We start from the raw sequence: 111002 nt of genomic DNA, 5'->3' as shown, positions 1-111002 counted from the left end.
AAACATTTCATAACATGGAGGAACCTGGAAGGCATTATGCTGAGTGAAATTAGTCAGATGCAAAAGGACAAATACTGTATAAGACCACTATTATAAGTTCTTGAGAAAGAGTATAAACTGAGAAGAACACATTCTTTTGCGGTTACGAGACGGGGGAGGGAGGGAGGGTGGGAGAGGGTTATTTACTGATTAGTTAGTAGATAAGAACTACTTTAGGTGAAGGGAAGGACAATATTCAATACAGGGAAGGTCAGCTCAACTGGACTGGACCAAAAGCAAAGAAGTTTCCGGGATAAACTGAATGCTTCAAAGGTCAGCGGAGCAAGGGCGGGGGTTTGGGGACTATGGCCTAAGGGGATTTCTAAGTCAATTGGCATAATAAACTCTATTATGAAAACATTCTGCATCCCACTTTGAAGTGTGGCATCTGAGGTCTTAAATGCTAACAAGCGGCCATCTAAGATGCATCAATTGGTATCAACCCATCTGGATCAAAGGAGAATGAAGAACACCAAGGTCACACAATAACTACGAGCCCAAGACAGAAAGGGCCACATGAACTAGAGACTTACATCATCATGAGACCAGAAGAACTAGATGGTGCCCGGCTACAACTGATGACTGCCCTGACAGGGACACAACAGAGAACCCCTGAGGGAGCAGGAGAACAGTGGGATAGACCCCAAATTCTCATAAAAAGACCAGACTTAATGGTCTGACTGAGACTAGAAGAATCCCGGCAGTCATGGTCCCCAAACCTTCTGCTGGCCCAGAACAGGAACCATTCCCGAAGACAACTCATCAGACATGGAAGGGACTGGACAATGGGCTGGAGAGAGATGCTGATGAAGAGTGAGCTACTTGTATCAGGTGGACACTTGAGACTGTATTGGCATCTCCTGTCTGAAGGGGAGATGGGATGGTAGAGAGGGTTAGAAACTGGCAAAACGGTCACGAAAGGAGAGACTGGAAGAAGGGAGCGGGCTGACTCATTAAAGACTCATTAGGGGGAGAGTAAATGGGAGTATGTAGTAAGGTGTGTATAAGCTTATATGTGACAGAATGACTTGATTTGTAAACTTTCACTTAAAGCACAATAAAAATTATTTAAAAAAAAAAAAGAGCAGCCAAGATTGGGGTGCAGAGCAGGTGGGTGGGTGAGAGAAGCTGGGGGGAGGGGAAGATCCCAGCCCCAGACAAGTCCCTCCCCGCTCTGAACTTCAGCTTCTTCTATAAAATGTGGTAATAATAGCTGCCCTGCTTCTCTCCCGGGGCCCTGAGAGGTCGTTCTGCTCTGTCCTGGGAGGTGTGCAGGAGGCAGGGGACAGGAAAGTGGCCTGTCTGGTGGTGTGGGCAAGTCCCAGTCACCGGAACTAAGTGCAGTGAAGTGTGTCATGGTGGCCAGGAACTCTGGCTCCGGAGTCTGACAGGTTGGGGTTCAACTCTGTAACCTACCACTCACTGTCAGTGTGACCCTGGGCCTCGGCTTTCTCATCTGTAAACTGGGCATTATTATTGTAGGTAGGGATTGAAACTAACAGATGTCAATCACCTGGGGCCATGCCTGGCACATAGTAGGCCCTCAGCAACTGGTCTTCCACCACCCATTCCTGGTCAGAGTGGACATTTGCCACTCTTACTGGCTGCTCTGTTTTTGAACCCGCTTCTCATGTCTGGGGAATCCTCCACCAGAGGCTCCCAGTAGAGTAGCCCTTAAAGCCAAATGCTCGCTTTACCAGCATGCTTTGCAGTGAGGGCCTGCACACATGACCCATGCTCCACCAATCACAGCCCAATCTTTGCAGGAAGCCATGACCCAATCAGGCAGAGACCCAACCCATTCTGGAGGGCCTGGAGCCACCTGGGACAGAGCTCTGCAGGCCATGACCAGAGCCTGGAGCGTCAGCAGGATGACCAGTGTCTACCTGGGCCTCCAAGCCTCCAGGCCAGGTTGTCTGACTCTCCCAGGCTCTGGGGGCTCCCTGCTTGAGTGACCCACAGCCACAAACCCTGGCTGAACCCTCCCCAGGCCTGGATGCTGAGACACTCCTTGTAGGGGTGTCCTCTGAACTGATGACCTCTCACCCCACATTGCTCCCAGGTGTTTACATGCTTCTCCATGCCCGTGACCAAAAATTCTGGCTGGAGCAACCAACTTTCACCACGGAATTCCAAAACTAGACCCAGGCCTTGGACTAATGAGGGGGGCACAGGCCACATTTAGGGGAGATTACACATTTGCACAGGAGAAAGCAGGCAGGTTCTGGGTTCGAATCCCGCTTCCATGGGTTACCAGCTGCGTGATCTTGGACACAGAGCTTAAGTCTTTGAGCCTCAGTTTCTCATCTGTCCCATGGGATAACACAACCATCTTTTGGGTATGTTTTGAGTATTAAACAAGGTAAACGAGGAAAGCCTCTTGCCCCATGCCTAGCACCTTGCAGGCATTTGATTCAAGAAAGTGGGTCTGGAAGGAGGAGCTGGGCAGTTGTTCTCACACTGCAGTTTGCATCAGAATCATTTGCAGAGGCAAGTCAAATGCAGGTTCTTGGGCCCCACTCCCAGACAGCTGGATACAACAAGTGTAGGGTGGGACCCTGAATCTGCATTTTTAGCATGTCCCCCAGGGGCCTCTGCTGCAGGCGGCCGGGACAACCACACCTGGAGAAGCACAGGCTCCGAGGGGGAGGAGGACGGAGGTGGTGAGGGGCTGGCTGATGACCACTACATCACGGGGGTCTCTCCTCAGGGCAGCATCTCTGTGGCTGGGAGATTTACAGACTCCCTCAGGAACAGCCCAACTAGGATGTACGTCCCAGAAAGGAGCAGGCGATTTCTATCCGTTTGCTCTTGGATCACAGCAGTAACAGATTTTTTTTGCCACTTGAACAATGCCCGTTGTAAGAATAATAGTTCACATTTAGTGAGTATTCCCATGATCCAGGTGAAATTACTTTCCTCCTTTCACAGGTGAGGAAACTGAGGCCCAGGGCAGGAAAGTCGCTTGCCCAAGGTCACATGGCCTATGTGTGGGGATTTGGGCCCAGGCAGGTGAGACTCCGCAGCCCAGGCTCTACGCTGCCTCCCCTTCAGAATATTGCTTTGGGATACTATGGGGTGGCACAAAGTCCTCTTATGGTATGGGGTCTCTGGCGAGTGCCTGTGCTTCCGGGCCAGGGACATGAGTCTGTGGGAGTGTGGGGTCCCAGCTCCCTGGCTTCTGATTTTGGCTCATCAGGGCCTTCGCTGCCACCCTGGGAAATCTCTGGGACTCCGCTAGAGGGGGATGGGAAAGAGTCCGAGAGCCCAGACACTCCGATCAGTCCACAGCCAGGTCGGCTCTACCACTCCGGGGCTGTGTGGACTCGGGCAAGATGCTTCTGTCTGATTCCAGGGCCAGCTGGGAACAACAGACGGGTCAGGCTGTGCCCATTGCCCCGCAGAGCCCAGCAGGCATCAGGGGCCCGATAAATGGGGCTCTTCCTGTTATTATCCTGTGGTCCGGATGCAGCTGTCTGACACAGCCCTGGACTTGCTCCTGGTCCAGGTTCCACGCAGGGGGTTGGAGTGTATAGCTGGTGTCTCTCTGCTCAGCAGCCATTCCACCTTCTTCCGGTAAGAGCACCCCCACTTTCACATCAAACAGATGAATTGCGTTTCTGTAACTTGTAGCCAAGACTGATAGTATGAGGACGTCAGAAACATTATCGAGCACCAGCTGTGTCTTAGGTGCTTTACGTGATTCATTCGTTTAACCTCCAGGACAAGCCCGTACATCAGGTAGCAGCCGTCCCCTGTGGAGGTCTGGAAACTGAAGCTCAGAGAGGTTCCCAAACTTGTGGAATGTCACAGATCTGGAACTCTGCTCTGCCTACCACCACAGCCTAGCCCAGCTTTTACATAAGGGTGAGCTTACTTTGGACATGTCATCAGGAGGGATCAATCACTGGAGGAGGACATCATGTTGGGTGATGTAGAGGACCAGCAAGGGTGGGGGAGACCCTCGGTGAGATGGATTGGCACAGTAGCTGCAACGATGGCCTTAAACTTGCCAATGACTGTGAAGATGATGCAGGACCAGGCACAATTTTGCTCTGTTACTGCTTTGTTACTTATCTGTTGTACACAGAGTGGCCAGGAGTCGAAGCCAACTCAGTGGCAGCTATCCATTACATTTATAACTATGATGGACTCTTCTAGCAGAGGCATTCATTCAATAGACATTACTGAGAGCCTACATGTGCCGGTCACGGATCTAGGTCCTAGGGATACATGGTAAACCCAAGGCCCTGCCCTGCTGGGGGGAACCATTCGAGATGGCACAGAGATTTCATAGCACGGGCTGACTCCAGGTGGCAGCAGCTGCCTGTGGCATTATTGTGAGAGGATTCTGGGCCACCTCAGGGCCCAGCAGCAAGTAATGTTGGGTGGATACTCAGGTCTGTCATGGGTGCTGTTAGGGAGTTTCTGAGTGTATGTTGTATGGTGGCCACTCATGTTTTAGACTTTTGAAGGCTGTTCCACAGATAAGTAACAAAGCAGAATATGTCCTGCCCAGAGCACGGGCTCCAATTTTTATTTTGGAAATAGGCTAAAAAAAAAAAAAAATTTTTTTTTTTTTTTTTTTAGCCACTATAGACGTCCCTGGGTGGTACAAATGGTTAAGCGCTTGACTACTAACCAAAAGGTTGAAGGTTCCAATGAAGGTTCTAACCTACCCAGAAGCACTCGGAAGAAAGGCCTGGTGATCCGCTTCCAAAAGGTCTCAGCCACTGAAATCCCTACGGAGCGCAGCTCTGTGTACACACATGGGGTCACCATGAGTTGGAATTGACTCAATGGCAACTGGGTTTTTTTTGGATGGTAAGGAACTTTTTTTTTTTTAAGGAACTTAGGGTGTAACAATTAGCCTAATGTACACATGAACAATACAAGATGGCTGTATCAAAGAAAGGAATGGGACAGTCTGATCCAGAACACAGAAGCGGGAGAGGTCCCATGGATGGGAATGATCAAGGAGGCTCCTTGGAAGGGGAGCCCAGTGGACTTGGTGGGGTAGGGATGAGGAAACGCACCTCAGGGGAGGCAGCAGCCCAGGCAAAGGTGGAGTCAGGAATGCGTGTGCTGTGGGTACGAGGTGGGGTAGGAGTAGGGAGGACTCTGGCCTGGCAGGGGTAGAGATGTTAGAGGGACAAGGTTGAAGAGGTAATAAAGGGGTGGACCACAGAGGCCTCAAAGGTCAGGTCTAGGAGTTTAGTATTGGCCCTGAAGCAGTAGGGAGCCATTAAAGACTTCTGAGCAAGGGCATGTGCAATGAAAGATGTTTCTTGGTGGCTGGAGTGATGAGAGAAGTCAAAGAGATGGGCCGTAGCTATAAAAACCACAGAATAGAAAGATAGCCCTGGCATGTAGGTGAGAGTTGGGGGACTTGGGTCAGTTCCACAGGCAAGTCCCTTATCCCCTCTGGGCCTACATTTCCTTCTCCATTTTCTCTAAAGGCCCTTCCAGCCCATGGCTCTATGAACTGAGATGGGGCAAGGGGGCCACTTGGTTCCATTAGGTTCTCTATTTCCTTCTTTGCTTTGGCCTTGGAGACTTGGCCTAAGGTGGGTCCATCACCCATGGTCTACCCAGGGCTTCAAACCAGTTCCTTCCAGTCAGAACCCCTGCTGAGAATTTGCATTTCTAATAAGTTTCTAGGCAATGCTAACGCTGCTGGCTAGGGACCAACTCTGAGAACCACTAGTAGAGCAGCGGTTCTCAAAATTTATTATACGTAAAAATCACCTGGGGATCTTGCTAAAATGTAGATTCTCATTCAGTATATCTACGGTGGGAATGCAAATTCTCAGCAGGGATTTGAACCAAAATGAACCAGTTCGAAGCCCTGGACCTACCTCAGGCTTCAGGCCCATTTGCCTTTGTCCCTCAGGCGTGTCCCGTGCCTCAGCTTTTGGAAGTAGCATCTGTCTCACAGCAGACAAAACATGGCCTTGGGGCCATTTTCCAGCTGTGTAACTTGAGAGAGGGACTTTGCCTCTCTGTGCCTCAGTTTCTCCACCTGTAGGACTGGTGCTAATCACACCTACTTGGCAGGGATGGTACCTTTAAAGCTGCTGCCGGCAGGCTCATGGTGCTCTGTGGGCAGTCGGTGCTGCTAGTGGCAACCTCCTGTTGTGTGTCGTGGCTCCTGTTGTTTCGTGTGTGGGGCTCTCAGCTGTGAGCTCCTCAGAGCAAAGACAGTGTCCCTCCTCCATGGGGCTGACAACCAGCTGGGCCCCGGTCAGGATCTGACGCCCCAGGCGAGTGTAATTCTGCCCAAGCTCGTCATGGGGACAGTGACGTGGGCCTGCCAGGCCCAGCCAGGTGAACAGCCCTGAAACTTACCCCACCCTGGGCGGGTGGCCTGTGTCACTCCTCACAGGACTGACCAGCATACGTTTCCCTAGTCCCTCCCCAAGGCACCAAGTGTGACAGGCACCTTATCTAACCCACCCCACCAGGGTCTAAATGAAATCCCTCTCCCTTTTCTGGTTAATTTTATGGAACTATTTGTGGGATAAATAATATATTCAAATTTTTTATTTTTCAAAATTTGAGAAAGTGTGCTATAAAAAATCTCCTTACGCCAGTACACAGCCCCTTAGGTTGCCTCCCTGGAGAGAAGCAATCTAAATTCCTTTAAAAAGCAGTCCAGTTTAATTTCTCCCCCTACTCATTACAAAAATGATAAGCAATCAAAGCAATACACAAATTAACTTCAACACCACCACCACTTGGGAACACACACAAAAGTACAAACTGGAAACCCCACCGACAACCCCACTGCCTCAGCATTTTACAGCAGACTCCCCCAGACTGGTTTCAGTGCACATCCGCTTTTCAAAAAAGGAAAACAAAACACAAGGCCAGACTCCCAGTACGGACTCTTCAGTCAGTTAACAGTACTCGGGAACATCTCCTCAAGGCTTCTTCCTTAAACAACTTTAACAGCTGTGGGATTGTCCTAGATAATGACTTCTTTAACTGGACCCTGGTGATGGATGTTTGGGATTTCCAGATTTTTTTCTACTATAGGGAACATGGAGATGGGTTTGTGGAAGAAGAAATGCCAGGTCACATGTTACGGTCACTTTAAAGACCCCTGGATACCTGTCACCTAACCACCTTCCCCACTCTCAGCAAGACTGGTCTTCAACTCAAGTCTGGATCTCCTCAAGAAAACAACACTTACATTAAAAAAAAAAAAAAATCAAGATGGAAAGGATTGATATAGATGAACCCTCGAGAGGATCACCCAGAAATGCCCTTTAAACTTGGAACTCAAACCACTCCCAAAAGTCATCTTTCACTCAAATGACAGACTGGCCCATAAAATACGTAATATCACCGATGTGTACTGTGCTTCTCAAAACAATCGTTTAGATGAAACCACATGGTGAACATTTACCCGGACCAAGATGAGAAGGCAAAGGGAGGGGCAGGGCGGCTAGATTAATGGAAACATGACAAGCAAAATGGAAATGAGGATGCTGATCTATTGTGAAGAATATAACAAACGTCACTGAACAATATGTATAGAAACTGTTAAATGAGAACCTAATTTCTGTGTAAACTTTCACTAAAAACACACGAAAAAAAAAAAAGACCAAGAAGTCTTGGTACATACCTGTCTCAGCAATAGCTACGTGCACTAACCCCACCTCCAAATTGAGAGAAAGGTCAAACCCCTTCTGCCTTTCCTGGGTGGCCAGCCATTCTACCATGAGTCAGCTGATCAGGGGCGGGCACCACCCTGCTCTTAGCTAGCAATTAGCCAGCAGGAACTCCAGCTGGGACAACAAGAGCCACCACCTTGCTGGGGGGAAGAATACTCTCAGCAGTTGCTGGAGGACAGAGGACGTGCGGCAACACCTGGCCTGCAGGTAAGACTGGGGCCCTGCCCCTATACTGGCTGGGGCTAGGATGAGTGAGATGTGCTCTGGTCTCCTTCCCTCCCTGCGTCTTCCCTTCTGGGATTTCCCAAGCAGATTCCTCTCAAGGTGCTTTGCCCTTGGTCAGGTTTGAGAGACGAGCGGTCTTCTCTCAGATATCATGCAGTCATGACATCATAAGACCCCAGGCTCCTCTCACTGACCATGACAGTGCTGGAGGAAGTGGGCCCTCTGAAGGCCAGGGCTGCAGTCCGACAGAGAGCTTATTTCCACAAGGCTCTGGTACTTCCTTCTTGGCCCTAAGCTGGTTCTATCAACAGCTGCCCTACTAACAAGGAAAAACCTCCTGGGGAACTGGGCCAGTGCTTTATCTCTTAAGGATGGTTTCCTCATCTGGAGACGGGAAAACTCCTATAGTCGAGAGAGCTGAATGAGCCAACGGACATGATGGGCCGGTGCTGCCCTCCACATGGCAGGGGCTCGGAAAAAGTGCTTAAAACAAGTCTGCTCCATGTGGTAGGTGCTGGCACTGGCTGCTTTACAGACATTGGCCCAAACTAACCATTCTAACAGCATCGCCACTTCTCACCTGGGCTCCCTGCTGTCACCCTTGCCCCCCTCCCCCACCCCCACAGTCTATTCTCTACCTCTGTCAGAGAGGGCCTGTTGAAACAAGTCAGGCCATGTCAGGTCACTCTGCTGCTCAAAATTCTCCAGTTGTCCCCATCTCATTAGAGAAAATGCTACAAGGTCCTACAGGGCTGGGCCCCTCCAACTACTTCTCTGCCCTCCTCCCCCCACTGCCCCCTTTGATCAACTGACTTCAGTCTCACTGGTCAGCTGTCCTCTGAACACTTCAGGCAAGCTCCCACCTCCGGGCCTTTGCAATGGCTGTGCCCTCAGCCTGGAATATTACCTCATGATTTCCCCACCTCCTTTACTTTTACTCAAACATCACCTCCTGGTGAGGCTCTTCTGGACCTCCTGGTCCTCTCTACCTTCCTTCTGCCTTTATTTTTCTCCCCAGCACATCCTATTATCTAACACAGCACAGACGCTCCTTACCTACTTCCCCACTAGAAAGCATACACCTCAAGGCCAAAGGTTTTTCTTTTGTTTACTTCTATACTGCTGGCTCTGTCTGTTGAATAAATGACCAATTCAAACCCATCAACTGCTCCTTGGAAACCCTACGGAGCAGTTCTACTCTGTCTATATAGGGTTGCTATGAGTCGGAATCAACTCAACAGTTTTTTTTTTTTTTAAATGCACTAGGTCCTGTGCTAAATGCTTTCCATACATATCTCGTTTTTAAACAATCTTTTAATTCCCATCAATAACTCTGATCCAAGTATTGTTATCACATATTGCAAAGAAAGAAATGAGGTTCAAAAGGCACCAGGGCCTGCTCCTGCTCTCACAAGGAGGCGGCAGCCAGTCTCAACCCAGTCCCACCTGTCTTCAAAGTCCTGCTCCTGCCCCGCTCGTCTGTGCCTGGGTCTGGGGGCATCCGCCTTCCTTGAAAGAGTCAACAGCTTTTCTCCACCGTGGAGTATAGCCGTGGGTGGAAGAGGGGGTACGTGCTGGTGGCCTAGCAACAGCCTCTTCCTTTCCGACTCACCATATCCCTGGGCTAATTTGGCCTTCCTGGAGCTACTCCTCTGACACTCTAACCCACGCTTCCCTCCCGCACACCTTCTTCTGAAGGATGGATGAGCTGTCCACAGGAACAAGTGGGAGTGCCACAGCTTCAGCTCTGTGGAACAAAGTGTTCCCAAAGAGTGTTCTTGTTTACTTGTTCCAAGTCCAAAGTTGGGGGCTGAAGACCCCTTTCAGCCCTGCTGATTTCTGAGGACCTGATTGTTGGTTTGTTGTGGGTGTTGTCATTGCCAAATGAAAAAAAGTACTGAAGCTTAAGGACGGGGATTTTGGAAAATTCTGTGGAAGAGAAAAATTCCTCTGGGAGAAAAGGGTTTTATCTGGGTTCTTTTCCTTCCAGAGGAGCCAATTACTTTTGGGAAGCCATACATACAGAGCTGAGCAAACTCTCCCAGTGTCAGATTACAAGCGCCAACCTTTCAGGCTACCTCATCAGGGCAGTGTTTTCACTCCCTTTCTAGTCCCAAAGTTGCTCTTCAAAGGACTTTCTACTTAAAGCAATGTGATTGTAAACACACGTAGCAATTGGAAGAAAGGCTATGTCTTTACGTTTTCAACTTCCTTGTGGCTCTGTCTGCTTTTCCACTTCCCTAACAAACAGCGACTGGATGTCTGCTGTGTGTCAGGCACTGTGCTTGTCGCTGGGGATTCAGAAATGGGCTAGATAGCCCCTGACCAGTGTGGGAGACAGGCAAACAAATACAGCACAAAGGAAAACCAACCAGACAAACGCAGGAGGTCTTGCTCACAGTAGATGCTTAATAAACATTCGTGGAATGAATGACAAATGGGTGAATATATGAGAAGCTGTAATCCAGAGAAGGGAGACTTGTGGGTGGGTGTAGGTATGTTGTGGAAGGCAGCAACTTGAAGGAGAAAGAATTCACCAGACGAACCAGAAGGAGGGAGAGCGTGTAAATGGCATTCAGGACAAACGAACAGTGCCTGCAAAAGCACAAAGGCATGAAGTAGAATGAGTTTGAGGACCAACAAGCAGCTTGGAATCAATGAAATGCAGGGTCAGCATCCAAGAGTGAGGAGGTGAGACTGGAGACATTACCAGGAGCCATGTCATGGAGCTTTGAATGCCAGGTTAAAGATTCAGATTTATCCTGAGGACAAAAGCTGGGAATGACTTCAAGAGGATAGCTCCGAGATTTCCGGCTCAGCCTATGGGATGGATTTTGGTGGGGTCACTGCAGAGAGGCAGCACAGGTGGGGGAAAAATCGAGTTCAGTTTGGATTACCTGCCAGAGCTGGTAGGGGAACCTAGGAAGCAGCTGGGCTCTTCAGCCTGGGCCTGCACGCTCCACTCCCACTGGCCTGAACCCTCCATTCTTCACAGCCTAGCCAGGGTCTTCAGGAAGCCTTCTTCGTTGCCCTAGCCTTTCCCAAGCACCCCACAGACCCAGCTGCCTGAGTCCCTTATAACAGGCGGTGGGTCCGATTTCGCTGTGGGAAGTCCCCTTCCCTGGGCAGTAGGGGGCCAATCACTCAGTCACTCTTGGGTCGGATTCCGAGTTGAATCTGCTTGGAGTGAGGTGGTGCATTTTCAGCTCGGTACCCGGTCAGGAGTCAGGGCCACGCAAGGAATAAGGGTGAGAGGGTGGGAGAAACCGTGACATCACAATGGGTGTAGACTCGGAGCCCTGAAGGTGCTTCCGACTCCGTAGGGGGAAAGGGGGTTCCTTTTCAGTACCGCCGTCGAGCAGCGAGGATCGCAGGCGTGTCGACTTTGCTCTTCCTCCCTTCCACACCTGCTTTTGTATAGAATCTAATCTGTCAAGAAGGGTCGGCTCAATCGCGCCCTCTCTCCTCCAGAGGCCGTAAGTGGCCCTTGGGGGTCAGGGGCGTGGGGATGCGGAGGGACACGGGCGCCCTTTAAAGCTCGGTCCGAACCGCGCAGCCCTCAATCCAGCAAAGAGAAACGAAGCCCAACCGAACCTTCCCATCCCTTACCCTGCTGCTTTATTTGATCCCGTTTTGTGAATGCCGGCACCAGCCACGGGCGCCTGGAGACAACGTGAGGCTAGGTGGACTCCTGTATTCCACCTGGCTACCAAACCGCACAGCAAATCGACCGCCACGTTCCGTCAAGTTCCGCGAGGCATCCTGGGAGCCGCCCTCAGTGACGCGCGGGGCAAAGTGGGTGGGACGCATGCGCTCTAGACCCCGCCGCACGCCGTCCCGGCCTAGAGGGGTCTCTGCGCAAGCGCCGTAGCCCGTAGCAACCGGGAGCCGTCTTTCGGCCGGGTTGACCCCCTATTCCCAGAGTGTTGGGTTGGTGAGGGGGGCGAGTTGGTGTCCCTTAGGCATCATCGAGCGGTGTGACATATGGGGATACTGAGGCCGAGGTGGAGAATAGGCTCTAGGGACCGCTGGGCCACTCTCCGGTGCCCCAATGCCTGGGGTTTACGCCTGGGTGTTCCCATTTCACAAAGCGAGCAGTTGAGGCCAAGGGAAGGGGCGGATTCATCCGGATGCTACAGCCGAGGCGGTGGTTCCCCCTGGATTCAAAATCATTATGATGCCCAGTCTTCATTGTAAAAGAGAAACGAAAGAAATGAAAGTAACCTGTAATAAAGGGATTTGTATTTCAGTATGTAAATGCACAGACAGGATTACATCAGAAACTTATACCTAACATAAAACATATGAGTTTGGGTTTCATAGAAGACAGTATTCACTGAATATTGCCAACATTTTATATTTTGAATTAAATGCTAAACATACACAAGCGTGGAATCACTGTGATGGCTGGTGAGTGAGGTGAACAGTGATTTTCTAAAATGGTAAAACAAAGCACGACTTCCCTCCATCGACCTGGTATCTGTGTTCCTGGATAATACAGTGTATATTAAAACTGGGGAAAATCCCACTGATTTTGTCTATTAAGCGGGTTTAAGATTCAGGTAATTGTAGGTTTTGCGTCTAAATGAAGGTCTGGCAGGACACGTGAAAGTTGTGTAGGACAGAGGACAAGCTGTTGTGGGGAACTGTTCTGTGCATTGCAAGCGGTCCAGGTCCCTGCCCCTCCTCCCTAAACACCAATAGTGTCCCAACCAGTCTTGTGACACCCAGAAATACCCACACAAATTCCCAGTCTGTTCTTGGAAAACCACTGATTTATTCAGTCAGATGATCATTTTCGCCAACACGTTATGTGTTGGACACCATCTTGGTGGGGAGGGACAGTGTAGTGAACAGGACACAGCCCCTGCCATTGAGAAACATACCCAGGTATTAATCATCCAATATAAGTAGTTTAGCAACAGGGTACAAGACACGACAGGGTTGGAAAACACAAGAGGACCCAGCCCACTGGCAGGGGGGACATGGGGCCTGGAAAATCCAACCAGACAAATAGTATTTGAACTGAGCCTTAAAAGAAGACAGAAGGATGGCATGCCAAGCAGAGGGACCAGCATGACTCAGGCACACAATGGACATTCAATAAGGGTGGTGCATGAATAGACGACGATTGAGAACACAGGGCATATTTGTGGGCAAGGAGCCATCCCCACTATATCATGAACTGCTAGAAGGCAGGAGGTGTTCTTCCTGACTCTTTCAGAGGCTAGTACGGTGTTGGGACCCAGAAGAGGTGGCTGGGGTGAAAGGGTCCCAGACACAGAGAAAGGGATATTATGGTCCTGGCCTAGGAGTGATTCCAGGAAGTGCATCTCAGATTCTCTGCTCTACCGGAGAGCAGATATTAAAAATATAACCACTGCCGCAGAAATGTCAGGCAGGGGTGGCCTCGTTCACATCTGTCATTCATGCATGATCCTGGTCGTAGAGCCCACTTTTGGCAGATAGTAACTGCTGAGGACCATTCTAAGATAAAGATCTCCAGTGTGGGCTCAGTGGGGAAGGGTGTGGCAGAGGGTCTCTTCCCCCAAGTGGGCTAAGGAGGACAGAGTCTGAAGCTCGCCCTAGCACAACCCCTGCCCTCTTGAGATGGTCATTTCTGCCCCAAAGTCCAGACCAGGGCAAGGATCTAGAACTGGAAGCCTCCAGGAACCAAGCAGGCAGTGTATTCCACCAAGGGCTGGGTGGGGACTCAGGGGTGTGTGCAGCCTCATGTACAGGTGGGCTGCTGCTCAGCCTTGGCTAAGAGTTGCCATCCACAGTGTCTGCTCTTGTGTTGCCAAATATTTTGGGTTTTTTTCAATACAAGCTAGAAAGAAAGGTTTTTATACCTCTAGATTTTTAAATGTTGGCACTAATTAAAAAAAAAAAAAAAGCAACTGTGAGAAGCAAACAAAACGCATTTGGGGCTCTGGTCATCGTTCCCATCCCAGTGACGTGGGTGTTCTTAGGACATCAGAGCTTCGCTTTATTAGGAGAAAAGCGGACGCCCAGGCAGAACACATTGCTTCTGGAAATATCCACCATGCTAGAGGCTAGAGGCTCCACACCCTATGAAAAGCTCCAGTATCTGCCCTCTTAGAACTGGCAGTCTAACAAGGTAGATGGCCAAGTGAAGAGGCAGCTACAGCACAGAGCAATCAACAGGAGGAAGGACATGTCAGGGAATGGTCAAAAACAAACAAACAATAAAACCAACAGTTATCAAGTCCATTCTGACTCATCTCCAGAGGCTGTGAGCTGATTCCTTATTCCCTCTTCCCTCTCTGTGGCTCTGCAGGGTGTCCCAAGAAGCAACCATGTCTGCCCTGTACCCATCTCTGGAGGACCTGAAGGTAGACCAGGTCATTCAGGTAAGGCCACCCCCAGGCCCATGCTACCCTCGGCTTCCCGACGGGGGCGATCTGGGTAGCCTGGGTTACTAAGGGAGGGGAAAGCAGTATGCTTGCCTTGGAAGGTGGCTGGGTGTTGGGCCTACTACTGAAAATGTATTCCTTGGCCCCAGGGCAGGCAGGCCCCCATTGCAGGGCCTGCTGGGCTGAGAAGGTGTCCAGAGGCCAAGGGCAGGAGTCATAGCAGGGCAAGCAGCCACAGCCCTTGCTATCTCGTGTCCAGTGCTTCCTCCCTCCCAGTGTGGGCACTTTCAGCTCAGCCAGTAGGGCTGCAATTTGGTCTGCTCAGCCACCAGAAACCACTTCTTCCCTCCATCCCACCACTTTTGGACTGAGTGGGCTTGGAGAATTTGGGACTTGTCAACAAAGAGCTTGGTTGGGAGGTGGGCCTCCATGTCCTGAATGCCCCGGGCAGTAAGCTGGTTGTGACATTTGGTGAGTTGTGGGCCACCAGAAACGTGGCCATCTGCAGAGGTCACAATTTACACACAGCCTGGAGGGTTCGTGGAACCCATCCCTGAGGCCCACCAGCATACCTAATGCCTGGACCCCCAGTCTCAGGGACCTCCAGGCTCAAGGGGTTCTGGGGTCCACCCACAGCTGAGCAGCACTCCCCCCCACCCCCAGGCCCAGGCCAGAGCCGTGCCCAAGATGCCTGCCCTGCTCTCCCAGAAGGCAGCTGTCTCCCAGCCCCCAGGTGAGTGACTGGGGAGGGGACACTCATGGCAAAGATGTCTTGGACTCCAGTCCTTTCTGGGCAGAAGGCATCAGTGCAGATCGGAGGCTCCAAAGCTGTGGAAGGGTCCACGGCCAAGGACTCACCATAGTGGGAGGACAGAGCCCAGGCTCCCAGTTCCTGGCTGACTGCCTAGATGGCCTTTTCCAGGTCACCCAGCCTCCCCGAGCCTCTGTCTATGCTGGCACCTCCCCCCTCACCTGCCTGGTAAACTCTTACTCATCCTTCCGAACCCAGCCCAGAGAACCACGGAGCCCATGACTTCTTCTCTGACTGGCCCCAGCAAGGCCGCCTCTAGGGTGTGATATTACTTGTGGGCACTCTGTTTATAAGCAATTTGAGTCACCCAAAATCATCACGTCAGCACTGTTCTGGTGACACAGTCTCGTGTGATTCCAGGAATGAAATACTGCTCTGGTGAGGGGGAGGCTAGCCTGCCAGGTCTCCCTCCTGGAACCAGGGCCCTTGAGGTGGGAGTGGGTGGCAGTGGACAGAGGGTGCGAGAGTGACCTCAAGAAAGAGGAGGGGCTAGGGCCCCACCCAGACAGCACTGCTGGTTTTGGTGGCGACAGGCACCTAAGGGAATTCGGAAGGTTTCTAGAAAAGTGCTTTAAGGAGTGGGCTGGGCAGGGTCAAGCAGCAGTGCTGGCTCTGAGGACAGTCTCGCCTCTTCTGGCCTTTCCCGGACTTCTCACCTACCACTGTGTGTGCCCATTTCACCTCGACTACAACACTTTGAGGAGGTCACGGAGCAAATTGAGGCTTAGTGAGGGCAGTGGCCACACTGATTTGGGGCCACCTCATTGAGGCCACGTAGGGAGACCAGGATATGAGTGGTAGCCCTAGAGCTGTCTGTGAGGAGTGTCTGGGTGGTGCCATCAGTTAATGTGCTTAGTTTGGAAGTTCGAGTCTGCCCAGAAGTACCTTGGAAGAAAGACCTGATGATGTACTTTGGAAAAATCAGCCATTGAAAACCCAGTGAGCACCGTTCTACTCTGACACACATGGAGCTTCCGTGAGTCAGAGCTGCCTTGACAGCAACTGGTACTTACTGGTATTTCTTCATAAAAATGAGGCCACCAGCCTCAGTGTGCACAGAGCGCCAGGCAGGCAGGGGTGAGCCTGTGCCCACAGGTAACGCCTTTCTTCTTTCTTTCTTCTCTTCCCCATCAGCTTTGTATCCCAACCTGGCAGAACTGGGGAGCTATATGGGCCTTTCCCTCTTCAGCCCAGAAGTTCGGCAGAATCTGCCTCAGGTACCAGAGGGGAACGATGTACATATTTTTCTCTTGCCTAATGTGGGCACAGAATGTCCCAACCCTTCCTCCTTCTTGGTCCTGCCGTTTGACGACTTCCTTTTCCTCTGTTCTGGAATCCTCTCTGTCTCCAGCATTCTGTGGCTGTCTTTCTTTCTTTTTTTAATAATATTTTACTGTGTGTTTGGTGAAGGTTTACACAGCAGTTTAGGTTCCCATTCAACAGTTTCTACACAAATTGTTCAGTGACATTGTTTACATTCTTCACAATGTGTGAACATTCTCAGTGTTTCTGTTCTGGTTGTTCCATTTCCATTAGTCTTGTTTCCCTGCCCCTTACATTCTCTTATTTGTTTTAAAGTAGTTGTTGACTGTGGCTCTGTTTCTTAATGACACTTTCCATTTTGAGCCATCATTAAAAGAGCAGTGGGGTTTCATGTCTTCCTGTGAACCTGAGGCTGGAGGGCCAGGGTCTGCCCTTCAACTCTGGCTTCAGGATGCTCACCCGAGCCTGGTGGATGAGAAGGGAGGGCATTGATCCCAGCCTAACCCCGGGGGGACTTCTACTGGAGGACTGCCTGTGACTTGAAAGCAGCTGTAAGGGACAGGCAGAGCCGAGAGGGGAGGAGCTTGTCATCCACTTGTCCCCCAATTAAATATTTCTTGGTCCCCACTCTTCATGGCTTCTTGTTGTTAGGTGCCATCAAGTCAGTTCCAACTCATAGCGACTCTGTGTACAAAACACTGCCCAGTCCTATGCCATCCTCACAGTTGTTATGCTTGAGCCCATTGTTGTAGCCACTGTGTTGAACCGTCTCGTTGAGGGTCTTCCTCTTTTTTGCTGACCCTCTACTTTACCGAGCATGATGTCCTTCTCCAGGGACTGATCTCTTTTGACAGCATGGCCAAAGTATGTGAGATGTGGTCTCGCCACCCTTGCTTCCAAGGAGCATTCTGGTTGTACTTCTTCCAAGACAGATTTGTTTGTTCTTTTGGCAGTCCATGGTATATTCAATATTCTTTGCCAACACCATAATTCAAAGGCGTCAATTCTTCTTTAGTCTTCCTTATTCATTGTCCAGCTTCTGCATGCACTTCATGGCTTAGAGGAGCAAAAGACCCTAACACAAATATCCACTACTGAAGATGTCTTCACTTTTAAAATCAGTCCCCACTCAAACTCCTCCCGTTTGGCTCTAGCATCCTTGGAGGCCATCTGTCAGTGTCTTTGTCTGCCAGCCTCTCCTTGATTCAATGATAATCAGTTACAAAGTGCAACTGCAAACCTTGGTAAGGCTGGAGAATTTCATGAAGTTGATGGGAGTGATGATGGAGAACTGCCCCAGCCGTGTACAAATCCGCTGACAAATGAGGATCTCACAGGGCCAGGCTGGTTAGCAACCCAACAGGAGAAGACAGCTAAGGACGAGGGCTTGTGAAACCCTGAGAAAACCACCATGCTCTGGGTGTTTTTGCAAAATGACCCACTGGATAGTTATGCTATGAAGCACAAACATGAAAAGAAGGAGGTCATGTTGTGTATAATTCAATTTTAATCCATTGATTTAATCATTATTTGTTCCAATGATTAGAACATAAATGCAGTCATTCTAAATTTTCATAAAAATATAAGATAGATACATGAATTTTTTTCTTGACTAATTTTAAAAATTTTATTATACTTTAAGTGCAAGCTTACAAATCAAGACAGTCTCTCATACAAAAACTTATACACACCTTGCTATGTACTCCTAGCTGCTCTCCCTCTAATGACACGGCACACTCCTCCTCTCCACCCTGTATTCCCCGTGTCCATTCAACCAGCTCCTGTCCCCCTCTGCCTTCTCATCTTGCCTCCAGACAGGAGTTGCCTGCATAGTCTTATGTCTCTACTTGAGCCAAGAAGCTCACTCCTCACCAGTAGTACCATTTTCTGTCTTACAGTCCAGTCCAATCCCTGTCTGAAGAGTTGGCTTCAGAAATGGTTCCAGGCTTGGGCTAACAAAGGGTCCAGGGACCATGACCTCCGGAGTCCGTCTAGTCTCAGTCAGACCATTAAGTCTGGTGTTTTTATGAGAATTTGAGTTCTGCACCCCACTTTTCTTCTGCTCCATCAGGGACTCTCTGTTGTGTTCCCTGTCAGGGCTGTTATAGGTTGTAGCCGGGCACCAGCTAGTTCTTCTGGCTCAGGCTGATATAGTCTCTGGTTTATGTGGCCGTTTCTGTCTCTTGGTCTCATCTTTACCATGTGCTTTTGGTGTTCTTCATTCTCCTTTGCTCCAGGTGGGTTGAGACCAATTGATGCATCTTAGATGGCTGCTTGCTAACATTTAAGACCCCAGACACCTCTCACCAAAGCAGAATGCAGAATGTTTTCTTAATACATTTTGTTATGCCAATTGACCTAGATGTCTCTGAAACCATGGTCTCCAAACCCCCGTCCCTGCTACTCTGGCCTTCGAAGCATTCCGTTGTATTCAGAGAACTCTTTTGCTTTTGGTTTAGTCTAGTTGTGCTGACCTCACCTGTATTGTGTGTTGGAATTTTTATAATTTTTAAATTTTTCATTAATTTTTAATCTTCAAATAATCACAGATTCACAGGAAGTTGCAAGGATAGTACAGAGAAGTTCCTCATGCCCTTCACTCAGTTTCCCCCAATGATTACATTTTACATAAACCCAAACCACCCCCCCCCCCCAAAAAGCCAAACCTGTGGCCGTTGAGTGGATTCTGACTCATAGCAACTCTATGGGACAGAGTAGAACTGTCCCACAGGGTTTCCAAGAAGCAGCTGGTGGATTTGAACTGCTGACCTTTTGGTTATTAGTCAAGCTCTTTAACCACTAGTATAATATCAAACCAGGAATTTCCATTGTTACCGTGTGTGTGTGTCATCTTATCACTTGTATAGATTCATGTAACCACTGAAGTCAAGGTACAGAACTATTCTATCACCTCAAAGATTGCCTTCGTGCCACCTTTTTATAATCATAGGCATCCACACCCTTAACCCCTGACTCATTAATTTGTTTCCGTCTCTATAATTTTGTCGTTTCAGAATGTGATATAAATGGAATGATACAGTATGTGACCTTTCGAGATTGGGTTTTTTTTTTTTGGCTCAGTAGAATGCCCTAAAGGCCCACCCAAGTTGTTCTGTGTCACAGTAGTTCAGTAGTTCTTTTCGTTTTATTGCTCAGTAGTGTTCGGTGGTATGGATGGACTGCGGTTTGTTTAAAAAATTGAGGGACATCTTGCCAGTTTTTAGCCTATTACACATAAAGACCTGATAGATGTGCATATATGGGTTTCTGTGAAGACATAAGTTTTCAGCTCTCTGGGATAAATGCCCAAGAGTGCAATTTCGGGTCACATGGTAAGTGAATCTTTATTGTGTTTAAGAAATGGCCAAACTATTTTCTGGAGAGGCTGTTTCTAGGGGCTTGGACTTTGCCGCCCCCTAGTGGCTTCCTGGAGCCACGTCCCCTTTCGGCAACTGGAGAAGTGAGCGGTTGGGGGTGGTGGGTCAGTGGTGGGGCGGCGGCAGGAACCTAGGAGCCTCTTCACCCCTCCTCCCTCTCTACGCCCACCGCGGCGACCACTGCCTCACGAGGCCCCAGGGGCCCGGGGTGACCCTGTTCCACCGGTGTTTGCAGACAGCGGCCTCGGGCGCGTCGCTGGGCCTGGTGGTGGCGCCGGTGTCCGGAGACAGCCTGGGTGTGCGGCGCGCGGAGATCAAGCCCGGGGTGCGCGAGATCCACCTGTGCAAGGACGAGCGGGGCAAAACCGGGCTGCAATTGCGGGCCATCGACAAGGTGCGGCGGGGCCGGGCGAGACAAGAGGGCTCACGGAGTGAGCGCGTCGCGGTGGACAACCGGAGTGGGACGCGCTCCCAGTACAGTCGCCCAGCAGCCCCAGAGGGGACTGCGCGCCTTGGGAGGCGTGGGGATGGAGTGTCTTCCCCTCCCCGGGCCCGGGGCCAGCGGACTGGCCCAGTCCGCAAGCTCAGACTCTTCCCCGCCCCCAAGGTCCCAGAGCTGGTGCTGGGTTAGAGCAGGGACCCTTCACCTGCCCCTCGGTGGGCTCCTGTCGCTTAGAACTTCCCCCCTTCTACCAACTCACAGGTATTTGGCGACCAGCTTCTGTAGACAGTAGAAGGCAGGGAGAGCTGGATGCCTTTATGAGAGGAGGGGCCGCATAAACGTTAGGGGCGCAGCCACCGGCCAGTGTTGAAACCCCGACACAGTGCCGCCTAGCGGCGTGGCCTGGAGTGTTGCCCTTTCAGGAAACTGGTCCCTGCCTTTTTATCTGCAGTGAAGAGAGGTAGTCCTGATACCCTGCAGGCCCTAAAGTATCAGGAGGACAGATACAGTCAGAGGATGGACTAGGGTCAGAGCTGGGCAAGGTGAACCGACTCGGGGCCTGCCTCCCCCAGGGTGTCTTTGTGCAGCTGGTCCAGGCCAACACCCCTGCGTCCCTTGTGGGGCTCCGCTTCGGGGACCAGATCCTGCAGATTGAGGGGCGCGACTGTGCCGGCTGGAGCACAGACAAAGCCCACCGGGCGGTGAAGAAGGCGCCGGCGGAGAAGATCGTCATGGTCGTTCGGGACAGGTGAGCAGCCATGCCCCCAGAGCCTCTCCGTCCAGCCCCGACCCGTGCCCAGGCATAGCTCACTGTTCCTCCCCATCAGGCCGTTCCAGCGGACTGTGGTCACGCAAAAAGACAGCACAGGCCAAGTTGGCTTCTTCATCAAGAAGGGGAAGGTGGTCTCTGTGGTGAAAGGGAGTTCCGCGGCCCGCAACGGGCTCCTTACCAACCACTACATCTGCGAGGTGAACGGGCAGAACGTCATTGGGTTGAAGGTAGGCGGTGGCCAGGATTTCAGGGCTGGGAGACCCCGCCGGGGGGTGGGAAGGATCAAGTTGGCGGGCAGGCTGCTGCCCCTCTCTCAGCCTCAGTTTCCTCATCCTAAGGTTGCTGGGGAGATTCAACAAGACAGTGTACACAGAGCTCCAAGCACAGTGCCAGGCACATAGTAAATGCCCAAGAAGTGTTAGCCACTGTCACTCACGGGAGACCTGGGGTGGTGCAGATGGTTCATGGGCTCAGCTGCTAACCGACAGGCTGGGGGCTGGAGCTCCCTCAGAAGAAAGCCCTGGTGACCTGCTTCTGAGAAACCCGCCGTTGGAAACGCTGTGGAGGGCAGGTTCGCTCTGACACACGTGGTCGCCATGAGTCAAAGTCAACGCAACGGCTGCTGGTTTTACTGTCACCAACACAGAGAGGCCAGAGATGTGACAGTAGGAGGGGGTGCCATGGTGTGTGTCAGCATGTGGGCACCCACGTGAGGATGTGGGGGCCCAGGTAGCTAGTGGCTGCAGTGAGGCCTCCTCACTCTGTGTGGCGCTTGTTTGCACACTTAATCATGTTCGGGCAATAAGAAGATTTTTTTAATTGTGATTGAAAAACACATTTGTTCATTTTCCGAGGGGTGTTTGTGGTGAAAGGAGCCCTGGTGGTGCAGTGGTTAAAGAGTTCAGCTGCTAACTCAAAGGTCAGCAGTTCAAACCCACCATCAGTTCTACCAGTGGCGATCAGCTCTACTGCGCCCGGTAGGGTTGCTGTGAATCAGAATCGACTGGATGGCAAGGGGTTTGGGTGGCGTAGGTGAGCTTTTTCTTTAAAATACAAGAAGGAGCGAGTACTGTAGAAACTGTGCTGTGCATGTGGATTGAGGAGTGGGTGCCTTCGGGATAGCTCCTGCCACCTCCTGGACCTCGGAGGCTTCGGTTCTCTGAACACCTGGAGATGGTTTTATTGTGACTTCATGCCTCTTAAACCAAGCAGTGGTTCTCAGTCCCAGTTGAGCCCTCAGCCTCCTGCAGAGGTGGCCTGGGCAGGGGCACCTCCCCTCACAGCTGGCACAGGCCTCCTTCCCTCTGAGGGCGCTCACCAAGCCATTGCTGTCGCACATGGTCTGATTCTCTGTGCCTGCCAGTCTCTCCCACCCTCCTTGAAGGCTTGCTCTGTTGGCTCATGACCATTGTGATCCGGGGGTTCTTCCTAATGTCTAAGATTCCTCCGGGTACATCCGTTCCCATCCCCTGGGATCAAGCGTGACAACCCAAAGGATACGCATTGTCCTTGAGAAGTAGATACCACAATAACAATATAGGTAGTCCCCGATTTATGACATAATTGAGCTACTACAAACCGGACTTAAAACGGTCTCTTTTTTTGGGGGGGGGGTACATTTTATTGTTAGTAATATGTACTACATACAATGTTGCAGTGCTTATTTGCTAATGTCATTGTATCTGTAATGTTTCCAACCCCCAAAGACAAATAAAGATGGGATTTATAAAGATACTGATAATAAAAGGCAGTAATAATGAAGACTAAAAAAAAAAAAAAAAGAGGTATTCGGCTGATGTCAGACCCGACTTACCACGGAGTCTTTGGAACGGAACCCCGTCGTGAGCAGCTGGATTTTCCTGCTATGGAGTGAATTCACCTCTCTTTGATCTTTATTGTTCTGAAGAGCAGTCATTCTAAAACATGCTGCGGGTGGTGTCATCCTCACTGATGGCTCAAGGCATTGACCAAACCATGGGACTGTGTTAGGGACTGGGCATGTCCGTTGACTGAATGCTTCAGAGAGCTATGCTTCTTGAGTTCATTTATCTTTTCAAAGGTTATCTATTTCCTCCCTGTGGCCATCACTAGTCCTGTCTAGCACATCTCTCCCATTTATTTTGGAGCAACTGAGAAAACACATAAGCAAGTCAGATGTATGTGTAAAGTAAAGGTCACTAGGTTCTGAGGAAGGGGCCAAGGCTCTTCTCTGGCCACTGTTTTAGTGTTTGGACACTGACACACTTGGCTTAAAGACTTAGTTCCTGGTTCTCCCCATGATCTGAGTGATTTCTGCAGGCCTTTCTCTTTTCACTGGTCTCCAAGATGTAAAAAGAAGTCCCAGGTGAGGCCTGGCTCAGGCTGGCTGGCTGACAGTGTCCAGAGGGTGGGTAGGTGTGCCTCCTGTCTCCCTTGTGCTTTGGGGCCAGAACCTGAGCTTTTCTGGGGCCAGGGATCTAGGATAGAAAATGCAGGCCTCATCAGGCTCCAGGAACCCTTTGGGGGAAGGAGGAGAAGGAGAGTAACCTTCATGAGGCCCTGTTACGTGTCAGCCCATCTGTGATAGTTAAGGTTGTGTGTCAACTTGGCTGGGCCATGATTCTTAGTGGTTTGGCGGTTACGTAATGATGTAGTTATCCTCCATTTTGTGATATAATGTAATTACCTCCATGACATGATCTGATGTGATCAGCCATTCACTTGAAAAGGACTTTCCTTGTGGGTGTGGCCTGCATCCAATACGTATGGATGTTCTGGCAAAGCTTGCTGGCTTTTGCTTGTTCTGGATCCTGCATCTGGCTCACCATCATCTGACCTCCGGTTCTTGGGACTTGAGCCAGCGGCCTGCCATATTGCCTGCCAATCTTGGGATTCGTTGGCCTCCACAGCCTGTGAGCCAGCAGCCTGCCATCTGACCTGCCAATCTTGGGTTCGTCAGCCCCTGCAGCTACGTGAGTCAGGAGAAGCCTCCAACCTGACATCTGACCCATGAACTTGGGACTTGCCAACCTGTTCAACCATGTGAGCCATTTCCTTGAGATAAACCTCTCTCTGTCTGTATATGTGTATATATGCTTCACTGGTTTTGCTTCTCTAGAGAGCGCCGCCTGAGAACCACCCAAGGAGCCTCATGCAACTAGCCTTCAAGGTGAGGGTGGGGAGTGGCCCACAGGCTGATGCTCTTGCTCAACCAGCACTACCTGGGGGTCTGCCTGGGACCCTCCCCTGGCAGGCTCAGGTCTGAGACAGCCCTGCCCCTGTAGTCAGGTGTCAGTTGGCTTCCTCTAGCAGCGGCCACACTGACCCCTGCACAGAGGTACCCCCCAGGGTGACCACTCACTTGCCTCCTTTCCAGGACAAAGAGATCGGGCAGATCCTGGCCACGGCTGGCAATGTCGTCACCCTGACCATCATCCCCACTGTGATCTACGAGCACATGGTCAAGAAGTAAGACTGCACCCTCCCTCCCTTCTCTCCTCCCTCCCCACCTCCCAGGGCACACCTGGGCTCCAGCAGGCCTGTCCGCCCTCCCACCCTGCCCCCTTCAAGGTGGTTGGTGGCTTTGGGTGATTTGAAAGTCTTAGGAATTGAAATGAAAGCCCACACGGGGAGGCACAGTCCTCAGGGGAGAAGACATTGTCAGTTTTGACCCTGTCATCATTTCCTTACCCAGGTTGTCCCCGACCCTGCTCCACCGCACCATGGACCACTCCATCCCAGATGTCTGAGGCCAGAGGGGCAGCTTGGGTCTCTCACCCTTCTCCCATCGTCCTGCTGAAAGGGCTGTGTCCCGGGATGACAGGGTGTAGCTGGCCCACTGCCTTGGGGGGGGGTGTGCCTGTGGGGTTACTACCTGGGGGGAGGGGATGTCCCAGGTGGAGTGGACATGGGATGGCATGGATTTGTCATTTACACACACAAGCATCCTTGGAACCTCAGAACTCTTAACTGGGCCACGGCTGGGGCAGGGCCCACAGGCTGCAAAGCCCCTGTGCTCATTGAAATGCTGGGCACACCTAGGCCTGGCCAAACACGTCTTAAAGTTGCAGCTGGGCCCCTTTCAGGATGTTTGCCTCTACCAGGACAACAGTGACATGTTTTGAGAGAACAGAAATACATTTCTGGTGAAAATACCTCCTTTTGCCTTTGCTTGATCTTTGTCACACACTGTGTGCAGTTATCATTCTTGACTGTCCTTGGAATAAAGATTTGATTTTAAGTAAAGCTACTTCCTCAGAGGTCATCCTTGTTCCCATGACATGCCAAGGCTGACTGTTTAGCAATGGTGAGGCCAAGGCCTTTCTATGCCTTCCCTCTGGGAGCCGTGTCTTGGCTGTGCCGCAGAGAGATGCTGCCCTGCAGGGATGGCTACAGTAGTGGGGAGAGTAGCAGGGCTGGTGGGGAGCACAGCTTTGGAGCACTGCCCTGCTGAGTGACCTTGGCCTGCTTCTGCATCTGCAAAATGGGAATAAGAACCCACTTGGGAGGGTTGGGGAGGATGAAATGTGACATTCCTGGAGTGCCCAGCAGGTCTGACCCTCATGGCTGAGGGGAGGCAGGTCTAGGTTCCTTGCTGACCCCATGGGGCAAGGAGGGCACGTGAAGCTGCAGATCCATGCAGCTACGTGGCAGCGCTGGGACCAGCACGTGGCTGGGCATTGGGAAGGAGCTTTGCCCAGCTGGCTTCTTTCTTTGCGAACATCACGAGGGAAGTCTGAGCGCCCTCCACCTCAGAGAAAGACACAGTATAAAGAAGAGAGGCCAAGGATCTTGCTGTGTTTTCATGCTTTAATTCAGAGCTGTCTGCTGCAGGTACAACTCTGTCTGAACAAAAGGACAAAGGAGACAAGAGTGAAGGTCCCTCCCCGCCCTCCCCCCTTCCCAGTCCCTATGGATTCTCTCTCAGGGGACAGGCTAATGTACGAGTACACTGTGACTCATTTGTGTAGCCCCCTAGGCCTGAAAGGGGTTCACAGTTCACGGGCAGGGGCACCTCAGTAGGCCTTTGCCCCCAAACCTCCCCAAGGTGCTGCCAGATGCCCCTGGGCTTGTGGCAGTTGGGAAGGGTGTTTTGGTGAAAAGCTGTTACCCCCGGGAGATGTTTGTGGGACCCTCCACTGGAGGCCAGCTCTCTGCAGATGTCCAGCCCTAGATGCCCATTCCTGCTGGAGCTTGGGCCTCTCTGGCCCCCAGTCCTAAAACTAAGGAGAAGCCATTTCTAGCCACTTGGCTCCAAGGGACCAGCTCCAGGTCCCTCAGGACTTAATCAGCTCTGGCCAGAGGCTGAGGTGAGAGGCCCCAAAGGGTTCTGCTCCAGAAGCCAGGTCAGGAAGGAAAGGTCACAGCCCACCAGGAGGAGGTACTAAGCAGGAAGGAAAGGGGAGCTTTGGAGGGTGAGCACTCTCAACGGGCAGGCCTGGCTCCTGGCCCAGCCCCCAACCCCACACTCAGTGCCGTTGCATAGTCAGGGCTTACAGCCTGAGCCAGCAGGCCAGCCTCTGCCACCGGGGCTGCCCAGGTGGCGCGGCCCCCTTTGCATAGATGCAGATACTGAGCACACACACAAGCACGCATTGCGGGGCCGGGCCTGGCCTGGGACACCCGACCAACGTGGTCCCAGCTTTGTTCCAGGGCTGGGGCAGTGAGCCAACTCCTATACTGACAAGATGAAGAGAAGCCTCCTGAAATCCTCACCAGACACCCCCAAAAGAGAAGGACCCTCAACACTGTGGGCTAGGGCCCCTGGTGATGCACACAGGCAGGGCCAGAGCGAGGTAGAGGGTAGCAGAGTCCCCCTCCTCTCCCCAGGCCTCCGGCCCACACGCAGCTCAGCCCTTCATAAGCGGCTTCGCCAGTACAGGGACAGAGTAGACCATGGCCCTGGCCCTGACCACAGCCACCAAAACACAAGACACAATAGGAAAGGCCACAGGACAGCAAGATGCAAACAGGAGCAGAGGGGCTATGCAGGTCGACTAAATTCCAGTGGTGAAAAATATATAGATTTTATGTTGTCAAATATAGTCATACATTTATTTTCTCAGCAAAGCTTTGAATACTTCTAATGAGACACTACGCAGCTCCATGAGTTCACAGCACAGGAGGCTGGGTCCGGGCCAGTCTCGACTCGGCTTTGGATTGGGTTTTGTCCACTGATCCCTCCAGGTCATGACCCCAGTGTCCCATGGGACAGGTCCAGCCAGCCCCAGGCATTGCCAGGTTAAGGGGGGGCACCCCACAAAGGATGGCTGGCCTGAGGCCCTGACTGAGGGGGGGCTTTGGAGGCACAAAGCGCGTGGCAGGTGGGGCGCCCTGCCCCGATGGCTGGGCGGGCACCCATTCCAGTGCATGCAGGTGCTCCCTTGAGTGGCAGGACACAGTGGCAGGGCCCAAGGGTCAGGCGATGGCTGGCAGAGCAGCAGGGTGGGGGTAAACAACCTTGGCAGAAAATCGGAGTGACCCCCAGGCCAGAGGGGTGAGTAAGACACAGGGTTCCACCGGCCCACCTCAAATGTGGGGCTGCAACCTCTGAATGTGGATGAGATGACCAGATGGGTGTAACCCCTGAGGGTGTGGGGGAGCAGGTTTCTTATAAAATAATAATGGTAATGAACTTCAAATGCCAGCAGCTTTGCTGAAAGACCCAGGTGTGGTCCTGGAATGGGAGGTGGTGACAGGAAACCTTCCAGGCAGACCGGGGTTGGTCTGGGAGCCAGGCAGTGCTGCAGGGCTCCTGTCACCTGTCTCCACCTCCTGGGGAACGCATCCCAGGGGACCCTGCTTTGGCCTGGATGGACATCATGGCTTCACTATCCCCCCTTGTGAGTCATCCTGCCAGAATACCCCAGAGGCATATAGACCTAGGAACCCTCACCCAGAAAGCAAGTGGCCACCTCACCAGAAACCCTGGCATGCGGAAGACCCAAGCCACAAAGGGAACATAGTGCAAAGCAGAAGTTGAGCCCGAGGCCCCTGAGAAGCCCAGTGCAGACTCTCAGGGCTATGGCCTCTGGCTTTTCAAACACGCTGAGGCCTCCTGAGTCCAGCCCTGGTGCCCATTGTAGTGGATCATCTCAGAAGGCTGGAGGAGCCCGGATGCCCAGCCCTTGTCTCCTCTCCTTGTCTTGGCCTAGCCTCCAGACTGGAGCTGGGGCTTAGCTTAGGCAAACGTTCCTACCCCAGCTCCAGCTTGTCCAGCTGCTCTGTCAGACATACTCAGAAGCGCCAAGAGGAAAATGGGTTATGGGAAAGGCCTGGGATGAACAGACAGATGCAGACCCACACTACCCTCTGCCCCCTCCTGCCCCACCACCATCTTTGCTTCAGCCTGTGGTCTTGACCATGTCTTTGAATCCCAAAGTGGGGAGCAGCCTGGGGAGGCTGGAGCCCCAGGCCCGGCAGGTCCAGACCTCACTCTGAGTCCTCGGGTCAGCTGCCTACACGGTGGGCCGCAGTTCGCTCCATCTCAGGAGATAATACTGGCCCCAAAACCTTGGCTGAGGGCAAGGGTGACTTGGAGAGAAGGCATGGAGCGAGTGGGGAATGGGACAGACAATGGGGGGGGGGCACTCCCCAGATAAATACAGCCAGAGACTTCCTGAGCAGGTCTGCGTATCTGAAGGGCCAGGCAGGCAGAGGCCGGGCTGGGAGAGCCTCACCACCTCGCCCCTCTGCAGCTGGTGTGGTCAGAGTGCCTCTCCCTGCCCTCTGCTCTCCCCACCCCTTTCCTCCTGGCCAAGTTTTGGGATTCCTTTCCCCAACCTCAACTCCCAGCACCCTGACACTTGGTCTACATTCTGAAAAAATATTTCTAAACCCAAAACTAAATAAATAAGATGATGCTCAGGGATGCGTGCGAGAGGGAGAATGGCACCCCTACAATCGGTGGTCAGGCCACAGGAGCCACTGGCTGGGTGAGGCCCCCTCAGAGCTGGGAGCTGTCTGGCCCGCTGGGCCCCAGCTGGCTGAGCGAGCGGCAGCTGATCCTTCGGATGGAGTGCAAGGCCACGGTGCAGCAGCCCCGCAGCAGGGAACTGATGTTGTAGACGGGCTGGCCCTGGCGCCGCTGGGAACGGCAGAGCCAGGCCACCGTGGGCACGGCTGGCACCACCACGGCCAGCAGATCCACGATGTAGTGGCGGCTCCAGTAGCTCTTGGGCTCCTTCTCGGCTGTGGCTGCCGCCTCCTCCTCCTCCTCCTCCACGGGGCACACCACGCTCACCGACGGGCCGGGGTTGGGGTTGGCACCATGTTGGTGTGGGGTAGGCCCATGGGTGATGGGCTCTGGGACCTCAAGCTCGTCACCCACTGTCACCACCACTGCTGAGTTGGGGTCCCTGGGCCCCACGGGGCAGGGGTCCAGCTCTGAGAGCCTGTCCCCAGACTCGGGGGCTGTCCCGCAGACCTGGGCATTGGTCACTTTCTCCAGGATGGTGTCTAGGTCGGGCTGGTATTGCACAAAGTCCGTCTGGATGGCGCGCTCCTGCATGCAGCTGGCCTGCACACCAGCCTCCATGGCACACAGCAGCTTCTCGTAAGTGTTGCTGGCAGGGAAGCGGGGCCCCAGGCTGAAGGAGCTGTGCAGGGAGGCCTCCTCGGGGCCGCAGTCCACCCCCGATGACAGCAGGCTGCTGGCCTCCAGTGCATCCGTCCGGCTCAGTATGTCATCGGCCACCACAAAGCCACTGTCAACCCCATCCTCGGCGGAGGTGCTGGGAGGATCGCCGGGTGGGCGGTCACCACAGACAGCTGGATCGCTCAGCTTGGTGTAGGTGGAGCTGCGGGTGAGGGAGCGGGCAGGCGACCCACCAGCCGATTCCCCGGTGCCGTCCTCCTTGGCCAGGCCATTCTGGGCTACCTCCATGCTGTGCAGCAGTGTCTCCAGCTTCTTGTTCTGGATGTTGATGTCCACGAAGTACTTCTGCAGCCCCTTGTCCTTGTCAATGAGGTTGTTCCTGACCGTGTCGATGACCTGCTTGAGCTGCTTGATCTCTTTGCGGGCCTCCTTCAGGGCCAGCTGGGCCTCCACGCGGTGGCACTCCTCCTCGATCCAGTCCTCTTGCATGCGTGACAGCTGTGTCTTCAGGTCATCAATCTCTGTGTCCCTGTGAGCAGATAGACAGACACATGCTCACTGCCTGCCTGCCTGGCCCATCATGGCCACCAAGGAGAGGCTGGGGAAAGAGGAGGGGACAGTGTCACCAAGGACAGGGACCCTGTGCTGCTGCAGCTCAGCACTGGAGAACAAAAGGAAGAGGTCAATGCCTCATTCCTTCTCCCCAAGGCCCCATCCTGGTCCTCCTCCGTCCATGGAGAGGGATGAGCGAGGGGTGGCGGAAGGACCTGGAATGATGACAGGGAAGGTCGCCTGCTGGGAGGGAGAAGCATCGTTGACAGGAGACACCACCCACATCCCCACATCTCCACCCCCTAGAGGCTGAAATGCAGATGACTTTTGACACCTGGACCCATCATCTAGAGAGAACAGTAGACAAGGAAGATTCTTAATGGAATCTTCCATTAAGCTACTGCTATGGAACCTAATACATCTCTGCTTTAAAGTCTTCACGTAAAACAACAAAAACTATAGAAAGTCTCTGCTCTATAGAAAGGGACGTGATTCCTACTTAAGCAAGCTGTGAAAATATTAAATGAAGCACTATTTGGCTGAGTTCTCTGGAGAGAGGACAGTGGACTTCTTCGTCTTTATGAGAGAGAGGGAAGTTATGGCCTTCGATGTATGTGTGTAGGGGGAGCTGATAACTCTACACCTTCCTTCAAGCAGCCCGGCGAGGACTGGTAGGTGAACGAAAGACAGAGAAGAGGACAGGGTGACTTTCTTTTGTCCATGCTAGAAGTTTCTTCTTCGTGTCCACTGTAAAGAGGAAAGGCTGACAAGATAGATGAAAAGGCACAGAGCTACTCCTGAGAGAAGAGGCAAGTGCTATCAGAAGACTCTTGTCCAGAAACTCTCAGGCTTTTGTAGATCCCTGAGTTGTAGATGAATTTGGGGGGTGGAGGGGAGTGGAGAGAATTAGAAAAACATTCCTTCAAGTCTAGAGGCAAACCAGGGTGAGGTCCAACAGTAATTCACTGAAAGTAGGGAGAAAGGAGGCAAATTGTTCCTGAGACTAAGATCCTCTCTGGGTATTCTGCCTCCAACACAGCGCTGAGTGCTACGGCCCCACGTGGCTGCTCAGCCCAAACCCTACATTCATGTAAATAAAACCTGGAAATGACATGACTGTCAACCTTGGGGTTCCTGAGCCCAACAGAGTAACTGTCCCAGATCAAGCACCACACACTTTTCAAAATCAAATCTGAAATTCAGTTTAGGAAATGGGCCCAAGAATCTCATTACACAATATGCTGAAGGGACTGGGAAGGAGGGGCTGCAATGGCCAAAACGGCCAAAACTGCAAATGGAAGAGGACTGATCTTTCTACAGGAACAACTCAGCAAAGCACCGGGATGGCAGCGATGAATCAGAGGTGCACCGAGTGGCCATACCAGATGTGCCAACAGAGATGGTGTGATACACAACGGGGGCACTGCTTGTTCTCCACTCTTCCTCCTGACTCAGGGTAGAGGCTCACTCTAGGGTAACTGTCTTGATCTTTCTCTCTATCTCTCACTCATGCCTCACCCTGGGATAAAGAATTTGGAAGAAGGAACTTGTCCTGCTCTGCATGACCAGCTGGGCTGGTCTCCTGCCCCTCTCTCCTTAGAGACTCCAGTCCCCAGGGAGCTATGGCTTCCCAGCCCTGTGTCTGTCCCAGCCCAGCATCTATATCTGAGTGGGTTGCAGGAAAAACTACATTTGGTCACACAGACACCTATGCTAACATCCTCCAGTACAGCTTTATCAGTGTTGTTCTTAGCTGCCATTGAGTCGGCTCCTAACTCATGACAGCCCTACACAGAATGGAATTGGGCTGTTGTGATCCATAGGGTTTTCACTGTCTGATTTTTGGAAATAGATCACCAGGCTTTTCTTCCTAGTCCATCTTAGTCTGGAAGCTCAGCTGGAATCTGTTTAGCATCATAGCGACACGTAAGCTTCTACTGACAGACAAGTGGCAGCTGTGCTTGAGGCGTATTGGCTGGGAATCCAACCCAGGTCTCCACACATGGAGGGTGAGAATCCTACCACTGAACTACCAATGCTTGCTCACTGTATCAGTAATAGAGTTGAAATTGGGTCTATTTACTTGATGGTGTCTTTCTCCTAACTGGGTCTAAGCTTGGTGTTGGAGGTAGGGGAGGTTAGGGAGAAAGGGGTATGATACGTTGACCTTCTAAAATCCCAGCATTCTGTTTGAAGAGGAAGGAACAATACGAAAAGTTACAGGAAAGAGGTTACACTTGAACTGGGTCTTGAAGGATGAGTTTGCTAAGGAGGCAAGATGGGGGAAGGGCATTTCAGGGAGTGGGGACCCAGAGAGTAAAAGCACGTGGCATCTTAGAGGAGGAGAAGCTAGGCTACCGTGGGAATTACAGATCTCAAGCTATGTATGTAGGGAGTGTGAGGAGTGTGACAAGAAGACACTAAATTCTAGTAGGTAAACAGCTGCCACAGGTTCCTCTAAGAGTACCAGGAGTAACGAGAGGGGCCAGGAGTTGAGGGTCACAGCAGGGCACCCTGCCCAAACCATGCATGGAGGACGGTCAGCTCTGATCCATGAGGCTGGTCCTAGAAAGGGAGCTGGGGGATGAAGAAAATAGTACAAACAGCCAAGCAGACCCCAGGCATCACTGGGAAGGCAGCTGAAACAAAAATAGACACCCTTGCTCTACAGATGAGGCCCAGAGAATGCCACCTGCAATCCCCTCCGTTCAAAACCATGACAAATCTAAACTGGATTGGCTACTTGGAAGAGCTCTGGTCAAGAAAGGTGAGACTATGGTGGCCTGCTCTGACCTCTGGTGCCTCGCACAGCACCTTGTCCACCTCACAACAGACTACATGTTTGAAGACAGTCCAGAGAAAGATGGCTAAGATGACAGAAGAGATCAGAGGGCAAACCTGAAGCTTTCATCAAAAAGATGAAACCACCAGCCTGGAAACGTGGGGTTGGGAGGGTGAGGATTGGGTACCCCTCCTGGTCCTGAGAATGAGAGCTCAGGTGGGTCCACAGGGGCTCTTGGGAGACCCTGGGCCAGGGAGGAGCTCACCAAAATGTTTCACGTGATCTTACATCATTTATAAGCCGGAAGTAGAGGGGGAGGAAGGCTTCTGGGGCCTGAACTGGTGGGCCAAGAGCTCCCAGTGACTCATCTGTGAGGAAACAGTGGGCGGAATGAGTGGTTGCTTCTCCCCACAGGGACAGGTAAGCCAGAAAGAAGACCCTGTGCTTAACTTCCCAGGTAGAAAGAAGACAGGAAGTGGTCTAAAGCAGCTGCCAGGCTAAACTGGCTGAGCACCTCCTCCTGGAGGACAGACAGGACCTCTCGGGATAACCTGCTCCTGCCTGGTTCCACACAGCCACCTGAGTGGTCAAGGAGAACAGCTGAGGAGAGGGCAGGGGTGGGTGAGGGCTCTGGAAATGGGCTCAAACAGGGCTTTGCTGTGAAGGAGAAGAAGGGGTGGATCCTGGGAAGCCCCTGTCCACTCCTTCCTCTGAGATGCCTCAGGGCAGTGGTTGCTTAGAGTGTGGGGGCAGCAGACTGTCCCCAGGGCTGCCCCTGGTGGCTGGCTCACCGGTCCTGGAGCCGGTCCTGTGTGTCCTTCAGCCGGGCCTTCAGGTGCCGGATGCACACCTCCTTCTGCTGCAGCGGGGTCAGGTACTGCTCTGGGGTTGGGGGCTTGATGCCATGGTTGTCACTGCACAGCGTGTACTTTATGGAGCGCCTGTAAGAGGATGCCTGTCAGTGTGAAGGGAGGAAGAGCTTGGGGACACCAGCCTAACTGTCCTCATCCTATGGCCACCAGATGGCTCCAAGCCAGGCCTCCTCACAGGGCATGGAAGAGCCAGCCATTCTGGAAGGCAGGTTTCATTCAAGTTCTAGGAAAGAGGTTACATTTGAACTGGATCTTGGAGGATGAGTGAAGACCCACAGCGTGGGTGGAGGCTCAGAGCTCCTCTAGCTAGGGCTGGGGAGACACACAGAGAATATGTGCACAAGCCTGGCTCTGTTCCTGGTGCTCTGTCAACGTGTTCTCCTTCAATCCTTACAGCGGCCCTGACGATAAGAACTGTCTCCGTCTTTCTGAGGTGCTCCCTGAGTTCAGAGAGGTTACCTATTGCCTAACGTCCCACAGATGGTCCCAGTGGTGCATCGTGGTGCATCCCAGAACCCAGGCTTCCAGCCTCCCAACCTGGAGAAGGAGTTTGGGGCTGGAGGCCGGACTGGGAAGAGTGCTCCCCCACCATGTAATTCTCCCAGGGCAGACTGGGTCTGTGTGATGGCGAAGGACTCCACCAGTCTTCACCGTGGAGGAAGAAATACCTCACAGGGTGCGGTGGAGGGGCAGGGAAGCTCTCCTCTTTGGAGTAAAGAGCCCTCGTGCCCTGAGCTGGTCGTAGGACCAGGGTGCAGGACCAGGGAAAGAGCAGAGTCGTGTGTGCTCTGACGTACTCCTCACCCATCCTCACACACACATGGGTGTGTACTACATGTTTGCACGCTTACTTGGAGTGGACATCTGACACATGGATTCCCCCTCCATTTGCACCTGCAGCCCACATACATGTATACACACCCAGGCCCACACATCCCGCTGCCACCCTCACTGGGATACCAGCTCCTGCACACATTCATACAAATGCATGCAGACCCTTCCATCTGCACATGTACACACACCCACCGGGAGCACACATGACCACTCCCCTTGCACTAGCACACACATTAACACCTGCTGGCTCTGGGCATCGACCCGTTAACAGCTGTCCCTCTGAGGTGGCTGCAGGCTGGGCATACACTGTCCTCAACAGCCACAGACTCCCCAGCATGGGGGCTACAGCACATCCGGGTCCTCCCAATGCAAAGAAGGAGGAGCTATGCCCCAGGGGGTGGCCACTGGGCAGGAGAGAGGGCTACGGCTTTGGCCTTTGAGTCTCACAAGTAAGAAGATCATGCAATCCCACCTATCAGCCGTGGCCCAGCTGCCTTGACTCACAGCGCCTGGTTGTTCCATTCCCAAAGAAACCTCTTTGGATCTTGGCTTAAAACCCTGGGCATCTTCTCGCACAATTAGAGACTCAGAGGGCCTTAGTGCCACCCAACTCTGCTGCTTTAGCGGGTGGGGGCCCCAGGTCAAGGGAGGGGCAATGGAGTTTTATGGGCCAGGAAAAGAGAGGCCCTGGGGAGGCCCATTTGCTGAAGCAGCCAAGTTGGAGGCAGTTTAAAAATGTTTTGGGAGCTAGCTAATGTTTACTGAGGAAAACTGTATTTGTAAATTGTACACCATTAAAGAGAAGGTGGGGATAGAATCTCCAACTAAGTGTCTGATGGAGAGAAGGAGGTGTGATTCCCTTCCACTTACCCGAAGGCGGTGCGATTCTCTTCCACTTACCCCCAGGTGTGACTGGCCTCGCCCAGAGGCGTGGGGCTGCTTACCTGGGTGTGGGGCTGCTGTCGCTGCCCTTGCAGGAGCCAGAGTTGCTGCTGCTGCTGAGGGAAGAGGTGCCGTAGGCATCCCGCACGCTCACGGGCGGAGAGGTGCGCCTGGAGGCAGGAAGAAGAGGCAGGTGCTCATTCTGGCTGGTGGGCAGCTGCGGACACTGGGCAAACACCGCCAGGCCGCTGCGGCCCAGGGGGTCCCCACTTCAGGGTCACCGCAGGGGAGAGAAGCGGGAGGAGAGGGTGCACAGATAGGGGCGACAGAACAGACAGTGCAAATCAAGATGGAAAACTGGAAGAGGCTGGTCCTCCTGGCTCCCCAGGGACAAGAATGGTGCTGCGGCAGGGCTGGGCCATGGGAGGGGCTCCTATCTGTCCTTACCGAAGGTCCTCGACTTCTAGGGTTCCCCCATGCACAAAGCGGGTCAAAGCACCTCCAGGAGCAGGAGTGACAGGTAGGGACGAATGCGGCAGACAGGAGTGGGCACAGAAAGAGGGGCCCATAGGGAGAAGTCAAGGGAAGCCAAGTGAGCCTGCATGGAGACTGTGTGGCTTGCCTCCAGGAATTGTGCAAATCAAAACAGTATTGAGGACAAGATTAGTAGGAAATGATGGTTTAAGCCCTCAGAGAACATTCAAAGCCACGGAGTCATTTGAGCCCTTAAATAGCTCCGGGAGGAGGCAAGTGTTATCAAGCCCATTTTAGAGATAGGGAAAACTGAGGCAACAACTTGCTCCAAAGCACGCTGCATGCCTGTGGTGGAGCAGGGGCACAGGCTCCACTCCTCCCACCCTGAGGCCAAGGCTCTGGGCAACGGGGAGACTCACCTGCGGGATCCCGCGGAGGCCCGTCTACTTCCCATCAGGGACATGGCCATGAGGCTGCGGGTTCGAGTGAGGGGCAGGATGGGCGGTGTCCCAGGGGCTGAGGAGAGAGGGCGGGTTGGGGGGGCCATGGGGAGGGCCGGGCCGGGCCACGTCGTCCTCTCGCCGGGGCCGCTGCCTGGCATGGCTTCTCTCACCCTTCAGCAAGGACACCCAGGACGGAGCACGTGCCAGGCAGGCCAGCTCTGGCCACAGCTGCCTCCAACCAAAGAATTTAGTGGGGCTGGGGCAGGGGCTCGGGCCACCTGACTTCAAATCCTTGTGCCTCAGGAGTGGCCAGAAATCATCAGTCCAACCCCACCTTCTCCAGATGCGTCAATGTGCCCCAGAGAGAGTGAAGGCCTTGCCCAAGGTCACCTGGGCATTGGGGTGACTGCCAGCTCAGCACTAAGTCCTCAATGCTACGAGCCGGCCTCTCTTCCCTGGCCCCTGACACTCAACACCCCCACCCCTCACGCTGGTCAGTCCTCCCTCCTCGGTGAGGGTTGCAGCTGGAGCAGGACCAGGAAACCCAAATTAGGCTGGGCTAGTCTCGCCGACCGTCACCTTCCCAGAGTGCCCGTTGGTGCGTGGCTCGGGGCTTCCCGTCTACAAGGGAGACAAGACAGACCAACAAACCAGCACACATGTAGAAAGACATGGATACACACAAACATGAAAAGGTACAATGTCCCTGCCATGCCAAGCTGCACTCATGTCTCAGTGGCCATGCTCAGGTGGCCCCCCATGGGTGCACGACATGCAGCCGGACCCCTGCACATGCAGCTCACGGACTTGCCCACAGCCATCTGTACAATGCGCGTGCTAATTCTGCATACACCGACGACTCAGAGGCACAGGTTCAAGGCAAATGACAGCTGAGAGGACGGTCGGGGGAGCCCCCCACCCAGGGGCGTCCTGGAGGGCTGGACCCAATAGAAAGTGCCCAGGCCCAGAGAGACCCATCCTAAGCCCTCTTGAAGGGTGGGTGTGCAGGCACGGCCCTCAGTCTCCTGCTCCTTAGGCCCCTTCCCTGGCTAGGGGTGTTGGCTCAAATGGCAGCCCTAGTGGTTGAAGGAGGGGACAGGCCCCATGCTGGACTGTGTTATGGGTTGTAGGGAGGAGGCCTATGCTGGCTGCAGAAGGATGATTCAGCATCAGCCCAGAGCTCCCCGAGTCCGTGGTAGAGGGGGCCCGGCTCTCTGCAGCCAACATGTTCAGCTCCAGGGACCCCAGCTCCCTCCTTCCACACTCAGAGCAAGGACTCAGGACAGTAGACTGGGTTACAGGAGAGGAGATCTGGCCAAGGACACTATGCACCGGACCTCCCCCCATGCTGGGAGAGAAGCGTTCACCGAGCACTGCTACATGTCAGACCCTACGCCAAGCGTATTACGTACATTACGTCATTGATTCCTCCCAACAACCCTATGAGGAAGTGGTGTGATTAGTCCCATTTGCAGATGAGGAATCCGAGCCTCCGAGAGGGAAGGGGCTTGTTCAAGTCACACCAACAGTGTGCAGCAGGGCCAACAGCTGAATGGGGCTGCCTAGTTGCTAAGGAGCTGGATCTCAAACACTGGAGTCCCTGGCCTGAGGAGCCACCTCCTTCCCATGTTGGGGCCTCTTGGGACCCCAGTCATCCTGACCAGTGGGGGGCTGCCTGCTGAGCAGACAAAGTCGGCTACTCAGGTGGCCTGTTTCCTGGCTGTGACACAGAACACGGCCTGTTCCCCTGGAGGGCCTGGACACAGCTAGCATTGTCTGCCTGGGGGTGTCAGGTGCCGGGCAGCAGGGGCTGCCAACACCACGCCTGTCACCTGAGCTGCTCACCCCAGCTTGGCGATGCTTCCCACCTGTCATGCCCCAATCATTGACGCAGAGGCTCCTGGAACCGTAGGGCCAGCCCTCCCAAGGAGGACCCAGGGAACATGGGGCTGGGGGAACTTTGCGGGGGAAGGCAACAGTGTTCTGCATCTCTGCAGACTTTAGTAGGAGCAGGTGTGTGGGGGGTTATAGTCTCCTCATAGTAAGCAAGGGCTTCAAGGATGACCTATCACTGATTCTGCAGCCAGGTGACCATGTTAAGTGCTGTTGTGGACATTGCCCCATTACTTCAAGTCACAATCCTTTAAGGCAGGCAGTGTTACCACATTTGGGCCAAAAACCACACAGAGCTGCAGGTCTACAGACCCTGGAGCCAAGTCGGCCTGGCTCCCCTGGCCTTCCTCCCATCATCATCCCTCTACCTGCTGGCTTTGAGAGGAGTTCTCAGCAGAGATAGGGTTCGTAGCAGGGGTTGGCCTCTCTCTTCCAAGCCAGCTTGGATAAGTGTTGCTAAGGAGCCAGAAAAGTCCAGGTGGAATTCTAGGCCTGGGTCCTGGGAGGCAGCAGGATGCCTGGTTTGCCTTGGTGCTGCATGTGGCCTAGGTACAATGAGGGCTTTGTCCCTGCTGTCCCCGCTACTATCTTGCCTGGAAACCCCCCGCCCCCCTCCTCTTGAGTTCCCTGCTGTTCTTCTGACACTGCTTCCTTCCTCCCTGGCTCAGGGGTGGGAAGGGGGTGGCATTTGTACCTGGATGGAGCCGGCAGTCTCCTGGGAGGCCAGGGACAGCCATTCATCTGGGACAGAGGTGGAAGTGGCATTTCCCCTGCTGGGATAGGACTGTGCAGGCCAGGTCCCTTGTGGGAGGGCAGAAGCCACCCAGGCCCAGAGGGAGCCACCTCTCCAGGATCCCTACTCAGAAGCCCCAGTGTGCACCCTGTGCTCTCAGGTCCTCCCACTCCTCTAGGGCCCAGGGAAGAGGCAGGTTGCCATGGCCTTTGTCACCATGTCGCCTGCTCTGCCTGGAGTCCCGCAGGTCTGTCCCCAAGTGGCCAGAGGCTGCCACTTGGAATGGAAGGTGGAAAGGAAACCTTTAGCCATGGGGAGCCGGGCTGACAGTCACTCATTACTTCAACTCCGGATTAAACCCAGCCTTTTTTTTTTTCCTCACTCCAGCCTTCCTCCATTTCCCCAACCTGCCCATACCACACAAATCCTGTCACCCACCCTTTTGTTTAGTCCCTCACACACCCAGTTTTCTGAGGCCCAATGACAGGCCCTCAGGATCCAGGGGATACAGGAGGGTCACCGGAGCAGGAGACTGAAGGGTACTAAAGTAGAGTCAAATAGATCTGGGTTCAAATCTCAACTCTTGCCCCCTCCAGCGGCATGCCTTGGGCAGGTCACGTCACTTCTCTGAGCCTTAGCTTCCTCAGTTGTAAGTGGGGGCTATAACAGAATGCACCTGGGGGCTTCTGTGAGAATAACACTGGATAATGTGTGTAGCGGGCTTAGGTCAGCACCCACTGAGTGATGAACACTTAAACATGGGAGTAGATAAATGCAATGCAATGTGAGCTCAACACAGAATCACATTCAGTGCTTAAGAGTGGTCTCCAAAGGACTAGGGAAGGCTTCTCTGAACGAGAAATTTGCACTAGGTCTTGAAGGACGAATAGTTCACCAGGCAGAGAAGGCGAGTGGGAGGGAAGGAGAAGCCTGGGCAAGGCCGTGAGTAAGTAACACAGCAGCGGGCTGCTCAGGAAACTAGAGAGCCTGGTGAGGGCAGAGGCACCACAGGGTGTGGCTGCAGAAGGAGGCAGGGCCAGGCCACATAAACCAAGACCTTGTCTTGTGGGCAATAGGGAGCCACAAAGGGCTTTTAAAAGGGGAAGGACACAATCAGACTTGCATTTTAGAAAACTCCTGGGTAGGGAGCCTACATAGAGTATGGCCGGGAAGGGACAAGACTGGAGGCAGGGAGACCAGTTAGGACATGAGAAATTAGGAGGGCCTGGTCAAGGTGGCAAGGAATGCTGGTGGCACAGTAGTTAAGCGCTTAGCTGCTAACTGAAAGGTCAGCAGTTTGAACTCACTGGCCATTCCACGGGAGGAAGATGTGGCAGTCTGCTTCCAGAAAGATTATAGCCTTAGAAACACTACGGGGGCAGTTCTTCTCTGTCCTATAGGGTTGCTATGAGTCAGAATTGGCTTGACGGCAATGGGTTAAAAGGTTAGGGTGACAGCAGGAGCAATGGAGAAGAGGGCCTAGATCGTGCTCAAAATTGATTGGAGGCCCTCATTAAGTAAAAATCACGTCAAAACTCTTGATCCTGGCCTTCAAGGCCCTCCCATCTAACCTTCCAATTCACTGTCACCTGCCGACCTCCAGGAGAGCCTGTGAGTCACTTCACCCCCACATCTCTGTGTGTGCTGTGGCCCAGCCTGTGGCACCCCCCTGCTCTCTCCTCATGCACAAGTTATGCTTTTCCTGTAAGACCCCTCCCCTGCAGGACTTTCCTCCTGGGACTTCTCCCACCACTTACTGTCTTGACCACTTAGCATGCCATGTCTTGGGCTGAAACTCAGGGAGTGCTACCCCTGGAAAATTACATAAAAATAAATACCAAAAAAAAAAAAAAAGTCTGTTACCATCAAGTCCAACTCACAGTAACCGTATAAGACAGAGTAGGACTGCCCCGTAGGGTTTCCAAGGAGCAGCTGGTGGACTCAAACTGCTGACCTTTTGGTTAGCAGCTAATCTCTTAACTGCTGCACCACCAAGGCTATTAGTAACACAGCGGTTTGAACAGGCACATTTGATGGACCCAGGGGTTGGACTGCATGGCCTTTAAGGTGCTCTGGACCTAATAGTCTCTGATTCTAGGTCTGTTAATGAAATGATGGACTCCCAGTTGATGCTTTCTGACCCTTCAATGACTAGGACTCCTGGGTCTCAGTTTCCACATCTGTAAAATTTGGAAGCTGGCTTCTTCAAAGAGGCACTCTGACATTTTACTGAATCAGCAAGCCTTGGGGGAGAAATCAGGTGGGTGGGTTAGTCTAATAGTCTAGCTAAGCAAAAGTCCCCATATGTATTGTAAGTTATCTTTTTCAAAGAATTAGCCATCAATAAAAGAAGAAAGATACTAAAATCCAAGTGAACAGAACAATCTGTGTCCGATGACTCAAGTCATTGGCAGCTGAGAAAGCAGAGCACTGCAGCAGACAGAACAGAACTCTGGGAGAGGTTCTCCTCTGCCAAGGCAACACTAGAACCAGAACATTCAGCCCATCAAACAGCAGAGCCCCGGGTGCTCCTAGAATGCTAATAGCAGAGAGAAGTGGGAGATGGAAGCCTGGCCAACCACATTCTAAATTCCATAGAATTCATGATACCAGGGCTAGTCACAGTGGGTGGGGGGAGTTCAGTAAACCTCCCACTGACTTCCCTACCTCATCAGCCACTCCATTTCTCTGCACTGACGTGAAACCGAGGACCTTTCTTCCTGGACTTGGGAAAGGAGGCAGAGATGGTATGTCCCCAGTTCACTTCCTGTTTTCCCACACAAATTGCCCTCAGAGCTGGTAACCTCAAGGAGGAGCCATTGGATTCCTTCTTCTCACTGTGGCAACTCTAGCACAGAGGCAGGGCAGACCCACAGCTTGGCCAAATGCTGGGGAGAGGTTCCCAAGGCAACCAGGTTGGGACTTCATGAGGGCTGAGGTGGTAGCTACACAGGAAGTCTCCAGTGATTAGACTCTGATCCCAGGGCTTGGACAGCATCAAGCCCAGAGGTCTTCAAGCCATGGAGTCTCAGAACTTGCCTCTGGGACAGTTGAGACAGGTGGGCTTGGGTCTGGCTTGGTTCTCCTCTCCCATTTTGGCTGAAGAGACTCCTCTCATATCTGTTCTACATACGTAAAGGGGTTTTCTGGTTAAAAACCTATATAATCTAATCTAATCTATGTAATATATACATTTTCACAATAAGATGCCTCTTCACACCCACTAGGATGGCTATAATAAAAAAGACAGACAATAACAAGCGTTGCTGAGGATGTGGAAGAAATCAGAGCCTTCATTCATTGCTGTGGGAATGTAAAATGGTGCAGCTGCTTTGGAAAATGGTTTGGCATTCTTCAGTAAGTTAAGCATAGAATTACCTCGTGACCCAGCAATTCCACTCCTAGGTATCTATCCAAGAGAACTGAAAACAGGTGTTCAAACAAATACTTGTACACAAATGTCCATAGCAGCACTATTCCCAATAACCCAATGGTGGAAACAACCCAACTATCCAACTGATGAATAGATAAACAAAATGTGGTGTAGCCATACAATGGAGTATTATGTAATCATAAAAAGGAATGAAGTACTGATACATGCTACAACATTGGCTGAAACTTGAAAACATTATGCTAAGTGAAAGAAGCAAGATACAAAAGGACACATATTACATGATTGCACTTATATGAAATGCCCAGAATAGGTAAAGCCATAGAGACTGAGAGCAAGTAGTTGCCAAGTGCTGGGGAGAAGGAGGAATGGGGAGTGACTGCTAATGGAGAGGGGGGCTCTTCTGGGGTGATTAAAACGTTCTGGAATCAGAAAGTGAGGACGGCTGTATAATTTTGTAAATATATTAAAACCTGAACTGTATACTTTAAAAGGGTAAAATTTATGTTATGTGGATTGTATCTCGATAAAAACAAATTTAAACCATCTCTGTAATACAGATTTGAAATTAACAAGCTCCTCCAATTGAAGGATAAGCATGGTCCAGAAAGGGGAAGGGAATTGCCAGAATGGCTGAGTAAGTTGCAGCAGGACGGGAACAAGAATCAGCCCTCCCCTCCCTGACTTCAGGCAGCTGGGCCCAGGCACTTCCCTGGTATTCCTGACTCTGGGTCAGCCTTGAGGAACCAGGTGACTGAGGCTGCCCCTTCTGAAGTTTTTGCATGTCCACATCTCCATCTGATCCTCCCAAGTTCCCTGTGGAGGGACACCAGGCAGAGGCTATTCCACGTGACACATGGGGAACCTGAAGCCACAAGAGGTTACGAGAGTCACCCGAGGTCACACCCTGAATTTCCAGAGCCTGGGCTGTGTTTCTACTGCATCATGAAGGTCTCATAATACAGCGGCCTGAGAGACACATAACATTATACTGCATAAAAGAAGAAAAACCCATTTTCCTGGGAGACTCTATAATGCCATGGCAGAGATGAGGGATTATATCCCTGCATCCTAGGTTCCATATGCTTCCAGAAAAGCAGGACATCACAAAAAGAGGAGGTAAACAGAGTACAGAGATTATTAAAAAGAAATTCTTTACACGCCTTCTCCCTAGCCAGCATAAGTCTCTCCTTGTTCCTCAAAGAATCAGCCTTGTGGGCAGAAGAAAAGCCCTTGCCATTAGGACCACTGCTCTGGCCTCTTCCAACAGCTGCTGCATCCTTCCAGCAGCCCAAATGCTGTTCGAGGCCACCACTGAGGGGCCTTAGCTCCTCCCAGTCACATCACATGGTCACTGCTTGGTTAACCTTGGGCCAATCCCTTGACCTCTCTGAGTACCAGCTACCTTATGCCTTCAGTGGAAACCAGGATATGCGAGAACTTCAAAAGGGGTCTCTTAGGGAAGAAGGAGACCCAGGAATTGGAGGAGGAGCTGGACTGCAGGTCTAGTTGCCTCCATGAACCACTGCCTCCTTTGCCATGAGACCAGAAGAACTAGATGGTGCTCAGCTACCATTACTGAATATTTTGATCAAGGACTCAATAGATGGATCCTGATCAAAGTGGGGGGAATGTGGAACAAGTTTCAAATTCTTATGGAATCCAAACTTACTTGACCCATTGAGACTGGAGAAACCCTTGAATCTATTGCCTGGAGATAATCTTTAAACCTTAAACTGAAGCTATCCCCTGAAATCATCTTTAAACCAAACAACAGTTTAGCCCAGTTAGTAAAGAATGTTTGCTTTGAGCACTGTGCTCTTTTTAAAGAATTATCTATATAAGATCAAACTGACAACAGTAACTCTAAAACATAGATGAGTAGTTTATGGGGCAGTGAGTCTAAGTTAATGGTGGTGAAATAATTTGGGAAGAGACAGCAAGGATGGTGATACAATGTGAAGAATGTCACCAATGTCACTGAACTGTACATGTAGAAGTTGTTGAATGGGTGTACGTTTTGCTGTGCGTATTTTCACCAAAAATAAAATAAATTAAAAAGGACGGGGGAGCTCATGGGGATCCAGTCCAGGTAATGAATGGAGGGATGGGGAAGTTCTTGGAAAACTACAGAGGGCCAAGCATTTATTGCTGTTAATACCACTACCTCTTGACAGTGATCTCTTTTCCCTTCTTCAGAGACAGTCCTTGCTTTATCACCTCAGGGGAAGTCACAGCAGGCCCAGGGGTGGCTTTGACATCACTAGCTCCCTGTGCCAGGACAACTGCCACAGTGGCTCTCCAGGGCAATGCCTGGCAGGCCTCCTATGTGAGAAGAGCATAGAGGGTGGGAGGTGAACACTGGTTCCCATCCCTCCACCGTCCCAGCTGCTCCAGCGCTGCCCCTCCGCAGGCATACACAGGGAGGTATGGGGACCAGAGGGGTAGTAACGCCAGCCCCACTCGGCAGCTGCCTGGCAAGTGACTCCTGGCAGATGGAGGCCCTTCAGTGACCTTGGCTGCAGTGTATGCTTCCTTGGGCTTACCAGCTGATACAGCTGTCAAGCGGAAGCCTGGCCCCTCCTCCTGAGGCTCCAGGAAGTGGAAGAAGGTGGGGTTTACATCCCTATGGATTCTCCCTGTTTTCAGATCTCTGCCTTTGTTCTAAGGAGCCCTGGTGGCTGCTAACTGAAAGGTCAGTAGTTTGAACCCACCAGTTGCTCCATGGGAGAAAGATGTAGCAATCTGTTTCCATAAAGATTACAGCCTTGGGAACCCAATGGGCCAGTTCAACTCTGTCCTGTAGGGTCACTATGAGTCGGAATCGACTCCATGGCACACAACAACAACAGCCTGGTTTTTAGGATCCTTGAGTCAGTGTCTCCACACACCCCGTCTTCCATTTATCCTAAGTGCCAACAGGGGCAAAGTGTACCCTCGGAATCCTAGAATGGAAAGGATCTTGGGTAGAGAGAGAAAGCCAGGCCCAGAGAGGGCAGGTGATTTGCCCAAGGCTGTTGAGTAAGTGGGGGACAGATCCTGGTTTGGGAGCTAGACTCCTGACTCTGGGAATGGGACTTTGCACTACAGCCCCATCCCTTGCCCCCATTCGTATCCAGGCAAAAGTTTAGTAAAGTAAGAACAACGGGTAGCTTGCTTTTTGAGTAAAGGAATCATTGAAGGAAAGAAAACCTGAGTGGTAAGACAGAAGAAGTGGCCAACTTTAAGGCCACTGACAAATGACACATAATGAAATATACATTGAAACCGAGGCCCAGAGAAAAAGGGAATACAGAAGGCTGACCGCAAACACAAACACGGTGGCAACAACAAGGTTCAGATTGGACTCTGTGCTTCCTGGCCACTGATGCAAGAAGAGGAATTACTCAGTTACTTGGGTCTCACAGTGTGGGGAGGGCAGGAGGCAGACTAGTTCTTCAGGAAATAAAGATCTCCCTAAAATGAATGTGGGAGAAAGACCTGGAGATCGGCTTCTATAAAGATTACAGCCTAGAAGACCCTGTGGAGAAAACTCTGTCATGTGGGGTCACCATGACTCAAAAATCAACTCAATGGTACCTAACAAAAACAACAAAATGAATGCTAAAAGGAGCATTTTCTCAAGGGATTCGCTGCAAGGAAGAGGACCGTCCATTGGGAGCCTGCAAGGAGCGCTCTACAGTGGAGTAAAGATGGTGCACTCAGAGCTTGCCCGAGTTACCCTGTGTGTGCTGTGCTTTGTTGACGTGAGAGTTGGAGGACCTTTGGAACCCAATGACCAAAGGGCTAATGGGATGTGGAGCATCATCTGATTTGCCTGGGACCACAGTCTCTTTCCATAGCAACAGTCTCCTACCTGGCCTGAGATAGAGAGTTTCCATTTCCCTAGGAGTCCAAAGCAGGACACCACATAAACTCATGCTATCTCTTGTAGTCTCTCTCCTGGCATTTCGTGACAATCTAGTCCAACTGCCACCTTTTCTGAGCAGAAAACTGAGAACTTGTCAAAGTCCACAAAGTGAGTTAGAAAAAGATATGAAGCTGAAAGGTGGCCTAACTGATCCTAATCCCGCCAACTAGTCTGGGCAAGCTGCTTCTGTTGGAAGCCAAGTCTCATCCATCTCCTTGTGGCTTCTGGGGGCTCAGCGTGGAGGTATTCAGCCCTGCTCATCCAACCATTCTTGTTTTGGCCCAGGAGCTATGCCAGTCCCATGTCAGCATCCCTCATCTCTCTTCCCAACACCTCTCCCTTTCTCCAGCTGCCAGCTTCCCTGCCATCGTCAGCAGCTGATTCCCATCCGGCCAATTTCCAGCTGCATTTCCCATGTCATACTGCATTCTTTCACCTTCACTAAGATTCAGGGCCTTTGACAGTGCCACCATGGCTCACTCTTGCAGGGAGAGGGTGGGTGATTCAGAAACCCCTCTTCCAAGAAGTCTTCCCTCTCTGGAGAAGCTGCCTCATCCCTTAATTTAGCCAAAGAGAGAATTTTACAATGCTTTGAAAGGAAGATTCTGCAGAAATCTGTGTTTTTATTTTAAAAAGCCCTTTGTTTCAGAACGAATTTTTCCCCTTTACTGGGAGGCTGACTAACCTTACAGAAACCATGGCTTTAGGCTCAGATATGCCTGGGTTTGAATTCCCACCTCCACTACCCACTCTCTGTGTACCAGTGGGAATGCTGCTTCTCTTCTTTAAGCCTCGGTCTCCTCATCTGAAATGGGGCTAATTACAGTTATCATGCATGAGTATGATCATAGTAGCAATCACACATGCTCAATGCCCGGCAAGAGGCTAGAAGGGAAGGTGCTCCATAAACAGTGTGATTATTTCTTCGCCCTAATATATCCGTATATTCTTAACGTTATAAATGTGGTGTGTATGTGTTACAGACAGCAACATGTAAAAGAATTAGCATAGCACGCTCAGGAATACACCTCGCTGTGCAGGGTGCGGTTGGCAAAAAAAAAAAAAAAAGGTCTAACACGTGAGTTCTTAGTCTGAAATATAGTAGTTCGTATCTCAGGGGTCCCTTGCTATAGAATCATTTTGTAGTTACTTAGGTCTACTAGAAACCCTGGTTCTGCAGTTGTTAAGAGCTATGGCTGCTAACCAAATGGCTGGCAGTTCAAATCCACCAGGCACTCCTCGGGAACCCCATGGGGCAGTTCTACACTGTCCTATAGGGTCACTATGAGTCTGACTTAATGGCAATGGGTTTTTTTTAACAGGCAAAAAAGAAAAGAAATTCATAAATCTGTCATTGTCTACCAAACAGCAGCGTTTTAGACCATTACCACTTTGGTCTAATAGACCGCCTCAAAATTAACATGTCCAAAATATGAACTCCTGGTTTTCCTCCTCAGAAATCTCTTTCTCTGGGCTTTCCTCATTTCAGGTAACGGCAGCCCCATCGTTCTAGCTGGCAAGGCCACCACTCTCTCATCTATCAGAAGAGCCCATCGGCTTTCTTTCCCTGTACAGCACATTCAGACTCTGACACCTTTCACCACCTCCACTGCTCCTGGGTCCAAGCCCCCGGCATGGACCCTGGATGATGCAATAGTCTCCTTACCCCCTGCAGTCTCTACCTAACAGCCACAGAGGTCTGTTTAGAACATGAATCAGACCACATTGCTCAAAACCCTCCAGCGGCTCCCACCTTGGAATTGAAGCCAAAGCCTTTCCTCTGGCTGATGGAAAGCCCTGTCCATCCTGCCCGCCCCCTTTATCTCCTTGACCTCTCCTACTGCTCCCCCTCATTCCCTCTGTTCCAGCCACACTGGGCTTCTTGAACATGCTCCCACCTCAGGGCCTTTGCGTTGCTGTTCCCTCTACTGGGAATGCCCTTGCCCTAAATGTCTGCCTTCCCCTTCAGGTCTTGTGCAAGTGTCATCTTCTCGGTGAACCTTCCCTGACCATCTTATTTAAAACACAAGCCCTCTCCCCTGGTACTCCCACTCTTTCTTCCCAGGCTTTATTTTTCTCCACAGTCTATATCAACATCTAATATATTTATGGATTGAATTGTGTCCCCTCAAAATATGTATTATAAATCCTAACCCCAGAACAAAAGCTGAAAAGAGACAAGGACCTTCCCCCGCGAGCTGACAGAGAGAGAAGGCCTTCCGCTAGAGCCAGCACCTGAATTTAGACTGTGAGAGAATAATTTCTGTTTGTTAAAGCCACCCTGTTATGGTACTTCTGTTATAGCAGCACTAGATAACTAAGACAGCATTTATTATTCGTTTGTTTGTTTATTGTCTCTAGAATATAAGCTCCAGGAAGGCAAGGATATTTGCCCATTTTGTTCTTTATTTAATCCCCAGTGCCTAGATCAGTATTCCACCCGCCTTGAATAAATATTTGCTGAGTAAATGAACAGGTCTCCTCCTGGGTGATGTCACCACCCAAGTAAGTGTGGGTTTCTTAGCAAGTCAAAAAGAAGGTAACATACTTTTGTGGTACTTTGTTTACCTTATTATTATAGTTCTTGCTACACGTGGTGTCTTATTTAGGTGGGCCTGTCTCTCCAACTAGATTATGAGCTTGAAGGGCTTTATTCAGCTGTGTGTCCTCGGTATCTAGCAGGGACTTGGAGTGAAACGTTTGCAATAAAGGATCTTAAGGGAAAGAATGGAAGAAGCACAGTTTTAAAGCTGCCATTTAATCAGCATTTGCTGTGTGCCAGGCACCGTCCTGGGTGCTCCACATTCCTTCTCTCAGTTCACCCTTATGCCCTCCTGCAGGCCAGGGCATGTCCTCTCCCTCTGACCACTAAGGAAGCTTGGGCTTCAGAGGTCAACCACTTGCACAAGGGCACCCAGCAGGTCGGTGGCATAAGCCTCAGAGCTGATTCCAGCTGCCCCTCCAAATCACACTTCCACACTCAATAAATCCAACCAGATGTGTCAACAACTTCAAATTCTGACAGCCACCCTCAGAGGAACATGAAAAGTACCCAGTTACTAGGCACAGCGAACTCACAGGTATACATATAGTAGGTCTGGTTGTGTTTCTGTGCAAGTGTGCACCTAGAATCACACCCATCTGTGTGTGCACAGCTCCATGTGCTAAAAATACTATACCAGCACCAGCAGGTCCCCTCCTAGGGACGTAATGACTATATGCCAGGCTCAGGTGTTAGAGGCAGACACTCTAGAATTCAAATCCCAGCTTAGTCACTTGTGTGCCCTCAGGCCAGTCACTCTCAGGACCTGTTTCCTTACATACGTGAGGTTAACCCGCATCGTGAGGATGACGTGAGGGTGTGCAGGTAAAGCTGCCAAGGCCAGCACCGAGTACACAACAAGCCCTCGGAGCATGGTGTGTGTGGCAGCTGGATAGAGTTTCCAGCAGGCAGCAGGGCAGAGCCCTGGAGGCAAAGGTGAACATAGGGGCCCTGAAGAGCCAAACAGAGGGTCTTGACCTCCTCTTCCTCAGTAGGCTGACCTTCCTGCTTTCACAGGGCTGGACCTCTTCTGTTCAGAGCTAGATCCAGCTGTGTTTGCGATCCCAGAACTCAGGAACCAGCAGGTCAGAACCAGAAGGCCCTTGGGGGTAGGAGACTCCACATGGCACAAGCTGGCAGCCCCAGGCCGTAGTATCAGGCCTGTAGGCCACTTTCCTTTGGCCTGGGTGTGTATGTGTTTAATTTGACTTTACATGTATAAACTGGGGGATTTTCGTATAAAAATCTAGCTTCTCAGCTTGTCTTAAATTAAAAGATCTTGCAGCTCTGTGCTCCCATTTCTGCATGGTAACAACCGGCTGAAGCTGAGAAGTGGCTCCTTTTTGCCAATACCATTTGCTCTTACACCTGGTCCATTTTGTTAGTTAGCTGCCTGGCATTGGAGTTCGGGGCCTCTAGTCTAGCCCAGTTCCATTTAATGGGTAGAGGATCTGATGTTGGGTGTGGGGGACACCTGCCCAAAGCCCCACAGTAAAACAGAGGTAGATCTGGGACTTGACCCCTAGGCCTGCAGCTCTGTATCCAGCGTGCTGGGAGATCACATAGAGGCTGGAAACACAACCTGCAATGAACTTTGGGCTTCTGGTTGACAGGTGAGAAGAACGGGGGACTTGGGCTCAGAGGTAAATCCTGTTCAGGGAAGTGCTGCTGGGGTGGGAGAGGCAAAGTAAAGAGCACCAGCTCTGGCTGGAGTCGGCAGAAAGCTTTCTTCTTCCCACATGTTAGCAAACACTGACCTCCCCTACCCTGTAAAAAAAACTCCGGGGAAATGGCTCAGCCTATGCGGGGCTCTGTTGACACAGCACTCTCAAGTGTCTCTCTCACTGCCCTTTCCCCTGAGCAGACAGTCATCCTTACAGAAGCCCCTGGTGCTGCTTTGTGTCAACAGCAGGGGCTTTGTCCTAAAGCAGAATGGAGCTGCAAATTTAGTTCTTAGTAAGGGACTGACCAAGAACCTCAGCTTCCTCATCTGTAAAGTGGGATTTCAATTGTGAAGATTTAACTGGACAATGTATGTAGAGCGCCTGGCAGACATTGCTGAATCAACAGTAGTTTCTTTCCTTTACTTTACAACTCAAGGCCCGGAGATAACTGAATAACATCCCAAGAAGGTTATGGAACTAATACAGGCTCCCTTAGCTCTGACTGAGTAATTCAAAATTTTAAATATAGTTATAAAAGTAATTATATAGTACGAAAGCAGTACCCACTCTTAAAAAAAAAAAAAAAAAAACAACCTTCAGTTTTGCTATTCAGAGAAAACCACCAGTCAATTTGATTAGGTTTTTTCCCAAGCATACGTTTTTGGGGGGCGAGGGTTGTTATTTTTACATAGTCATAACTGTGGTATTTACACAACTTTGTACATTTAAAAGACGTTAATGGTTTAAGAATTGCACAAGGTATGTCATATTCCTTTTTTTAAATTTATTTATTGTGTTTGAGGTGCAAGTTTACAAATCAAGTCAGACTGTCATACAAAAAGCCATATACACCCCACTGTACACTCCCAGCTGCTCTCCCCTTAATGAGACAGCACCTTCCTCCTCTCCACCCTGTATTCCCCGTGTCCATTCAGCCAGCTCCTGTCCCCCTCTGCCTTCTCATTTCACCACCAGCCAAGAGTCGCCCACATAGTCTCATGTGTCTACTTGAGCCACGAAGTTCACTTCTCACCAGCATCGTTGTCTATCTTATAGTCCAGGCCAATCTCTGTCTGTAGAGTTGGTTTCAGGAATGGTTCCAATCTTGGGCTATTCAAAGGTCTGGGGACCATGACCGTCAGTGTCCCTCTGGTCTCAGTCAGACCATTAAGCCTGGTCTTTTTACGAGAATTTGAGATCTGCATCCCACTGTTCTCCTGCTCCATCAGGGATTCTCTGTTATATTCTCTGTCAGGGCAGTGATCTGCAGTAGCTGGGCACCATCTAGTTCTTCCTGTCTCAGGCTGATAGAGTCTCTGGTTTATGTGGCCCTTTCTGTCTCTTGGGCTCATATTTACCTTGTGTCTTTGGTGTTCTTCGTTCTCCTTTGCTCCAGGTGGGTTGAGCCCAATATATGCATCTTAGATGGCTGCTTTGTCATGTACAGTGTTTTATGGGCTGCATGATATTTCATTTAACGGGTCCATCATGGCTAAATTTCTCACTCTGTGGAAATTTTAGACTGTTTCTCACTATCAAAAAGAATACTACAATACATATCTTTGTACATACTTATTCTATATTTAAATTATCACCTAAGTCAATATTTGCTGTGTCCACTGTGTGTTGGGTCCTCCTCTGATGGTCCCGGTAACCAAGTACGTCTCAAGGAAGGGCTGGGCAGAGGGGGAGTGATTCTCTCTGTGAAACTCAGAATGCCCTTGAGCAGGGCTCCAAAGGACGGAAGCATAGTTGTCCTCCAGGCACCCAGGAGCTGTCTGTAAAGGTACATTCCAGATTCAGGGCCAGGGGAAGGTTAATACAGAGTCACAGAGGAGGAAGAGAGCTACAAGGGGTTGGTTACTGATAGACCACAAGTGTAAGGTAGAATGAGGGATTGAAAGGAAGAGTGGCTAGAATGGAGAAGAGAGCCTTTTGAGCCTACAGAAAAAAGTTCTGAGCAGAGGAATGATGAAGCCAGGTTCATGCTATAGAACAGCAACCCTGAACCAGCTCTGCCAAGAATGAACTGGGGAAAGATGAGGAGAAGCACCAGGAGACCAGGTGACCGATAAGGAGTCTTTAGTGAGGGCTGTGAAGCTAAGATGGGAGCAGAGGAGAGGACATGAGAGAAGCAAAAAGGAGAAATTTAGGAGGTAGATTCTTCAGAGCTGGGAAGAGATAGGCTGTGGGAAATGAGAGCCAGGAAAGAGTCTTGACGATGCCCAGGCCTCTGGCTGGGTTGAGAGTAACAGACACTAATCACTCCCTACCCAATATTCAGTCCCCCCTTCTCCCTTAATAACAACACTATTGTTGTTCAGAGGTTGCAACGTCCCCAGCTTAAAACAAACCCACACACCCATCTCGGCATCCAGGAATGCTTACGTGGCAGCTCTGGCCCATGAATTGTAAGCAGCAACACCCTGGGCTTTAGCCTGTGAGGGCTAAGAGGGAAATGGGCATCCTCCCTTCCAGGGCTCAGAGTCTTCCCAGGCACCAGGAACAGGGCTAGATTCAGAGTCAAGGCTTAGCAAACAGCTGCTGAAGGAAATCAGGCAGCCAAAGAGATGATCTGGGAGTGCTGAGAACCCTACACAGTCAATCCAGGTTCCAGGAAATGGTGTCCTGAGAGAACTCCACCTTCCACCTCTCCTAGGACACAGCCTGGCACAGTACAGAAAGCAAGTACTGGAGTCAGGAGACTTGGCCCTGCCACCAACTCACAGACCTAAGGGCACACTTCTCTTGACCTCTTCGTCCCTCAGTTTCCCCATCTATAAAATGGAGATAACACCACCCACCTCACAGAGCTGTTGTGATGATCTGACCTCTACCTTCCTTGTCAGCCTTGTCTGCCACCACACCCTCTTCCCAGCCATCTGCACTGAGCTCACCTTGTGGAGCCACCATGCCTTTGACTATGTAGCACCCTCTGCCTAGAAAGCCCTTCCAAGCCTCTTCAGCCTACTTATCTTCCAAGCTCAATTCAAGCACGGACTCCTGTGTGCAGCTTCATAGGAGGCAGAGTCCATTGCTCCCTCTTTGGTGGCTCCATCGTACACGCTCCTTTCTGAGCACTTCTCACACCAATAGGACACAGGATGATCACATATCTCCACCTCTAGATCACAATTTCTCAGCTTTTGGGGGTTTCTAGCCTATGCATGTGTGTACATGCTCTCACCTACACACACATGCACACACACACACCACAAGCATTTGGCTTAAGCAGGGTGTGTGCTGCTGGTGAGCTGCAAAATGTTCTCTGGCAGCAGAGAGAATGATCCCCTCTCAGGGCTCCATGAAGCCCAGAGCAAAGAAGAGAGGTTGACAAGTGCTGCTCCAGCCCGTGCCTCCCCCAAACCTGGCCCAGTGTGGAGCTCAGTAAGCCTTCCTTAAATGAATACATGGCTCCTCCTCTCCTGCCTCCAAAAGGCCTTTTGATTGCAATAGATGGTGTCGACACACACTCCTCAGCCTTGGGGACAGTCAGCAAGAGCTCAGCTCCAGCCTGAGACCAATAAGGAGGCACTGCTGTGCCCATCCTACAGACAAGGTGAAGGAGTCTCAGAAAAGTTAACGGACTCAGTTAGGGGCTCCGGAATAAAGGGCATCAAGGTACTTGGCCATGAGCCCTCTTCCTCTAGAGATGGGAGTTCTGGTGGGCTCTGACACCAAAGCTCCGTGTGATCTCAGGCACTCAGACTCCCAGTTTGTAAACTGAGGCTTTGAGACATGTGAACTTTAAGTACTTTCAGTTATTAACCTGTGATTCTAGGTGGTGGTAGGTAAGAATTTCATTCAGAAGTAGGAGCCTCTCAGGAAATCAGCCTATCAGTCTTTCTTTCTCTAGGGCAAACCACAGACTGGGAGAAAATATTTGCAAAACATATATCTGGCAAAGGACTTGTATCCAGAATGCATAAAGAACTCTTACAACTCAATAATAATAACAATCCAATTTTTTTTAATGGGCAAAAGATTTGAACAGACACCTCACCAAAGAAGATATGTAGGTGGCAAATAAGCACACAAAAACATGCACAATATCATTAGTCATTAAGAAAGTACAAATTAAAGCCACAAGGAGATACCACTACACGCTTGTTAGAATGGCTACAATGAAAACGGCTGACACAGCAAGCATTAGCCAGGAGGAGGAACTGGAACTCTCACATACTGCAGGTGGGAACGTAAATGGGGCAACTACATTGGCGGTTTCTTGAAAAGCGAACCATACATCTACCTGATGATTCAACTGTTGCTCTCCTAGGTATTTACTCAAGAGAACGTGGAGTACATGGCAGTAGAGGATATACAAAAATTTATATACAAATGGTCAGAGCAGCTTTATTTGCAATAGCCAAAAACTGGAAATAACCCAGACGTCCATCAACAGATGAATGGATAAACAAATTGTGGTTTATCCGTCATCCAGACAATGAAATACTACTCAGCAATAAAATGGAATAAACTATTGATACTCATAATGGCGTGAATGAATCCCAAAATAATTACGCTGAGTGAAAGAAGCCAGACCTCCCCCCACCACATGAAAAAACCATGTACTGTATGATTCGATTTATATAAAATTCTAGAAAATGCAAACTAATCTACAGTGACAGATAGCAGGTCAGTGGTTGTTGGGGCTGGGAAGAGGGGGAAGAGGAGGCATGAGAGGGAGAAAGTACAAAGGGACAAGAGGAAACTTTTGGGGATGATAAATATGTTCATTATCTTACTTGTGGTGATGGTTTGTTTTGTGGATATACACACATGTCAAAACTTACCAAACTGTACACTTTAAGTACACGTAGCTTTTTTTCATATGTCAATTATACTTCAATAAAGCTGGAAGAAGGAGGGGAAGGGGCAGAGGAAGGAGAAGCAGCAGCAGGAGGAAGAGTCTCTTAGGAAGCCACGCACATGTATACCTATAGTCACAAACACACGTGTACACTGAGTATGAAACTGCCACATGGGTCTCTAGCGCAGCCCCAAGAGACTCTCAACCCAAGATTCCTCTCACAGGAACACCAAGGCTATTTGTCAGTATCTCAACATTTTTTCCAAGTACTTCCTGTGTGCCTGGCTTGTGCTGGGCACTGGGGATTCAGAGGTAAATCAGACATAATCCTTGCTCTCTGGAAGTTCAAGCTAACAGCCACAGTGCAACCCTTTCAGACTTTGACCTAAACCTTTAGCCACATGCTCCAAATACCCAACCAGGTTCCTTTCATGGGACCCATTCCAGCTCTCCTTCTTGGACATGATTATGTTTCTAGCCTTGTCCCCTCTTGGGAGAAAGCCTTCAATTAGCTCATGACTCCAGCAGAATTCTGTCTTTTGTCAGGCTAAACAGTCATCCAAGCTGAACCCCAACTGATTTCTAATAGTTGACTAATGAGATCTGAGTCAAGTCTTCACAGAAATTCAGGGCAGGAAAGAATCTGAAGATTTCAAGGCCCAACACCCATCTAACTGAGGTTCCATTTCTCTGAGTAACATTTCTGTTCTGGGTCACCCAGGCCCAGCTTGAACACCTCCAGTGGCAGGGAGCTCACTACCACCTGAAGATGTGTTGGAGTTTTGGAAAATCAGGGAAATTATATAGAGTTCTTAGGTACTGGCACTTATTAAGCACCCAACTGAGTTCTAAACCCTTTACTAGGAGCTTTACCCACGTGGGGTTCCTAATTTAGTTTAATTCTGACAATTGTTTTGCTCCTATGAGACCAGGATTATGATTAAGACGCCCCATTTTTACTACTGAGCAAACAAAGGGTCAGAGAAATTAAGTGGCTTACATGGTCACAAAGTAAGTCCATGGTAGAGACTGAGATGACAATCCAAGTGTGCCCAACTCCAAAGTCTGCGCCGTCTCTACTCAACCAGTCAGAGACCAGACAGAGGTATCTGAACACTGTCCAGGCTTCAATCCTGGTCCCCTTACTCTGGAAAGATCCAGAAGGGCCTGCCTGACTAATCTCTAGGATTCCTTACAACACCGATCTCCTGCCAGTGCTAACTCACTCTGAGGCCCATCATCTCTCAGGCAAGGAACCTCCTGGGTGAGAAGCTCCCCTCCTGTGGGGAAGGGCAGGGTTGCCCAGAAGGAAGTCATGAAACAGGGAATTGGCTCAGTTTGTCCTATAGCTCCAATCTGGTCTCTGCCAAGTGGCTCTCTAGGGCGGCCCCAAGGTGGCTCCACCTCCGGTGGCTGTATCTGCAGGGCAGGGAATAGGAGGATGTGGAGTCGTCAGAGGGTTTCCATCCTCTGAGAGCACAGGGCTCAGGGTAGTGACTGAGCGCTTGGGCTCTGAGAAAGAGCTGTAGGAGGTGGAAGAGGGACCCTGAAAGACAGCATGGGAGCTGGGTCTGTCATCAGATGGACATGGGGAGATAGCAGCAGTAATGAGAAGAAAATTTTAGGCAGAGAGACCAGAGTGAGTAAAGACACTGAGGTGAAAAGGAATGACCCTGCGGAGGGAATGCTGCCAGCCTGCAGTGGGACAAGCCCAAAGGCCACTTAAGGACTTTAAGGAAGTAATAAAGCCTCGAAACGACCTTATCTAGCTCTTTGGCCAGCTCACTCCAGTCAGGCCCAGGGCTAGCAATCTTGCTGTGAAGCACCCAGGTAAAGGTTGGGGAGGGAGGATCCAAGTCATAGGCCTAAAAGAAGACGAATAGGGAGAAAAAGAGAATGAAGAAGCAAAGGAGAAAAAGGGGGGTAAGGAGAATTTAGGCTCTGCTGTCCAGCCACTACTTGATAGCTGTGTGACCTTGGACAAGTTGCTTAAATTTCCTGACTTGGTTTCCTCATCTATACAATACTACCTTCCTCAAGAGGGCTGTCATGAGGATGATATAAGGTCATATATCCCTGTGCCTGGCATGTACTGTACTCTAAGTATGGTAGCTGTTATCATTGACCTGGGCAGGAGTTGAAGCTTAGAGGGGCAGAGAAGCCATTCAGGCCCATGGAGAAGAAAGACAGAAGGAAACAGCGTTCGTGGATGTCTCCTGTACACAGAGGATCGCATCAGATCACCCCCATTTCCTTCCAAGGCAGGAATGATAGATCCCTCTTTGGTAGATGAGAAAATGGCCCACAGGGGTGAGGAAATTTGTCTGAAGTCATGGGCTGACAAGTGGCAGAATTGGAAATGAACCAGGCCTGACTTTGAAGCCTGTGCTCACTCTGCGCAGTGAGCGGCTCCCAGGAGGCCCAGCGGCTGCCTCAGTAGCAGAAGCCGAGGCTCCTCCTCCTCTGGCTCTGTGCCCCAACCTTGAGGAAGTTGTCTGTCAGCACCTTAGGCTGCCCCACTGCCTTCGCCTCGCTGCAGAGCGATGTTTAGCACACTTTTCTCCCAGACAAGCTCAATGTCCAAAATCTGCTACTTCTGGGAGGATGGAAGGGAGGTGGGTGGTACAATGGAGAGAGGAGGGGGTGGGGTGGGAGGTAGGAGGTAGGAGGGGGAAGTGGTGCCAAATCAGCTTCCTTTCCGAAATGAGGCTTTGGGAAAGACCGAGGATTCACTGTGCCTCCGTTTCCACCATTTAAAAAGCCAAAGAGAACAGACGGCTGTCCTTTACTGAGGGGCACCAGCCCTATGCTCCAGCCAAACTGGTGTGCTTACTGCCCTAGGGCTCACATTACACAATCCTATTCCTCTCCTCTCTCTGGGGCCCTGGCTGTGCCAGCCCTTTAGATTCTGCTCTAGTCCTCCCCCTTCCTCTAGGAAGCCTTCCTGGATGGCCCTGCCTACAGGCATTCTTTCTCCTGGGAACACTAGTGGCACCCAGCCCTGTGCTAGAATTCAAGATCCTCGGAACTGCAAGGGACTGTCAAGCACAGTCATTCCAAATTCTGTCCATTTCAAGAATTCCTTCCAGAATATCCAGGCCTGTATGAGCAACCCAGAAAGGAGGAGCTAGCTCTTAAAACACAGTTTCATTGTTGAATGGTTTTTCACATTAGAATGCTTTCCCTTGAACAGAGCTAAAATTTGCCTCCCTGGCACTTGCAAGCACTGGTCTGGAATCCGCCTCTCAGGGCTTTTGGAGGCCCGGCTTTCTTCTCTGAATGTCTGTAGACAATTATCTTTACCCTGAAGACTACTCGTCCATCACTACAGTATAAAAGGCCAAGCCCAATACACCTGGGTTGGGGGCCTGACCCCACCACCTCATGATTATATAATTTGGGGCCAGGATCTTCTTTCTAGTAGCCCCGGTTTCCTCATCTGTAAAAACTCCCTATCTTACCAGGCGGTGGTGAGAATTAAAGATACAAAGCATGCAGACCACTTCGCACTGTGCCTCCCCAATTGTAGGTGCTCAGCAAATGACAGCTGTATTATTTAGTTCATTAATCACTTATTTAGAGGCAGTGTGGCATAGAGGAAAGAACATATAGCTTTGACGCCAAAAAGACCTGTATTTAAACGTAGGCTCTGCCACATAGTAGCTGTATAACCTCGAACAAATTACTTCACTTCTCTGAGCCTCAGTGTCCTCATCTATAAAATGAAGTTATCCTAGGCATACGCTACGTGGGCCTGAATTATCTTGCTGCTTCTTGTTTTCTCTGACCCATCTGTGTCTTGGCCCTTCTTCTTTGGGTCTGCCCCCATTTCTCAGGTTGACAATAACACAGCTACTTTTTTACTGAGCATCACTACTTGCCAGGCGTAGAGCTGAGTGCTTTAGATGAAGATCTCACTCAATCGCCATTCAAACCCCCTAAAAAGGGTACTATTATGGCTAGCACCTAACACTCAGAAGGCACACAATCAAATGGCAGCTGCTACTAACATTTCTATATGCCAAGTACTGTGCTCCATCCATATGTCTTCCCTCCAACCAGGCTAAAAAGCTTCCTGAGGGTAGGCACCACATCTTGGTGCCTGAATATAGAGTAGACACTCAATAAATATTGGTGGAATGAATGGAGATACATATTTCTTTGCATTCCCCCAGACTGAACAGAATACTCTTACCACAGTAGCTGTTTGATAAATATTTGATTAACTGGAGCCACAAAAATATAAACTGTCATCAGTGGCTTTAGTCTGGGTCCCAGAATGCCCTGCAACAATGTCAGTGGGGTTTTTCCTGCTAATTAAGAGTTCCTCTGAGGGTCTTCTCATCAGCTGTCCTGTGAGATTGGGGCTTCTGATGCTCCAGGTTCTCTCTGAACCAGATCCCAGCTTTCCCTCTGCAGGGCTGTACAGCAGGGCTGTATACAGAGAGATCACTTGCTGCCCAGACAACTTCATAAGGTGGCTGGCCCTTGCCTGCCTGTCCGGGATGGCTTCCAAAAAGCAGACACTACCCTCCCAGCGAGGAGCTGCCAGAAGCCTCTCCTCACGCCTATCTCTCAAGGGTGGCTTCTGTGCCAGGCTTCACAGGCCACCAGCCAAGTTCTTTCCTCTGAGGGAGCTGACCAAGCTTCCAGAGACTCCACAGTAGGGACGCCTGGCTAAGGCCAGCTTCAAGGGGCACAGAGGTGTCTGTAGGCCTCAATTCCTAGTGACTCAACCCAGATAGTGCTGCTGAAAGGGTAGGGGTACAACTAGGGCCTAGAAGTAAAAGATTATAAACTGTCAAATTGAGGCCAAACTCCTTAACCTTGTAGACAAGGCATGTGCCAGCCCAGACCTGTCTTTTCAGCCTTGTTTCCCTTCTCTGCCCTCATCCATGGACCAGCCAATGATTACTAAGCAATATGTACCAGGCAACTAAAACTTTACATCGGAGGTCACACATCAAAGGTCTTCCAGAGACACATTTTAATGTGCACATTTAAAAATTCTGCCTAGTTGGCTACATTTAAAAAAAAAACAGGAGATTTCACAAACAAAAAGCATTCAGACTTCAGTGTTATAAATCAGAAGATCTGACAACATTGGACCCACATTCTTGCATGGTTACAATGGCGGGGACAGTTAGCAGCTGCCTTTTTAAAGCAAACACTTTTCAGTTTGCTATTGTTGTTATTAGGTGCTGGCCGTCAAGTTGGTTCCAACTCATAGTGATCCTATGTACAACAGAACGAAATGCTGCCTGGGCCTGTGCCATCCTCACAATTGTTGTAATGCTTGAGCCTATTGTTGTCAATCCATCTCGTTGAGGGTCTTCCTCTTTTTCGCTGACTCTCTACCAAGCACGATGTCCTTCTCCAAGGACTGGTCCCTCTTGATAACATATCCAAAGTAAGTGAGACAAAGTCTCGCCATCCTCACTTCTAAGAAGCATCCTGGCTGTACTTCTTCCAAGACAGATTTGTTCATTCTTCTGGCAGTCCATGGTGTATTCAATATTATTCCCCAACACCATAATTCAAAAGCATCAATTCTTCTTCCGTCTTCCTTATTCATTGCCCAGGTTTCACATGCATATGAGGTGACTGAAAATATCACGGCTTTTGGGTCAGGCACACCTTAGTCCTCAAAGTGACATCTTTGCTTTTCTCCAGCTTGCTACAATCCCTAAACAACCCAGCTGACCTATTTTACCTCTGTATACAACTGAGTTTGAAGTCCCTTGCTTCACTCATTTTTACCATGGTATATAGACCTCTTATGGTTGGAGCCCTGGTGGCGAAGTGGTTAAGAGCTTGGCTGCTAACCAAAAGGTCGGAGTTCAAATCCACCAACTGCTCCTTGGAAACCCTGTGGGGCAGTTCTACTCTGTCCTTTAGTGTCACTATGAGTCAGAATTGACTCAACTGGACGGCAGCTGTTTTTTGTTTTTTTGGTTTAATGGCCTTATGAGGTAGATAGCACCATTTTCCCATTTTACAGATGAGGAAACAGAAGCTCTGAGAGGAAAAGTAACTTGACGAGGATTCAAACCCAAGAAGTCTGACTTCAGGGCCAAACACAAGGACCCTGGTCTGTAGCAAAATGAACAAAATATAAGTTATTTTATAAAGCAAAGTGTATTTGATTTGAAGGTATATCCCTTTTTTCTGATATTATGGCCTTCTTATTCTGGGGTGTTGTTGCTGTTATTGTCAGGTGCTCTTGAGTCAGCCCTGACTCTCAGCAACCTCATGTATAACAGAATGCAACGTTGCCTGGTCCTGCGCCATCTTCATGATCATTGGTATGTCTGAGTCCGTTGTTTCGGCTATTGTGTTAATTCATCTCACTGAGGATTTCCTTGGTTTTCGTTGATCCTGTACTTCACTAACTTTGGGAGTACCAAAAACCCATTGCCTTCAAGTCAATGCCAACTCATAGCGACCCTACAGGACAGAGTAGAACGGGCCCATAGGGTTTCCAAGGAGCAGCTGGTGATTTAACTGCCGACCTTTTGGTTAGCAGCTGAGCTGTTAACCACTGCGCCACCAGTGCTCCTGACTTTGGGAGCAGAGGTGTTAAAATGTTCATTCTCTTATAATATGATAGTGGTTGTAAACAGAACTCTATTTAAGTGTAACTTGAATGTCCTTATCTGGCAAAATAAAAAGTTGGTCAACATGTAACAGATTCCCAAATGTGCTGGTCTTTGAAATCTGCTCTGCTATACAGCTTTTCTGTCCCTAAATGACTGCACGCTTCTGCTACTCCTTTTGGTTAAAAAAACACCTCCATCTATCTGCATCATCCTGTCTTTGAAGAGGTGGCTTTTGAACAAAGCTTTCCCAAGCCCTTTCCCTCTGGCAAACCCACAGAGCCTTTGTTCATGCCTCTTGTCATATTTATCTCATTCTTCCTCAAGTTACAGTTATCTGCATCCTATCTACTTTGTACCCCCAAAGTGGTCACAGAACACAAGAAAGAGTGGCTGAATTGTTAACCAGTCAGAGTTGGAAGAGCCCTTAGAGATCACCACCTCTGGTTCTCTTGTTTTGCAGGTATGGAAAAGCAAAGGGCCTTGCTGAAGGCCACCCAGGAAGTAGACGGCAGAGCTGGGGCGGGATCCCAGTCTCTTGACTCCCTGGTGCTGGCTCTTTCCACTGAGCCAGACTGCTTCCCAAACACTCCCTTTTGGTTTGCTCAGCACCTCAAGTCAGAGGACAGTGTTGAGCATGTGACAAATGCTTCACAAATATCTGTCCATTAAGAGGTGAAAAGCAGCCTGGGAACCACAAGCCTCTCCTTCATCCAAGCCCAAGCTTCATATCACCCACATCCCACCTTTTCCAGCCCCAACTGCCCATCAAAGGAAGAGGCCTGGATGTAAAAAGACCCCATGTAGCTCAGAAATGTAATCCTAACACCTTCACCTTTTGAGGTGTTAGGTGCTTCTCCAGACAGGTGGAATGCTGAGAATAGACATGAAGAATTCTCCTGGTCTACTGGGTGGTTATAGACACTGGACAGGCTTTCTAAGAGGAATTTCATTCTTGCCTCTAGATGCCTCCAAAGACAGGAAAGGTTCTGGTCCACCTGGAACAAACGAGTAGTTCCATTGGGACTGTGCCACAGAGTGAGCTTGGGTGATCCCTTAGACTCTGTGGGCCACCTTCTGGGTTGCTGCAGCCAGGAGACAGCAAGTCTGTAGAACAGTTTAGAAATATTCCAAGCTGGGTAGAATCCTATTATCATTATTATAGGAAAACTCAATCAATGCAGAAAACAAGGAAATGACAATAGCATTAACTCTCTAAAGCCTTCCTGACCCACTCCCTGTTACTCCCCAACTCAGTATGTGTCACAGTCCCTAGACATTTTATCACATGCACATGTTTGGTATCTGCCTCCCTTTGCTTGATATGAGCTTCTTGAAACTAGGGATCACCCCTCACTCTTTCCTGTATCCCCTGTGCTTAGCCCAGGGCCTGGTGAATAAATAATAACAGAAGTTGATCAATGTTTAGTAAGACTAGGCATCTCCTGCAGCCCCCTCTACTGGGACAAGAGTTGCATTTAGGCCTTTTAGAGCCAATAGATGCATCTAGTCCATTTAAGGGACGAGAGCATCAGCTCTCAGAGGGAAACTGGCTTACCCAAGGTTACTCAGTCAGTGGTAGGGCTCAGACTAAAAGCAACCCTTTTGACCAGCACCCAGTCCAGTGCTCCTCCAGGTTCTCTAGAAGATTAGCTGTGTAACCCTGGGCAAGATACTACCTCTCTGTGCCCTGGCCTATTTCACTTGTAAAACAGGTAAAATAATAGCGCCTACATATCCTGGTGGTATAATGGTTAAATGCTTGGCTACTAACTAGAAAGATGGAAGTTTAAGCCCACCCAGCAGCTCTGTGGGAGAAAAACCTGGCAGTCTGCTTCCCTAAAGATTACAGGCAAGAAACCCCTATGGGGCAGTTCTACTCTGTCAAATGGGTTCGCTGTGAGTCAGAACTGACCCGACAGCACCCAACAACAACAATACAAAGGGATGGGCTGAGGAGTGAACAAATGAACCTCTTATTTAAGTAAATAAGTAAAAAAGAACCTCTTAGATAAGTAAAACAGAGCACAGCACATAGCAAGCACTCAAAAAGTGGAGTCTGTCATGGAGCCATTCTCTTAGTAAAGGTACACCTACCACCCATCCACAAAGCAGAGCTCACTGTGACTCACACACACTTCAACCAGCAAGCCCCCTGCAGCTATCACTGGAGAAATGCCTGATCTCTTGTCATGAATCCTTCACCACTTTCCCTTCTCCAAACACCTATGCATGTGTGCAAGTACACACACAGCTCACAGCTATGGCAGCGAGGTATGCGTGGGGAGGCAGCAAGACCTTCAGAACAGCATGCTGTTTCGAGTCAGAAAGACCTGGTATTAGAGAACCATTTCTCCACTTCTTGCTTTGCAATCATGGGCAAGTCACTTAATCTCTCCAAGCCTCAGTCTTCTCTTTAAAATGGGTATAATTTGTTATGAGGGTTATTTGAGAAAGGGATGGTCTGTTGTTGTGTGCTGTTGACTTGATTCTGACTCATTGTGACCCTACAGGACAGAGTATAACTGCCTTGTAGGGTTTCCTATGTTGTAATCTTTATGGGAACGGATTGCCAGGTCTTTTCTCCTGTGGGGCAGCTGGTGGGTTCAAACTGCCTACCTTTTGATTAGTAGCTGAGTGCTTAAACATTGTGCCAATGCCTTTGAGTCGATTCAGACTTATGGAAACCTATAGAACAGAGTAGAACTGTCCCACAGGGTTTCCAAGGCTATAAATCTTTACAGAAGCAGACTGCCACATCTTTCTCTTGTGGAGCGGCTGGTGGGTTCCAACCACTGACCTTTTGGTTAGCAGCCAAGCATTTAACCACTGTGCTTGCCACCAGGGCTCCTGGGAATGGTCTAGTACTCCATAAATGACATTGATAATGATAGTAGTTCTCTCAGAACCAGAAGGAGCCTTAGACATCATCTAGTCCAGAGTCCTCATTATGTAGATGGGGTCACTGAAGCCTTTAGAGGAGGCCTGGTTGTCCCAAGGTCACACAATGAGACAGTGGTAGAACGGGACCTGGGACTTGGGTCTCCTGACTTTCTACTGCCCGTCCATTTTGGCCCACTTGATTCTCCTTATCTGTCCCCTGCCCCCAATCCTCTTCACAGTGATTTTACACCAACCAGCACCATCTGGATCCCTGCTTACCAACGTCGCCACCCTCCCAAGAACACCTGGTGCCTTCAGGCCTAACCAGAGAAACAGGCAACATATCTGTTGGCCACCGGCAATATCAATAATAACAGGATTAGTAATAGCAATAGTAATGACAACCAACAACCTGTACAGTGCCCTACACTTGAAAGTGTGCATACCTACGCCACCACCACGTTTCTGCAGAGCTTCTCTCTAACCTAGTTGGCTCAGGGACATAATTTCCTCAAACTTGTTTGATTCAAGACTTACTGAGCACCTACTCTGTGCCTAGCCATGTTCCAGAGGCTGGGGACACAGAGAGGAAAAAGACAGGGCCTCTACCAGGAAGGAGCTCACAGCCTAATGGGCTTTTCAGGGCGGAGCGGGGTGGACATGACAACTTCTTTTGGTCCAAATGATGCAGCAACAAGATGTCCTGCCCCACCCCATGGGGAAACTCCTCTGCCATGCTGTCAAGAGGCAGAACGTGTCCATGGAGTAAACTGGAGCGAGAAAGGCCGAGGGCAGGAGGAAAAGGACAGGAGGGTGGGGAAGATAAAGAATAAAGAAGACAGGTACCAAAAACTCAACTGCTGTGTCTCAGGGAGAGTCTAGTGAGAGACTCCAGGGAGGGCAAGGGAGAGCTGGGGGATTCGTGTCAAACCTGGAAGCTTGGCTAATGCCCCCCTGCCAGCACTGGAGATTCTTCTGCTTCTGTTCCCTTACAGACTCCACCCTCAGATGCCAGGACTTTCCAAACCCAGTGCTGGGCTACACATGCCTCCTTGGGATCATCATTTGCTAGAATGATGTCACAGCCCTGGCAGTGGAAATGTCTGTGCCTCTGGTTGCTGCCTAGGCCCTCAGCCCAGTTGCCCAACACACTCCAGCATTCATTACGCCCTGGCAGGGAACCATCCACAGGGATGTGGACAAGACCAGTGGAGTGGGATGAGGGGAGCAGGCGGAAAAGGACTATAAGTAGCCACCCCCTCGTCTCTTCCCCTGTCTATCTCCCAAGCCCAGAGGCCCTCTGGGCAATGTGGCGGGGAGGCGGGGGGTGTGGAGGTAGAGAGGGGACTGAGGAAGGAAGTTCCCTGAGAGCCTACTATGTGCCAGGCACAGGCACCAGCACCATTTTAGGTGCTTCCATATACCGCTCATTTAATCCTCACATCAGCCCTCTGAGGCATGTACCCCTCTTCCCAGTTTTACATGTGAGGAGCCGAAGCTCAGGGAAGGGAAGTAACTTGACAAAGGTCACCCCAGAGACGAAGGATTGCCAACACAGGACTGTCTGACGACTCCAGTTCCATGAGGCCCACAAGGTCAATGTTTCACTTGAGAATTCAGAGTTGAAAGAGGTCAACTGAAGAAACCCCAATTACATTATGGCCCAAGTTTAAGTTCTGGGGTGCTTTAGTAGAGGGTCCCCCCGACATGTAAGAGCTGCATGAGTGATAAAATTGTGCAGAGCATCTAACCCAACTCCTGCATCTAAGAGATGAACAGACAGATACCCAGGCCTAATGAATTTTAAGGTGGCTACTAGTGGCCACTTAGCAAGTTAAGAGACTAGTACCCCAATCTCTGGCACTTTTCCTGTACTGTGCTGCCTGCAGAAATCACCTTTTTCTGCGAAGCTCCTCCAGCTCATCCCACACCACCAAATGGACAGAGAAGGCAGAGGAAAAGGCAGCATGTGACCAGGCCTCTCCTTCAGCTTAGAGGGCTGAGGAAGGGAATATGGGGCTCCCTAGGTGAGACGGTCTTCCAAACAGCTCAGCTTCCTGCTGGGGAGTGGAAGGAGAAAGCATCACATCCCAGGGAGCCTGAGGCTCAGATCTCCTACTCTAGGGGGTCACAGGAATTTTTTTTCCAGATGTACTGCAGGGCCCTGGTGTTTCTCAGAGGGGAAGAGGGGAAGGAAGTAGTCACTGGCACTTGACCTTGGGGTGGGTATGGGATTCCATCCTTCTCCTATCCCCAGGTACCCTTGCTTCTCCCCCAAGAAGGAAAGGAGAGAAGCTTAAATGTTTGCCAAATGAGGGAAAAAGAAGACAAATAGGAATGGGGGGGGGGGTCTTAAAACCCCCTTCAGGGCACACCTTGGGCATCTTCCCCGCTGCGGTCGGCAGGCATCCTCTAATTAGTGAGTTTCTCGGTGATGGTGGTGGGGAGGGGGGCGCTGAGGGAGTAGAGGGTGTAGGGGAATGAGGGAGGGTAAGAATGAGTCACGGTTAACCCCTCCCTGGCCGGAGCCCTCCGAAGGATTCTACCGCATTGAGCAAGCTGCCCCCGCCCGCCGCCAGCACGCCCCTGGGAAGCGCAGGGCCCCCCTGGCCCGGCCGCGGCCTCCTCACCTGAGTCCACTCGCCCTCCGCAGCCCCGCCGGCTCGCTCCGCTCCGGCCCGGCTTGGCGCAGCGCCTCTGCAGTCGCTGCTGCGGCCCTGGCCCTGATCAGCAACCTGCGGCGGTGGGAAGAAGAGACAGAAAGGGGCGGGTGAACGCGGGTGGGGACCCCGGGCAGCAGAGCCACCGACCGCTGACAGCTGGGCCGCCGCAGCCTGAAAGCCTGGAGGGCAGGCTGCCGGTCCCGCGCTTCTCAGCTCCTGGGAGCGACCCGCGCCCTCCGCCCTTGGCGCTTTTGGCAGCGGCGGGCGCGGCTGGGGCGGTGGGCCCGGAGGTCCCCGGGGTCCCTGTCATCACCTGTGGAGGCTTCCATGGCTTCAGCTGCCGGGTCCGCGCCGGGCCGCGGAGCTGTTCCCCGGAGCCCCTGCAGGAGGCGGCTCGCTGGGTGCTGTCTGGGGCTGGGGCTGCCGGGAGGGAGGGGAGGGAGAGGTGGATGAAGGGGACGAGCCAGTCGGCGGCTCGCCGGCAGCTGCGTAAGCGGCCCGTCTTCACTTTCCTTCTTAAAGAGATAGTTGGCATCTTGCTCCAGGGGGCCCAGGGGTGGGAATGCAAGCGAGCACCGAGTCGGGTCCTCTCCCACCCACCTACCAGCCTGTGCTTGGAGCTGGGCGGTGGAGCATGGTGGAAGGCACGTTGGTCCACTGACAGGCTGTGTGACCCTGGGCCAATCCTTTCCCCTCTCTGGGCCTTGGCTGTCTCACCTGTAACGTGGGAATGAAGACACCAATCTCTTAGTGCCTGACGCTCAGTCGGCTCCCGTCAAATAGTAATTTCATCTGAACTCTTTTAGGAACATTTTCCCTCCCCAAACCTTCGAGAACCAGGGTTACTTCACGCGAACAGCGAACAGCGCTTGGACTGCTAGAAAAATGATAGCAGGAGTCTTAAATATCTGAGCACGGAATTTTTTCTTTTTTCCTTGAAGTATTAAGATGGTGAATCATCCAAAAGATGGAAAGATAAGCAACCACAAACTAAAGTGTTCATTATGCCTCTTGTCCCTAAACTGCGGTTTCTGGATGGAGCAAGTGGTTTGTCATGGGCTGCTAACCTAAAGATGGGCACGTGGAATGCCCCCAGGCCACTTCATGTAAGAAAGGCCTGGCAAGCTGCTTCCTTGAAGATTACAGCTGAGAAAACCCTGTGGAGCAGTTCTCCTCTGTAATGTAGGGGTCATCGTGGGTCAAAATAGACTCAAGGGCAACTGTTTTTTTTTTTTGTTGTTGTTTGTTTACTTAAATTGGCACCTCACTGTCTCCCATTCAACATCACAGGGGAAACAAAGGAATCAAAGAATCCAGAAAACTGGCTTCTTGGCCCAGTTTCTTCTCTGCTCCACGTGTGGGAAGCGGGGTGTAGTAGGAATGGGCCACCTCCTTCTCAAGCAGTCCTGCCTAGCTGATCAGTCATTCCTCTGCTCAAAACCCACCAGAGGATTTCAGACTCACTCTGTGCCATCTGCCGCCCCTCACTCCACCTCTCTGATTGCATTTTGCATAGCTCTCCTCCTCACTCACCTCCCTCCCACCAAACTGGCCTCCTAACTGAGGCTTCCCCTTCTGGGTTTTGCATTTGCTGTTCCCTTTGCCTAGAACACCCCAAACATCCACATGGCTCACTCCCTAACTTCCATCAGGAAGGACTTCCTGGACCATCCTATATAAAACTGTAACTCCCCCCTCCTCCCACCCCTTTTGGCCCTTGTTTGGCTGATTTCATCACTAGCTGATATACTGTGTGTTTACTATTTGTTTATCTGTCATTTATCTCTCCCACTAGAATATACACTCTGTGAAGGAAGGAACCTTGTCCCCTCCCACCCACCCACGCACTATACTCCCAGTGCTTAGAACAGTGTCTAACACACAGGAAGTGCTCGACAAATACTGACTGAGTGAATGACAGAGCAGGCACACATTGTGCCAGGCCCCAGTCTTCTGTAAGGACCTTAGTCCAGATGCCAAGCTAGAAGTCCTTATGTCTTAAGTCTCTTAAGACTCATCAGCCCTTAAGTCTCTGTCTGCTCTTAGCGAGGCTGAACTTGGTATCCTCTACTCTCCAGCTCAAGCTAACTTTTCCAAGAGAAGAATTTTAAAGTGACTTTACTGACTTATGTCATGACTCTGCAGTAATGACCTGGTGAGGAATAGTCAATATTAATAATGCACATGAAGAAATAATTATTTAAACTTACTGTTATTTTTCAAAGTTAGATTTTTTCTGTAGCTCTGAGGTTAGTTTTTCCTTAGATTTGCTGTATGTTCATCACTTTTTACAACAAATGCCTACAATTTTTTTTGTCATTGGTTATATTTCTCTCTCTAATTAAATTGAGTTCTCTTGTAAGATGGCCATCATTATATTATGCTTAGTGGGGAAATATGGTGAAGCAACTGTAGAAACTATAGTTGAAAAAGCCAAGTGACATGAGGAGGCCTGCTGTCTTCAACACTAATGCTGTATTAGTAAGTTAGCTGATAATATGTTTTATCTTCCCTAAGGCCCACCTAAATTACATATATATATATATATATATATATATATATATATATAAAGACATATGAAGATTTCTGGGAGATGTAGCCTTCTAAGTACCAAGTAGAAAAACACAGGAGACAGATAAAAAAAAAAAAAAAGTTATAAATGACATGCTCAGAAGTGATCTGGTACTAAACAAACAGAAAAACAGTAATTAGATGTCTTCCTTTAGTTTCACTTTAAATGTTAAAATAGTTACCTTTCTGTATATATGTTGTTGTTAGGTGCCATCGAGTCAATTTCAACTCAGAGAGACCCCATGTGACAGAGTAGAACTGTTCCATAGGGTTTTCTTGGCTGTAATCTTTACTGAAGATATATATATATATGTTGTTAGTTGACGTCGAGTTGATTCCGACTCATGGTGACCCCATGTGTACAGAGTAGAACTGCTCCATAGTTTTCAAGGCTGTGACCTTTCGGAAGCAGAACACTAGGTCTGTCTTCTGAGGCACCTCTGAGGCAGCCATAGTCATCTTATGGACCCTCACCTTCCCCAGTAGTTTGGCTTTCGGCTAGTAGTGGAGCACTTAACCATCGGTGCCAGTCAGGGCTCTCTCTCCGTCTCCCCCGGTGGCTCTGTGGGAGATAGACCTGGTGATCTGCTTCCGTAAAGATTACAGCCAAGAAAACCCTATGGAACAGTTCTACTCTGTCACATGGGGTCTGTCTGAGTTGAAATTGACTCGATGGCACCTAACGACAACTTACATACATAAAGGTAACTATTTTAACATTTAAAGTGAAACTAAAGGAAGACATCTAATTACTGTTTTTCTGTTTGTTTAGTACCAGATCACTTCTGAGCATGTCATTTATAACTTTTTTTTTTTTTTTATCTGTCTCCTGTGTTTTTCTACTTGGTACTTAGAAGGCTACATCTCCCAGAAATCTTCACAAGAGTTCTCCCAAAACCAGACAGCACCTCCACACCCATTATTTCCATCTGGAGTAGTGTCGGCTAGTAAAGAATTTTCTCCTGAGCATTATAGAGCAGATGACTGAGAAGAGAGCCAGTGTTTAGTTATAACGTAAATTGTAATAAATGAGGATTATAAGCATAAAGCAAAATAAAATGATTCCAAAGGAATCTGTAGTTTTTGTTTTGTTTTGGAACAGGGTGGAGAGATGCGTAGGGAAAAATATATTCATATGTACGGACTAAAGGTTTATGCTTTCAGTTTGGGTTTAGCAAAGTATCTAGTAAAGCTTCCTGCAAGAATATCCATGTATCAAGAGCACTGATACATGGAACTTAAATGTAAAATCCTTAAAGTAGCTTCACATTTTCAAATTAATTAACTTCTCCATGGATAAAATACTAATTTAAATTTCTAAGAATTAAAATGGTGGAATACACAATGAGGTGATAAAACCAAACCCAACCCAGTGCTGTTGAGTCGATTCCAACTCATAACGACCCTATAGAACAGAGTAGAACCGCCCCATAGAGTTTCCAAGGAGCGCCTGGTGGATTCGAACTGCCGACCTTTTGGTTAGCAGCTGTAGCACTTGACCACTACGCCACCAGGGTTTCCCAATGAGGTGATATACAGTTATAATTCAATATCCCCAAATAAAAACTAAGAAAAAAAAAAGATTATGTACTTATCATAACTACAAAATAAATATAATCCTGCTATGAGGCAGTTCTTTCCTGCAGACTAACCTCTGGGCACCAGCCATAGTCATCTCTTGGACCCTCACCTTCCCCAGTAGGTTGACTAGTTGGGAAGTACTTACATAGTTATCTATGTAGAAAATCCTTGGGAATCTACCAAAAACAAAACAAAACACAACCAACCTTCTAGAACTAAATTGTGAGTTTAGCAAGGTCGCAGGATAAAAGGTTAACCTACAAAAACCAATGTTAATAATGAAAAAAATCACAGAGATGAAGAACAGATTTGCAACTGTCAGGGTTAGGTAGGAGAGGAGGGAGGGAGGCAGCTGTGGCTATGAAAGGGTGGCAAGAGTGATCCTTGTGATGGAACTATTTCGTTTCTTAACTGTGGTCATTGCCACACAAATCTACACATGTGGTAAAATTGCACAGTACTAAATACACACACACACATGCATGTAAAACTGGCAAATTCCTAATAAGGTGGGTGGATTGTATCAATTCCTGGTTGTGATATTGTATGATGATTATGCCAGATGTTACCACTGGGAGAAACTAGGTGAAGGGTATATAGGATCTCTCTGTATTATTTCTTACAAATGTATGAAAATCTACAATTTTCTCAAAATAAAAAGTAGATTAAAAATTGGCTGGAACTCATACATTGCTAGTGGAAATGCAAAATAGTACATTCTCTCTGGAAAATAATTCGGTAATTTTTTATAAAGTGAAACATACACTTACCATGTGACCCAGCATACCACTTCTAAATAGTTACCTACCCTAGACAAATGAAAACTTATATTCACACAAAAACTTTAGATGCTGCATATGCTCGTATTTCTACGTAATTGCAAAAAACAACTGGAAATTGAAGTTTAAAAACAATATTATTTAAAGTAGCTCCAAAAATGAAATATATTAACATTAATCTAACAAAATATGTGCAGAATCTGTATGCTGAAAACAGAAAAATGCTAATTAAATGAAAGAAGAACTAATTAAATGGTGAGATGTAACATATTCATAGATTGGAAAACTGAACATAGTCAAGGTATCAGTTCTTTCCAAATTGTTCTAAACATTTAATGCAATTCCAATAAAAATTCCAGCAGGAATTTCTGTGGATATAAACAAACTCATTCTAAAATTTACATGGAAAGATTAAAGAATTAGAATAGCCAAAAGAATTTTGAAAAAAAAAAAAAAAAGAATAAAGTTGGTGAATCATACCACCCATTTTTAAGGCTTACTTTATGAAGCTATGGAGCACTAGTGGCACAGTGGTTAAGTATTTGGCTGCTAACTAAGAGGTCAGCAGTTCGAATCCACCAGCTGCTCCTTGGAAACCCTATGGGGCAATTCTACTCTGTCCTGTAGGGTGACTACGACTCAGAATCAACTCGACAGCAAGGGTTAGTGCAGTATGGGTGAAGGAATAGACACACAAGCCAGTGGAACAGAATGGAATTCAGGAATAAAATTTTTAAAAAACCTAACCCATTGCCGTCGAGGTGATTCTGACTGATAGCGACCCTATAGGACAGAGTAGAACTGCCCCATAGCATTTCCAAGAAGTGCCTGATGGATTCGAACTGCCGACCTTCTGGTTAGCAGCCGTAGCTCTTAACCACTACGCCACCAGGATTCCAGTCCAGGAATAGACATACACAAATAAGGCAAATTTATTTTTGATGAAGGTACAAAGGCAAATCAATGGAGAAAAAATATTCTTTTCAACAAATGGTGCTTCAATAATTGGAAATCCACATGCAAAAAAACTTTGACCTAAAGCTCATAGTTTATACTTTTTAATTCTTATTAATTACAATGTAACTGTGTAAGGTAAAAATCTTAAACTTTCAGAAGAAAACATAGGAGAAAATTTTAAATGACCTGGGATTAGGCAAAGAGTTTTAAGACGTGACATCAAAAGCACAATCTATGAAAGAAAAAAAATGATACACTGGACTTCAATGAAATTAAAAACTTCGGCTCTACCAAAGACACTATTAAGAGAATGAAGACAAACTACAGACTAGGAAAAAATATTTATAAAACACATGTATGACAAAGTACTTGTCTCCAGAATATATAAAGAATTTTCCAAACCCAACAATAAGAAAACAAACAACTCAATTTAAAAAGAGGCCCAAAACTTGAACAGATGCTTCACCAAAGAAGATATTAAGAAAGCACATGAAAAGATGTTCAATATCATTAGCCATTAGAGAAATACAAATTAAAACCATGATGAGATACCACTATATACCTATTAAAAAATTTTATTTATTTATTTATTTATTTAATTAGAATGGCTAAAATAATAATTAAAAAAATGCTGACAATGCTCAGTGCTGTCAAGGATACAGAGCAACTAGAACTCTCACACATTGTTAGTGGGAGCGCGAAATGGTACCTCCACCCTGGACATTTTGCTAATTTCTTATAAAGTTAAATGTATGCTTACCATATGACCCCATAATCCCACTCTTAGATATTTACCCTAGAGAAATGAAAACCTATATTCACATAAAAACTGTACACAAATGTATATAGCAGCTCTGTTTGTAATTGCCAAAAACTGGAAACAATTTAAATGCCCTTCAATGGGCGAATGGATAAATAAACTGTGTTCTATCCAGACAACAGAATACTACTCAACATAACAAGGAATGAACATGCAACATACATGCAACAATGTGGATGAATCTCGAATATATCACGCTGAATGAAAGAAGCCAGTCACAAAAGGTTACATAGTATGTTATTCTCTCTATAGGACATTCTCGAAAAGACAAAAACTATAGTGACAGAAGGTGTTTGCCAGGTGTTGGAGCGAGGGAAAGATGTGACTACAAAGGGATAGCACAAGGGATTTTTTAGGATGACGCTATTGTTCTGTACCCTGATTGTGGAGGTGGGTACGGGAATCTACGCATGTGTTAAAATTCATAGAACAAAACACCAAAATAAAAAGTCAGATTTTCTGTATGTTAATTGAAAAAACTTAAAAGCAATTTTGACATTCAAACCTTAAAATTAACATATTCGAAGAGGCTATTTCAAATTTAGTTGCTTGTAGCGTAATTCCAGAAACACCACTATTTTAGACAGCACCATCGGCTTCATTTTATAGTGTACTATGGAGCTCACAGAGCATCATATGAAAATGTTCTAACTCAAACTTCAAATAAGAAGAAAAACAATCGTTGTTAATGTCAAAATACGCTCACTAAACACCAAGTAAAAGAATATTCATTTTAGAGACTTTTATTCAAATTGTAGCTGCAGACAACAAGCTGACCAAGTATTGTTAATTTTTTTTAACATAAAAAGTAGATTTAGTTTTGCTGACACATTAACGGTGGTTATAATAATCATTAAATAGTAAATAAAAAAGGTTAAATAACCTCTATGTAGACTAAAAGCCACTCAGGTAATTTAAAACATTAAAGATGAATTTCATAACTCATTTGCTAAAATTTTAGATTAAAAACCATGGCATTAGGTCAAATCGGGGATGATATGTATTAAAATAAAATAAATTATTGTCCACAGGAAAATAAAAAAAAATAAGATAGTATTAATTATTAACTAACTCTATTAAAATTTAGATAAATAACCCAACGCAAAATAGCCTTTAGGAAACATCGCTGAATGTTTCTCAAAAGCATATAGTGTTTTAAAAAATGTATCCTACCTAGCTAAATGCAACATTGAAGTGGGAGAAATGATAAATGCTATATATTCAAATTAAAACCAAAAACCTGTTGCCATTGAGTCGAATCTGACTCATAGCGAACCTATATATTCAAATTAGCTAAGTTAAAAAAAAAAAAACTTAGCTATAATTAAGCATTTTTTTAAGCATATAAGTTTCCAATTCTGGATATGATTATTGTGAACTTACAGACAGAAAATAGGAAGTCTGCTTATCTATGAAATGGATTAGACCTTCAGCTGCTTCCAGATGACTTCTGCATTAAACTGAACAATTGACCCAGAAATTCTAGTGATGACATAACCCTGCATGTTCTGCATTTCCTTCACATTTTATGGAACGTTGGTCCCACTGTAGCTATAATATCTGCATACGGAGCGTTCTGGCTCAGCTCAATAGCCCGCTGTTTTTTTAGGACAAGAAAGCTATAAAATTTGGCAGCTGTTCGTTTTCGGTCACAGTTCTTGCAGAGCTTCATCAGACTAAAGGACTGTATTCCCATCTTGTTGGATTCCTGGAAAAATAATTGGAAAAGAGAAAAAAATAAAAGGGAAACATCATTAGAACTACAGCAGGCTTAATACACCGTGGATACATAGTGAATGACAAATGATATTTTTGATAAGTTACTGAAATTATTAAATGGAAAAATACAAATGACTCTTTACTAAACTTTTAAACACATCATTGGCCACAGAGCACAAGTTTGATACATTGAGAAAATGTATGCAAAATAATTCTAAAGGGTTATATAAATGTCTAATGTGCTATACATCCATTAGACATTTTTGGAAAATGATGTTAACATAAACGGTTCCTGTGGAAAGCACAATTAGTTTGGACTAATTGGGGGGAAAAATCCACAGGAGTTTGGGAGGCTTCAAAATATGGTGAAAATTACCAGCCAGTCAGGCTTCTCCTCAAAGGCCCTAGAGGTGGCAGTGACTATAAACAACTCTAGTGGTAAATGAAGGAATGATGTTGGCCCAATGGTTAAACACTAGGCCGCTAACCAAAAGGTCAGTGATTCAAACCCACCAGCAGCTCTGCAGGAGAAAAGACCTGGCAATCTTCACCCATAAATATTACAGCCTAGGAAACCCTATGAGGCAGTTCTACTCTGTCATTTAGGGTCCATGACTTGAAGGCACACAACAGCAGTGGTAAATGTAGAAATAAATACATATGGACATTACAATGGCAAGGGAATATGACTATGTAAACATCTCCCAGTTTCTTTGCACAAATGAAAAAGATGTTGGATTCACCATAGGGTACCTATGTGTCTACCAGAAATAACTGAGGTGGAAAAAAGTATTTAATTATGGATAACGATAACTCCTTTTATGAAGACCAGAACTGGAAAGTAGATTCCCAGCAGAAAAGTATAGTTTTTTTGGTTAGAAACACTATAGTGAATACTGGCCAGTAACCCTGTGAGTATAGAACTCCTTGGATAGCTGTGAAGCATTTTTCAAAATACTATATACAGGTTTTTTCCCCCCACTCCATAACATACAACAAATTAATAAATTATCATACTTTATCTGAACCAAAGAAGGGACCTAGCGTCAGTAACTTTTCAGAGATGGCATTCCAAGTCTTTGAAAGAGCCCAGGGGCTCCGCTGGAGAAAAGACCTGGAGATCTGCTCCAATAAAGATTGCAGCCTAGGAAACCCTATGGGGCAGTTCTACTCTGTCCTGTAGGGTCACTATTAGTTGGAATCAACTCCACAGCATGTAACAACAACATACTAAGTCTTCATTTATTCCCTCCCTTGAGGAGACAAGATGTGGACTGGGTAGTTTTTTCCCTGGGGTACAGCAGGGACACATTTTCAATTTCAAGCATTCCTTAAAAAAAAAAAACCTAAGGGAAAAATATGCAAGATTGAACAGACATGCTTATTTCTGATCCCTCCAGAAACCTCTCTAAAATGAAAATGAAAAAATAAAAAGTGTCAAAGGAAAGAGATAAAGACAAAGAAAGTAGAGAAAGCTAAATCCTAACTGCCATATGGAAGGAAAACCAGCAAAAAAAACAAGCCACTTTGAGCTATAGAATATAGAACCTTGGAAAAGCTCAGGAATTGGAGGCATTGGTATGTCTTAAGCATGGGATGAGAGGTAAAGCTGAAAATAGGATAAATCCTTGAAAATCTCCTTGGGAGCAGTTAGACCCTCAGGTCCACTCCACCACCTCACAGAAACAGGGATCTACACCTCCCAGACCCCAGGAGGGAGGAGAAAGCTGCCTTTCTGGAGATACCAGTCACTGAGGCTCTGAACTTGGAACACCAGGCACCGTGGATGGTACAGAAGTGTCATTCCACAAATAGGAAGATCCCCAGCCTCTCCCTTATCTCCTTTTGGTTCCCAAACCACTGACATCATGCTTATGTCCTCCCTGGCAGTAGATTTAAAGACTAGTGTGGAAAAACTGACCATTCTGAGGAAAAAGACCTATAGATAATGATACCTGGGGTGTCCCATTATAAAGACCACAAGCCCACAGCCCCACCCATTAATACATGGCTTCCAATCAGCTTTTTGGTATCTCACATAAAAATAGACAACTAAAGATCCACCAAGTATTCGAGTAAAATCTGTAACATGAAAGATCAAAAGAGAATGGACTCAAGGGAATCATTAAGGAAATAGAGACAATGAACAGACCAGACACAAGTTCTAATCTCTAAATGTTAAGAGAAGACACTGCATCCATGAAAAATCATTAGGATGATAGCAAAAGAACACAGATCCGAGGTTGCTTGGGGGAGGGAGGATGGGAGAGTGTGAGGAATGGGAGGGAGGGACTACCAACGGGCACAAGGAAACTTTTTGGGGTAATAGATATCTTCACTATCTTGACTGTGGTTATGGTTTCATACGTGTAGACATACATCAAAACTTATCAAACTGTATACTTTCAATATGTGCAGTTTGTTGTATGTTAATCATACCTCAATAAAGGTGTTAAAAAATGAAATAATGAATAAATCAGGACATCATAAAACAAAACAGTTAACAATAACAACAACAAACCCTTAGAAAACAAACAGGCAAAAGCAGAAATAAAAATCCAATAAAAACTGGAAAATAAAGCTGAGGAAATCTTCTAGAGAGAAGAAAAATAAAATTGTAAAGGAAACTAATAAAGGGGAGAAAACATTTTTATAAAATTAAAGGAGCAGTTCAGGAGATTCACCATGTGATCCACAGGCAGTGTAGAAAGAGAGAGCAGATGAACAACAAAAAGGAAATTCAAGAAATAATACAAAAAAATTTCCCAGACTCAAGGACATGGCTTTTCAGATTAAAAGAACCTACTGCATGCTCAGCACAATAAATGAAAAAAGACCCCTACCAAAGCACATCATCATGAAATTTCAGACCACCAAGGATAAAGGAAAGACCTAAAAGCTTCCAGAGAGAAAATAAAGGTCACATACAAAGGATCACCAACGAAGGCAGTGTCTGACTTTTCAATAACAGGATGACAAACCTAGAAATGTTGCAAAGCCTTTGATATCTGAGAGAAATTACTTCCAATCTAGGATGCTAGATTGGAAATAGCATCATGGGAGATAGAAACTTGAAGAGTCTCTATCTCCCGTGCTCTCTTTATATCAGGAAATTATAAGAGGACGTTAACCACCAAAACATTCAAGATAAAGGAAGATCAAAGCACCAAGAAACAGGGGAACTAATAGGGGAAAGAGACAAAGGAGTTCCCACTTTTATGGTAAAGGGATGTCCCAAAACAAAAACTGTGGAGCAGATCTACAGAGTGACTAGTCCAGATCAGAACAAGAGGATGATGAGTTCTAGGAGGGATACTTCCAAGGGAAAAAAACAAGGAAATGATAGATCAATTGATATGTTTGAGTATATTAAAAGGGGTTTTATTGTACTATCAGAGAGTTTGGAAAGACACTAAGAAAAATGAGGCAATGATTAAACCCAGAAAAATAATTGACAAGAAAAAAATATAATTAGACTATGAAGCTTCAATGTGAACTAATTTTTGCACAGTCCTTGTGGCAGCAACTGCTGGTTGTCCCTAAATATCCATCCTTCTCTTCTTCCATAATAATAGATTAGCTGGGCCAAAGGGAAAGTAGAAGGTCGTCAAAAACGAGAGAAACTCCCAATGAGATGGATTGACACAACAGCTGCAAGAATGGGCTCAGACATCCAAGATTGTGAGCATGGTGTAGGACCGGGCAACATTTTGTTCTGTTATACACAAGGGCACTATGAGTTGGAGCTGACTTCCTGACAACTAACAACAACAGAGTTGTCAAATAAATAGGTGTGGCAATACGGTTAAGTTCTGGTCAACAGATATCAAAAGTGGGACCCACAATTTCTGTGCTGATTGGAATGTGGACATGGTGGGTAATTAGCCACTGTGGACCATGAAAATGAGGACAAGAAGGTAAAGGGAACTTGAGTCTCTGACACTTTTGTAAGCATAGCTGTCATACCAAATTGGACTTCTACCTCAAAGAGAAATAAACTATCTTTTTTAAGACACTGGTATCTTCTCTGTCTGTCATAATCAGACCTGCATCATAACTATTACAATTAAAAAAAAAAAATTAGAACACGGTAAACACTGAATATTGATTTAACCAAAACTTGTGCTAAAAATATATTGAGGGAAGAGGTAACTACACTGAATTTTCACTTTCTGCCTGAAGAAGTCAATACATAAAATTTAAAGCTGAAATGTCAAGAAAGACCAGTAAAAACATATTTAAAAAAATACGGACATATATACTAAAAGGAACATTTTAAAGAGTTTAATATACTTATCTCTGGTGAGCAGGACTTAGGGATAAGTCAGGGTGGAACAGAGGACTTGTCTTTCATTTTCAGCCTTATAGCATAGTACTACTGAACTTTTAAAATTACATATATGTGTTATTTTTATAAAATAAATTAAATTTTAAAATTCCCTGATAGTTCTTAAACTCTTATAAACTTAGTTACGTATTGAGAATTAGTTGATAGAATGGGCACAATAGATGTACAAATATAGGCCAGAAGTTGATTAGAACATGTAGACACCCAAAATAAACTCCTATATCTAACCCTGGGTGTACCACTCAAAATCATCTCTCTTTAGCAGAATTTGGCTCCAAAAAAAATAATGAAAACTACTTCCTTTTTATCAAGGCCTAGAAGCTTTAAGTCAAACTTTTATTTATTTTTTAAATATAAAAAACAGGGTTGATAAACCCTACCATCTTACCCGTAAGCTATTTAACAGCTGGAGAATTCTTCGATTCCATCTCTCTGCCTCAATATTTTGTTCATTCCCCAATGACTCCTGTTTGAATGACTGATAAATATTACATTTAATCAAATTTTCCTGAATGTTTGGTAAATTTACTGAATGGTGGTAAGTTGCTACAAGAAACACAACTATAACACTAAACCAAAACCAAAACCAAACCCAGTGCCGTCGAGTCGATTCCGACTCATAGCGACCCTATAGGTCCTGACAAATAAGGAATTTGTAGCCTGATAATAGAGAGAATACGACTATGTACAAATACAGACCAACCTTTGTAGGATAACACCTATACTCCTCTGACTACTTTCTGGTAAGGGGCTCCAGAGTAGCAGAAGTTTCTGCAATCTTTATTGATGATGCATCCCAGGGCACTGTGCCCTTACTTTCAAAAGTAAAGTCACCAAAGACAAGCACTTTTGGCTAGGACTATCCTAGTTCTGACGATCTGAATTTAGTTGGCAGGAATAAACATAAAGCTATAGAAAAACTGCCTTGGAAAGGCCTTTTTCTGAACTTACCCAGTGATAATGAAGCTCTGAAAGTAACTGGTGTTTAGTAGTTTATATACAATTGGGTTAAAAATCTTTCAGATTTTGAGGGTGACTTGTCCAAAAAAGATCAACCTACTGTCTGTCATGTTATCAAAATAGATTCACTCTTTTGGTCTTCGAAACTAAACCACCTTAAGGAACATTTCAGTATTTAAAAATCGTCAAGTTGAAATCCCTTAGCAGGAACTCACTGTAAGCCCTTACCAACTAACACCTTATAAACTGAGAACAGAAACTGGGCACAGAAAAGGTGCTGATGAGTTTGATAAAAGAACAAACCTACAAAGGGATGGGGGAAGGGAAGTGGCACAGATCTGACCTACTTTATAATTTTTCGCTAGGCTAGCTCTGACCATGCAACCCAATAGTGTCTGTGCCACCCTTATCACACACCCATGGGCTGTCCCAACAATTTCATGGACTCCAATATTATTTCAGAAAGTTCCAGAATATTCTGTATAATTTTTTTTTTTTTTAAATCATTTGAGGCAGAGGAGACTCAGCCTAGGAGCTGCTGAGTCCCCATTCCCACTAGCTATACTGGCTTCCTGATCCTGTCTATGCTGTGTCCTTTCTCATAGTCCAAAGAGGCTGATTTGTTTATTCTGAAGAATTTTCCAAATCCCTCCAGCTACTTTCTGGTCTGTCCTGGGGAAAATGAGTTCATCTACTTACTAATATTTATTTTATTGTTAAATACACAGATGTTGTTTTTTAAATGTAAAAAGCAATGGTCCAACTCTTTGTTAAAGATCCATGAGGTTGTAGCTTCACCTGTATTGTATAACTAAGCCAGAAAAAGGCTCAGAAGGAATCGTCTGTGAATTTTGCCGAAGCCTGTCCACCTGATCTATCTGGACACCCTACAGTTGAATCCATTGTGAGGAGAGCCCGGTAGATTATTAAAACAGCTGAATTTGTGCTGTGTTGTGGTTTGCTTTACTATGTAGGAAAGTAACCTGTGTTTATCTATAGCAACAAAGAGAGAGTTCAGCTATTTGATGTTTCAGGTAGAAGTTCAGGATATGTATCTATATATATCCTGTTAAGGATTTCAACTTTATAATTATGTATAGATACATACATATATATATACATATATATATATATATATATATATATTTTTAATTCTGTCCTAATATCCAGAGAATTGAGTCTGTTTTCCATGGAAGAAAAAAAAAAAATAATCTAAGAGTCTCAGAACTTATTACAATGATACTTTATTTAAAAATAAATTAATATTAGGTACTTACTAATAATACCTAATATTAATAAGGAAACCCTGGTGGCGTAGTGGTTAAAAGCCATGGATGCTAACCAAAAAATCGGCAGTTTGAATTCACCAGGTGCTCCTTGGAAACACTATGGGGCAGTTCTACTCTGTCCTATAGGGTCCCGGTAAGTCAGAATTGACAGCAACAGGAAAAAAACATATTAATAAATTGGTATTATTTTCTAAATATTGTTTGCTAAAATGTCTTAGAATCTTAAAAATATCTTCAGTACTCTGGGACAAAGACTTAGGCAGTAATGTACAGGAAATCGGGCACATTAGATTTTACTTGCGGTTTTGCTATTGACATGTGGCCCTTTGAGCAGACGGCTTTATTTTCCTGACCTCTAGATGTCTTGTTTAGATATAGGCCTTGAAATATATAATGCTTTGGAGAAAACGTCCAAACATTTTTTGTAAATAGAATAAAATTGAAATATCTTAGAACATACCCCAATGTTGTTCTGTTTCTCTAGAGATGTTATATGACTTAAAATGGTGATTTTCAACATTTTAAAATTCATGACTACTTTTGATAAACACAAAAATTTTTTACCTTTCTTTAAAATTATTTGAAGTTTCAAAATAAATTAAAGACAAACATGTCAAAGCAATTCTGAATATGTTTTATCAAACTACTCTCATACATCTGTTGAGATAACTAATTTAAACTAAAATTTAGAAAGTAAAATGACAGCTCTAAGGACCAATTTTTAGATAAATAAGGCATTAAATATTTAGGAACAAGGTTTTTAAGAATTTTCTTGAGACTATACATACATTTACCAATTCAACTGGACAATTTTCAATTTCTTGTGTCAAGAAGGCATTCTTTAAAGAGGATTCCTTGGCAGCAGAAGAAACAATTTCAACACCCTGCTAAAGAAAATTAGGGCAGGTTAGGTAATTTTGCTGGTAGTTATCTCACGAATAATCATTTTCTTAAATGTTGTAATAACATGAATGTTCATTTCTAAAACTAATTTTACATACTACTGCCTTAGTTATCTAGTGCTGCAACAACAGGAATATCACAAGTGGGTGGCTTCAACAAACAGAAGTTTAATCTCTCACAGTCTGGTAGGCTAGAAGTCCAAAATCGAGGGGAAGGCTTTCTCTCTCTGTCGGCTCTGGAGGAATGTCCTTGTCATCGGTCTTCCCCTGGACTAGGAGCTCCTCAGTGTAGGGACCCCCGGTCCAAAGGATGTGCTCTGCTCCTGGCACTACTTTCTTGGTAATATGAGGTACCCCTGTCTCTCTGCAGGCTTCTCTCTTTTATATCTCAAAAGAGGTTGGACTAAGACACACCTAATCTTGTAAACTGAGTCCTACCTCATAAACATAACTGCCATTAATCCCATCTCATTAACATCATAGAGATAGGATTTACAACACATAGGAAAATCACATCAGATGACAAAATGGTGGACAGTCACATAATGCCAGGAATCATGGCCTAGCCAAATTGATACACATATTTTGGGGGGACACAATTCAATCCATAACAACTAACTACTATCTGCATTCTCAAAATATTATTATTTCTGTGATATTCTAGTATAGGCAGTCCCTGCCTTAAATATTCCTGTTTTCTATATGCCTCCCATAAATACTGATGTTGTCAAGGATTTCATTTTACTTGGATCCACAATCAACACCCATGAAAGCAGCAGCCAGGAAATCAAATGACACATTGCATTGGGCAAATCTGCTACAAAAGATCTCTTCAAAGTGTTAAAAAGCAAAGATGTCACTTTGAGGACTAAAGTGCACCTGACTCAAACCATGGCATTTTCAGTAGCCTCATATGCATGTGAAACCTGGGCAATGAATAAGGAAAACCAAAGAACTGATGCCTTTGAATTATGGTGCCGGCAAAGAGTGTTGAATATACCATAGACTGCCAGAATGAACAAATCTGTCTTGGAAGAAGTACAGCCAGAATGCTCCGTATAAGCAAGGATGGTAAGACTTCATCTCACATACCTTGGACATGTTATCAAGAGGGACCAGTCCCTGGAGAAGGACATCATGCTTGGTAAAGTAGAGGGTCAGTGAAAAAGAGGAAGACTCTCAATGAGATGCTCTGACACAGTAGCTGCAACAATGGGCTCAAGCATAGCAATGATTGTGAGGATGGGGCAGTGTTTCATTCTTTCATACATAGGGTTGCTATGAGTCGAATCAACTGTATGACTTCTAACAACCACCACCTACAAATGGAGAACTTGCACAGCCCTTTCCTCCTTGCTACCTATCCTTTTCCCTCCCATTTCCCTCACCACTGCAGACCTCATATCAGAAATCTCTATGGTTGCTGAGACCACTTTCCTTCGGAGCATTTTACTTAGCCTCAGTCACTGACCTCTGTTCTCACTCCAGTACCAGGTAAGACCCACTGCTGCTGAGTCAATTTCAACTCATAGCAACCCTGTAGGACAAAGTAGAACACCTCATAGGGCTTTTACAGGGGAAAAAGATCTGCAATGCTCCATGGCAGGATTCCTGCCACTACTGCTGGAGCTGTAACTGGCAAAAGGAAAGAAAAAAATGGTGCTAGTGCTCTGCAAGGGGAGGGAAGAAATAAAGAAAAAGCAGAAATTCTCCATTCCTTATCGTCTCCTCCCCTTTTCATTGCTATAAACCATCAGCCTCTTTTTTATCTTCCACCAGTCTCCAAGCTTCATTCCCCGCTGTCATCCCAGATCTTGATTAAGTTGGGAGTTTTCTACAATATAGTTCGAGCTTTCACTTCAGCTTTTTAGAATGTTGGTGGGTATAAGGAGTTGCATTTTATTCTTTAATACACATATTTATGGAGCCTTATGTTCTTCCCTTTAATTTCTATGAATATGCTACATTTTAGATACTCTCAATTTTGTAATTACTTTATATAAAAATTCTGCTTTATGAAGATTTAGGAATGATTAATCAGAATCGGTATCTTCCTGTCCCTTCAGTTTGACTGTGCTCCCATGCCTGAGTGTATTTCACATCTGTTCACCATTTATGGGAGCAGAATAAGCACAAGATATATTCAGAAATATTTTCCACCTCCTCAAATTAGGACAAAGGAATACAGAGTTCAAAAGAACGGGTGCATCAATCTCTTTCCTTCTTTGCACTTCAAACACTTGGGAAAATCTATTCTGTTAATATATCTATGATACATCTATGGTAACTAAAACTATATCTTCCTTGCAAAGTATCATAGACTAAACGAGTTTGCCTAGTCATAATTTTCAGTAGATGCTCTCTAAGAAATGCACAAACCCAAATAAGCAAGAGAGTAGTACTGACAACCTCATATCTCAATATCCAGTATGCAATCAAATATTTAGTAAAACGCATTTTGTTTTAACACATTATAAAATTATCTTTTCTTCCAAGGGCATTCAGTTTCAACGTGAATTGACTTTGAATTCCCTGAGCGGTTATCAAAATACAGTGACGATGGAGCAGAACAGAGAAGCACTAGTTTATTTTTATCTAGTGTGGCAATAATACTCACATAAAGTGACAACTGGAAATATATTTTAAAGCACATTGTTCGCAACTAACTTGTAAGATTTTTTGAATTTTTTTTTGGTTATGGATCTTTAGATAGTCCTTTAGATTCAAGGGCAAGATAATTTGTAGGTTTAAAACATAATACTCTTAGAGGTGGGGAGGGTAAATAGATGATGAGAAATAAAACATAGGTTTATTGGCTAGAGACCTAAAAGATTCCATGAGATACTAAATGTGGGGCCTAGGAGGAGTCTCGTCATGTAGCCAGATTCAAGTACGGACAGTCATTCATTTAATGACTGATGCACAATAGCATTATATCATAATTCATGGTAACAAAATACTATTTCAGTATGAAGCTACTTTTTCTTGTGATTTCCTATTCTAAACTTTTAGGGAATACTGTTCTGGAAGCAAAAATCACGTTTTACCCTGCAGTACTTCTACTGGCCAAAGAAAATGGTAGAAGAATGCAAGATGAAATATAAACTATAAGTATAAGAAAATTTCCCAGAGTCTCAGAGCCCTGGTGACGCAGTGGTTAAGCATTTGGCTGCTAACCAAAAGGTCAGCAGTTTGAATCCACCAGCCACTCCTTGGAAACCCTATGGGCTCCACTCTGTCCTATGGGGTCACTGTGAATTGAAATCGACTCGGCAGCAACTTTTTTTTTTTTTAACACCAGAGTCCCAACATTCCTATAGCAGTCATAAGGAAAAAAATCACCATATCTGTGTCAGAAAATAATACTTTTATGATTCTCTCTGGTTAACCTACCTCAGAGTTAGTATTTTTATTGGTATCTTCTTGAGAGCTACACTTGGATCCATCAATCACATCCTCCCAAGCTTTGGTTTGACTTAAGTCTTGCTGGGAACTTGGGTCTTCCAACATGGAGGTCTCTGAATTGTCAAAGAAGTAGAGAAGGTTTCACCAAATATCTTAAAAAACTTGAATTTGGGATATGGTTGTTACAAAAAAAAAACTTTTGATAGACAACTTAAAATATAAGAATTTAAGCAAAGCATATATAAACTATCTGTATGGTTTCCCAAGTCTCACATATTTATCTTCCCTTTCCCCTCCTCTGACTCTTTATCACATCCACTTCCCATCCTCCATCTCCTCCACATTCACTCCCACACATTCACTCACAAGACAACATGGATAGTCCGTCTCAGTATATTGTTCAGGAGATTTTAATGCCTTCAGGAAGGGTGGCCAGGAAGTAGAGATGCGCTCACTACATAAGTTGAATTTATTATTACTTTATAATTTCACAATAATAACCAGCAATTATTAACACTCCATGTGTCCTCTGGGTGGATGAAAATATCTATGCCTTGGGTTAGTCATATTGCTTAAACGCTATTTTTATCACTGGATGATTTTCATGTTAGTTGTTTTAAAATAAAACATTATCCTGCAGAATATAAAGATTTTCTTTGCTGAAGGTTTGTGAGTACTGCCTTTCGGGATGGGGAAGGAGGGAAAGAGTGAAATCAAGAATAGCCCACGTGGTATATATAGACTTATCTTCTTGATGAAGCCTCTGGGATAAAAAATATCCAAAAAATAGAAAAATGCAATGCTGCTCTAACAATTCATTTTAAGTTTAAATACTCTTCTAGAGATAGTGTTTATAATTAGGAATAAGGAATTGGATTCCATCTTTATTTTGAAATATAAAATGCAATTTTGTTTCCACAACATTCTCCTCCACATTGACAGAATTAGGAAGTCTCACCTACTAGGTTCTGGCTCCCCACTTCTTCCTTTACTGATTCCTTCTGTATAACTTTTCTTCCAAGTTTAAAGCCAGAGGACAGAAAGCATTTTGTAAACAACTGTAAAAATATACATTTTGGTTTCTTGTTTTTATACAAGCAAAGCAATTCAATAAAATACAACCACATATGATACAAAGTAAAAACCATAATTCATACACATACATCTAGAAAATCAATTCAAAAGAAGCAAGGGGGTATTTTCTCACAAGTTTAAATTCCGTTGTATATACGTCAACATGCATTTATTTATTTATAAGCAAGCACCATATATCGATGTGAAAGGACGGCAACGATTACCCTTTTAAGTTTGGCATGCATCACATCCTGAGCGGCAGTTGACAGAAGTGTGTCTACTCCTCCCCTCTTCTTCCACATCATCAGTCTCTGGGTAGGGGGTGCAAGTTCCAAAACCATGAGTGTGTCCGTAAAGGAAGTAAGCTGTTTATGCATCGTTTTGCTACTGAGCTCCTTGACTGGGTCTATGAGCAATTTCCTCTTTTTGCCTTTCCTTTTCTCAGCAATGTCTAAGTATGAGAAGAAGGCACAAATATGATTGGTTGCACTGCTTTTTAAAATGATATTCTAGGCAGCGCTTAACTAAGAAATGACTACCATAATACACCCTACGGAGATGTACTGGGGAGAAAATCTGCTTCTCTCTTCTGAAAATTACACTTTGCAAAGTTTTTGCCTGAGCAGCCAGTAGCTGATGCATTTTGTAAGGTGTTTCCCAAGGGTGCTTAGGGAGGACTCTGTTGACTTAATGGGCAACTGAGGAAATGTGGAGCAGAGGCTATATCGAGAGGGAAGTTACCCAATTAAAAAAAAAAAATTTTTTTTTTTAATTTAAAGGATCTCTAAAATGAAAATTGCCTATGTAACAGGATAACTATTTGAAAAACTAATTTGTAGTTGTCCAGTGTATTTTTCCTCCTCAACTGAGATTCGTACACAAATCCCAAGTAGGTAGCTAGGCCCATGATATTTAGCGAGTTTTACCAGGCAGAAAGCAGAAGCTGCCTGAAGTCAAGCTTTTCTTTAGTAAAGCTGCAAAAGGGGAGGGAGGGTTAGATTTTCCAGAGTGAGTGGAGGTCTGAAACCAAACGGAACCAGAAGGAACAGGAATCTGTTCACTGTTGTGCCTCGGTAAAATCCTGGGAACATAAGAAGATCCTGGAGGGGTTGGCTGTGTGATGATCTCACATGTGGGCTGGGACAGTGGGGACCACAGGATGGTGTTGCTGATGGCCGAGGTCTCCATCTACCTCCAACGCCCCTCCCTTGAACTTTGGTATTACATGGCCTAGGGAGGACGCGGGAGCTATGCAGATTGTATTTCCTGCCAGCCCAATGGGATAGGGGCTCAGGGTTGAATTCGGTAAAGAAAAAATGTAAATGCTTTATTCCTTGCAAGCCTGAGTATATAACATAAAATCCATAGCAATTACACTACTTAAAATGAGGATCTCCCTGAAGAACCTAGTTATATATTAAATTCATAGTTACTGTTTGTTCCTAAAAACATGTTTGAGGCTAAACATCAGAGAGAAGAGATGGTACGTGACTTTTTGTTAATTTTCAAGGGTTGTCCCTCTGTTTCCCCAATTGTAAGATTCCAGAGGTTAGCACATACTCTGGCACAAAATAGGCCCTCAATAAATATGTTGTGAATAAATGAATGCAAGATACCCACCAACTTAATAACAATTTTTGTTGGGAGGGGCAGAATACTATATTAAACAAATTCATTGATTAGAAAATGGTATATCTGAGCTTTGAAAAAAATGTGAAAAAACAGTTCTTGTTGATTAGACTGTTTTCTTCCCCTCCTTTCCTTTTCCTCAGTTTTCTGACTCAGATGACAATTATAGTTCCTTAGATCTTAGACTAAATTCTTACGAATCATACTATCCAAATTTTTATCAATATAGAATAATCTGTACAGGCTGCCTTCACTTGCACTCCACGTGTTCACTCTTTTCCACTTACAATATGAATTCTAACCCTGTCACTCTGCTGAAACAACTTGGCTAGACACCAGCGACCTTCTGATTATCTCAGTCTTTTGGACTTTGTATGGCATCTAATAATACTAATCATCTTTTGAATCTTGAAAACATTTTTCCTCCCATGGCTTCTGTTCCTTCCCTCTCTCTCCAGTCACCTACTCTTTGGTACTTCTTCCTGTTCCTGCACTTTCCTGTCTACTCCCATATGCTATTCTTATGCAATCTGAACTATTCTCATAATTCAATAATGATGATAATAGCTGATATTAAACACTATGTGCCAGGTACTGTGCATCCTTTCATCATCACAATACCCTATGAGTTAGGAAATTGAGGTTTGGGGAAATTAAGTAAATTTCACAAGGTTCCAAAGCTAGTAAAAGGCAAAGCAAAGATTGAAACACAGGGAGTGTAATTTTAGGGCCTGACATTATTATACTAACTCTCAATCTTTCAATGGTCTTCCAATTCCAATGGTCTTCCAATTCCAATGGTCTTCCAACTCACCCTTATATTCTACTACCAATTTTGTTTTTCTAAAGCATTCCTTTATTTTAAAAATGTAATGACTTTCTACTTGCATTAAATTAAATTTTTTAAAAATCCTTAAGCTCAGAATTCAGGGTCCTTTAAGCTCTGGTCCCAACCTAATTAAGGGACTTGCCAACTACTACCTTTCATTCACCTATATTCCAACCAAATTCAACTACTAGTTTGTACATATCCTTTGCTTTTTATAACTTTCTATCTTTGCTTAGAGTATTTTTTAATCCAAGAGTGCCCTTCCCTCAAGTTCAGCTTTTGAAATGCTACCTACCTTTACAAAACTCAGATCAAATGCCACTATGTTCCAAAACTTTCTCTCATCTCCCATACAGATGTAATCTCTCCTTTATCCAAATCTCCACAGGGTATAGTGCCTCTCTTCTGATACCTATGTTCTGCCCTATAATATAGTTGGTTAGCAGCCAAGCTCTTAACCACTGTGCCACCAGGGCCCCGTATTTATTTATCTTCCTGATCAGACTGTAAGCTTCTCAAAAGCAGAAAACTTGTCCCATTCATTTCTGTCCCCAACTTAGTGCCCAACACTGAATAATGGCTCAATACCTACAAGAATTGAATTCAGTTTTAAAATTTCCAGTTTCCCAAACTGGATCTATAGTTTGACCAGGACTAACTATAATGAAAGGATCATCTCATATTTTCTTCACACACTTCTCCTACTGTATTACAAATGTTATTACTAGACTAACCACCTCCTCTAAATATTGCATAGATGATTTAAATCTCATACTAGATAAAATAGTAGTATATCAAAAATTAAAACAAATGAATGAGTCTGACCTGAAACATGAATTGGGTCAAGCGTAAATCCTTCTTCTTCATTTGATAATAACGTGGTTTTATACACTTTTTCATTTTCAGGTAGACATGTACACTCTGGATTATCCAGTTCTTCTAATCAACATATAAAAATAATCACAAAAAAATCAGGATTATATTGTGAGATAGAGAATTAAAGTGAAAGATAAAGCAATTGTACATATATATATTCCTAACTGCAGTCACGGGTTTTTTTTTTTAACTGCAGTCACATCTAAATTCTTAGAATCGTGTATTTAGCAGAGCTGAGGAGGCTCAGAGATTATGCGGTCTGAGACCCATGGTGTTCTGGTGAATCAGGTATCATTACACCCTCTTAAACATGAGATATGTAAGGCTGAGCTACAATCACAGAGGAAGTGAAAATAGTAGTAGCAACCAAAATAAATCACTGATACAAATTTGACTACATCTCTGCTTTAAAAACTATATTCTGTTATATAATTATTAGTTGACCCATACAGAACCATAACTAAACTCTTACAGCCTAATTCTTTTCACATTTTCAATTTCTACCATTGTGCTAGAAAGTAAATGTAACATCAGAAAGAGTGAAGAAGCAAAATCAGGCTTTTAATGCTTAAGAAAAATCACACTAAAAGACCTCAGACCAACTGAGGTACCTTCCCATGAATTACATCTGTAATTTCAACCAAATTATACATAGATTGTCAAACCGTACTATATGATAATTGTTTGCTTTTTTTTTTTTTTACCATATAATATATATTATTTTAACAATTCAGAAGCACAGTATTCTGGCAGAGCATTTAAATGTGCTCTAATACAAATAAACCCAGTCCTAGTTGAATACCTTTCACCGTATCTTTCTCAGAACACAGCTCTCTATTGTCTAGAGTTGGACTAAGAGAGGTTGAGGAATAACGTTCTTTATTATCTTTTACTAAACTATAGCACTACTTAAGCTCAGAAATTCTGAGGCTTAATTTGAATATTAGTATCCGCTCACTTTCTATACAAAGGAAAATTTCAACATACCCACTGTAGTATTGGGAGGTTCAGGAGGTAGGAAAATTTCTTTGTCTAAATGCTTGTCTTCTAACAGGATATTCTCATCATCTTGCAATAAATTGTCTTGAAAAACACAATCATTTTGTAAAGTAGAGTTGAGTCTTTCATTTGTTCACTAACATTTATTAACATTATTATGTACAAGACATTGTGAAGGATACAAACTGAGTGAACCCTATTTAATTAGATTTGATTGATTGCGTAGACAACCACACTTCATGCAGGATAACATAGAATTTCATGTATTTAATTTCCTTTCCTTTATTAAGAAATCCATTTCCAAATGCTTAGGAGTTATTTACTAAACCAATAAACAGACAGTAAGTAGCTTTGTACAAAGCCACATTTAGATTTCAAACCAAGAGGTAAATGTGTTCTAATAACATTTTTTAGTACCCACAGTTTCAAATTCCCTTGGCAGAGAACTAAGTTACAGCCACTGTTTTTTTTTTTAATTCTCAAGTTTCAAAAACTTTGTCATAACTAGCCTTTAATGTGAATTAGAACATTAAAAAAAGATTTGATAAGAAGAGTCTAGTATCTTTAAAATATGTATGTGAGAATTTCCTAGCTTTTATCACCCTAATTCTACGATTATTTTAAAAAATATCCCAAATGCTGGATCCTTTAGAATAGCTGTCCCACAACTTATGTTAAAGAAAAACAACGTTTTCCATTTTACAGTCTAGTATATTTTGTGAGGAATATACTAACCCCATTCCATCCCCTCTGAAAATTAGGAATTTGTAAAGATAAAATAAAGCATGCAGCATTTCACAATTTACATGGAAAATGTGTTTAAGCAGATAACTATTTACTTAAAAAACCAAAAAAAAAAAAAACCTTAATGTTACCTTAATGTTTACATATATCATAGGTTTTGAGGACTTGTATAAACATGTGTTGACCTACATGACATAGACACACGTCTGAAATTCTAGTTTGAGCTAATAAATCTACTAATAAATTGTACTATGCATACTAGTCCCTGTGGAGCTGCTTGCATCTCTTGGCGACCCTGTGTGTGTCAGGGTAGAACTGCGCTCCACAGGGTTTTCAATGGCTGATTGTTCAGAAGTAGATTGCCAGGCCTTTCTTCTGAGGTGTCTCTGGATGGGCTTGAACCTCCAACCTTCAGTTAGCAGCTGAGCGTATTAACCATTTGTACCACCCAGGGACTCCAGTAAATTGTACTAATTTCATTGAAATAAATATACAATTTCTATATGGCTACGCAGCATACCAATCATTTCTCCTGCAGCCCCTTCGTCTCCAAATCCATCTCCACTGTCATAGAACAGAGATTTTTCTCCATTGAGGCTTCCAGAACTGTGTTCAACTAAAAGACCACTGGAATTCAATAATACGTTGTCATCAAAGAAGCTATGTCTTCTGAGAACTTCGGATTCCTCCCCTAAATAAATACATATTATTAATACAGACTTAGCATAGGAAACACAGAATTTTAGGGTTAGAGGGAAATCAAGATACCATTTAATGTAATTCCCCTGATTTTAGACATGATGAAAATTCGAGTTGGGAAACTTAATTACTCAACCAAAGTCACTCAGTTAATCAGTCGAGACTAGACTTCTAGTCTAATGCTTTTTCCAATGCAGTAGAAAAAACATTGCTGAAATATCAAGGGTAGTTGTAGTTATGACATAGTGTAATAATTTCCCAGAAGACAGAAATACTATGTCAGGTGGAATGATTATTTTACTTTATGTAGTTCAAGTTCTGAATGCCCAAGTGTTACTTCACGTCTCTTGTGTTTTTTATTCATAATGGCAGTTTGAAAAATAAGGAACCTATCTGCTTCTTAGGAAATAGAAAGGTGGGTAAAAGTCTAAAGAGTGGGCTTGCAGCATTCATTCAATAAATATTTATCAAGTAACTGTATATTAGTCAACATGCCAGGGGCTGGAGATACGTCAGTAAAAAAAGAGAAACCCAGTCAGCTCACATTAATTCAGTACTTAGCATGTCCACTGTATTACTTAAAAGAAGACACTATTATAATTCTCATTGTACATATAAGAAAACACATCCACAGAAAGGTTACATAACTTATACACAGTCACACCCCTAATAAATGACAGAGCCAGGATCTGAAGCCAGTTCCATCTGACTCCAAAGCCTCTATTCTATACTATACTGACAGTTGCAGGGAATGAGGGGTTTAGGGAGCAGAGGCCATGTTTCCGGATAGGTGAAACATTTTATAAAAGGGAGACTTATGAGAATGAATTCCTAAGACACTGACAGTAGCAGATAAAATGAACTCCCTGCTTCAGGCTAATCTTCTTCCCGATTGGTTGTCAGCTCTTGCATGTTCTTTCCCTCCCTTGCGTTTGAATCTCTAGGTTCAGGAGTCTAAAACCCTAGAAGTCACAGCTTGCTCTTCTCTTCCCTCCTTCTAACAACTCATGTTAGTGTCGAACAGTAAAGAAAAACATGAGGCATTGCTCATGTTGAAAATCTTCCATAAACCTACGTCTTCTAGAGAGGAAGAGTTTAAAAAGGCAACCTTCATTGTATTGGACCAAAGACTTGCTCAATCGAAAAGATGAAGTGATTCGTTCAGAAATTACCAAGAATGTGTTTACATTATTCAGGTACAACTTGATAAATCCAAAAGGAAAAATCAGCCCTGGTCAATCAGATTACATTTATGAACAGATACAATATTCTTAGCACCGAGCATCATGAGGATCTGAGATTATAAAAAAAAAAAAAAATTACTTCAATTTTAAACTATAATGCAGAATAGGATGGGTTAATATTAAAAACATAGGACATTAGGTTTGAGCTAGTTTTTGAAGGAGAAAAAAAAAAACACATATTGGTACGAAGGACTAAAGGAGAGGATAAGGGAACTAACCCTGTACTGTTGTAAGTAGTATCTCAATTTTACATACAGGGCATTAAGGCTCAGAGAGGTTAGGTAATTTGCTTCAATAGGGGTGGGTTAACATAGAAAAGCAATGGACAAAGTTCAGATTCAAACCGAACTGCCGGTCTACTAAGAACATGTTCTTCCCACCTTTTCGGATTGTAGAAAAAGACACAATGCAGACAGCAACCAAATTGTATTTGTTGGCTGGTAACAGCATTTCCTTAACTAGAGCAAAAAGTCTATACACATTAAAACTAACACACGAAGTTGATATGATAGAGAAAGTGATAACGTGGTAGAGGACCTTAAGGACAGGCAGAGGTGTTTGACACAGTAACTCACAGAGACTCAGGCACTTCAACAGAGGAATGCGATACAGACAAAAAATGGAAATGAGCACAACTGCTCTCGCAGACATGTACAAAATGTAGGAGAACACCGGAGGAAGATGTGTAGGAAGGTATTATAGCATTCTAGGCCTGAAGTACTGATGAACTATATTGGTGGCTAGGGAAATAGAAAGGAGACCTAAGAGATATTTCAAACTTTTTTTTTTTTTTTAAATCAGCACTGGTATAAAACTGACAAAGAGTGCAGCTGTAAGTGATCCTTAAGTTTCAAGCCTGGAGAAGTGCAGTAGTGTTTACAGGAAAATCTGTAAAGGGGATGTATCTTGGACAGTAGGGAATACGATGACCTCTTTGCTAGTGTGTTACATTACAAGGTTTAGAATTCCAGGCAGTAGGAGATTTGTGATACTCAGAGTATGGCCTGTGGCCTGCTCCATGACAAAGGAACTACAGAAATTATCAAGAAAGTGTGCTAGATTTTTTTGAATGCCTTTTCTGTACCGATTGAGATGATCATGTTGTTCTTCTCCTTTGATCTATTAATTAGTGTATTCCATTGACTGATTTTCTAACTTTGAACCAACCTTGCATTCCTGGAATAAATTCTACTTGATCACGATGTACAATTTTTTTTAAATTGTGCTTTAGGTGAAAGTTTACAGCTCAAATTAATTTCTCACACAAAAATGTATACACATGTTGTTATGTGGCACTAGTTACAATCCTTACAATGTGACAGTACATTCCCCTTCTCCACCCCAAATGTATAATTCTTTGAATACCCTATTGGATTTTGTTTGCTAGTATTTTGTTGAAAATTTTGGCATCTATATTCATAAGGGATATTGGTCTGTGGTTTTCTTTTCTTGTGGTGTCTTTGGTTTTAGTACCAGGGCACCAAAATATTCCTTCTTCTTTTAAGTTTTGGAAGAGTTTGAAAAGGGTTGGTGTCAGTTCTTCGTGAAGCTGTCTGGTCCTAGACTTTTGTTTTTTGGTAGTTTTTTTTTTTTTTAATTACTGATTCAATCTTTTTGCTTGTTATGGATCTGTAGAGGCTTTCTACTTCCTTTTGAGTCAGTTTAGATAGGTTACGTGAGGAACTACAGAAATTAGAAGTAAATGTGTACAAACTTTTATATCAATTTAACGGAGTAGTTTTACACATGTTGAATCTAATAATAAATATTGAGGCTTATATTTTTTTTATAAATTTTTTATTTTTCTAGCAATTCATTTTTATTGTATTTTATAAAAGTATCAGTCCATAAGAGATTGGAAACAAACAAACAAAAAAATAACAGAACTGGTTCTTCACCACATATTGTTTGAGAAATACCACTACAGGTAATAAGAGATATGGAAAGAGAGTAAGGATAAGAAGCCAAGGTTAAAGATGTAGCTCAAGCATCCTTCTTTGCCCCCCACCCCACCCTCCAAGGCAAATTTGACCATCTTTCTCCTATGCTTACTGTGTTGAGCACTATAAGAAATTCAAAGATGAATATAACACAGATCTTAGCCTCATGGAATTTGCAGACCAGTATAAGAGTTATATAAATATAATGCAAGAGAGTGAAAAATGCCATAAAAATGAACAAATAATATATAGTTTGATTAAACCATGTTGCTTCAATTCTGAAATACATTCACCGTGCCCACACAGGTTTTAACATTTTTTAAATCAGTGCCCATTTCACAATGTGAACATTTAGTGTGATAGCATTTCCTCCTCCTGTTTTTAAATCTATTATTTTACAGTTTATGTCAACATACACTGGAGGAATATAATATTTTGAAGGCATTTTATGGTGCATACATGTAAAACCTTGTAAATATGTTAACTATAACAACTGTCTCTCTCCCAGCCTGAAAGTTCGTTTAGGAAAGGAACTGCTTCTTTAAGCTTTGTTGGCACTGATGACTATGAAAAAAACCAGTTGCCTCAAATGCAACTCCTGGTGACCCCATGTGTGTCAGAATAGAACTGTACTCCCTAGGGTTTTCAATGGCTGATTTTTTGGAAGTAAATTGCCAGGCCTTTCTTCTGAGGTACCTCTGGGCAGACTTGAACCTTCAGCCTTTCGGTTAGCAGCCAAGCCCATTAACCACCCAGGGACTCCATGTAGCATCTGATAAATAAACCAAAACACCAGTCCCACTGCCGTCGAGTCGATTCCAACTCATAGAGACCCTATAGGACAGAGTAGAACTGCCCCATAGAGTTTGCAAGGAGCGCCTGGTGGATTTGAATTGCCAACGTTTTGGTTAGCACCTGTAGCACTTAACCACTACACCACCAGCGTTTCCATCTGATGTATAGTAGGTATGTAAATGGCTGTACACGCCTAAGGGAAGTAGAGCCTAAGACTGAGTCTTGGTAGTGCCATCTAGACTAGAAAACGGCAATGACAAACTTATTGGGGATTACTTTTAGACATCTGAAGATTCATTCTAAAGATATTTCTATTGGCACCATTTCAATACAAAAATGCAAATATAATTGATTATGTCTTATAATTTGAATTTCTCAAATATTCTTACCAAAGCTCCCAGCTTGGAAAAGTAGATCATTGTCATAATCTTCTCTAAGTGTGATTTCTTCTGGTCTACTTTGGTTCTGAGTAAAATGCTCCGAAACATCAATAGCACTATGGAAAAATGTGAGAATGAAAATAACATGTGAACATAACACAATGCTGGTACAGTATACTGGAAAAAAAAAAAAACTATAACAAAAAATAGTTTTCATTATAAGAATAAGAATGTTTTTATTTTATCAATAGTACTATTTATAGAACACTAGTTTATTATACATGCATATAATATTAATGATCTCCAGGTTGCCAAATAACAATGTTCAATTCTCAGTCCTTATCTTACTTGTCCTAACCAACAGCATTTGAAATAGATGATCACTCCTTCACGGAACACATTCTTTACTTGGCCTCTAGGATATCACTCATTCTTGATTTTCTTCTTACCTCATTGGCTTCTCCTTTTCTACCTCTTTTACTGGTTCTTTCTCATTCCCCACACTACTAACTATTGAGAATGACCCAACACTCAGTCCTCAGACTACTCTCCTCTCTCTTAAATCTGCATTCACTCCCTTGGGCTTCTCTTATGGTCCAGGGTTGAAAATACATCTGTATAATCCCAAATCCCAAATTTATACATCCAGTCCAGACCTCTCTCCTAACGTTCAGGCCCAGATATCCAACTGCCTACCTACCCCGCCTTGGATGTGTAACGGTCATCTCAGACCAAAAGCAAAACCAAACCAGCTGCTGTGGAGTCAGTTCAGACTCCTAGCAGCCCTATAGAATAGGGTAGAACTGCCTCACAGCATTTCCAAGGCTGTCAGCTTTATGGGAGCAGACTGCCACATCTTTCTCCTGTGGGCGGCTGGTGAGTTCGAATCTCGGACCTTTTGGTTAGCAGCTGAGTGCATAACCACTGCGCCACCAGGGCTTGCTGTCATCTCAGAACTTATGTCCAAAACTGAATTTACTTCTTTCGCCCTGCTCCACTATCCCCTAATTATCCTGGTCTCATTAAGTGGTAACTCCATTCTCATAGTCATCCTTCACTCTCTCTTAGAGCCATATCTAATCCATCGGCAAACCCTGTTGGCTCTGCCTTCAAAATATATCCTTAATTTGACTGCTGTCGCCTTGATAAAATGAAGACAGAACTGATCAGGGACACTGCCATCTCTCATCTGGATTTCTTACTGCAATAGGCTTCTGCTTCCTCCCTTGCCCCCTTACACCAGCCAGAGGTAGACTGTCGAAATCAAGTCAGTTCCTGTCACCCGTGTGGAAACTCTCCTGTGCTCCCCATCTGAGTAAATTAACGTTCTTACTGTAGTCCACAACACCCGACATCATCTGCACGCCCTGCCACCTCTCTGACTTCATCTCCTACTACTCGGGCCCTCACTCACTCCTCTCGAGTCTCACTTGCCTCCATGTTGTTCTTTGAAAATGTCCCATGTGCTCTACCTTAGGGCCTTTCCATTTGCTCTAACTAGAACATTTCACCCTATGTGAAACCGCATCTGAATGTTTTGCCCCTTCACTTCCTTCAGGTTTCTATTCTTACCTTATTAGAAAAGCCTTCATGGTCGTTCTATATAAAATAGTGCTTTTTGTCACTTTATTCCCTCTTACCTTATATTTAAATTTTTATTTATTTACTTATTTTTTATTATTTCCTACTTTTCTTCATGATGATCACCTCCTGCCATGTTGTATATTTATTTGTTTATTGTCTGTCTATCCCAACTAGAATGTAAGATCCATGAGGGCAGGAGCTGTGTTTTATTCATTGCTGTCTTCTCAGTGCATAAAACAGTGCCTGGCATATGGAAGGTGCCCAATAAATATTTATTGAATGAATGGATGAATATAGTGTCAATACTGCAAACTACATTCAGTAGATATAATGATTTTTTTTTTTTTTTTGGTGTTATACTCTTGAATTTCACACTAACTTTAAGTCTCTGTCCACTGCATGATTACTTGTTCAGTTGTTAACTACAGTCCATTTGCCTTCATGAAATCTGAATATTAAAACTATATACTATCAAGAATGTCAAGATTGATGGAAAATAAATAATTTACTTCACATTCTGGGTGTCAAAATCATGAAATTCTTCTGGCAATGTGATAGCACTGTAAGCTGCTTCAAAATTCTCTTTTGGAAGGTCAACTAGTCCTGAAAGAAATTAAAAAACACACTCAGTAAACAATGATGCTATCTAAAATAAGAAACTCCAAATTAAATCTCTATTTTCTCTCACTGGCCTGCTGCTTAGCCTCCTAACTGGTTTCCCTGTATCCATTCCTGCCCCTCCGCAGTCCATTCTCTACAAAGCAGCCTGAGTGATACTTTAAAAAAGTAGATTAGATCACTTCTATCTTCAGTGACTTCCAACTGAATTTAAATAAAACCCAAATTTCTAATAGGAACCTCTGTAACCCCATGAACCCACTGGGTATCATCTAATGACACTCTCGCTCTCACTCATTATACTCCAACCACACTGGCCTTTGGGCTCCCTGAACCGGTCAAACACTTTTCCACCTCAAGACCTTTGTTCTTGCTGCTGAGAATGGTATTCCCTCAGGGGCTTCTTACATGGCTGAGTACTTCTCATTCTCATTCTGAGGTTACAGTGAAATCTCAGAAAGGCTTTTCCAAACTACCCTAACTAAAGTGAATTTCTGTTATTTCCTATTGCAGTGTTCTATTTCTCTTCATTGTACAATCACAATCTATAATTATTTTAATAATTTTTAAAAACTTTTTTATTACCTGATTCCCTCACCAGACTGAAAGGGACCTTATTTGTCTTGTTTGTCCTTGTATCCCACAGCCTAACATAGTGTTTAGCTTAAAGAATGGGATCAAAAATATTTGTGGAATATATAAATGAAATAATGAATAAAAAAGAATGAACCATACTTGGTCTGAGTATAAATCTACCTAGAATTTCTACAAATATTCTAAATAAAGAGGGAGGAAAAAAAGATACCTGTCAATCCTGATTCAACAAATACTAACTGAGGAAACAGTATGTGGAAGGTACTAAGACAGAAATGCAAAAAATGACTATGACAAAGGCCCTGGCTTCAAGAAGCTTGCAGACTTCTCTCACGAGTGACAAGGCCTAAATAACCATAATATGAACTAGAAAATGGTGTGTATCTTAGAAACGGAACAGACTCTACGTAAATTAACATTTGAAGGCATTATAACTCATGTAAATCTCTAGCATTTTGGAATGCCTAGGGATTTTCCATAATAATTCATAAATAGCATGCTAGTTAGGGTCTTGAGCATTCTGAAAACAATGACAACTACAGATATCTAGGTTTTGCCAATTACACTATTTCTAATTTCTCTTGTAAAGACAAAAACAGATACAGCAAACTAACCAAACAATAAGGAAACTGGTTGCCCCATGGAGGAGAGCTGCCCCACAGGGTTTCCAGGGCTATAATCTTTGCAGAAGCAGACTGCCAGGATTTTTCTCCTGCAGAGCAGCTGGTGGGTTCTAACTGCTGATGTTTTGGTTAGCAGCTGAGCACTTAACCACAGTGCCACCACGGCTCCTTCACAGCAAACTAAGTGACCCATTAAAAACCAAATATTAGAGTTTCTTACATGAATTGGTGCCTTTAAGTGTATTACTTATATGAATATGCAGGAACATTACAAGTTTTGGAAAGCACGACCTTTTCCTGCAAATAAAAGCAAGGGAAAGAATGTAATTTGTCCCTAAGCATGAAATGTTATGGAAAAATCTTATGGAGCCCTGGTGGCACAGTGTTTAAGAGCTACAGCTGCTAACTAAAAGGCTGGCAGTTTGAATCCGCCAGTTGCTCCTTGGAAACCCTATGGGGCAATTCTACTCTGTCCTATTTGTTTGCTATGAGTTGGAATCGACCTGACAGCAATTTTTTTTTTTAACCATAAAACTTAGATTCAATCAAAAGGAAGCTTACATTCTCTATACTCACTCTGAAACTGTAGAGTGCTGCTGATTAAAAAAGTCCATCCAAAGTAAAAATACAAAAGGAAACGAAGAAGAAGCAATAAATATTGTATGTATACCTGGGCGAAATGTCATCTTCATTTTAAGAAATGCTTCACTGCAATCTGCCAAAAGATATTTTGCCTTCCTATTATAGATTCGAACAACTCCCAGAAGAAGGTGTCCTGAAGTTCGAAGCGCAATTTTCACCTTTCAACAATTTTTAAAGTATTAGAATATTGAAAAGTTGGTCAATAAGACTGTTCTTTGAAAATTACTGAAATCATAAGAATTTCTTCTCTTTAAAAAAGACATTTCACATCACTTTCTACTTCACCTTTTAAAATGACTTATTAACATTTCTTATTCAATGAAGATAATTTAAGGAGGCATTTAATACTATCATTGGTGCTATGGGAAGACTAAACATAAACTACAGTCAGGTAGAGTGGCGTTCGAGCCTTGGCTCATTTGCTGAGGCGAGTCATTTAACCTTCCTAAACTTCAGTTTATTATAATGGCTACAATTTATTACAGTGAAACCTGTGAGAGCCAACGAGGGGACTGCCTTGTTTTCTGGGTCTCACAAGTTTTCCGGCTTTGAAAGAGTACAGTCTTACCATTTTTCTATCACTCGTTTTAGTGGAAAATATTTAAGTTTTTCTTCTCTGACAGATTTCTGCCTTACACAGAGTTCCAGCTTTCACGGACTTTATTGTATATACTTATTTTGTGCCCGGCATTGTGCTTTTCATACATTAATTTATTTAATTTTGACAACCACCTCTATTTACAAAAGGAAAAAACTGATACTTGGGTACGTTAAGTAGCATGCCCAAAGTATCACAACTATTAAGTGGTGGAGCCAAAATTACAATTAAAATTTGGCCAACTCAAAAGTCACACTCTTAACGACCACACTTTATTGGGACTAAAAGAAGCCCACATCATAGGGTTGTTGTGAGGATGAAATAAACAACATAAAGTCTAGCCCGCTCCCTGACACACAGGTTTTCAATTATATTTCATTTTTCTCTCAAATAGAAAAAATATTTAACCTATTAAAAATATGGCATCATTTTAAGAATTATAATGTAAATCCTAATAGTAGCTGTATAATGCTTCATGATGAATACTTTATTGTTTACGAGGTGTTTTCACATATATTTTGATTCACACTCAACCTTTTTATTAATTATTTTTCTAAGAAGTATGTACGTAACTCCTATGTATAATTAATGAATTAATGATGAGGGTAAAAGAAAAAAAAGACTAGACTTTATGTTCATTTATTTTATCCTCACAACAACCCTAGGTATAAGTGGAGCCCTCGTGGTGCAGTGGTTAAGAGCTACAGCTGCTAACCGAAAGGTCGGCAATTTGAATCTTGGAAAACCCGTGGGGCAGTTCTACTCTGTCCTATATAGGGTTGCGATGAGTCAGAACTGACTTGACAGAATTTTTTTTTAATGTATAAAGTATTTTGTTAGGGAATAGGAAAGGACAAAATATATATGAAATATGGCCTTTATCCTTCAGAGTCCAATCTATTTATGATAAACACATGATACAGTTAATTACCAACCCAAAAAAAAAAAAAAAACCGGTTATCGTTGAGTCGACTCCAACTCATAGTGACCCTATAGGGCAGAGTGGAACTGCCCCATAGAGTTTCAAAGGAGTGCCTGGTGGATTTGATCTGCTGAGCATTTGGTTAGTAGCCATAGCTCTTAACCACTTTATCACCAGGGTTTCCTAATTACCAACAGAAAACAATATATGCTTATGTTCAGATATTATAGGAATTAAAATAGAGGAGAGCATTTGAGAAGTTCTTGGAAATATATTTCATGGTCTAAATATATTTTAATTCCATTCCTATCCATAAGTTATGCCAAATACAAACCATCATTTTAAAAGCAGTAACATACCTTAGGTGAAAGAATTTTTTCAATGGTTATCTCTAGGTTACATTCAAATACATGAGCCTTTGTGAGTTTCTTCTCCCAATGAGCTGCCAGCCATATTTTGGCCAATGGCCCTCGTTTACTCATAAGCACATGTGTGTAGAACATGTTGCCTGTATTCCTTAGTCGTATTTTACAAACTAGAGAGAATATTAAAAGGTATTTAAAATTTGAATACAGAAAACTTCCAGTGCTATTTGATAGTAAGCAGAAATACTTTTCATTAGTTCTATAAAAATAACACTCAGATTATCTTCTAATTCAATGTGTTATCCAACCAAAACCATTTTCTCATAAAGAAACCTTTATTTAGAATATAAAATTACAAACTAATGACACAGCTCTATTAGATCGTGAACCACGCTGGTTTAAATGTACCCTGATCAATGATCTTCTTACATTTTGCTTATTTTATCCAACGAAGGATTTGAGCTCCCTTCTTTTAAGTATGGCCAAATAAATAAGGGGGGAAGATGGGAAAAAAGGAGGTAGAAATAGGGAAGAAATGATAGAATGTGGGCAAACTAAGAAAAGGAAACACAGATCACCTCCTGTAAAATTTAAAAATTTGAGAGGTGTTGGATCACTGATTTATATCCAGGTGTTGAATTTCTTTATTCTCTTCTAGATGCCCTGGTTAATTTCATAATATAAAAAATTTTCAAGTTAAAATAATGGAACTCCAAAGGATCATAAAGTGAAAAAATAAAAACAAGGAAGTATAATAACCAGAAGACGACAAGAAAGAAAATGGGAATCAACTAAGAAGTTTGAAATATGAATGGTAAAAGGAAAAACATCACTTAAAAATGAGGAATTTATACACATCTCCACAAATCATACTACTCTGCGTAACAGCCTAAGGCTCTATTACTAAGCAAAAATGAGAAAGGATTATTGCTTAACCTTAAACTGCCTCTATGGAAGCTTCTTTCCTACTTGAAGTTCTGATAAAGGAGAAAATTAAGCCAAACTGAACATAAAAACAAAATCAGCCACAGAATTAACACCTTAGGGGAACTCTGATCAATGCTCATTTACACCCCAAGGATCAAATCATCAGGCCCAAACTAAGGGTTATGCAATCTACCAAAGCCACATTCCCCAATGGGGACAGAGATTTGTTCATGGCTTGTCCCTTGCCTTGGTTCCACCTTCTTCCTTTCTAGTCTGTGTGTTTTAGTATCTTAATATAAGTTCCAATTTATCTGTTTTAATTGCTCCCAGGTGTGCGATGAATAATGCACATTTAAAAAATAAAGTTATTTAATATTCCCGAGGCACTGATTTTTCTGGGTGTATATTACCAAAAAGAAAGCGGGGAGGGGGGGGGCCGCATGAAAACCCACAAGTCCTGTGGGTTATTTCTAGATTGACTTGGCTTCATGCAAGGTAAAGCCAGAGAGAAGACCTGGAACTGCGAGCCGGAGAAAGAGCTACTTCGCGGAAAACAGCCCAGGAAAAGCAGGGGGCCGGCGGGGTGCGAAGTGGGGCGCAGAGGGTGGGAGGAAGCGGCAGCGGCCCTGTGGGAGCGGAAGGGGGAGGCAGAGAGCCAGGGCGCGAGACTTTCCAGGGGAGCAATCTGAGGGCGCGGGGAGAGGAAAAGGGAGGTGCAGAGGGCCTGGCCGGGGCTGTGGGGAGACGACAGCGGGCGTCAAGAGCAAGGACGCCGCGGGTCCTCCCCACAGACGACCCCTCAGAGTCCAAGGCGAGATGCTCAGAGAGGGAAACTGAGGCCAGAGGGGTGATCGCAGGCGCCCGTCCCCCCGCGCGTGGGGATGTGGAGGCCCCGAGTCGCCTCCCCAGCCCAGAGAGGGCTCCGGGCGGCGGCGTTTTTTCCTCAGTCGGGGCCCTCCCTGCTCCGCGCGGCCAGCTGAGGGGGCCATCGGGAGCCGGGGCGGGCGCCGGTGGGGATGCGGGTGGCCTGGATCCCCTCGTCCACCTCACTACAGCCCTCGGTACTGCCTGGCGTCAGGCGGCGCCCTACTTTCAGCGCCGCGTCTGAGGAGAGGCGCACGGGAGCAGCTGCTGTGAGAAGTCGCCGGGCGCGGCTGGGCGTCAGCGGGAGCGCGGTGGGCCGAGGGGCGGGGCGGGGCGGGGCGGGGCGGGGCGCGGGGCGGGGCGCGGGGCGGGGCGGGGCGCGGGGCGGGGCGATATTGGGAGTGGGCGGGGCAGGGCCCCGATCCTAGTGCGCAGTCTCGGACCTCAACCGCGGTGAGGGATGGAGGGGGCGGAGCCCTGGTCCAGAAGTTGCTTTGAGAAAGTGCCAATGTCTGACTCCTCTACCCGGTAGTCTCTGAACATCCCTAGGATGAAGTCCCATCTCCTCCACTTACTAGTTAGGAACCCCCTTGAAGGAATTATTTAATGTCTTGAACTTTACTCTTTCTCATCTGTAAAAGGTAAATGGCAATCATAAAAGTACAGGCAGTACTCGAATTACTGTGGGGTTCCCTTCGAACGATTCTGACCTAAGTAGAATAGCTCTCTCTTTCTTTTTTAGTGTTCATTATTATTGTCTTTTATTATCAGTCTCTTTAAAAACATGCTGTATTTGTCTTGGGGGGTTGGAAATATTACATATAAACTTACAGATATATCTTAACATTGTGTGTAATATATGGAGCCCCGGTGGCACAGTGGTTAAGAGCTCTGGCTGCTGCTAACCAAAAAGTTGGTAGTTTGAATCCACCAGCTGCTCCTTGGAAACCCTATGGAGCAGTTTTACTCTGTTCTATAGGGTCACTGAGTCTTCCTCCAATCCTGATGCCCCGTTCTTCTTCATATAATCCAGCTTCTCTGATTATTTGCTTAGCATACAGATTGAATAGGTATGGTGAAAGAATACAACCCTGATGCACACCTTTCCTGACTTTAAACCAATCAGAATCCCCTTGTTCTGTCCGAACAACTGCCTCTTCATCTATGTATAGGTTTCTCATGAGCACAATTAAGTGTTCTGGAATTCCCATTCTTCCCAATGTTATTCATAGTTTGTTACGATCCACACAGTCGAATGCCTTTGCAGAGTCAATAAAACACAGGTAAACATCCTTCTGGTAGTCTCTGCTTTCAGCCAGGATCCATCTGACATCAGCAATGATATCCCTGGTTCTACGTCCTCTTCTGAAACCGGCCTGAATTTCTGGCAGTTCCCTGCGATACACTGCTGCAGCCGTTTTTGAATGATCTTCAGTAAAACTTGGCTTGCGTATGATATTAATGATATTGTTCTATAATTTCCACATTCAGTTGGATCACCTTTCTTGGGAATAGGCATAAATATGGATCTCTTCCAGTCAGTTGGCCAGGAAGCTGTCTTCCATATTTCTTGGCATAGAGGAGTGAGCACCTCCAGTGCTACATCTGTTTGTTGAAGCATCTCAATTGATATTCCATCAATTCCTGGAGACTTGTTTTTCGCCAATGCCTTCAGAGCAGCTTGGACTTCTTCCTTCAGTACCATCGGTTCCTGATCATATGCCACCTCCTGAAATGGTTGAATGTCGACTAATTCTTTTTGGTATAATGACTCTGTATATTCCTTCCATCTTCTTTTGATGCTTCCTGTGTCATTTAGTATTTTCCCCATGGAATCCTTCACTATTGCAACTCGAGGCTTGAATTTTTTCTTCAGTTCTTTCAGCTTGAGAAACACCAGCTGTGTTCTTCCCTTTTGGTTTTCTATCTCCAGCTCTTTGCACATGTCATTATCATACTTTACTTTGTCTTCTCAAGATGCCCTTTGAAATCTTCTGGTCAGTTCCTTTACTTCATCAGTTCTTCCTTTCGCTTTAGCTGCTCGACGTTCGAGAGCAAGTTTCAGAGTCTCCTGTGACATCCATCTTGGTCTTTTCTTTCTTTCCTGTCTTTTCAATGACCTCTTGCTTTCTTCATGTATAATGTCTTTGATGTCATTCCACAACTCGTCTGGTCTTCGGTCACTAGTGTCCAATGCGTCAAATGTATTCTTCAGATGGACTCTAAATTCAGGTGGGATGTACTCAAGGTCATATTTTGGCTCTCGTGTACCTGCTCTGATTTTCTTCAGTTTCAGCTTAAACTTACGTATGAGCAATTGATGGTCTGCCCACAGTCAGCCCCTTGCCTTGTTCTGACTGATGATGTTGAGCTTTTCCATCGTCTCTTTCCACAGATGTAGTTAATTTGATTTCTGTGTGTTCCATCTGGCGAGGTCCATGTGTACAGTCGCTGTTTATGTTGGTGAAAGAAGGTATTTGCAGTGAAGAAGTTGTTGGTCTTGCAAAATTCTATCATTCGATCTCGGGCATTGTTTCTATTACCATTAACAACCTGTGTTATGCAGATGACACAACCTTCGTTGCTGAAAGTGAAGAGGACTTGAAGCACTTACTGATGAAGATCAAAGTCCACAGCCGTCAGTTTGGATTGCACCTCAACATAAAGAAGACAAAAATCCTCACAACTGGACCAATGAGCAACATCATGATAAATGGAGAAAAGACTGAAGTTGTCAAGGATTTCATTTTACTTGGATCTACAATCAACAGCCATGGAAGCAGCAGTCAAGAAATCAAAAGACGCATTGCATTAGGTAAATCTGCTGCAAAGGACTTCTTTATAAAGTGTTGAAGAGCAAAGATGTCACCTTCAAGACTAAGGTGGGCCTGACCCAAGTCATGGTATTTTCAATCGCATCATATGCATGTGAAAGCTGGACAATGAACAAGGAAGACCGAAGAAGAATTGATGCCTTTGAATTGTGGTGTCGGTGAAGAATATTGAATATACCACGAACTACCAAAAGAATGAACAAATATGTCTTAGAAGAAGTACAACCAGAATGCTCCTTAGAAGCAAGGATGGCGAGACTGTGTCATACATACTTTGGACATGTTGTCAGGAGGGATCTGTCCCTGGAGAAGGACATCATGCTTGGTAGTGTACAGGGTTAACGGAAAGGAGGAAGACCCTCAACGAGGTGGATTGATACAGTGGCTGCAACAATGAGCTCAGGCATAACAATCATTGTAAGGATGGCTCAGGACTGGGCACCGTTTCATTCGTTTTGTGCATAGGGTCACTATGAGTCAGAACTGACCCGGCAGCACCTAACAACTACAGCAACAACAACATAGGGTCACTATGAGTCCCAATCAACTCGAGGGCAATGAGTTTTTTTTTTTTTTTAAATAGGGTCACTATGAGTCTGAACGGACTCAACTGGTTTGGCTTTTTTGCTTTTAGGTAGTATAAATTACTAACGATAAGATAGTAAAGAAAAAAAACAAAACAAAAAAAAGACGGTGGTGGTAAGTACAGTTTGTGGTAACTCCGATAGGTTGTAAGCAGGAGACTACCTGTATCTGCTTCATAGAGTATTGTAAGAAATAAATGAGATAAAGCATGCCAAGGAATGTCTAGCAATAATAAGTGTTCAGTAAATACTAGCTATTATCAAAAAGAGGATTCACATTGACCCACCCTTTAGTGACACGTTACCACAGTTTTCAACTGCCAAATCCAGAATCTCCTAGAAGCTGGGAGAAAAAAAAAAAATCTTGTCAGAGCATGAGGATCCAGGGCTGCTTTCCTCCCTAGAGCTTCATAGTAAATGCTAATAAATCTTGGAATAACAATGGCATCCAACATATAGGCTATTGATCAGGTGCCAGCTCCTTGCTGGGAATTCCCGTAGGTTGTCTTGTTTACTCTCCAAACAGCCTCACAAGGTAATTATTATAGTTTCCTCCATTTTGCTGATGAGAAAATAGCCCAGAGAGAAGCAACCTGTCCGGGATCAAATAGTTGGAAATGGTGGAGACAGGATTCAAAATCAGGTCTAGCTGCCATTTTCTAACTCAGGGAATGATGTCATAGCCACCACCCAGGCAGACATCTGGCAGACATCCTTGACACCACCTTCACCTCTACGTTAACGTCATTCCATCAGCAAGCGCGTCACTCCATCTTCAAATACGACTTTAAGCCATCCATTTCTTACTGTTTCCACTCACTCCACCCTAGTATAAGCCGCCTCTTTCTCGTGGAAAGGCTCTCCAGCAGCCTCTTCCGTGGTCTTCTTGATGTTATTTACCTCCTTAAAGCCCGTTCCCCACATGGAAGCCAGAGAACTCTTAGAAAAATATAGATTGAATCGTATTACCCCCGGCCCCCCCCCCCCCCCACTTAAAGCCCCCTAAGTCTTCCTGTGGTGCCCTGGTGACACAGTGTTTAAGCATTTGGCTCCTAACAGAAAGGTTCCAATTCAAACCCACCAGCTGCTCCTCGGGAGAAAGATGTGGCAGTCTATTTCGGTAAAGACTTACAGCTTAAGAAACTCCGTGGTGCCATTCTGCTCTGTCCTATAGGGTCATTATGAGTCAGAATTGACTTGATGGCAGTGAGTTTTGAAAAGTCTTCCTGTTGCTTTTAGTACAAAACCTGAACTCCTTCTACCAACTACAAAGCCTTGCATGGTTTCCTACGTATTGTTGTAGCTTCCTTTCATATGTGTGGATTTACTTTGACAACAATGAATCTTCAGTTTCAGGGCTCACACTTGCACTGGCCCCTCCAAGGCCTTGGGAGAAACATAGCATCGTATTCACATGAGCATATGTTTTTGTAAACTTTGCAAAAGTAAGATGTGTAACTATAAGCCTTTAATAAGATTGACCTCACTTTCCACTTTGTCCCTCTATCACACTATGTTGGTGGCGATGGAGCATTTAAGGGAAGCAGCTAAGACAGAGATGAGTTGGGGGGTACATTTAATTCAGGCTCAGAGGGATCTATTTATGTGATCACAGTCACTTCTATCTTCAGTCAAATCATTGCTATCCATCAGTGTAAGAATGATTTCCCAAAATACTGTGCTGACTCACCCTTACTGTGACATGAAGGTGCAGGGCCACAAGTGGATGGGAAACAAAATTTGAAACATACAGAGCCAGAAGCTAGTCTATGGAAAATTTTTCCAATCATCAGGCATGTTAAAATGTAAGCAGAGGATCTGAT

The 111002-nt window shown here is 45.9% G+C and overlaps 3 protein-coding genes across 11 annotated transcripts; 1 reads left to right on the top strand and 2 right to left on the bottom strand.

The window, feature by feature from the left end:
- Window positions 1–4805: 4805 nt before the first annotated feature.
- SDCBP2 (syndecan binding protein 2) lies at window positions 4806–24824 on the top strand. Of its 2 annotated transcripts, none has more exons than XM_049869816.1 (9): window positions 4806–4863; window positions 14245–14317; window positions 14984–15053; window positions 16266–16348; window positions 20007–20165; window positions 20786–20961; window positions 21041–21212; window positions 24341–24432; window positions 24659–24824. In XM_049869816.1, exons 2-9 carry the CDS (start codon window positions 14264–14266, stop codon window positions 24711–24713), a joined length of 861 nt encoding a protein of 286 aa, XP_049725773.1. In that variant the 5' UTR covers window positions 4806–4863; window positions 14245–14263; the 3' UTR covers window positions 24714–24824. The 2 variants fall into 2 exon arrangements, with proteins under 2 accessions (XP_049725773.1, XP_049725772.1); XM_049869815.1 differs by lacking the exon at window positions 4806–4863 and adding an exon at window positions 7838–7925.
- Window positions 24825–25766: 942 nt separating this feature from the next.
- Window positions 25767–67545, bottom strand: SNPH (syntaphilin). The gene is made up of 6 exons (XM_049869448.1): window positions 67452–67545; window positions 36979–37020; window positions 36376–36472; window positions 35545–35652; window positions 33686–33835; window positions 25767–30089 (listed from the first exon to the last, which is right to left on the bottom strand). Exons 3-6 carry the CDS (start codon window positions 36423–36425, stop codon window positions 28910–28912), a joined length of 1488 nt encoding a protein of 495 aa, XP_049725405.1. The 5' UTR covers window positions 36426–36472; window positions 36979–37020; window positions 67452–67545; the 3' UTR covers window positions 25767–28909.
- Window positions 67546–75546: 8001 nt separating this feature from the next.
- RAD21L1 (RAD21 cohesin complex component like 1) lies at window positions 75547–106068 on the bottom strand. 8 transcript variants are annotated; one of them, XM_049869828.1, is made up of 14 exons: window positions 105988–106068; window positions 103965–104140; window positions 102114–102243; window positions 100118–100211; window positions 98034–98140; window positions 93487–93657; window positions 92211–92306; window positions 91173–91286; window positions 88114–88340; window positions 87774–87873; window positions 86804–86928; window positions 83297–83395; window positions 80648–80737; window positions 75547–75900 (listed from the first exon to the last, which is right to left on the bottom strand). In XM_049869828.1, the coding sequence occupies exons 2-14, from the start codon at window positions 104106–104108 to the stop codon at window positions 75712–75714; spliced, it is 1686 nt and encodes a 561-aa protein (XP_049725785.1). In that variant the 5' UTR covers window positions 104109–104140; window positions 105988–106068; the 3' UTR covers window positions 75547–75711. The 8 variants fall into 8 exon arrangements, with proteins under 8 accessions (XP_049725785.1, XP_049725789.1, XP_049725788.1 ...); XM_049869832.1 differs by having other exon boundaries at window positions 80648–80725; XM_049869831.1 differs by having other exon boundaries at window positions 83297–83392.
- Window positions 106069–111002: the final 4934 nt, after the last annotated feature.

This window comes from Elephas maximus, chromosome 25 (genome assembly GCF_024166365.1).
Source record: "Elephas maximus indicus isolate mEleMax1 chromosome 25, mEleMax1 primary haplotype, whole genome shotgun sequence".
NCBI classification, from domain to species: domain Eukaryota; kingdom Metazoa; phylum Chordata; class Mammalia; order Proboscidea; family Elephantidae; genus Elephas; species Elephas maximus.
This window is presented reverse-complemented; position numbering and strand designations above follow the sequence as displayed.

What these genes read in the sequence shown, in the direction of transcription:
- RAD21L1 (XM_049869828.1), bottom strand. Translation starts at nt 104,108, where the DNA reads ATGTTCTACACACATGTGCTTATGAGTAAACGAGGGCCATTGGCCAAA. An exon ending in TTTCCAAGCTGGGAGCTTTG is followed by an intron (nt 93,658 to 98,033) that starts GTAAGAATATTT and finishes GTATTTATTTAG; the next exon opens with GGGAGGAATCCGAAGTTCTC. An exon ending in GGGGAGCCAGAACCTAGTAG is followed by an intron (nt 86,929 to 87,773) that starts GTGAGACTTCCT and finishes TTGACAATTCAG; the next exon opens with AGACCTCCATGTTGGAAGAC.
- SDCBP2 (XM_049869816.1), top strand. Translation starts at nt 14,264, where the DNA reads ATGTCTGCCCTGTACCCATCTCTGGAGGACCTGAAGGTAGACCAGGTC. An exon ending in AGGTAGACCAGGTCATTCAG is followed by an intron (nt 14,318 to 14,983) that starts GTAAGGCCACCC and finishes CCCCACCCCCAG; the next exon opens with GCCCAGGCCAGAGCCGTGCC. An exon ending in AGCTGTCTCCCAGCCCCCAG is followed by an intron (nt 15,054 to 16,265) that starts GTGAGTGACTGG and finishes CTTCCCCATCAG; the next exon opens with CTTTGTATCCCAACCTGGCA.
- SNPH (XM_049869448.1), bottom strand. Translation starts at nt 36,425, where the DNA reads ATGGCCATGTCCCTGATGGGAAGTAGACGGGCCTCCGCGGGATCCCGC. An exon ending in GACAGCAGCCCCACACCCAG is followed by an intron (nt 33,836 to 35,544) that starts GTAAGCAGCCCC and finishes ATCCTCTTACAG; the next exon opens with GCGCTCCATAAAGTACACGC. An exon ending in CAGGACCGGCTCCAGGACCG is followed by an intron (nt 30,090 to 33,685) that starts GTGAGCCAGCCA and finishes ATCTGCTCACAG; the next exon opens with GGACACAGAGATTGATGACC.